General features: G+C 41.0%; 7 protein-coding genes across 9 annotated transcripts in view; 2 read left to right on the top strand and 5 right to left on the bottom strand.

Moving 5' to 3' along the window:
* The window catches only part of LOC128354423 (ras-related protein Rab-9A-like), a 5713-nt gene extending 288 nt beyond the window's left edge, over positions 1 to 5425 (bottom strand). Inside the window, exons 1-3 of the mRNA XM_053314665.1 lie at positions 5318 to 5425; positions 2803 to 2837; positions 1 to 1616 (exon numbers count right to left, since the gene is read on the bottom strand). The exon at positions 1 to 1616 is cut by the window's left edge and continues 288 nt beyond it. Coding sequence (XP_053170640.1) covers positions 946 to 1551 — 606 coding nt within the window. The 5' untranslated portion in view covers positions 1552 to 1616; positions 2803 to 2837; positions 5318 to 5425 and the 3' untranslated portion in view covers positions 1 to 945. The remainder of the gene's footprint in view (positions 1617 to 2802; positions 2838 to 5317) is intronic.
* Positions 5426 to 7868: 2443 nt separating this feature from the next.
* Positions 7869 to 9404, bottom strand: LOC128354418 (transcription elongation factor A N-terminal and central domain-containing protein). The gene is made up of 2 exons (XM_053314660.1): positions 9356 to 9404; positions 7869 to 9184 (listed from the first exon to the last, which is right to left on the bottom strand). Exon 2 carries the CDS (start codon positions 9177 to 9179, stop codon positions 8229 to 8231), a length of 951 nt encoding a protein of 316 aa, XP_053170635.1. The 5' UTR covers positions 9180 to 9184; positions 9356 to 9404; the 3' UTR covers positions 7869 to 8228.
* Positions 9405 to 42115: 32711 nt separating this feature from the next.
* On the bottom strand, positions 42116 to 44738 carry LOC128354341 (thymosin beta-12). Its single transcript, XM_053314577.1, has 3 exons — positions 44628 to 44738; positions 43292 to 43404; positions 42116 to 43127 (listed from the first exon to the last, which is right to left on the bottom strand). The coding sequence occupies exons 2-3, from the start codon at positions 43389 to 43391 to the stop codon at positions 43096 to 43098; spliced, it is 132 nt and encodes a 43-aa protein (XP_053170552.1). The 5' UTR covers positions 43392 to 43404; positions 44628 to 44738; the 3' UTR covers positions 42116 to 43095.
* A 3011-nt stretch (positions 44739 to 47749) lies between these two features.
* LOC128354163 (ribose-phosphate pyrophosphokinase 2) lies at positions 47750 to 59576 on the bottom strand. The gene is made up of 7 exons (XM_053314424.1): positions 59283 to 59576; positions 55051 to 55234; positions 53093 to 53191; positions 52517 to 52641; positions 52170 to 52343; positions 51754 to 51913; positions 47750 to 49732 (listed from the first exon to the last, which is right to left on the bottom strand). The coding sequence occupies exons 1-7, from the start codon at positions 59402 to 59404 to the stop codon at positions 49640 to 49642; spliced, it is 957 nt and encodes a 318-aa protein (XP_053170399.1). The 5' UTR covers positions 59405 to 59576; the 3' UTR covers positions 47750 to 49639.
* A 3801-nt stretch (positions 59577 to 63377) lies between these two features.
* On the bottom strand, positions 63378 to 116917 carry LOC128354507 (histone deacetylase 4-like). Of its 3 annotated transcripts, XM_053314731.1 has the most exons (26): positions 116834 to 116917; positions 103056 to 103124; positions 94245 to 94564; positions 89468 to 89618; positions 86884 to 87007; positions 85536 to 85654; positions 78165 to 78293; positions 77938 to 78047; positions 77213 to 77347; positions 76859 to 77051; positions 74755 to 74978; positions 71782 to 71994; positions 71136 to 71331; positions 70235 to 70368; positions 70028 to 70130; positions 69882 to 69928; positions 69397 to 69504; positions 68778 to 68833; positions 68432 to 68519; positions 68164 to 68283; positions 67545 to 67642; positions 67179 to 67297; positions 66872 to 67005; positions 65313 to 65397; positions 64915 to 65059; positions 63378 to 64158 (listed from the first exon to the last, which is right to left on the bottom strand). In XM_053314731.1, the coding sequence occupies exons 1-26, from the start codon at positions 116853 to 116855 to the stop codon at positions 64119 to 64121; spliced, it is 3282 nt and encodes a 1093-aa protein (XP_053170706.1). In that variant the 5' UTR covers positions 116856 to 116917; the 3' UTR covers positions 63378 to 64118. The 3 variants fall into 3 exon arrangements, with proteins under 3 accessions (XP_053170706.1, XP_053170705.1, XP_053170707.1); XM_053314730.1 differs by lacking the exon at positions 116834 to 116917 and having other exon boundaries at positions 103056 to 103170; XM_053314732.1 differs by lacking the exons at positions 103056 to 103124; positions 116834 to 116917 and adding an exon at positions 97747 to 97883.
* A 13661-nt stretch (positions 116918 to 130578) lies between these two features.
* On the top strand, positions 130579 to 136360 carry aamp (angio-associated, migratory cell protein). The gene is made up of 11 exons (XM_053314735.1): positions 130579 to 130855; positions 131189 to 131329; positions 131424 to 131543; positions 132322 to 132461; positions 132811 to 132955; positions 133138 to 133221; positions 133767 to 133882; positions 134083 to 134177; positions 134642 to 134732; positions 135148 to 135302; positions 135645 to 136360. Exons 1-11 carry the CDS (start codon positions 130765 to 130767, stop codon positions 135718 to 135720), a joined length of 1254 nt encoding a protein of 417 aa, XP_053170710.1. The 5' UTR covers positions 130579 to 130764; the 3' UTR covers positions 135721 to 136360.
* A 7641-nt stretch (positions 136361 to 144001) lies between these two features.
* gpbar1 (G protein-coupled bile acid receptor 1) overlaps positions 144002 to 144179 on the top strand; it is a gene marked incomplete at its 5' end in the record, with an annotated part of 1059 nt that continues 881 nt past the window's right edge. Inside the window, one exon of the mRNA XM_053314275.1 lies at positions 144002 to 144179. This exon is cut by the window's right edge and continues 881 nt beyond it. Within this exon, the coding sequence (XP_053170250.1) occupies positions 144002 to 144179 (178 nt within the window).

Genomic DNA, 144179 nt, shown 5'->3' with positions numbered 1-144179 from the left:
AATGAAGTTGATGGAAATAATGGGTAATCTGTAACACAGCAGATACTCTCATTCATTCATTTACTACCTATGTAGTGGCTGAATTTAATGGTTCATAATTGTGGTACTTTCATATAGAGTGCACATGAAGAGTTTGAGTTATAGATGGAAAATCAACATTTTATATACCTCAACTTAAAAGAGCAGACAAACTTTGGCCAGTTTTATTTAAAAAAACAAAAAAACATGTTACCAGCACCAGAAAAACATTAATAACTTACATGTAGTTGTTGTCTAAATGCTGTTTATGTATTAAAAGACTGCAAGTTGTTAAACTCATGTGCAGTTTAAGGACAATCAGCACAGAATCAAAATATTTAAGCTGTAAACATGGCTGTACAGTTTCTGCAGAGTGAATAGCATTTTTTTCTGTACTGTAGTTCAATATGAGTCATGAATCTGATTCTATAAGCAGAAAAAACTAATCTCAGGACTTCTCTTTTTGTGGTTGAAAACTTGCAACCACATCTCCATCTGTGACGTCAAAACTGGTTTTACACCTTTCAAAACACAGTCTGACATGCTCTGTGATAAGAGAGCTGCAGCTACTTTAAAGCTGGTGTAGTTTTCATGCCATTTTCAGCCAAGTATGTCAATGTCAGATATAACTGAAGTGAACCTGCAAAGTCATCAGATTTTTGAAATTAAAAATAGAGTTTTTTCTCCCTTGTGTGGTGTAAAAGCTGAACATTGGCACTAAATATTTTCAGTTTTGGTCTAAAAATATCAAGACTGATTAACAAACGCTGATCCTGGTCAAAAGTCTAACTAAGGGCATCATGTAGCTGCTGATCAGACACCAGTTCCTCTTTCTACAGAGTCACACACCACATACAGGCATACAGTGTGATTCATGATTCAACTGCAGCTGCATCACATGAGCTCCTGCTGGCCCACACTCTCCACTCAGCAGCAGTTGGGTTCAGAGTGAGTCTTCCTCTGTAAGTCCACTGTGTTGGTGTGGATGAGGTGGTCAGCTCTGTCATCCAATGCCAGAATCCGGCGTACGGCCTCCTCGAAGGCTGATGCTACATTAGTAGCATCCTTGGCACTTGTCTCAAAGTACGGGTGTCCACCATTCTCGCGGCACCACTGCCGTGCGTCCTCCCCTGACACCTGCCGCTCAGGAACATCCAGTTTGTTGCCCAGCACCACAAAGGGGAAGTTGTCTGGGTCCTTGACATCAGCATAGTAGGTGAACTCCTTCTTCCAGTTGGCCAGGTTGCGGAAGCTCTGTCCGTCGTCCACGCTGAAGGTGAGCAGGCAGCAGTCAGAGCCACGGTAGAAAGGCGTGCGCAGGCTGCGGAAGCGTTCCTGACCTGCTGTGTCCCAGATCTGCAGCGTGACGCTGTGGCCGTCCACCTCCAGCTCCTTGTTTAGGAACTCTACGCCGATGGTATGGAAGAGGTGCGAGTCGAACTTGTTGGTGACGTAGCGGTTCATGAGCGATGACTTACCCACGCCGCCGTCACCGAGAAGGATCACCTTCAGGAGAGCTGACTTGGCCATCATGGCTGAAGGCTTGTTAGGCTGCACAGAGGGTTTGGAAACACCAACAATGAAGAGACGAGTTTCACCTGTGAAGGCACAAAAACTTTAAATCCATACAAAACATACACTAGCATTTAAAATTAATTGACAACATTATTACCATTCTATGTTAAATGATGATACTTAATGGCCATGTTCTTAAAATACATGCTACTTGAATTTTTATCTTCTCTTTCTTTTTTAATCAACAAATAAAAAGGTACAGAATATTCAGGCAACTATTTAGCCAAAGAGTAATATATGTTGCTAGTAAGTGTTACATGTTTGCTTAGTTAAACCACCAGTTGTGGCTAAAAGCTATGTACATTTTCCAGAAAGTGCCGTTTTGTTGCAGAATTACATCAAACTGCAGTTTCTAAGGTCAATAATCAACATTCAAGCTCAGCAAATATGTCATCTGGGGGGAAAATGTACTTCTTTGAATGTGGTGTATTGCGTATAATGACAAATATGTGCAGGACTTTTATAAATATTTACTTTGGCACCATTCAATAGACACATCCAAACTTAAAATAATTCAGAATTTCTGTTACTTAAATAGTGACAATAAACACTGGCGGTCCTAAAAAAGCAAATTCAAACCATTGAGATTCAATAAGTAGATGTTTGGAAATAAAGAACAAGTTCATAATGTATATGTTGTATATACTCATACTTACAGCAAATGATTATGCTAATATGTATAAGTGATTTATTAACAGCATGTACTGACTCCAAGCAGAACTATATACTATATATACAGAACTATACTGTATATACTATACTTAAACACAGTTTCAGTGTACGCAGGTTTTTCTCGGATAATAACACAATCAGACATTACAAACACTGACACTGGGTGTGACGAACATTCAGAGTGTTGATACTTTTGTTTCATTCAGCAGTGATTGCACTTATGTTGTACCTTTGGCCTCACTGATAAAGTCGTACTTGAGATAAGAACAAACTTTCATTTCATCCCTGAATACGAGCTGTTTACATGTTTCATCACAGTTGCATTAATTAAAGTCAGTCAACTAGCTAATCCTATTTAACAGCCGCAGCCCCCTCATTATACTACGCACCTAATGAACTTCCTACACTGTGTGTGCCGTATGCATGAAATGCTCCATGCTGTGCATCACATGGATGCTGATCACAGGACCAGTGAGTCGTCCACTAGTTATGAAATTCAACTCAAGTCAACAGCAGACATCTGAAAGCATTTCTCACCGTTTCGTCTGCACACAGCTCATTTTGTTCCAAATCTGAAGGAGAGAAAGAGAGAGAGAAAGAGATTATTTGACTCCGTAGATGACCAAGTGGCCGAGGGCAATCACAGGCTCAGCTGCAAAAAAAATGCGGATTTAAGAGCAAATTTAATCCCGTACCACACACTCACATACTTCATGTGCTCCTTCACTCCACCCACATCCCAGAATAAATCTCTGAGATGACGGTGGGAGTTGTAAATCCGAGGGAGGAGGAGCTTGGGAGCAGATCATCCATCACAGTTTTGATAGTAAGATGGAGCAGAGTAAGATTACACCAGCTTCTCACTCATCCATCACTGGCTGTCACATTATAGAGACAAGAGTGGGCGCTGGAGCTGCAACTAATCACTTTTTTCATTAATGGTTAAGTCAAAAACTCAAAGATATAAATAATTATTAATTATAAAAACAGCTGCACATGAATACACTGTTAATAGACTGACTCATCTGGGGCAGAAATAATTAGCCATTTGACAGAAAAAGAATCAGCAAGGATTCTGAATAATCATTTCAGTTATTTTTAAAGGAAAAGGCCAAAAAAAATCTGCTTCCTGCCTTTCAAAAATGTGACAAGCCAACGTAAAGACATCAAATGGAGGCTCTATGAAATTGTGAATATCACTTGTTCACTATTTTGTAACTAACTCACTAACTAAATGATTAATCCAGTAAAATAAAACAATGAATAGAGAATGACAATAATAGTAAATTGCAGCTCCAGATTAACTGACTAACTGTTGCAACTTTAATGGATGACAAATATTATTATCCTTTTATAACAGTCCTTGTTATACTCTTGTTCTTGCGCATTGGGCCAAATGTACAGCAACCACTCTCAAGAAATACTCCTCCAAACGATCTATCTTTTTAGTATCAAATTCCTCCTATGCAGGCTTTAAACGTGACTGTAAAAACTTTGTAACTCACAGAGGACAGCAGCTGCAGCCAGGCTTGGACTCACAATACTTGCACATGCTTTTAAATCCGCTGCTGCAACGTAAATCAATTTTTCTGCTAATAATCTGTACGTTCAGGCTGAGAAGTCAGAGTTTCTCCACACTGTGGCTAAATACATGACTCCCATGTCACGCTACAAGCCGACGGGCGTGATTATGTGACAGATTTTGTAAGTATTTCTTTACACCTACAGTATGATGCCATGTAAAAAGACTTCCCACACTTCCCTTTCCATCAAATGTATTTCTATGTGAAGAAAATCATGTTGTAACGTTCAACAAAAGGGCATCATGCAGTCTGTAGTCTCCAATTAGGACAAATTGACCAAATCCACTGCTTGTTAGACATTAAAGACTTGAATGAAGTGAATAGTTAAGTCCCTGAGTTGGGATTCAGTGCCTATAGGCTGCCTGGTCACATGAGCTGGCAGCCAGGCGCATTTTCAGCCCAGGGACACAAAATCTGGTAAATGACGTCTTTGTCTCGGGACTTTTAAACACAGACTCCAGCGGTGCTCCTGTCATTTCTTCTGGGGGAACCATTAACATTTGCAAAAGAGAGCAGGAATGAATGAACACACAGAGACACACACACACACACACACACACAAACAGGAGTCATGTGCCTGGTTCAGCAGATGGGTTACTATTTAAAAAGAAAGTTGCTCCAATAAAATCTCACATAACACATAATTTGATTTAAACACCTCAAAATGTAATATTTCTGTTTCTAAATGTAGAGTTGGGACAAATGTGCCAAATCAGCAAGATAAAAGAGAGTCATGACAGGAGAGTGTGGTCAGGTGACAGCTCATCTAAGGAAATAACATGCTTCCTATCAATACATCAGAATTATAACTCAAACAATGTGATAAAAAAGGGATGAAAAGAGCATTTTAAAGTTGACATTGCAACTGTGCTAATGTCTAAATCAAAGTAGAGGTAAGTGTTTACACCGAAAATATCATTAAGTCACAATTGCAGCTTTGTTTGCTGTCAAACTTTGTTTAGTGGAGCTACAAAGGGTCCATTTTCGGACACTCAGTTGGTCACGGTGAATGTTTTCCTTTCTGCTAGTCTTCTCCGGCATCACTTCTACATTTTTTTCTCCACCCTTATTGGAAAAAAAGGAGTTTAAAAAGTGGCTATGATGTAGGCTATGATGGAAACAACATCTTGGAAAACTCAAGCGGAAAAACAGACTCGTTTAGTCGTCTTCAGCATAAAATTAACTAAAACAAATATGCATTTCTAGACACAAAAACTAGCCTGTGTCATTCATTGAGATGTCTAAATATTAAAATTGTTTTACTTGTGTTGGGTCACTGTGAAAATACTGAGGGAAATAAAAGGGAAAGCAAGGCTGCGCCAGAGTCGTCCGATAATGGAAGCCTTTCCATAAAGTGTGTCTGTCCGATAATGGGCGCGCTAGCAGTTTCACACTTTCGGATTAAAACGAAAGCTATTGGACATTTTTCGCCGATGAAATACAAATTTTGCCGTCCTAATTAACAGTACCTGTCGGTGTGGTGGCTACATTCCTGTCATTCATCCCGGCAGGGTGCTGTCAGCCGGTGGCACGGAGCTCCGGACGGTATCCCCGCAGCTCTCTGGCCTCTGAGCCGCTGATGACGCTCATATGACCCGAGTGTGTCACGGTCGGTGCGAGATAGGATCGGCCGGAGATAATCTCGCGAGATGTTTAACCATAATAGTAACCTAACGCTAACATCGCGAGAGTTAGACACACCGGCTGACCCAATCCCCCTCCTCTCATCATGCGCTCTCCTGGATGCGGTCAGACATGTGCATCCGGATATGATAGTGTGTTGTATCTTTTTTGTGTTATTTGGAGAATTAAAAGTTGTAAAATTACAAGATTTGGCCGACTTTAAAACGATTCACATTATATACAGTAATTAAATGAGACAGTCAGAGAACGAAATTTCATTCTCAAGTAGCACTGTTGCCCCAGTTCACTGGGTTCATATTTTACTGAGTTTTGGTCAATATAGCATCAACATACTACTGGGTTAATGTTTTTCAGAAATACAAAGGGCTGTTTTGACCCAGTTTTAGTTTTAGTTTTTATTCAACTTTTGGGTAATTTATTCAAAATCAAGCTTGTTGTAATCGCTACTCACGTTAAAACGTACATGTCGTATAGTTTATTGATTAACAACTTCTGAATGTCTGTATTTCTTTTGAATATCATATGCACATCATTTTGTAGATATTTGACACAGTTTTTACATTACGCTTTTAACACTGGGTCAAAATCACAGAATGCCTCTGGGTAAAATTAACCCAATGTTGTACTGGTGCTATAATGACCCAAACTGGGTAAAATCTTAACCCCATGTTGACACTGATTTGTCAAAAGCCAAAATGACTGGAAACCACTTTATTACTGCAATATTCATCATGCAATGCTCTTGCCCTGCATTAATGTGCAAACATTATAAGAATTCATGTCAAGTGGGTTTAAATGTGTTTTGTTAACATCTAAACAATATATATGACAATCCCTTAATTCTTATCCTTATCTTACTTCACCTCTCTCAAGTATGATGTGTCTGTTTGTGTGTGAGGAAGCAAGAGAAAGATGATTACACACCACTGACTTGACAGGCCACCATGATCTTAAAGGGTAAAAGCCTTCATCCAACACACTCAAAAGATAGTGAGCATCTGAAAGCAAACACAACACAGATAAATGCCATAGAGAGAGAGAGATACTACACAGCCACACTCCTACTGACATTGGATAAGATGCAGCTGCTCCATATCTGACGACATTCGATTAACCATGAAGGGGGGATTTTTGTTGCAGGGGAATTTTATCTTTGGATGTTCCTGATGTATTCTGAAGACAACACAAATTCATAAAGAAATAAAGAACAGAATAGATTTACTTCAAGGAGCATGACAGAAGTACACAGCTCATTTATTTCCAGATCAAAAATGTAGAAGTTTTACAACGAAATGAGACATACATGATGTGGTATGAAAGCAGAACTGATTCATGGTCTTAACAGTGTGACGAATATTTGCTCCATGTCCTGAAATCTGGCCTACACAGTAGCTTTTTGTTAAATAGATATGGATGGAAGTGCTTAACACACACACAAAAGAACACATTTAAATACATATTGAAATGAGTAATTTAAACAGCTTTCTCAAACATTTTCAGCCTGTACAGTAAAAACCCCCCTGATATGATGTCACTGTGACGTGTAAATGAGTCATTGTGCCACGTTGGCTTACTGCACGGACAGTGGAGGACCATGGGATATCCGCCCCGGAGTTTATTCAGGAGGGCAGATTACTGCTCACATGCTCACCGTTTTCTAAGGTCACATGTCTCATTTACTGGATTCAGTTTGCTGCAAATGAATGGGATATTGTAGCTGGCTAGAGGCGTGTTTTTTTCTTCTTTTTAAAAAAAGAATTTACCCAGAATTCAAACCAAGAGAGACTTTAAAAAGTGCAACAGAATACGCAAAATTACACATCATTGTGGTCAAGGCTTCTGTGGCTTTTTCTCTGACCAGAAAATATTCATGTAAGAGAGAGAAGCCAAGAAAAGTGGCAACTTGAGCTACTGTAAATTAAGCTAATTGAAGGGCAATTAGAGAGAGTAGAGTAGACAGGAAATGATTAAGCGGGAAGAGGATGACAAAAGCTACTTCTTGAAAAGATGTGGTTTCAGTCTTCAGTTGGCAACAGCAGTGACTCAGCTTTTCTATGTGCCATAGAAATATAGTTATGGACTTTCTGCTGAATTTTCTTTTAAAAGTCCAAATTTTGACATGCAAAATACAGGATAAAACCTAAAACAAATCACTCTCAGCCCCAAGTATGTGCCCCATACTACGAGAATGCTGCCTTTTGATTCCACCCAGCATTCCTTTGACCATTCCTCTCAGTTTCAGTATTAAAGAAAATACGTGAAGCTTTCAACAGGCTGTGAGGATGTTTTTTGCCTCTATTTTGTTGATACATATTGGCCCTTTTGTGTTAAAATCTTGCACCTTTAAATACCTGTTTTCATATCCAATGTGTTGTAAAAGGTTTTCTCAACTCAGACAGAAACATGCAATCTTTTAACTGTGGTGAAAACAGGAACCACAAAAAAATAGAGTGGTTTCACAAGTTGTAAGTATGGCAACAAAAAAAGGGACTTTGGAACTAAAAAGATTGTAACACTGAAATACATCAACTTGATCAGACTAACCTGGATGGCTGAAGTTTAATATTAGTTTCAGATACACTTTAAATACATTTTTGCACAGAAAGAGGACTGTGGATTTTGTCCCCCCATTACTTACATTGTAAGTGTTCAATCTTAAATCTTAAACAATGTTCATCTTAGAACCTGACTCTTGTTTTAAGACAGACTTGAAAAATTGTAAACCCGTTCTCTAATTTAAAGGCAGACCCATCTACTGTGGTACCACTGCTGCCCACATCCACTGCAGGTTACAAAAGTCATTGCATCCTCATCAGGGCCTCCTGACCGCACCCACGCAGGCAGAAAGAGGGTACCACGGGACACCTGTGTCACCTTGCAGTCTGACCCACCGCACCGCTTGCATCGGATCTTCTGTGTCTCTATCCCCTCTACACCTTGAGGGAGCTGCCTCTCGTTCACACCCTGGGATGAGTATTGCTCCCTCAGCTGCCTGAGCTCCGTGCTGGCCATCTCCTCTGCAGACATCTGGGTAAAGACCTCGGGGGACAGGAAGCCACTCAGAAGGCCCTGCCGAAGATGCCCGTTTTTAGCATTCCTCAAGTTGGCGACCTTGCTTCTCACACAGGCTTTATACTTGACCTGACTACATGCGTGGAGTTTGTGGATGTGCTGCTCCACAGCTACAGCCAGCTCTGCAGCTTTGTCCTGATCAGGAGGTTCAGGGCTGAGGGCAGCAAGGAGGAGCTGAACACATTTGGCTCTTATAGATGACAAATCAGAAGTTGCAGAAGAGTTCTCTGTATCTTTAGCCATTAAGGACAAAGCCTCTTGTTCTGAGGGGGCCTTCACAAGTTTTACAGCACTGTCACATGTCTGTGCTGAACCAGACTGGGAACCCCCCTCAGGATCCTTGCCTTCCTCTGTGTATTTCACACCTCGTTTATCTTTGCTGTACTGTCTCTTCCACTTAGATAACAAACACCTCGCTGCCTTCTTCACACCACCGTCAGGGCAGGTTTTCAGGAGCCTGTAGAGAACTTTGACAATATCTGTCGTTTCCAAGTGTTCTGATGTGACAGGCGACTTATCAAGGTCAGTAAGTAGGGTCAAGATGTTCCCATAGCTTCTGTCTGCATTGGATTTCTCTATTTGCAGAGCACAATGGACTATTTCTTTTGCATCCATGGTGGCTGCAGAGAGAAGAAAGTTCAGTAATCTTTAATAAAATGACCAACAAAGATGTGTGACTTCATATATAAGCCAATTCCACTGAATGCAAATCCAATGTGTTTATTCTACACACCAGTATGTACCATTCAACATATTAAACAACTTCTTTATGTGTGTTTGTGCTGGTTTACCTGAACGCCCTCATGGTTTGCAGAAACCTGCACAAAAACAGGAAGCCCAGAGACGTCTACACGGGAGCAGCCATGTTGAATGTATCTTCAGATGATGAAATTGCTTGAAGTGACCTCTAGATGGTGCTGCAGCCTCACAGAATTTGTCCCTCGATGAGCTCATGAAGGGCCACCAGTTTCTTATGATGGAGTTAAATTCACTTGAAGCAAAGCTCACAATATGACCAGTATACAACTCTTTTGGAGTTTTTTTTGTTGTTTTTGCTTTAAGCAGTCTGGAGTTGAGATTGATGCCAAATTTCAAATGTGAGTCTGAGTGTATCCTATAATAGTCAGAGTGAATCCTATAATATTCCCATAAAATCTTCATGTCTCCTCAATATCACAGTAATATGGTATTGCACCTGTGTGATTTTGCTAAAATGTTATTGAAGGATTAGATATTTATGTATGGATTTAGGTGAGTGTATGTATTTGGCTTTTCAGGTTACTCCTAGAAACCAAGGATGATGTTAAAAACCTCTGTGGTTAGATGCCTGTTTATTTTCACAATTCTTCTCAATGCTCTGACAATGACAATAAAGCTGGATTAACCTCAGAAACAAAACATAGAAAGAGTTGAGGGCGGGATCCATTATTTGAGGGATTAAAGTATTCAATGATAAGAAATGAAGTTAATCTGTGTGACGACACCTTGCCTTTTTCTACATGGTTGTGATACAGATAGAGGATTCATATGAGCCATAGTGTTTGATGTTGGCGTGCAGAAACATGCAGTCTTTACAATCAAATATCTGAGAAGCCTTCAAACAAGAATTTGAGAGTGGATGGTATCGCACAGCAAGATGAAGCAAGTCCTCAGCTCTTGTGGGATTATATGTTATGGAAGAAGCAGATGAGTGAGTGTTTAGGATAATTCTTGGTTGCAGAACCATGACCAAAAATGTTTCCATACATCAAAACTCCAACAGCTGACAGTCTGTTAAGGTAGTTGTTATTATGCCCTCAGAGCCAATGAGATAGTTTGGTATAATAACACACTTTGAGAGTGACGTGTGTGAATGACAAAAATAGATACTCTGGCCAGCCAAAAGACTACATATCATATCATTTTATTAGAGTGGAAATGTTTGCATGTAATCTTCATGAATATAACAGCCAAAACTGAGTGTAATTTAGGGACTGTATGAAAGTTATCTTGGTGGTGAGCCAGGCAAAATCCTGTCCCCTGTCCTAGGGCTGCAGCTGATGAGTCAATTAATGAATGTGTTATCTGTTAATTTCTTTTCTGATAATCCTTTACTCATTTGGTCTATAACATATCAGAAAATAGCAGTTCCCCCGAGAGGAAGCTGACATCTTCAAATGTCTTTTTCAACCAATAACACCAAACTCTGAGATGTACTGTTCAATATCACAGAAAATAAAGAAAACAGGAAATATTCATTTATCTAGTTCACATTTTTCAGATTCTCTTCTGTTGTGTTGCTCTTATGCTCATTTTCAAACAGTCCTTTACAGGAAATGTCACTCTAAAATATTAAATTATTCTGCCTACAGTATATAGGATGTATTATATCTATCTATCATCAGGTTGAATTTGGCAGAAAACCTACAAAAAAGTCCAGTTTTATATAAATGTTCCTTTGGAAAGGCTCCATTGACAGTGAATTTAAAACTGGCTGCCTTTGTGTACATAAAGTAGACATGAGATATGATGAGAATTTTAGTTTTTACATCCATATAAACTCATAATTCAGTGACACACATTTAATAGCAGCACCACAATTCAAAGTACACTCTCATCAAATTATATTTGCCAATATTCACACACAAATACTATCATGACCTGTTAATAGATGAGCAGGGTGCCATTACGTAACCTGGAGTATGACATCACCCTTGTAATCTTGTATTAAAAAATTGATTTCAAGACTGTTGCAGCTGAGGCCAATAGCGATGAAGGCCCTGAGGGAAAATTGATATGGCGTCTCCTCATATAATAGCTTCTGGCTCTCAAGTCTTCTATCAGCAGCTTTTTAAAAACACCAAATGGAAGGCAAAGCTTCTAGGAGGCTTTTAGCAGCGTTAATGTTTAACTTATCTTTCTGATTGCAAGCATGCATGGCTTAAAGATTCCTCTGGTGGTGCAACAATGAGCAACGTTGTAGTTTCAAGATGAATAGCAAGTTTGATGTTTACTCTTTTGGTTGTCATTCAGGAGAATTTGAACCTGTAACCTTTCAGTCATGGTAGGATACCTCATCACAAACTGGGTGTTGTGCTTCTATGTGTGTGGATTGAGAGAATGGGTGGGGTCTGTCTCGGCCTTCAGTGAACATGTGTCAGACAGACAAAAAAAAAACCCTCTTTCAGCAGTCAACACACACACACCAGGCTCCCCGCCTTTTGTCCCTCCAAGCACACATGACTGGAATTCCCGAAAACACTCTCAAGACTCCATGGATCTTATCAAATGATTTCAATGCGGCCTGCCTGCCTGCACTTGTGCGCTCCTTATCTGTGGGAATGGAATTTTACCAGCACGCTGCAGCTGTGGCACCCATTTGCCAAGAGGTGGCACTCTCTGCACTGTGCTGATTACATTAGAGCTGTATGAGGAAGTGGAGTCCTGCTGTATCACATCCTGCTTTTGTTGTCTCCGCCTCTTGTGCAGACCACGCCACACTTGATGGTGTGTACGCATGAGCACACACACAAACACACACACACACACACACAAACACACACGCACGCACACACACTACCCCGCCCTGAGCTTGAGAAATCCTAAAGAGGAGGAGGTAGGCTTTCTTGTTGAAGTGATCAGTTTGTTCATGGGCAGACATTCATAACAACATGGTAAGTCCCTGCAAGCCCCCCTCCCAAATACCCCTAATACTCCAAACAAGTGTGTGGATGCGTGTGTGCATCACATAGGACAAAAGAAATAAAAGTATTCAAAAACATCCTGTGTTTTTTGAAGCTAAATAACAACATGAGAAAGTATTTGTCTCACACACTTTTACTCAATTGGATGTTATCTGATATGATGAGAACTGTGCTTTTATTTACTTCACCTCTTTTAACACATTAGAGGTTCAGGATGGTGCCACCGCTGCAAAAAGCACACATGTGACAGACTGTTAAAGGCTGTGGTTTTCATGCTGTGTGAGCAAGATTGAGGTCTATTTTGTATCTGTGCTTAATGCTCTTGACAGTGAGTGAGTGTGAGTGTGTGTGTGTGTGTGTGTGTGTGTGTGTGTGTGTGTGTGTGTGTGTGTGTATTTGTGTGTGGATGGGGGGGGGGGGGTTACCCATCACACATACCAACCCACCCATCATGACCTTCAGGGTGATCACAGTTGACTGGAGGGTTTTTTTCTCTCCCTTTGTGTTCCTTTTGCCACATGGTTCATTCTGTTTTGACTGATACTCTGTTAGGCTTCTGTGTTCCTTGAGTTTCTATTTTGGGGAATATAAAGTAGACAAAGTGTCACAGTCTTTACCCAAACAGTTATAAACTGTGTTGCGCCACCTCAGGCAGGAAATGAGCATTCCGAAAGATGCGACCACAGAAAACTAGCGACTGTTATGTCTGTGCTGGATGATCATAATATTGTCTTTTTCTGATAAAACTGTTAACAAAACCTGAAACAATGAGGAAGTTCAACTGATATCCGATTGTTTGTCTGTGTGTGGAAGAATGAGTGACATGCAGAATCACAAAATACAGTAACACTGAAATTGTCATTTTGATTGTGCAGTTCACATTGCTGATTTCTAAGAATGTAAATTTGTGACACCTCTGGTCATGTGATGCAACATTTCTCTCTGTAATAATTTGGGAGGAAGTTGCATCCTCCAACTGAAAGCTGTGAAATAATTTCTGCAGCTTCTAAACAAACAAGGAATGAACTCGAAAAAATGAGATGAAGAGAAAAAGAAAAGAGGGGTATTGATTTTAATATCCTGCTCATGCACATGACTGTTTTTTAGGAGGATGTGACGCACTAATCCTCTGTGGTTACAACCATATGGTCCCTCTGCTGCACAGTTATTCACATTGATTCATCACATTTGTTTTCCCATGAAAGCCCCTCTCCCACACACACACACGCACACATACATACACACCAACTGGACAAATGCTCGGCCTTGTGGGAAATCCTCCAGCAGCCATCCCGGGTTACAAATAACCACATCCTCCCAAATCGCTTGCAGTTGCATCTACCAGACTAAAATATGTAATGTGATCGCGGTGCAAACGGTGCACAGGTGTGAGGGGCTGTTCGGTGGTCTTCAGTTTGGTTCAGCTGTGTTTAGGTTGCAACAAATAACTCAAACAGACTGTCGGTCCTTCCAAGTCAGTTTTACTGAGAAAGTATGACTAGGGTCCAACTGCGGACATCACGTCTGGAGACCCCAGAGCTGCAAGTGGTCCCTAGACATCAGAACAATTTCCGTTAGCTCTCTTTTTGTTTTGTTACTAAAATTTCAACACATTTCTTTGCTCAATATTTCTGTCATGTTAAACAAATGCTAAAAATGAATTCTTGCTGTGTGTTATGCGTGAAAGAAAGTTACTGAAAACAACCTAAACATGGTTGATGTTACATAATATGCAGTTGACGTTGACGTTAGCCTGTTGGAGAAGTTGCCTTTACTTGTCATTACTGTATTGACAAACATACCATCATTTCCGCATTTTAGCCATTTAATGTTTTTTTCCCATACATCTTTGCTAATGCTGATGTTAGCTACAAACACAGCCTTATAAAACACTGAAAATACATCTACATATCTGCCCAGTAATGCACGAACATTGGATTTTTTTCACAAGCATTTTTTTTACACAGCAGATTCTGCCAAACAGAGTTAAATTAACTATAACAGAAGTAGCCTATTAGCTTATAGTACTTTACCGGAACTAAAAAATGACTTGCATATTGATATGATTTGTGGGTAAAAGGAGACATGTGCTCATACCTGATAGCCAGCAGTTACTGCCTGGAACGCATAGCAAATGAATTAAGGTCAAACACATGACTCATATATACTGGTGGAATCAGATACTATATGTTTTAACGTTTAACATTACAGGTCACCATATGAGGGGTGAAAGTCATACATATGTTGCATAGCAGTATGTAAAGAACTTATTAATTGCTACAAATAAAGATGTTATTATCACTCTTATGCATGTCTCCTGCTGGAACTTTGCAAACAAAAGAGTAAATACATTAGTTGAACCACTGTATTCACATGTAGGAGCTATTACAACACACACTGTTAAATATCTACCTGTATTATGAGGTTTGAACAGGTGTGATTGAGTGCATAGGAGATAAGAGTTGAAAGTGCTTTTGTGTAGAAGGGCGGCACCCTGTGTGTAGTGACCACTGTAACAGAAGGCTTTTGTCTGATGTGACGCATTATGTATCATATCTTCTCTCACTGCAGCCAAGCAGATATGAAACTGAGGCAGGGAAGATAGTTGGGGTTTTTTTTAGATCAGCTTTGGTATAAATTCTTTGGAAACATAATTCCCAAGATGATTCTGCATTTTTAAGGTTTGGTGTAATAACTAAGAAAAGGTCAGCCCAACTATTAAACATGCCCCAAGTATTTTTTTTTTCCAAAAGGAAAAAGGACAAAGGAAGCAAGAACTGTCCTTTTTACATTTTTAGCCTGCCCCTCTTTCTCTCCCGCCTTCTCTGGTAATTTCCGTTGGGTGATTGCGTCTGAATTCCAGATATCCCACAGTTAAGATTCATGAGCCTGCGGTGTGCGTGGAGTGGACAGGACACTGTTTAACACCTTCACTCTCTTCCACCTTTCATTCTTCTCTTCTTCCTCCTTTTCTTTTGTTTCCTTTTTTCACCTTCCGCTCCTCTTTTTCTCCCCCTCCACGTCACTGCTTCTCTCATCCCCCTTCAGATTTACCAAACACATTCCTCCTCCCCCCACCCCCCACCCCCTTACATCCTCCATTTCTCCTCTCTCGGCGCCTGTCCTCCACTTCAGCTGTCTGATAGATGCATGATTAGAAAGCCCGGAGACTCAGAAATGGTTAGCCGCAGGGCTGATATTTGAAAAAGGAGGAGTGGAAGATAGATAAAATATGTGAAAAGACAGTGTGGGATTAGGTGAGTTATTGGACTGTGATTGGACACAAGTAATGGGAATGTACAAACTGTGTTCATGTCCACACACGATTTCACAAATTCCTGCTTGGTCATGTGGCAAAGTCATCAACAGCCAACTGAGAGGAGTCACCACATAACTGTCTTTCTCTGTCTTTGCTTAATCAACAAGACACACAAACACACACACACACACACACACACACACACACACACACACACACACACACTTTTCAGTTTGAGCCATGAGATGGGAAGAAGCTGTGCACAGATAAGGTGTCAAAAAGAGTGTGATCACACCTACAGTTGGTGTATTTGGGTCTGAGCAATATAAAAACTATGAAAAACATTTGCATTTAGCGTCACAGTGCTGATAGACAGGATTTAAAGTAATACTATGTCAATTTTTAAAGAAGAAAATAACACTGTCTTCCTTTTCAAATGGCAAGTAAGCAGTAAAGCACACATTTCCTCATTTTATTACACTTAAATCTTTGGCTACTATAGCCTCATTTGGTCTGGTATGACCAGTAGCTTCTAGTGGCTACTGTTAGTGATCTTTAGATAGCTGGAAGATACCTAACAGACATTAACAAGGAGGTTTGCTGACTTGTTATGACTGTTTCTCTGCAGGTGCTCTACATTTTAACTCTTCATATAGTTCTCTCTTTGGTCTCCACTATCTCCTGAGGGAAACATGTGGCTATTTAGCGGCTTAATGATCCACTATATTCACCAGTCTGTCTTATCAGCATCGTCAATATCAGGCTTCCGGGACTTTAGTCGGGAATGTTTTCTGACTAACCCCAAATCTTTCTGACAGAGGAAAAAACCTTAATCATCAGGAAATGTAATTAACTTAATTCCTGACCACCCTCAACCCTTTCTGCTGTCTGTGTGTGGATGTAGAAGAGACTGAGGAAGTGGGCCGACGAACATCCTTTTGTATACAAGCTTAGTCCATCTGCAGCCTGCACACGCATGCTCATGTCCTCACATGCACCATGGTATGGACGCACGGCCTGAAATTCTGATTCATGCTGTCTATCAGCTGTCAGGTTCCAACAGAAATAACAACACAACACCAAATAATAATAATTAAATTTAGGCAGTAGTCATCCTGCCAGTATAGCAGGGACCACCTATAAGAAATTCGGGTGCAGTCATACCCACACCCTGACCACAGCCTCATATGGTCTGGGTTTAACTCCAGACCTTGTGAGCTCCTAGAAATGATCTACTGTATTTGTCATTTAGTGCTGGCCGAGTAGCGTACACTTTTTCTTTTAGCTTTTCAGTTAAAAACAGCTGCCTGCTCCTTTAACAGTAAGACAGAAAACAGTGAAGTTGAGGGCATTGAAATTAAAACAATGATCTGAAACTTCAGTTCAAGCAAACCCTTTCCCATATGAGTAACCATGTGAACCATTAACATAAAAAGGTTGATTATGAGCATTCAGATGTAGTTTAATTCTCAAACTTCTTTAGCAAAATCGAAACAAATCCAATTGCAGTCTTTAAATGTAGCTAAAAAAGATTGTTGTTAATTTAAAACTCAGATTTTAGGGTCAGTTGCTGTAATTTTATCTGGTCTTCACTCGAGCAAAGAACACATAAAAAACAGCTGAATAAGTGCATCATTTAGTTAAGTTAAACCAAATTAAAGGGTGCCTCTGCAGTGCAGAGGTCAAGCAAACCTAAAATCAGGACTCAGAACATCACAAGATTTTGCTGTCTGAGTGACGCTACATCTCCTCCAGCCCCGTTACTTCTGCAAATGGTTAACCTCTGAACTGTGGTGCGATACACCAAACGCCATACATGTAGGTGGTGGCCATTGAATTTCAGCCCTGTCTGGATGAAAGCTGCCTTCACAATTAAGTTTGGGTGATGAAACACACACCTACACACACATCTAAGTGGGGACATCTGAAGACAGAGTGCAGGTCATGCTCTTTTCATTCTCCCCTTGGCTTTGAACTGAAGTCCTTTGTTACTTGGTCTGATCTGAGATAAACCACAACGCTGCATCTCACTTCCTCGCTTTCAGCCGACATTTAGTGCTTGTCTCATTCCAAAAGCGGAACTTAAAAGTAAAAAAAACAAAACAAAAAAACAAAAACCCACACACACACACACATTGTGCTTGTTCACAGCTTAGAGGAAGTAAAACTAAACAGGAAGATTGTAGGCAGCATCGAGGCCCAATGTATTTTCCTTAAATCAAGTGGAAACATCTGGCAGAGGAGGTGAAAAGGTATATTTGTGAATTAAGATTTTGAAATAAAACTTTGTAGAGTTTATTTGGATTGAAAAACGGGATACAATCTCATCGAGGTTGCAGAGAATGATGTATTTTCACCAAATATGTGTGTCAAAGCTTTATGTGGGCATTAGCTAGTATTTGTGTGCCCTACCTCCTTCTAAGACCATGCACACTATCAGAGATAAGACCAAACTTATCGTAAAAAGCTATTTAAAAGCCAGCTGTTACGTCAGCTGTTGAGAATGGGTGAATTTCCATTTTAGGCCTTTTTGTTTCAACCACAAAGAAGTGCAGAGTGTATTGGGTTAATTGTGTGTACTCTGATGCTGACGGTCGATGAGACGAACCAGCTGTGGCCAGAGGAGGAAAAGGGGAAATGTCTTCTCCACGCGGTGCAAAGGTTCACAATCTCACCCTGGCTGCCTTGACAAGGTTGCATAACATCGAACATGTGAAGAGAAAAAAAAAGGCAACAGACTGAAAAAAGAGGGGAACGATAGAGAGAGGAGAGAGACAGAGAAAAGGGGGAGGGGGTAAAGAAACCAGATGATGTCATGCATTTCATAGTAAGAGAAGGGGATCAAATCAGCAGACAAAAACACACAAACACCGCACTTTTTTTCCCCCCTTTCTCTCATTCTTTTACAGAGTCAGAGCGAGATGCCGAGACGTTGAACGACAGCTAACAGCAGGCCTCAAATTTCAGCAGATGTGGCAATGTTAACTGGCCTTATTTGGCATCCCAGGGAAGAAAAAAGGAAGGAAGGAGACGACGAGTGCCAAAATTCCACATCAGGTTTTTATCAAACCGAGATTGATGTGGAGTCAGCAGCAGCAGCAGGCTTTCAAGCTCGGTTTGTTTGCTATGAAAGCTGAATAATGATATCTGGAGGCTATTAGTTCAGCCATTTTGAGGCTTGAAGTCTTTCCTTCAAGTATAAAATGATAAGTATTCTTGATTTTCTTGTTTAATGGCACAAGTTAGGTGGGGAACAAGAGTTTAGAGCAATTTAGAGTGATAAGAAAGAAGTTGCAATCTGAGGAGCTCATGTGGAGGTTTCTTTGTCTCTCACTGAATTGGTGTGGAGACCTCAGAGCACAAACAGTTCATTTTGACACATAAAGACACATTCAGTCGCTCACATCTGACAAAACAACCAACAGGAAACAGAACAGACACCTCCTTGTCTGCTCCATGCTTGCAGTTTTCAGAAATAGCCGCCCCCGCTGTTATCAAGCCTGGGTCACACTTCCTGTCTTTCTGCTGCTTGAATCCATGCAAAGGATTCTGGGTAAGGACTGGTGGTACAGTAAGTCCCTCCTCCCCTTCTCTCTCTGCAAGCAGCAGGAAGTCAGCGCTCCCACTTCCTCCTCAGCGAGAACGAATGCAGAAGTGGAGCAGGTTCGGGGAGGAGAAAGGTCGCTCTCAGTTCTCTATCTGAGCCTTCTTCATTGGCCTGTTCCTCTCTGTTATTGGGCTCTTTTCTCCTTTTAACATTTACAAATGAAGTTTTACTGCAGTTACACAACCATATAAAAAATGATGGTCTTTTGTGGAAAGATAATTAGTAATAGGAAAAATTATGATGCACGTTAACGAAAACTAGCTGCACCCAAATTTTCAGTTATGACACATGTAAACTCCCATGAATCTATACCAGCTTGTGAAAGAGGAACAGTACACCCTTGATAGGTTGCCAGTCTATTACAAGGCTGCCAGAAACTACTTACTGTACAAGCCCAATCACATCTACGGTCTCCAAATAAACTAACCTGCATGTCTTTGGAACTGTTGGGTCTGGGAGGAAATTGTATACGCACAAGGCATAGCATGGATTAAACATGCAGAACATTCAAACTTTCCTTGTTTCATCCAGTTGAATCTGACGCTGGTTTATTTTCCCCCTTGTGCCTTTGTGTGATTAATTTGGGCAGATATGAATGCAGCAATCGTACTCCAATGGACCAAAACATCCGCACCAAGGCTGTTTGGGGGAGTTGTCTTGGTGTGGTTCCAAACAAGCTTTGTGTGTGATGGGAACGTGATTCGACCTTGATTTGACCCAACTGCGTAGTGTATTTTACCGCCAGGTGTACTTTGCACGCTAGGATGCAGATGACAGACATTAACAATGGGTAGCAACTAGTCAAAGAGAGGTTGCATTTGCTTTTGCTCATGACCATCTTCTTCTCAGTGTACCAATTCATCAACTGATTCAGAGAAGAGCAAACTAACTCTACACTCTCACCTTTAGATGAGGGCTAATCACTGCACCAAAATGCCACCTCTCAGAGATAACAGTGAAGTCCTCATCCCTGGCAGAGTTGGCATACGCCAAATCCATACTACAGCAGGCATACTAAATACAGTGTATCAACATTGCAATTAGCATGTACATACTGCACAGAATTAGAATGTAGTATATGGTGTCTTTGTTTGAAAAATGAGGAAACCAATGTGCTTCAGACACTGTAAATGTGCTACATCATTATGCTTGTGACCTTTTTTGAGTTTATAACATTTCACTTCCCTCACTTACACAGTAGCTACAAGGTGTTTTGGTCTTAATGTTTGTGCCTGTGGTCGCCAAGCATGCTCTTTGTCTACGAGCCAGTTAAAACAAAACAAGCACAGTTCGATGCCAAGCAGGTTTCTAGTTGGCTGCTTAATAAACTGCCCTGCAAAACACACTGGATGGAGCACGCACATCAACTAGAGTGACATATTTCAGTTTAAACAATACATATTTTCTGGGTAATACTTTATGCACAGTATGATGTATAATATAGCTGATAGGGGTTCAAAAACGTGAATATATGCAAAAAGCAGTATAATAGATATGGATGGTGAGAAGGAAACCCTGTTGTTGCCGTTTTCCATTAGAAGCACACAAAGTTAGATGCTGCTGGATGACTTTTCAGGCCTGTCCTCACCTTACTAAATACACCACCCTCCCACATTCCTGAAACAATGGCTGCTCTCTGTACCAAAAACACTGATTCTTCAGCTCAGGGCCGAACGGTGCGGAGAGGACAAAAAAAAAAAAGTCCCTCTTGATGTGGTAACATGTTGTCCTTGTAGTGTGCAGGTTATCTGGCTGGTTTCAGTGTAACAGAGGAAGGGACGGCCCACATTCTTTAGAGCTGACCTCATGCTTGAAAACCAGTGTGCCTGCTCTGAAAACCAAAAAGAGCGTATGTACATCCAAAATCCAGCTGGGTCTTTTATACTTTCTTTAATGACTGTACCTTGCTTATTAAGCTCTAACCTACCATTTCATAATAAAAGTGTGTGTGTCCTTGTAGCTTAAAATGCATAATTTGATGGTAGTTCCTCTCCTCAGACAGAGAAGCAGATAAAAGCATATTCAAGTTTCTGGGGACAGTGTGAAAAAGAATGTCATTATTTATTTCTAACTTCCTTCTTCATTCTCCTTCACTGAAAAATGCCTTGAGCCGAACTGTTATCATAGCTTCGATTACCAGGGATAGGACGATGGATTGAGAAATTCCTGTACAGAAAATGGAACCAGCTCATTCATGTCCAAATATGGTTGCATGCTGGCAATTGGCAAGTAGCAAAAAATGAGGTAAGAATGACAGATTTCTGCGTATGTGCGCTTCACACAGACGTCCCAAAAGGAAAAAAGGCTCATTTTATCAAGGCCCAGGCTTTGAAAACAGAAGAATAGACCCCTGACCCCAGGTGGAGCCTCAAAGCAGTGACATTGCAAACAGTGAAGGCGTTGAGAAGTCTGTTCGCAGCGCTGGATGCACCTGCTGTGCACAAACAGGCAGCTTGTTTTCAGCTACAAAGATGCCCTCACACATATTTTCTGGCAGTCCGGGAAATCTCATGAATATTCATCTCCTTTCTCTCATTTTACCTGCCACACTCAATTCATCAGTGAGCGATGCGTGCACACACACACACACACACACACACACACACACACACACACATACATACACACACACACTCTCACACACACACCCACACACACACACACACACACACACACACACACGCACACAGAATGGACAACAATGACTACTAATGAGTAGGAATGCCCACAGATCAGTGAAACAGCACGACAGCTGTCCCGCAGGGGGTCCTCTTACTGGTCGGCTGTTGTTTGCAGCCAACGGTGCCCCCCAATCAGACAATGGCTCGCCTGGCTTTTCCCGCCACGGGTGTATTTCTACTGTACAGTGAAAGAGGGAGAAGGAAGCCGAGGGGAGGTGAATGATAGTTTGAAGGGCACAGGGGTGAGCCACAGCTGCTACAAGATGAAAAACTTTCCCTCATAATGGCTATCCAGAGGACCAAACTAATATAAGGGAAATGCATCTCAAACTGAGACTGTTGGGGTTTTTTTTTATCAACTGAAGGGCATGAGGGCAGGAATGACTGTACACTTCCTATCTCCTGATAAAATGTTGCACATTTTAGTTTTTAGCTACATTTCCTGACAGAGTGGATGTTAGGCCCATTTTCAAGAGTTAAATTAAAGCTATCAGGATTTTTTGAACTTCTGGTAAAGTTTTTTGAGTCCTAAATTGAGGCACTTCTTCTTCTTTTTTTAAATCTAAGATAAGGAGCAAAAATCTGTTAGAGCAGTGAGAATATTTCCACCTGTTTCAAGTAGAAATCGACATCCCCAGAAATTAGTTCCTTTATCTTGAAACAGCAAAGAGCAATGCAGGTCACTGCACCACAGCTACGACAAATTAAACTTGATGTTCTAAAATCAAGCAGATTTTATTGGATACAGGTTGAAATAATCTTACTCTGACTTTCAGGACTACAGACCAAAAAAAAGTTTTCTTATTTCTTTTTTTTTTTTTTACAAAATAATCAGTCTTTTTATTTCTCTCATTATGATAATAAGAACAATTCCCTCATTCAAATTGGTACAAAATAGTCAGATTTGACTGACAGATTAATATTTTTCATATATAGCATACACAGGCAGGTTTAAGTCCATTATTTGACTAAGTATTCAAAATTTTTCAACAAATCAGATCCTCAGGCTTCAAGAGGCACCAAATATGTCATGTAGGAGCGAAATACGTAGAAAATGATCTAATATTTTGGTGCAGCCACAGAAAAAATGACATAATGGAACTCAATATGATCATTTAGGCAAATAAGCCACATGATAACTGTCCCCCTGCAAGCTACATGTAAACATATTTGAGGATTTATGCTGGAAAATTGGCCTCACATTTACTGTGGCCACAAAAATCTGTTAAACTATTTTACAGCCATAAACCCCTGCAGTGTGATAAATAAAAGCGTTACTCTCCACATATGCCATCACACTGTACATGCCCGGTGCCTCGCTGAGTCAACAAACACAATCGTCATTCATAACATCTCAAACATCCAGAGATTTATACGTCACTCTTAATTCACATACAATGCCTGTGATGACATAAGTGGAGCAGGAGCGGTTACAGTAATTCCCATCTGCTGCAGCGGCCCAGTCTAATGTCTGAGGAATGCACAACAGGAGACATTGGCTCGGGGAGAAGGAATGTTCACAATTATACTGCTGGATCTAGGCGGAGTGGAGGAGTGTGTGTGAGATGTGAGTTTGTAAAAGGGCTGGGAGACTAAAGGACAAAGACAGAGGAAAAAAATTTGTCTTGAGGGAAGAAGATCTCCTCAAAGATAAAATAAGGGGGGTATCTGTGCTTGTGTGTGTGTGTGTGTGTGTGTGTGTGTGTGAGGTATGACTTAGCTTCCTTTTAGGCACAAACTACAGACTTAAGACCAGTTAATTGGAGGTGGCTTGTGCAATTAGGAACAAAAGCTGTGTCTTAAATGGGTAAAACATTGATGTTTGGGTCAGTGGTTAAGGTTAAGGTTATAGTTAGGTTCAGACAAGTAGTAGTTATGGTCTCCAGAAAATGAATGTAAATCTATGGAAATATCCCAAAAGTGACTTAAGTAAACTGGTGTGTGTGTGTGTGTGTGTGTGTGTGTGTGTGTGTGTGTGTGTGTGTGTGTGTGTGTGTGTGTGTGTGTGTGTGTGTGTGAGAGAGAGAGAGAGAGAGAGAGAGAGAGAGAGAGAGAGAGAGAGAGAGAGAGAGTGCAAACCACTCCTCCACAATTTGTCTGCCTCCACTCTGCTGCTAGATGGATGCAGGGATTACATAAAGCGCATCCTGATTGGCTGCTTCTAAGCATGGCTGGGTCTGCACAGATGCATCCCAGTGGATTATGGGTAATATCGGGAAGTTGTATTAAGGGCGGGCTGTCTGTTTACTCAGTCTCACCAGGCTCTATTGATATTAATACTCATAATAATACAGTGGTGGGTCTGTGGGAGGAAAACAAAGAGAAAAACAACACCAGTTTTTTTAAATGAAATGTTTCAGGGTTAAATAATGAACAGAATAGTTAGGAAAAATAAGTAGAATCAGTGATGGACATTTGAGAAAGAATTATATATACTGCAAATCAGCGTGGATATTGCTATGCATTTTAACAAACATTTTAGTAGAAGATTAGTTTATTAGTTATTAAACAGTTAACTTAAGGTTCAGAGGCTTCTTGAAACTAACTTTGTGCACCAATGCATTTAACAGTTCATCTGAAGCTCACATAAGTCAAGTCAAGTCATATATATAGCACATTTCATACAGCAGGCGTAAACTCAATGTGCTTACATAAGGCATCAGTAATCTGAGTTGATCATATCAAATGGATATCTGCCACATTTAAAATCAAAATCCTTCTTTGAGTTTCCCTGTTGAGCTGCAGTGAAGTACAATAACACTTAGATTTAATTTTAGTCTGTGGATTCTGTTCCCCATCATTTACATTGTATTATGAAGGCATCCTCCCATGGCCAGTATAAACAAGAGAGAGAATCACAGCAAGAAAAACCTGTTTCAATGTTCATTTGGCTCAAGACTGTTGTTATAAGACAGTCCTGAAAAATTGTGACACCATCCTTCAAAGCTTAAAACAGCTCAGAAAGTTTCACCTAAAGTCTTTGAATAGACGAGTCACAATCACCTTTGACATTACTGGGAATGTCTGACTTGTCCGAGCCAAACAGAAGACAAGAAACCCTTGAAGTGAGACAGGCCTGTGCAAGTTTGTCCCCTATCTCAGACTGCAAAAACACACACCCACACACGACTGGTGAAACACAAGCTGAGAGCGAGCCCAAACACTCTCCCCCTGGGTCTGAAGCAAATCAGTGGATCAGCTAGTTTGAGTCAGAGCCATCGATTTCTCGGGCCATCTGCTCCCTTTTTGGCCCCCGACAACCATTTCCATGACAACACGGCGTTGATAAATGGTGGAGAGTCTTATTTAAGTCTGCAATCTGTTCATGTGGTGAAGTTCATTCTCCACTGCTTGCTTTTTATGTTTATTAAAATGACTGTGGTCTGTGGCTGCTGATATGAGATGAGCTGCAATCCTGGATCAACATTTTCATAACAGAGGGATTGTAGGGAACATAAACACATATTTTCAGGCATTACATCTTTCAAGAATGAACAGTTACTTGTCAGGTCACATGTATTTTTTAACAATGATACTGGTGGCAGAAATACTCAGGACATTTACACATGTAAAAGTACCAAAACTAATGAAATATATAAAGTATTATCAGCTTGATGTAATTAAAGTATTACTGAAAAAGTACATAGGTATGAGCTTGATGTAGTTTAAGTATTGCAGTAAAAGTACATTAGTATTATGAGCTTGATGTAGTTAAAGTATTGCAGTAAAAGTAGGGGTTTGGTCCCTGTGACTATTATTATATATGACATCATTAGATTATTAATAGTGAAGCATCAGTGTTAGAGCAGCATGTTACTGTTGTAGCTGCTGGAGGTGGAGCTAGTTTATACTACTTTATATACAATTAGCTATTTCTGTCCAGTGGTTCACCACCTAAGGGGTGGGCCCCTCCAAAGGGTCACCAGATAAATCTGAGGGGTCGTGAGATGAAGTTCTGATACATAAATATGCTACGTATATGTTTTGGACTTTTTCTCTAATCTCTTATTTATGGTGAAATATTAGATCATATGAACATTTAATGGAATGAAACACGTGAGAATTTTAGAGGGGGGAGTGGGGGGTCACTATTTGGTAGAGCTTTTAACAAGTCAGAGACATCTAAAAAAAAAGTGACCCTGACAACACACTGCTTTTTGTAAGAAGTCAAAAGCCAAAAAGGTTGTAAACCTCTTGTGACAATGTGTTGTATTTTACAAGCTTGTTGTATCATCCATTGTGTCAAATCTTCATCTGAAAAAGTAACTAAAGCATCAAAGTAACATCAAATGGAAATACTCAAGCATTTTCCACCACTGCTATTTGGATTTAGCAACTTGAAATGTTATTCCTTTTAAATCTTAACCAGGTCAGAGTATCATTTAAGATTTAGAAGAAGTTTAAACAGTGGTTTTGAAAATGCAGCCCAGGCCCAGCAAACAAAAACTAACATCCCCAGAGCTGCTCCAGTTCCCATGAAAACAGGTTGCTCTCCTTTTGTGTACGGGGAGATCATTTTTCCTTTGACCTTTCCTCTCATGCTTTAACCACACGTTTTCAATTCCTCTCCACTCCCACCCATGTATAGATGCTTTATTATAAATAACACCCTTCAGTTAATTCAATGGTGCTGTAACCTTCTAAATGAGAAGCTGTAAATGTGTCACTGAAGGTATTGTGTTAATGCTCCATCGCATCGCAGCACACACTATACTGTGACTTTGAGCATAGTTTACTTTGTGTTAGGCTTTGTGACAGATGTTTAAATGATGCAAACTCATGTTTAGTTGTCAGACAATGAACAGCAGGGTAAAGAGTTCCTCCTCTATCAAGAGTCTAAAAACAGACATAATAGTGGGGCTCCTGCACTTTAATTTACTGTTAATTACAGACTGCATATTTTAAGCAAGAAGGAGATTTAATACTGTAGGCTTAAATTAAAACTACACATCTTGGCCCACTGTAACTTGAATTACTGAAGAACTTCTATAATCCAAACACACAAAATACATGTGACAATCAAAATGTCATGCTCAAACTCATAGAGTGTGTTATGACTGTGGGCATTTGTTTCGGTCTGCTGTGTGTATGTGTGCGTGTGTGTGCATTTGTGTGCCCTGTGTCTTTCTTTTGATTTTTACATGCAGATAAGTGTGTGCAAAATCACCGCAAAGTCACAGTAGTTCCTCTTCAGCTTTTTCCTGGCACTTTGTGTACCCCCTGTCTGCTCAGTCAGCATACATGTCAGTGGGTGACAGTGTCACATAAATGCTGAAAATGTAGGTGAGTCACGTCAACTGAAGGCCTGACAACAGCAGGAAACTAAACAAATAGGACTGTTTGGCCCTGAGATAGCTCAAACCCAATCTGTGTGACTGTCTGTCTTTCTGTCTGTCATGATGTTATATAAGATCCAGCCTGAGGATTCCAAACAAAAACACACTGCATGAGCCTGACAGGACCTGCACATCTATCTGAATTATCTTGCAACACCCCTGTATATCATATCAGCATCTTGTCAGTGTAGATTTGTGTGTGTGAGTGTGAGTGTATGTGTGTGTGTGCATGTTTTCTTAGACGGTCAGGTGGGTACTGAGCGAGTCAGTGCCAATTAAGACACATGCCTACTCCTGATTCGGTTCATTTAGCATTTAACATTTGCCTGGTTTCCCTCCACAACACTCACTGAAGGCTCATCCAAAAAAACAAAAACACTCAGTTTTAACTCATTGTTAAAATAACATAATACAACAAATTCTTCATTGTAATAAGATTTCATCTCTAGTTTTAAGGCCAAGTTTAGCTGCAAGTTAGTCACTTTGCTCTTAAGCTAGCAGTTGAAATCTCCTTAACCATAAAAGCATCCTAAGCTCTTGTGGCTGTCAGGAACATGCATCAGCACGTCTCTTCTATTGAGAGTAACGAAAGAAAAAAAAGTAAGCCGTCGCTGAGCAGAGAGCCTCCCGACATGCAGCTTTTACTGTAGCTAGAAGCACCAGTTGTCCTATTTATCGGCTCCAAGCCCGGCCTAGCAATCCATCTAAACCATTCTATCCCTCTGGCAACCGAGCGCTCGTGGTGCCGATCCCAGCCCAGCCCTGATATGACATAGATGTGCAAAAGCGAGAATCCATTTAGCAGTGCTGTTCCCGTCACTGTGCAAATTGATTAGCTTCTAATGGTTATGTGTTGTCTGTAGGGCAATCTGGCCAGTAGATGCAGGAATGCGAGAGACAGCCAGTCTTTAACAGCCTATTGTCTCCCTATCAGATGCTGATGAGCTGACAGAGCCTGCCTTGTGGGGAAACTTGCGGTTTGACTCGACCACTATCTAATCTCATCACTTTGTGGAATGTAAACGTGATGTAAATGGTCGTATATTCTTCCTGCTATTGACAGACCCTGCTTTACCTTTTTCACTTATATTACATCTTAGCTCGAGGCACTTTAAAACAGCTCTTGTGTTTGTCACCACTTACTGTAACAATGTCAACAGATTTACTGCTCTATCAATCATCATGACTTCAGAATCGGTACATACACTGTGGTGTCATTTTTTTCATCCATCTTAAACTAATTTGTTTGATTTAAGGATCGTAATTTAAACCACTCAGCCTACAATGGAAGGTAATTACTTTACTAGGTATTATGCAATGGCTCTGGATTTGTCTGCAGCCTGCACCAGTTCAGGTAAAGCCAGAGTATTAGCAGGACTTTGTGTTACGGCATTGGATTACATTGATAGATCAAGATGCAGATACATGCATACAGTACATGCATGCGGGTACAATATCTGCACTCTGACGTTCATAGACAGACACACTGACTACATACCGAGTTTGCAAATTATCATAAAGGAATCATCACGAGAACACTACAGCTGATTCTAAACATCCCAACTCACACTCAAATCTGATGCAGATCCAGCAGTTATACTTGAACCATAGCTCACATTTGGTTCTAGTGTCAGAACACGACTTAAAATTGGCCCACCAGGTGTTTCCTGTGTTGAAAACAATTCTTCACAGCCTCAATAGCACTTGGAAATAACACGCCCACCGGTTTGCAATACTAGGAGACAGGATTTTACAACAAGTTGAAGCACGGTAAACAAATGGGCAAACACAGAGCCTTGATGGATGTTGCATTGTGTTTTTGCCAAAAAGAGGTTAGGTTTCAGCGTGGTTTAATGTTTTTCTGTAGACCGTAAATCAAATAAATTAAATGGAATCGCCTTGGCTTCCAAAAGTGAAGTGAATCCATGCTTTTCTTTTTAGTTGGGGTTAACATCTGTGTGTCCTTTAACATGTACATTCACCTTATACAGTAGTACGCCATCTTGCCAGTGCTGACCTTTGAGGGACTGGAGAGCGGTTGTGTCCAAAATTGAGGAATATATCATAGCAAATTAACTGCATTGCACCATTCAGCTTCATTTAACCTCCTCTATCAGAGAATCAATTGCTTCACAACAGAGTCATGGTTGGTAGGTAGATATGGGACAGAGTTCAATGGTACAAATGGGGGGTTTTTTTGGAGTTCCATACACCCAGGCAAACGAAATATGTGTCTTTCAAGAAATAATTGACACGAATTTAGGAACAGAGTATAATGAAAAAGAAAGTCAGTGGTGTTAAACTCAACTTTACCTCCGAGCTCAGGTGAGCAACCATAACAAATCTCTTTAAATCTCATTATTATTACAGCGAGTTTGGTTTAAGACACAAAAACGACCTCACACAGACTGAGAAAACACAGCCGGCAGTCGACGTCACACATCACTCCTCACAGTCACTTTTGACATTTAGTGGCTGTGCGAAACCCATCCAGCAGTATCAGGCAGAAAAGTTTTGTATAGCTCTTAGGGCTACAAGTGCAATTGTGTTTGGGAGATTTGTTATGGAAAGAGAGAGAGATCGAGGGTGGGCCTGTTTCTGAGAAGCAACCCTGCTCTGACCTCTGAAGAAGAAGAAGCTGGGGGAGGGTGGACGAAGGGAGGAGAGGAGGATTCGTTCTGTCCACCCAACTATCCCTCTCTCTCTCTCTCTCTTACTCTCTGTTTCTTATGTTAATCCTCTGCTTTTTTCGTCTCAAATTTCCCATTGGAGCTGAGGACCAAGTAAGCTAGGAGAAAAAAACCCTCTTAATCAAATGAAAACAGAGGGGGAGATCAACTTGGGATTCACTCTGTTGGCAGGGGTGCAGGGCCAGTTTCATTTTACACATCATCGTACTCACAGCATTTTTTTAGGCTTCATTCTGCTGCTTTTGAGTAAAATAATTACCAAAGGAATTTCAGCCTCTAGGGGAAATATCATCCAACCTTCATCTCTCTTGTTCATGGATTTGTTATTCCGGCATGGCGGGGGCACTCCAGTCCTTGGTCAGCCTGACATTCCCTCTTATCCCACGTCAGTTATTCCCGCCTACATCTAGCGAGGCCCAAACTACATCGCAATGCTAATCTATTGTGTAACAGATGGGATGAAGCCCTGTGTTTCCTCTTTGCCAATCTAAACATTTACATTTTGTTGAGAGCAATTTCAGCATGTGAGGCCTGTATCTGGGTTTACACTTCTCTTCTTAGATGTGGCTCACCGCTTTTATGTCACATACTGCATGCATTCATCCATGCCACAATAAAGAGTAATTTTAGAATTCGGCTCCTATCAGAAAATGAAACAAATCAGCTGTTTTTGGAAAAGCGAGACAAGCTGCTGTCACGGTTTGAACAACACCATTTGATTGACATTTCAGGCTGAGGCAATTTCAGCTTTTATTACTTGTGGTTAACAATAAGCATCTGGGATTTTTGGTGCTTTTTTTTTTTACATGAGTGGTTTTGGTTTTGGTTATGTGATGTTCTGTTTTGTGAGTTGAAGTGTCAAACCGTTGGTGTGAAATATATGCTATAGGGCTTGTTTGAACAAAATCCTGCACACCTGTTTGTAACTGCAGATCTCTTCTCTGTAATTTACATGAATGATATACAGGACAGATGTCATGTTTTAGTATATAAAAACATTTAATTAAGACGTACAGCATATGAATGTGGATCTCATTGTTGTCAAAATTTGTCTTAATTCCTCCATGCTGAGACAATCCCGAAAACAACAACCCTGTGCCAAAGCGTGCCCGCCGAGGCTCTGCAATGAAGCGGCTTCTACAAGGCTTACACATGAGCACTGACGCCATTGTTGTGCCCGTCTTGGCGCCGTGCCTACGCTGGGGCACAGGGAGTTTTTGGGAGCAAAGCAGGGCACAGGGAACAATAGGGGTGTGGGTGGCGTTTGGACCTCAGCCCACAGTGCCAGTTGCCAGGGTGGGTCATGTGCCAAATCTGGACACAAAGAGGGTGAGTTGGTGCTCAACTGGGCAGGAGTCCAGTTGACGATGGAGGTAGGGGGGGGCGAGGGAATGTAGGCACACGTCTGACCAAAGCCTTTATGTAAGGAGGGGGGCCTCAACGGACAAAAAGACACAGAGACCGGCTGTTTCACCCTGCAAAGACGGTGAGGCACTCAGGCATCTGGGATTCTATTCACCCAGCAACGGCTAAAATCTTCGAAAGTGAGTATTTGAGGGTATTACAGCAGCTTGTGGGTAGTCCTGTTTGCTGATTTTTAGTACAAGCAGAGCGGCATTAGCATGTGTGTTTCAAATATCAGCGTCAATGTGCAGTCATACAGATCCTCATTTGGTCATTCTCATCTCTCATTGGTTCCTATTCCTTGGTGGTGTAACCTCTTCACATTTTGTCCCTTTCAGTATGTTTTCATGGGAAGCATCTTTCACCATAAACAAATGCTCTGCCCACATGCCTACGATCATTCGATAAACCTGTTCAGAAGAACGCAGCTTCACCTTTGATACTCAGGTGGAGGAAACTTGGCAGAAATGAGGGCAGCTGAGCCAAAAGCATTGGACCCAAAAAACAGGAAGAGCAATCAGCTCCTTGACTTCCTTGTGCAGCAACAACAGAAAAATGAGACCAGCAGCTTTTGTTTTGGAGGACAGAACCTACCGAGGCCATGAGAGCTGGTTTCTTTATCCAGAACTATTCCATTAATAGAAACAAAAGAATCTATATCTACTTTGGCAAACAAGAAAAGCTGCAATTATCAGTGTCTGTACTTTGACTACGTCTGTGTACGTCTGTAAGTAAATCAGGTCTCGTTATCTTTATTGATTAACTGTTGTCCCAGATAGCTCACAGGCTATCAGTGAGTCACAGTCTGGCCCAGCTTCACAAGAACAATAAAACATTATGTTGCAACCTGTGATACTTAAGTCATCTCTTTTAAAGATCCAATATATCAATAAACAGCTGACCTGAAACATGCACCCTTACATGCAGTGCATTACACTTCCTCAGTGTTAATGGGTGAAATAAAACTGCCGTGTCGGACATTTTGCATAAAAAATGAGCAGACAGTATCTTGTTTTTTGCTACACAGTGAGTTTCCACATTAGTTTCCCCTTTGATACGCAGTGTTCGCTTTGAGCAACACAGGCCCTAATGAGGAAGTATCAACTGAGAGAATACATCAGGTAAGATACATTTGTTGTTTAGCAGTGAGACCCAAAGGACAGTGGCGAGCCCAGATTTCTGTTGCCATGGAGACAGCGTATAGACCACTGTGACTCGAGCCACACATGATAGGGACAGCATGACAGTTACTGCTGGTATCATTTAACTGTTAGTCACAACGCAGCCCTCTTAATGTGTTTAAATGTAATGAAGTGTTGCACAAGCTTACATTTATTCTTTTTATTTATTTGTGATTGTCATTACATATGTTGATGTGCAAGTTCCTCCTTCTTATCAGCTCTCAAAAATAATCCTTTAACTAGAAGCTGCACCTTCTTTTTAGAGCTCTGACATCCTGTGACATTTAAAATTGAGTTACCGGTATGTCTCTCTCTCTCTGTCTTTTTTTTTTTTTAGACAGCAAACTAATTCTGAAATGCTGTTGTGAGTGTGAGAGGAATTAAAGTCCAACCACACATCCCTTTTTGGACCAAGAGTACACAAAAGGCCTTATTCATAAAATGAAATAAAAAAATGAAAAAAAACAGGACTGGAAAGGCATGCTGGGACATTCAGGAGGCTGAGGAAGCTGAGCAGATCTTGGCTGCAATGTGGGCTCATTCCTCCACGTGGGGTAAAAACCTCATAGGATCCTGGAAAGAAGAAAAAGAAGCCTTGCAACATAGCGGGTTTGGGTTCGACCTCTGACCTCTGGCAACATTAAACTGGACTGAGACCACATCTGACAGCTCACTATCCAGATTAGAGTGGGTTTGGTTGCTGAGGCCTTGGAAATTGACTCCAAATCAATTTTGTAAAATATTGTGATGATAATAAATCTCATAGTCAGTTTATCCCTGCTGGGATATTGAATTCACTCACCGCCAAGTGAGTGGGGTCAAAGGTCAGGCACCAATCCAAGGAGACTGAAGAGATTCTGAAACAAACATTCCTGACCATGAGCCCTCTCGCTGAAGGCTGATCTCCTTCATACAACACCACTACGCCAACTTTTCTATTGTGATCAGATATTCCTCACAAATGTCTCGGGACATGTAAAGTCTTTGAAGTTTGAAAACAGCACCATAGAGAGGTGATAATTGGTTATATATTCAACATCCTATTCTTCAGTAAAACATTTGTGCTTTGCCAAAATGAGCGTTCTCAATGAGAGGACTTCCTTAAGACAAAACAACATGTGGTCCAGAATTCCATGAATGCCTAGAGACTGGTAAATGAGGGTTTTGTGTTGCTGCACGTCTTGACGTCCTTGACTGAGCTGGATGGTTGACAGCAAAGACTGCAGCTGACCTTGAGCTCAAGAAAATGCGGGCCAGGAATCTCAGCTCTGCTACAAGAAAACAAGTCAATTTGATACATTTAAAGGAATGACTCTCAGATTTCCCCCCGTCTTCTTTCACTTTTCAAAGCTGTGAGAACTTACTTGCTACTTTAGGATTGGTTTACATTGTGATAATGTGGAAATACATATGTGTGTGTGCTGTGCTGCAGCTGCCAACTGTGCCAAGGCCTGTAAACGTGTGTGTTATTGTAATGATATTATGAAGTTTCCAGTGTAGGTCAAAGCTTCTTAAAATAAAGCAAACGTATTCATGAACAAACTACTTTCAGACATAGCCAAGAGAAAATGAGCTGTGAGATCAACAGTGTCATTAAATTTCAATGCACACACCCCCATCGTCCTGTTTCTCAGATGTAAAAGCCTCAATAAATCGCTGGATGAGGCAAAACCTTCCACTAATGAGAGGGAACGCTGCCAATTCTTGCTCTTTAAATTCTCTTGGCATTCATGAGAGTGTGTTTGGGTCTGTGGGCGTGAATGCAGGTGTGTGTACAGTGTGTGTGTGTGTGTGATAATCTGTCTCCTCTATTCAGTTCTCAACACAACAGACCAAACAGCCTTGCTATCTCATTTCACTGTGGTTATATCAAGGTAGCCATAATTATACTGTTTTTCAATCCATCTCTGAACCCAAATATCTGCAACCAAGACTGTTTCCAATAAAATCCCAATTTACATCATCAAATGACAAGCTAGACATTTTAGAAAATGCTATTATTTAATTTGTTTCCAAGAGTTAGAGGAGGAGATCGACACCCATCTTCTCATCTAACTGAGCCTACACAAAGTCTAACCCTGGAAGTTATTGTGTATTCCAAAGATCACCACAGCTGATCTGGTTTTGTGGGTTAAACACATTACAACACCATTAGCTCTATGTTTATGTCACAGTATCAGCATAATCTATGTGGCACACAGTTTATTTATGTTGTTTAGATACATATCTTAATTTTTATGGCTTCCGGGCAACAAGAATTCTCCTGATTCTGAGGTTACCTATCAAAACCTGAACATTCTTTATGGATGATGGTGATAATATAAGAAGTAATGCTTTGATTCTTGAACGCTGCCAACTCCTTGTACAATGGCAGGAGTCCAGCTTCCTTGTTTTTTTTACCTTGCACTGTAAGTTGCACTGCTTTGCTGTTGTTGACACAACTCCAAGTTGACCTTGGCCCAGCGTGACTCACTGCCATGCCAGCAGGCGTTATCGCCACTGGGCCGACCTAGAAAATAAAAAATAAACACTGTGGCAAACAGCTATGAGGTTAAGTGGATTAAGGGTGCGGCGTCTAAGATTCAATCACAACTGTGAATGTCGATGTGTGCGTCAGATCTCTGTGTAAAAACATATTTAATTAAACTAGACTAAATTCCCCCAAGCTCTCCGTGCGTGTGCAACTCACACCACTTAACATATGATTCATTAAAGCCTATGGTGATAGTATCCTGGGTACATTTCAGACCTTTAGCGAGGTGTTACACAATGAAGCCTTTAAGCAATATTGTTTGAGCAACTCTTCAAGCCCAATGTCACACACTCCATATGATGTAACACTATGAGGAGGCTTTTAAGGTCTCCCTCAAGACGAAAATAAGATGAGGAACAGTGCACTAGGCGATTTTGACTTCCAACTTGAGCAGTGCAGTATGAGCATGCCATTAACCTCAAGGCCTCAAAACGAAGATAATGAACTGGCAGACGGGAAAAAGCACATTTTACGTACTTCTCTGTTACTCATGTTTGTAATAATAACTGCTCCTCCAGGCTAGTGCAGAACAATTATAAGAAATGTTATCAACATCGCATCAACATGGCCTGTTGAAATATTTGTTAAACCAGAAATGTGTCAAAACACCATTTTAAATGAAATATTGTCATGCTGCAGAAATGTCCAGGCCTATACATCACACTCTACAGAAAGCATCTTTGTTTGGTACAGATTCCTGCAAAAATCATACCATAATTGTTTTCCACTGAAAATGAGAATAATGTAAAAACTATCCTTCCCTCTAATAACACAAATCATACCAATTGCAATATCAGTCAAAACAATTCTTCTTTCAAAATGGTTCAGCTGTCCTCCAGGCCATGTACACAGCAGAACAGAGAGCTAGTGTCAGACACAGACCATGAAAGACAAATTAAATTATCAGTATGACTCCACCCTGACAATACAGACACAAACTGACTAATTTGCACCTCCACTGAGAGAAACCATTCATTCCTGGTTTAATTTGAAATCAGCAGCATGAGAGAGCCAGCCATCCTATTTTCTCCCAAATGCAATAAGGGCACATGAAGACGCCCACAGCTTGAGTCAGGACAGTGTGAAGCTTTGGCGCCTTTCCAAAAATAGAATCATCAATCAGCGTTTGTGCAACACAAACAGTGTGAGCTGAAAGGACAGCCTCGGGCATTTCACCTGTATGCGTAGAGCTGCAGAGTCAAGAACATTATGAAATAGTAATAAATCAGTGTGATCCACAGGTTCTATAAGATGAGGCACATAAGCTGAAACTTATGTTGAACTTTATCCATCCATTCATTAGATTTCTTATCTGGATCAAAGCAGAAAGGTAGCAGGCACAGATGAGATACTTTTTTATCTACATATAAAACCTACAAGCTATGCAAGAATATTTATATCATCATGTCAGCTTTAGTTTAACAGTCATAACAACCACCTTGACTACCTAGTGGTTAAGACACATAATATATAACTTCAGCAATGCAGGTGTGATTCCAGCTGGGGACACAGGCTTACTGTGCAATAAAGGCAAAAGGTCAAAAACAATGAAAGAAAAGAGAAAGATAGATTAGTACACTGAATGATTAGCACACAAAAATCAAGATATACTTGATTCCTATCCCTAAAACCTGGAATTATAGTTCTATGAAAAAACATCAAATTATTTCTCCAGATCTATGCAGACAGGGGTGACCGTGTACTCGCTAAAATCAGCGCCACGTCGTGTGGCCTGTCACGTCGAATATGTCCTGGTTCATCCGACCAGGAGACAGGTTTGAAATGAGGAAATAAACATTCATATATTAAAGGAACAGCCACATGGACTTCCTCGAATGACACTTGTGCAAGTTTGCGAATTCCGCAGCCTCAAAGATAAAAAAGCCCACAAGAGAAACTAATTTTAACCGCTTCCATCAGTGGTCTCCATCCTCATTACCACAAATCAGCTGATGAATGAAAAGCTTCACCTACATATTCTGCCTATAAAAAACAGCTGGAAACAAGATGCAACCATGTCAACTGCCCACCATATTATGAATAATACTAATATGACATGTTATCGATTACCTGTAAGAAAAACCAGCACACATAGAGCTCGTAATGAGGTCGACACTGAAGCAGGGTGGATCTCTGGTTCAAAGGTTTCCCTGATCTTGTGCTCTGTGCTGCTGCATGTTGGTCCCATGCTGATTAATCAAACTCAAATAAGGACATGACATGACAAAGCTCGTTATTAACATGGGGGCAGTAATTAAGCAGCGATCTCCTGGGACTGGCAGGGTAATTAACGCTCATGATCAACATTCTTGGAGAGTCTCAGGGTGCTACAAGATTCCCAGGTTGAGATTTTCTTTTTTTTTTTTTAAATCTGCTGAAAAAGATTTCTAAAAGGCTCCTGACTACAGTTCAAATCCCATCAGAATGGTCAAGCCCATGAAAAACTTGATTGATTATATGATCAAAAAACGGTGCTTGGAAACAGTCCAAAAATGTACAATATTTGCAATTTCCTGTTTATTGTGGCCTGTATCCAAAGACTTCATTCTGCTTAGTCCACCAAAAGAAGCATGTGACTTTTATTTTAAGAGACGTGAAAAGGAGAAGTAAGCACTTTTAGAGATGCCGCACAAATTACAGTAGCTGAACTAAAAACATTTATTTCGAGGAGCAGGAAATTAGTCTTTTGGGAAAGCACTCATTGATGATATTTTAGATGTTTTTGCTTACTTGGCATTTCCTTAATGTACTTGCAGATGGACTGGGCATCTTCCACTCTGTGAAATATCAAACATCAGCATAGAAAGTGGCACAATTACAGCATTCAAAGGGTGGTGGGTTGTGGTACTGTACAGACAGAAAAAAATCATTACTGTATGAATCCTACGGAGAATTTATCTCTGTGATGTTTTATAAAAGAGAAACCAAAAGTGTCAGGTGTCTGCTGCAGCAACATCATCTCTTGTGAAGAGAAAGAGGAGAGACAGTGAGTGGGCCAGATCTGTGCCTGCGGCGAGAGGGGTAGGAGGAGGAGGAGGAGGAAGAGGAGAAGGAGGACGTGTGTGTGGTGGTGGTGGTGGATGAGGAGGGGGGGGTGCGTCTCGTCTGCAGTGTGGCGGCCACAGCCTCTCTGCTTGGAGGAAATGTCAAAGCTGTCGCTCTTTATAAGCCCTCAGGAGAGCAGCCACTGAGAGCTCCTCTGTGTTTACACCAAGGTGACTCACATGAAAAGTGAGGCACACATGCATCTCTTCATCGGATCAGCCGTTTCCTGCATGCAGCATTGTTGCAGAAAGTGCGAGTCACACTCAGTCAATCCTTTGTTCACACCTAAAAGTGGATATTTTTGGTACCACCTCATCAAACCACAATGAATGGATGTGACACCCTGTGATGTGCTGCGCTATAGCTCTGCTGTCTGTGCTGCGGCATTGATTCTGTGCGATGCTTTGGCTAATGCATTTACAAGCAATAGGGGACGTCAACACCATTTAGATCCTATTGATTGGGGCCCCACCTGGGGCCAGAGTAATAGGACATGTCTGGGATAATCAACCCAAGCTATAGACTGTCAGCCCAGCCTGCTGCAGCTGTGTGTGATGTCGGACCACGCCCGTTCTCTTTCCCACTGACCCTTAACCAGCCAGCTATGTGTTTTATGCACCAGTTTAATTAGTGGTCACAGTAACAGACTTTTACTAATCCACAGTATCTGTTGTAATCATTTATGCAAGAGTGTGAGAGAGAGAGTGCTACCATTGATATTACAGGTGGTGAGAGGTTTTTTTTGTACTTCCTGTTACCAGCAGTGCATGTCTACTCTGTCTTAAGTGTTGGTTTGTATGTGTGTTTGTTTGTGTTTTGCAGCGCTTTGTGTGTTTATTCAGATATATGCTAAAAAAAAGAAAAAAAAAAGAAGTGAGTTCTTGCTTCCCTGATCGAGCTCTGGATGCAGAACAGCACTTATCTATAAACACACTGCACCAAAAAAAAGGAAGCACTGATGAAACATTTTGAGGCCTGTGATAGTGTGTGAAGATCTGCACATACTTTCTTACTTCTCAGATGTAGTTCAGTGATATCTCTGCTAATGTTTCATGCCAGGTTTAGTTGTGTAGATTTTTATGGCAGTAAAGTGATTCACAGACTGATATAAAACAAGAAACAAGGAAATAGACTTATCACATAATGGGAAATTCCCTACCGCATTTAACAGGTAAACAGAAGTAGCACAGTTAGAGAAAACATAGACACAGATTCAGTCTCTTCTGCTGCTACTTTGTGTTTGTTGATTTGCAAAGACGAGTTATGCAATATTACTACCTTAAAAACTAATTCAGATATGCCTTTATGTAACTACAGTCATCCTTTTATGAGCGTCACCAAAAAAAACAAACTAAAAACTACAAACCAAATCTAACAATAATCATTCAGTAGCTCAGATTGAAGATTCCAGGCAGCTTTAGTTTCATGCATAGGATGGCAGGGGAGTCCCCGAGCACTTTGATAGCTGTATAAGATTACACTCTGAAGTCACATCCTATGAGCTCTCTCTCACACACACACACACACACACACACACACACAAACAAATGGCGCTTGACCCTTATAACATGGCAGCTTGTACCTCATGTGCTTGTCATTTCTTTGCCATATGTCGATGAAAAAGCACCCGGGCTCAACATTTGTATCCGATGACTACCAAAGTAGCATGAGTGGGGACAAGTGTTGCATATATGTACACATGCTGGGCTTCTTTATATATGCAGCTAGCTTGGCTTCTCTCTGTCTATGCTTTTTTTTCATCAGCGGAGATAACCAGAAGCAACAATGAGGTCACAGGGAGATATACTTTGGACAGGAAACGGCAACAATAACACCAACAATCCCCTCACAAACATTTTTTTCCTGTTTAGCTCTTCCCTCTCTGCAGCTTTGACGGCCAATCACATGTCGGTTATCTCACAGTGCATTAACTGTAATGGTCATGTGTTCACGTTTGCTGGATGGCAGGCACGCTGGGCTTCACAAATAAAGCCCTCGGATGGGTAGACGCCACCCACAGCCGACCCAGTGATTGTTTCTGCTGGTCGGCTCTGTGGAAAACCAACAAATACCTGTACAGGTTGTTCAGCAGGTTTGTCATGTTCACTATCTTAGAATCAAATGTCATGGAAATTCATCCAATAGTCAAAAAACAAAACAAACAAAACAAATATGAACCTCAGGGTGGTGTGAAAGAATACAATGCCTTGCAACCATGAATACACAATCAATCTAGTAGCCAAAAACTAGCCACACCTACTGGTTACCTACAGTGGACAGATGCCAGCAAGTTCAAGAGCACAAAGAAGCACAATCCCCCAGTGCAACAGCGAATGGGGCTTCCACAATGGTATGTTTGCCTGGCAACCATTAATCAATCCCTCAGTAAATGAGGCCAGTTTCAAAGACGCGCCTTTAGTGCAGCGACAAGAGGCTGCAGGAGACAGATGGCCACACATAGTTCAAGACAGACCACAGAGCAGAATGTGCTGCGTTCTTAATCTCCACACTATTAAACACACACCGACAGGACAGGTTTGATGACGGTGTTCAGTATGCTTGCCAAGGAGAAACAGCTTCAGCGTGGATAGCAAGCATCTGACCGCCCAACCACAAGAAGTGACTCAGCAGCAGCTGTTGCCATGGGTTACCATCCAGGACACCCGTAGCATCCCCAACAAGCTTACACATCCGACCCCCCTCCCCGTTCCCCGTTCCCCCCACCCTCTTTAAAGCAGCAGACAGTGACTCCACCCCAACTGCTGCTCCACCTTAATTCCGCTGTCACTTTCTCAGGAGGCTCTGATGCAGGCCTGTGTGGAGCCACGCAGCATGCAGAGGAGAGGCAGAGACAAATGGGAGATGGGAGGTGTTAATCCCGTCTGAGCGAGGATGTGAACGGCCCCCATGAGAACAAGGCTGCTGCTGCCAGGCTTTGGCACTGTCTCCCTGCACTAGCACACTAACCTCCTCCTCCTCCTCCAATGCAGATTAATGCCTTATTAAGAGCAACTGACTTAAAACCAATCCACTTACACTAACATGTTAAGATTTGTCGACTATTACGTGGCCTGAGATCAATTACACCATCAGTGAGGGAAAAAGGTAGCTACTTTGATGACGTCTCCTCTTTGCTGTGTGATCACAGCTGTTCATCACAGGAAACGCACTCACAAGTGAGACGCTGTCATATAGACACACCTTGACTTGCTTGAAAAATGAATTTGTGACCTATGTATGGTCAGCAATACATACAATGCACGTCGTTTACAGGAAATGACTGCAATGTCATGCTAATGACATTAAGGCTTTGTAGGCGGTGGCTAATTTAGGACGAAGGCAGTTTAAGGACGCAGGGCTGAGTAAATCTCCTGCTAAGGCTACACCTTGTATTCTGGGTCAGGGCAGGCTGTCTTATAAGCCACTGCATCAAAACACCTGTGCAATGTAAGTGAACCATGCATCAGTACTTAAATTCCTTCTATTTTTGATCATAAAATGTGCTGTTAGGGATTAACCTGGATAAATGCATCATGTGTTATTCATGTATATTCTATTAAATTGCTCCTTATAGCTTGTAGTTTGTGGCTTTAAATGATCAAAGTCTCCCTGCTGTGTTCTTCAGAAAGCAGACCACTTTGTTCCCATGGTTGGAGTGAGTCTGCAGTAGTCACTAGTTTTTTAAATGAGCTTTGTGCTGATAGTGCTATTTCCAACTTCTTCAAGGAGAAGACCTTCATGACAGGTGGTCTAACAAGTTTCTTCTCCCTCACTGTGCACACACACACACACGAAAGCAAAACTGATCCCCTATGCTGGTAAATCCCTGCGTGGCTTGCTCTGGAGAAGTTTAAGCCCTTCAACAGTGCACAGCCTCATCCTTTAAGTAATGCTGAAGGATTGTTTGGCAGCTGAAGAGTGGAAGCTAGTGTGAAATGTGGGTTAGACAAAGACGAGCAATCAGTTTCTGCCTGGAAAATTAAGTTGTGACAATATTACGTAAATATTAGTGAAACTGGAGTGAGGCTTCTAAAGTGTGATAAAAAGGTGCAGCAAATGTTGGGTGAAGCGTGGACAAATAAATGTCTTGGAATGTGTGTGGCATAGCCAGAGGAATCACTTCTCAGCACACTTCTTAGTAACAAATTCTTTTTTATTACAACATTTCACGGTTTTCCATTTCGGGTAATGGTTTGTGGCAGATTAACATGACTGCTGGGACTTTACAAAACTGCAAAGAATTTGATCTACGGTTGAAAGCAAACACATGGAATCAATTGCCGATGTTTTGTTGTTTTTTTTTTTTACTTTTGTTCCCACATTTGTTTTCAAATCAATTCAGAGACAGAGATTGCAACACAAAAGCTATCCTGAATCACTCTGACAAAAAATGGCCAAAGTACGTTACAATTTAAACCTTATAAATAAGGTCCACTTGTATCTCCCAGATCTAGATGGAATCCGTTACATTTTTTTGTTTTTTTAATCCATGTGTACATAAAAAAGAAAAAACATTGTGACAGTCAATAGTATCAATTTTGGGGGGCATTTACATTTTGGCCAGCGTACAAACAAAGTTGTGCATTTCCGAAAATTAGAAGACAAAAAAAAACAATAAAAATACGAAAAAAGCTTGACGCCCCAGCTTTGGCGCAAAAGCAGCCACACAGGAAGTTGGGTGTTGGTGGTGGTGGTGAGACGATGATGAGCTTCCTGGGATGCAAGCCACGCCTCGTCCCTCATGCCTCTCTGCTGCACTTCACTCTGATGTTGGTCTTTATGGTGGTGCTAGAGAGGAGATGTACGCCTCTGGGACCGTCTTCTGTCAGTCCGCCCTCCCTCCGCCTCAGACCAATCTTCCCTCATCTCCCCAAAAAGACGAGCGCGTCACATGAAGGTGGTTCAAGGTGGCATTTGCTGAGGGGACGGGGGCCGACTGCCCGGGCGAAGGCATCATCTGTCGTCCCGGGGGCTGTGCAGCTTGGTTATTGTTGTCGTTTCATAATTTCGGTTACAAAATTATACAGCTAAAAGAAGTGACTGAAAACAAGGCAATGCAGGGGCGGGTGTGGGGGTGGGGGGGTGTACAGTGCATGACGGGAGGGAGGGGCTTCACGACGTTGCAGCCTTCTCCTGTTCAATGGCTGTGGAGGGAGAGAAGGTTTGAGGTGAAATTCCCACAAAAAATGATTAAATATGAAAATATGATGTAATACCCTCCCTTGCTGCTCCTCCCCCACACACACACTCTCTCACATATACACACACACACACACACTCCCTTCAGCTGCAGGAATTTGATCCTTACTTTCTTTTGAAGGCAGGGGATTCTTCTCCTGCGTCTCTGTCTTCTTCAGCTTGGTCTTGTCAAAGCTGGTCACCTCTGAGATATCGGGCTTGTCACTCATTATTGCAGTTGGTCTGTGGAAGCAGAGAATAAGCAGAGGGTGAGACAGACAGACAGGCAGACAGACAGGTAGACAGACAGCAGATAACTAGTTCCAGTCTTATTACTGCACCACTGACCACATTAAAGCTCCAAGGTATTAATGCGCATACAGGTGCTTGTGCGTCACCTGTGTGCTTCTGGAAGGATATGACTATAAAAAAATATTTAATATAATAGAAAAAAATCAGAGGATCATTTTTTTAAGCAGTCGAAGGGCGTTGCCTAAATCTCAGTGGCCAAAAAGAAATGATTTAACTACATGCGCACCGCAGACTACTTTTCTCTCTAATGTGCTCAACTATGTCCGCCTTCTTTTGTTCGCCCTCGGCTCTGCCCGGTGTGATTTGACTGCCATCCATCCCGTTATCCAACACGAAGCCCCGGGATGTTGCACACAGGGGACTGGCTGCTACAGACAATGAAGCCAGTTCAACCCGATATTTACATAACAATAGGAGTTCCCATGCTGGGTAGACCGAGCAAAACGCATTCCAAAAAAAAAAGAGGGGAAAAAAGATAATGACTGCCTGTCTGTGTGCTGATATTCTTTCAAAAACGAGCTTAGGATAATAAAATTGATTATATCTATTTAATCTACAGGTAAAAATCTTGATTCATGTGTGTCCACGCAGGGGCTTTCCACATGGACGCTGTGCAACATCCGCAAATTCACTTGTCACGTAGCCTACTTCTCCCCTTGGGGCGCAATCTGAAGGAACCACCGCCCAGATTGGCATTTTGCTCAATCATCTTGCTCTCAATATCCAAGTTCAACTCCAAAAATGCCCCCAAAAAATATCTCATCATACAAACCTTACCGTGCGTGCTCGTACACAAATAAAGAGCAGAGAACGCCTTAAGCCATCATTTTAATGAGTGAGCCAGACGCACACTCGATCACAAACGACAACAAAGGAAACGGGCTGATATGCATACATGTGTGCGCCTAACACAAAGACATGCCACACATGCCTGCCATACTGTCATATCTTACATTTCTCTCTGCTATTAGAATAAAATAAACACATTAAACAGACATTTCATCTCATCTTTTGTGCTTCGTCATGTATTTGGCACAACATCCCATATTAAAGCATTGATTATTATATTTCTCACATTTATATAACAGTTTTAGTCTTAAAGTTGCAGACAACAAAGCACAAAGAGTGACTGATGTTATGTGAATAGAGCTTACCGAGGTGTGGTCTGACGAGTAGAAGGTCTCTGGTCAGTGCGTTGCAGCAGTAGTGGTGCGTCTTTGCGCAAGCATTAGATATAGTCAGAAATATGCTAATGAATCTGACATCACCAGTTCCCATCCTCTGTCCCCCTGCTGGTGAATCACAAACCCTCCATGCTCTCATGATGGAAGCAAACACTGAAAACCCCCTAAAAGACATATTATAGTGTTTCCCAGAGGAAAGAAATAGAAATATATGAGTTTATTTTGCGTCTTTGGTCATATGGCGCAGAACGGTTCATCCCATATGTTGTTATGTTACTGCAATGTTTGATAAATATCCACATGATTTATATACACCTCAGTTCAACATCATCACAGCTGTTTTATATACATGCGTCATTATTTAACTCTATTCATGTTGAAAACGACTCTTTCGATTTCAGAAGCGGATTCATTCTCATTAATTTTATGCCTGTGGCACATTTATGTACACTTGGCTCCCCCTGGTGGTGGTACCATATCATGACCCACCGCCGTCATTTTAAAGCAGATGCAAGATTATTCAGTGACTCTTTCGTTGTGCATTAATTAACAGATTAAACCAGTGGCGATTTTAGACCCTTAAATAAATAAAACAATAATGATTGTATATTTTTTTCTAAAAATTATTTCAGCCTGTCTGTTAGAGATGGGACAAACACTTATGCGACAGGTTCAAATGTTTCTATTTTAACAGGTTTAATCTACTTTGAATAGTTCTGTCATTCATATATAATCTTTTCCCTCAGGGTTCATTAACTATCTCAGGGTCCTCTCTGTAGAAATAGGATTGCTTATTCTGAACTATTATTATTATACACTATAGCAGACCACTCTGTCTTAATATTTGTTGCAATTTCTGTTATCCAGTGAAATGAGTTGTTTAGCAAGGGGTTTGAACACTTGCAGGGCATTGTATGTCACACTCTCATTAGGAGCTGAGCCCCACTAAAGGTCTGATCCTAGAATCGCCCCTGGATTAAGTCAAATAAGTATATAATACAGTGTTTCCCACAGGACAGGCATCTATTTGTGGTGGTGGTGTGGTCCGGGGGTGCAGCGGCGACCAAGAAGAATGCAGAGTTTGAATAGAACTACAACACTTTATGTACATATTTATATTTAGATTAGATATATTGATAAATAGACATACAGATAGCCAAGGCTGGATTAAGGAATAAGAATTCAGAGGCCCTGGGGCCAGACTCTTAGAGGCCCTCACACACACACACACACACACACACACACACACACACACACACACACACACACACACACACACTTGTATGTGCACCAACACAACAGACAACTAGTTTACTAGTGCACAAGTGTGGATGTAGTAGTTGTTGGAAAGTCCTGTACTTGCACAGGATTCACACTGACTGATAAATTCAACACAAGACTCTCAGCACATGCAGTGTATGTGTATGTATGTGTGTGTGTGTGTGTGTGTGTGTGTGTGTGTGTGTGTGTGTTATCAAACAGTCTACACTCAGATATGCAGAAACACTTCAAAGAATAGCAAACAACCTGTTTTTAGAATCTCCACAATATCAAACATCCCAACAACAAATGTTTTCCGAGTCATAAAAACACAATGCACATTAACAACACTTGGGAGACAAGAATACACACATACATTAGAGTAGTTCCCTTATGCAATGACCTTTCTCCTGGCCTTTCTCCTAGCAAACTCCTCCACAACATCGCTAAAGTCCAGGTCTCTGACAAGTTCAGACTCTATTGCCAGTAATGATAAGGACTTCAGGCGTTTTTGTTTCATGCTTGTTCCAAGCTCATTTTTGATTCTCCTCAAATGAGAAAATGATCGCTCCCCCTCACAGTTTGTCACCGGCAATGTGAGGAACATCCTCAAAGCCACATAAACATTAGGGAAGACTAACTGCAGGCCAAACTTCAATATGGTTTTCAGCATGTTTGAGGGTGACTTGTCTGTTTCAGCCAACATGAAGGATCGGAACTGCAGACACTTAAAACACGTTGTTCCGCCTACGGGACGGGTCGGAGGTTGGGAGGTAGCCACAAGTTCTTCTGAATGTTTTAAACACCAACCCTTAAACATATATATTGTTGTATATATTGTTAGAAAGCTTAGATTGCCCTGATTCATTCAAGACCACTCACTCATTATATGGTTGCTCACAGCTGTAATAGTATTAGCGATTGTCTCGGCTAGCCACTCAGCTAAAGTAAAAACAGCTATAATCTCTACATACCTTCAAAGCCTTCCCTTTATCCACAACGATCATCTTATGACTCAGGACTTTCTGTACAGCTCGCCAAGTATCCATTCTGGTGAAATATGAAATCCGTTTCTCCTTCTTCTTCTTCTTCTTCTGGCCGACCAGGCGCATTAAGTGCATCTTCTTTGGTTTTATTGCCGGAGTTACTGCATAGTACCGCCACCTACTGCACCAGAATTGTAACGACAAGCTACATTCACAGACAGAGTCCCATTATAATGCTTTTATGAGTGAGGTCGAGCTAGCCAAAAGCCGAAGATTCTATTTGTGGCGGACGTAATTCTTTCGTGGCGAGCCGCCACGAATAAATGGATGTGTGGGAAACACTGTAATATTACCTTTAACATGCATTCATCCAATTATGATCTTTAGTTTAACAACCAGAAGCTCTGAATTCAAGGCTGCAAGTTTTGAAGTATAATAATAATAGTATATAGTAATAACATTTGATGTGAAGTGCAAGACTAACCCCTTAAGCAGGGCATTGGGCAGCTGACCCTGGCATTTGACCTCCTTTCTCAGTGACAAATTTAAAATTCATCAAGTAAAAATATCACACTGAGAATGCACTTTATGTGTATTTTCTAAGAACATGGATGGATTTTTTTATTTTAGCATTTAGTGTTTCAAGTAGCTTACGGTACTTTTCAGGTTTGACAAAGAAAAATAAATAACTTGGCACAAGGATAACTTACTGGAAATTTCGCAAACCTTCCAAACGCTATGTGTTATACAAGGGCCTCAGCCATTTAAAAAAGGAGTTAAACTGTACAACACACACACACACACACACACACAGAAGTGGAAATCAAAGACAAGCAGGACAGTGTATCTGTTAGCCATTGTCAAAGCTTTATTGTCAAATAAACAGCTGAAAGTGTTACATATCAAAAAAAATTTAATCACGCGTTTCAACTATTTTTTTTAATTAATTAACCTTGAGGCAAACAGTGAAGCCTGCCTCATTCAAACAAAGTGACCCATTAACAGCTGTTACAATTAACGCCCTTTTTTTTTCTCTTCACAATTTCGCCTAAAATCATGAACATCTTTAACACTATAACCAAGCTTAGGGCTCAATTAGTTTTCGTGACCTTTTGAACAGTAGGTAAAGCACCCACTACACCTCGTAATAGACACTTGCGCAAAGTTGTCAGTAAATTTTTTTTAAGCACAACTAAGAGTGTTGTAGGAGGGGGTTGTCATAACAAACACAGATTATTGGGAGGAAATGACATCGCAGTTGTAAGACGCATCAGTACATTTGACAGGTGAGTGACTCAGAGTGTTCAGTCTAATCTCTCTTAGCCTCCTATTTATGTCAGTGGGCACAATTAGACTTGTGGTGCAACTTTTAAACTACTGTGGGGCCTGATGATAGCACAAAGCAGAAACTATTATTACAATCAATATAGAATTAGCTAAAAAAAAAAAGGGGGATTAGACTAGAACTATAGTATTTTAATACTTTTAGCAGCTGTTAAAGCATTTTGAAGCAGGGGGTGGGGTGGGGGGGTGCAGCTTTTCACATTCAGGCAAAGGCAAACTATGCAGGATTTCCCTAAAAAACAAAAAAAACGATCCCTCTTAATCATGTGTTTTGATCCACTGTGTGTGTGTGTGTGTGTATATGATGGTGTATATTTCTGCAGAGACTCTACTCTATCTGCCTGTATTTTAGTATTATTTTGCTGTCTTTGGGGTATGTCTGGGTGTCAGCCTTTGGGCAGTGTGTGTGTGTGTGTGTGTGTGTGTGTGTGTGTGTGTGTGTGTGTGTGTGTGTGTGTGTGTGTGTGTGTGTGTGTGTGTGGCCCCCAGCCTATAACAGTGTGCAGACTGTGAAGTCGGGACTCGTAGCGTAGCGACCAGGTTACATCACCCACTCCATCCCTCCACTCTGCTCTCTGTGTTATGGATGTATAAATAGCTGTGAGTCTGTGTTTGACCGAGGGTCAGGTTGGGCTACACACACTCAGAGACCACAGCAGACAGAATAAAAGGTTCACTTTGGTTGCACTCACACCAAATTTGGAGCACCTGAATGAAGCACCTATCCACAGGGTTGTGTAGAGGTGTGAGCGTGTTTGTGTAACTGCAGTGAAACAGTCAGAAAATAACTTGATTCTATTGATCTGATTGACTACGCTGCTACCTCTCTTCATTCACTCCCCAAGCTTGCTCTGGTGTCATTGAGCCAGGAATGAGTGGCCAAATTTGAATGTTTGTCTATACCAATCCTGCATAGTGTGCCTTGAACTTTTGTTTTTCTCTGTGAAGCAGAAGTAGCCAAAATATTTCAAATCACATGACATCCTGGAATGCTTCATTTAAAGTGAAGTCGATTTGAGGTACAAATAATACATTATGTTACATAATGGACCCTTTGGTTAAAGTGAAGGCCAGGCCTCTGGGTTTCAAGGTTGGCAAAACTGCAACTAAAACAAAAGAAGAAAATGAACAGGAAAAAAGAAAAAGAAGAAGAGAGATACTCATAAATACAAACTTGGTCTTCAGCGAAGGAAGTGATATTTCGCTCTGTCTCCTGGGTGAAAATGTCAAAGACAACGTGTGGGCAATGACCTTTAAAAAGTCACATGGTTTCTGGCCAAAAAAGCATCTGGTCCTTTTCAGCCTTCGTGGAGGTGGATGTGTGGCCAAAAGAGGCAGCTGAGGGGGGCCTGACAGAGAGAGGGGGTAGAAGGCCACCCCCTCTCATTTCTTTTACAATGGTACGTGACTGAAGAGGTAGGACACTGACTCGCCATTGTGGGTTCTCCTGATTGCTTCTGCTAGAATCATCGAGATGTCGATTACCTGGTGGGAAAAAACAAGTCCAACATGTGAGAAAGTTGAGGGAAAGGAAGTGCGGCCTTCTGCAGCAGAAACACTGAAGATCCAACGTGACCACAAACATTGTCATTTCAAAGTTATTTTACGCAACTCAAATGAACAAAAAGTGAAGCTGGCTGTAGTGTCGTTTCTACCACGTACACATGAAAAGATAAACCACTTGATGTCACTATTGTTATCATGTCTACATTGTGCTTAGTTGCGTATACAGTTGTGGTCAAAAGCTTACATAAACTTGTGAAGAACATGTCATGGCAGGAACACATACTTTCTTTTCACAAACACGTTCATGCATTTTGGCTTGGAGTTATTAAATGTGACCAAAGCTGCCTAGTCAAACACACAAACAGTGATGCTAATACTTCCTGTAAAACACCACTTCCACTAGCAGCAAACAGCCCGAAAGTGTACTACTACTATTACCACCACCACTCCTGACAGCAGGTATGATGTTCTTGGAGTTAAAAGCATGCATGTTTCTGATCATTGTGGCTACATTTTTGTTTCATCTGACAACAGAACTTGCCCCCAGAAGACTTTTTCTTTGTTCATGTGATCAGCAGCAAACTTGAGCCAAGCCTTATGGTGCTGCTTGTGGAACAATGGCTTCCTTTTTGCACTGCAGCCTCTCAGATCATAGCAATGTGAAACATGCTCGACTGTGCACACTGACAATGTGTCCCAACAGCTTGTAATTCACTGTACACCTTTCTGGTGTTTCTTGGTTGCCTCTTGAACATCCTGACCCATTTTTCTCTCAACAGCAGGTGATAGCTTGTGTTTTTTCCCTGATTGTGTCAGTGACAGCTGTACAATTGATTTTGGATGGGTTGATCTGTAGCTGCTGTGAAGTGGCTCCAAGTGACTTTCCTGTCTTGCTCAAGTCAATTACCCACCTCACCCTGTTGCAGCAAGTGTAGTGTGAGCAGCACATCAGCAGAGCAGTAGCAGCAGCGAGTACTCAGTCTGCAGCTACGCCCATGAGACGTGAGCCTGCACGGAGCTCTGCAGACAGCTGCACAGATTAAAATGAGTGTGTGTGATGTGTGCATGAAAAATGCGTCTGACACGTTTGCTGTCAGAGTGTCACATCGTACGTGTTTGTGGCTGAGTGTAATGAGTATCAAATGGGCTCAGGGAAGTTACCAATTGCAGTCGAACATAACCACTCACAGGAAGCGGAAGGGCCATGAAGGAAATTTGATAGACACATTATAATTTTGACCTGGCAGGTTTTGTCGTATTTCCAGAAGACCCATCATAAATATATAAAAGGAAACAAAACGCGTTGAAGAAATCATTGGAAACTCAAAACTGCCATGACATACATATTCTTTACAAGTGTATGTGAACCTTTGACCAGAACTGTACAGCATGAGAAGGGCTTGAGAATAAAACTGATTATACAAAGATTAGACAAACTCCAAATATACGTGTGTACTTAAGATGTTTGATTTTGGATCACGTTACTGCCCACAGAAGATTAAAGTTGTGATAGTGTGTACTCTGTACAAGCTGACATGTAATGCATGTGCCTGAGGTTAAACTAAACAAACACACAGCTTCATTGTAGTACATTTCTAAGTATCTGAGATAGAGCTGGAAGTAGAAGAATTATTAACAGAATTCATCAGCAACTACTTTTTTTTATTGTTTATTTTTTAATTTGGTGCTTGCAGATTTTCAAATGTGGGGATTTGTACTTTTCTGTGTCATACGTGATATTTGGACTTGACAAAATAAATCATTTGAAGACATTACCATGGGCTATTAGAAAAGCATATCTCTATTATCTGACATTTTATAGACAAACGATGAATCAATATATCAAGAAAACAGTCAGAAGATTAATCGATCATGAAAATAATCATTAGCTAAGTGCCTAATTTGTGGTAAAAGATAAGACAACTTATGAAAGCTAATGCTACACAGTCATGGTCAGAATCTTAGTATATATGTGTGTGTGTGTTTGTGTTGATGTGTACCTGTATTTTTGGACACGCCTTCATCTTCTCTTCCTGTGGGATGGTGTTGGTTACCACCACGGCCTCGAATGGAGCGCTGTTGATACGCGAGATGGCTGGACCAGAGAAAATACCGTGTGTGAGGATGGCGTAGACTTTTACCGCTCCGGCGTCAATCAGCCTGCAGGACAAGTAAAGAAAGGACAGGTTTAATTAAAAATGTCTTTTCATTTTCCATCAGAAGTCTTGAGGTTTTTATGCTGAGGAGATTTGTTTAATGGATCAAAGGTGTTACACAAACTTCTCTTGCAACACTTTACTTGGTAAAGGCACCATATCAGTTTAAAGTCAATAACCTGGAGTCACCACATCCTTGAGCAGAGAGTTTGTTCGCCCCACTTTCGAGACTAAATAAATGTGAAAATTATGATACTGACTTGTCGGCAGCGTAGCAGATGGTGCCGCAGGTGTCGGCCATGTCGTCCACTAGGATGGCCACGCGGTCCTTGACGTCACCGACCAGCACCATACGGTCCACTTCATTAGCCTTCTTTCGCTCTTTGTGGATGAGAGCGAAATCCACGTTCAGACGGTCTGCGATGGACGTCACGCTGGACAGGGAAGAGAAAACATTAGAGACCACAAAATGCTGTCACAGTTTGACCTTAAATACTGGAACTTGCCTTCAAAATGGTCGAGACTGCAAAACCAAGCAGATTTAAAGCAAGCTATTTGGATTTCAGTATGTAAGTATGTGCCTTTAACTCAGTCTGTGCTATCTTACCGCTTTGCTCCGCCGGCATCTGGAGACACAATGATACCGTTTTTCCATTCAGGAATATTTTCTCTTATCCACTGAAGAACAGCAGGCTCTGCATAAAGATTGTCCACGGCGATGTCGAAGAATCCCTTTAAAAAAGAAGACAAAAAGAGCATAGATCCTTGTTTTTATTCACAGAAAACAACACATAGATCAGTAACCATACAACTACAACACAGTCAGCTTCAGTGAAATCTGACTAAGGCTTTGACTACAGAAAATGACTCACTCATAGCACACAATAACTGCTGGGTACAGAGCTGTAACACACAATTAATCAATTGGAAGGTTAATAAGTACTTGTCTTGATAACCAAATAAAGATTTTTAGTAATTTTTAAGCAAAAATACTGCAAGATTGCTGGTTGCAGATTCTTAAATGGGATGATTTGAAGCTCTTCTGCTTTAAGTAAACAAAATCTTTGGATTGTGGACTGTTCAGGCAAACCTAAACTCTTTAGAGGCGCTAATTGCTTTGCATGAAACAGAAAAGTGACAGAAACTGGACTCGATTCTTGTAAAAAGAAATCTTCACACTGACCTGGATTTGTGACGCGTGGAGGTCCATGGTGATGATGTGGTCGGCACCGGCCACGGACAACATATTTGCTACCAGCTTGGCAGAAATCGGCGCTCGGCTCTGGGACAAGCATCAAGACATAGTCGCTTGAGGTGAGTGAGTAAAAAAAAAAAATTAAACCACTACAAAGTTGTTTTATTCTTTTTATGAAGTGTTGGAAACCCGCTCTTATCAAAATCATTTAAAGCTAACTTTCATCTTGAGGATTATTTCAACTCTGAGCCACTTTAGATCTTTGTGTTTGACATTTTATTGCAGCCTGATGGCAACAAGTGATTTCATTATTTTCTAAAACAATCATGAAGGTACTAAAACATCCTCTTCCTGTCACCTAACAAATGGCTCAAATTAAACAAATGTTTCCCACATCAACACGCTTGGATGGAGGCATTTGTTGTGAGTGCGGATTTTCACTCTCAAAAGGTTCAGCCTGTTGTTGTTGGAGACACAGAATGACGGATCATTTACCTGCAACACTTTCATTCTAGCCTGTCATTCAAAAGAAACCAAACAAGCCCTGCTGCTGCTGTTGCTGCTGTTGCCGCTACAGGCTTGTTCTGTAAAGTGTGTGTACGTCAGAAAAGCAGAGCCAGCGTGGTGTAGATGCAGCGGAGTGCAGGACGTGTTGACAAAACACTCGTCTGCCTGGGAATGATGGCATGCAGAGAATGAAAGGTTTGTAGATGCTTTCTGTAAGACGATGATGAGAAACTCAGCAGCTTTGTATTAAGTTCCAAGTTTTAAGTGTCAAAGCTGTACACTGTGTGCATAAAACAAGTGTTACATTTCACATTGTGTTAAGTCTTCTTCATGCTTTCATCTACTGTGATAGAAAAGTCAGGTTTGGAAAAGAGGAAAATCTTTAATGAGCACTGATTGGGATTGCATAAAGTTCAAATTCAGTGGGATTTCAATAAAAAAACCCAAATCAAGACATTTTGAAATTAAATGTATGCAGAAGGATATCCTGCAGGAGGCTTGCAAAGTTTGCAGGGCTTTGACCTTCATGTGAGTAAAATGAGATATTGCTGTGGAACATATTGAATGACTGGAGCTTAAGAAAAGAGGAGAAACAGGAGAGGAGAACAGGCAGTAACAGGTTGAAAACTATGCTACTCTCATTGCTTCATGTGGACTTAATGTGCTGCTGTAGTTACAACTGAGGCCAACATGAGATAATGATTTACAAGATAAGAAGGTGAACCAGTTTATCAGCCTGCTGAAATGTCTCATGTGTCAATTCCAGATTTTCCGAGAGCGGCGAACGGCTCACGTAAACACTTAAAAAACACCTCATCTTCACGGCTGCTTTTAAACCTGGTGTGCTGCTGGTTCTGCAGTCATGTGAGGTTTCTCATTAATACGTCTCCGCAAAGTCAGTTAACGTGTCAACCTGCAGCGCTAGAGGGGGGAAATAATGACGCTCAGCATTTATTACAAGGTCCAGTGACTTGTTCCGCCATGTTTATGAGTTCTCGCAAGTTCTCGTCAGGTGAAGGCAGAAGAGGAAGCGACAAAACAAGTATCGGCATGCAGACGTGTGCAGGCATTACAGCACAGAATCTGTTGGACAGTAGATAGAAGAATTAAGGCAGCATTTCAGAGTAACTTCTGAGATAATACTCGGGGCTAGCCAAATGCATCGGTGTTATCATGACTTTCTTATTTTCTTTAACAGAAAAGTCAAAGTGTGAGTAGGTGTCATCAGATTTAGTCATGGGGTGTCTTCTAGTTAAAGCAGCTCTATAAATAAGCATTGCAGAAGTTAAAAAGGATGTGAAACAAAAAGTTACAGTGATCCTGTGTGCAGTTTAGAGTAGTTAAATACGCTATTGTACTCTCTCTCTGTGTGTGTGTGTGTGTGTGTGTGTGTGTGTGTGTGTGTGTGTGTGTGTGTGTGTGTGTGTGTGTGTGTCTACCTTATCCTTCTTGTCCTGCCGGGCGTAGGGGAAGCAGGGGATGACGGCGGTGACGCGGGATGAGGAGGCAATTTTACAGGCGTTGATCATGATGAGCAGCTCCATGAGGTTGTCGTTGATTTCGCCGCAGCCGCTCTGGATGATGTATACATCCTCGCCACGCACGCTTTCCCCGATTTCAACACTGTCCGAGGGAAAAGACAAAAAACACAAAGGAGTTATTATAGGAATATTGACAGACTTGGGGTTAGATTTAATACTCAAAAGTTTTTATTTGACATCTTGATTAACAAGTTATGAGAAATTGTCGACTATCCCCGCATCCATACACTGCAGTATTTACATTGTGCAATTATTCTTTTTACATTATAATCCCACACAGTCAATTATTAAACTCCTACATTACATTCATGAGCAGTGAGTGTTCGCCCACTCAGCCTCGACTGAGACTAAACCTGTACGAGTCAGGTTTGTCAGAGTGGCCTCGAATGTTATGAAACGAGTTGAGGCCGAGTCCCTCCGCTCGCTCATTGTTCATCTCAAGACTCTTGAGGTAAAAACTGCGCTGCCAGGCACGCACCGTCGACCTGCCGGAGATGCAGAAAGCCAAAAGTATGCAGCGTGTGCGTGTGAAACATTCCTCGGTGGGACATCATGACCGACGCCGCTGGGCTCGGCCATGTGATCACACTGAACATGTACAGTTTTTAAGGGTGAGAGTCAAGTGAGAGGCCAGTACAGACAGTCACGGGGTTTAGTTTTTCTTCTGCATATTTTATCTTTATGAGAGGCGAGCAGTTCAAAATCATTCACAATCATTCTATAAATAAATGCTGCAGCTCACATTGTTCAAACTTGTAGTGCAGCGTGGCTGTAAAACTGTGACCAGAGGAAAAGATTCACAACTATGTAGAGTTGCAACAATGAATATTTTCATGCTAAATTCTTTGTTTTGTTGAAGAAGTGCCAAAAAAAAAAGGAGAGAAATATGTCCCCAGAGTCAAGGATGATGATGTCTTCAAAAGTGCAGATGAACAAATCACATTTTTCTAGGCTGATTTCAACAGAATAAACAAACATTTCGTAACTTTATTTTAATGGGAAATTCAATTGTATGTTAAATTGATTATAATATGAATACAAAGAGCTCAGTATTAAAGAGCAGAGACACATCTCAGTTGATTTAAAACATTAATGGCAGACTTTTCTTTAAAAAAAAAAAAGGTGTGGTGTGTAAACTTGTGTGTTATATATACACACATACATATAGAGGCTAATTTTGAGCATACCCGGGATGGTCTGGGTGGAGTCTGTTTTCAGGCTGCTGTCTGAGGCGTGCCTGTTGGTAGTTGTGATGATGGTGTGGGACATGTTGCCGTTAAATAAAAACAGGAAAATGAATGTTTGAACAAGCTAAAAACTGAAGTAGACTGGCTGTAACGTTAACCGTGGTGGTGAATCTCTGCTGCAGCTCATATTTAGTATCAGCACATGTGTGGGAGTGTGGCTGTGATGTTACCGTCTGTGCTAATGAGTACACAACGTGAAATTTGACCAGTACAAAATCAGATACATGACTGATCGGCCTGTCGCTGAACATGGTCAATCAGCTGATAACTGTGCGATTGATCAATGCATCTCTATTCCAAGTTGTGTGTCTGACCAGCAGTCCAACACAAGGAAAGGCAACAAATCCTCACATTTGAGAAGCTGGAAGCAACAAATATTTCGCACTTATGCTTTTTAAATTTAAATAACCAGCTAATTGTTTCAGCTCTATTTACAACTATAAGACTATTATATTATACTTTCATAAGAACTGTCTGAATGAACTGTCTAAAACGGACTAAATTAAGATTTAAATTGGGAATTCTCAGTTAAAACAAGTAAACAAACTGGATTCTGAGCAGATATTTGATGCCAGCTTTCATTTTCTTTCTCTGTGTTTCAACACACATTTTGGTCAACATCCAAAAAGTGGGTTTTGCAGTTCAATACTAAGCCAACATCAGTCCTATCAGCACAGACAGCATTAGATACTGTTTATAGCTCAGTAACCACAAATACTTCTTCGACAACATTCCCTGATAAGCGTCGCAAGTCTACAAGAAGTTTACTTTGACAAAAACAGCAGGTTTCATCATTTTCTGACATTTTATAAGCCAAACAAAATGAACTGTTCACACGTTCAGGATGGACAGCCTCCACCACCTTGAGCAAAACATTTCCTGCCACAGATGGTGACAAAAAAAGTGACATTTTGTGTCCATTTGGATCTCTACCCTATACTGAGCGATTATGTTTTGACAACAAGCAAGCCAGTGTCAATTTAATCTTTATTTGGGCACAAAAGGCATGACATTTTACTCCCAGAGATTCACTCCCATTGCATTCCCATTCCTTGACCCGTGCAAGTAAAGTAGCAAAAACCTGTGTGCAAGAGCAGTGAGAAGATCTGCTGTTAGTGTGTTGTTCTCACCTCACTGAGCATGAGAAAATAATCTTTGTTTTGCAATTTCTGTCGTCCAAACAGCTGAGTTCCCAAGAGAGAAACCTCAGCATAGATAATCAGAGTTTTCCCTGGATTTTTATAGTTGTGGGTAGAAACATTACCGGCAGAGAGGGTCTTATAAAAAGGGATAAAGGGGTCAAAAAACATTTACGAGGCCTGACTTTGTTGTTACTCTGTGAAAGGGAAAGATTACAAAACAACATATGCAGTGCAGTGACAGCGGGATGCTTTTATCCAGAGTGCATTACTGTGCAGTGAGTGACCCCAGCGGCAATGAAATCCAACTCTGACAATGTTAATGCAATACAAAAAACACATTCATTTAGTGCATCAGTAGAGAATTAAAATGCACTTAGATGAATTGGTTTAAAGGCTGAATGATCAGAGGAAACTTAACCAGAAATACATTGACACATGCATGCTGAATTGTAAGGCTGGGGTGCAAAAAACAAGTTCAGGTCAAGCAAAGAGGCCATCATGGAACCTAAAGGTCAGCATGCAGGAGGTTCAAACAGGGTACAACTACCTCTGTTCAAGGCCAGGCAGTAACAGAGGCAGTAAAAGCAATATAAAGTTCTTTGTGATGCTAATATTAAACGAGGCTTTACTGCAAGCGTGCAGACACTGATTCAACTAGTGGTGGCTGCTTTTGGGGAATTAGCACAAATTAAATGCATGTGAGGAGAGTTAACTAACTTGCCCTGGTCAAACAAGCAGTATTGAGAGCTACTTTATTCTTATTTAAAACAGCTGAAAGTAATCCACTCAGTTCAGACACAGTGTTTTGGCATTTATCTATCAAACTCTGTCACTGTCAGATGCGTAACCACAGACAACCACACGTCATGTTTGCCCGGCTAACGTGAATCCCTGCTTTAACGACGGCACATTCGCAGACATCCATTATCGGACACACTCATTACGTGTTTACTGTTAAACTTTTTAGTGGAAATTGATTATAATAATACACGTAGCGCCGTGTTTGATAATGAGTACCAACTGCTATAACTAATTTGCTACAATATCCATAGAATTTAGTGACTTTGAACCACAGTGACATCCAAGCTAGCTAAAACGCATTAAAAAAAAGGTGTTACGACAAATTTGGTATACCTGTAACAATCAGTTCCCACGACTAAAATGAGCAGCTTTATAGCGCAAGGTAAACATTTTAACGTGCCAAAAATCTAACTGAAACACATTTTCTTAAAGAATGGTTATTCCAAGTAGTTTAGACTAAAGTTGGCTTAATTTGGGGTTACGTTAGGGCCTGACACCTTCATAATCACCACTACGTTACGCGAGAAACAGACGTAGCTAGCCAGCGTGATACGCAGCCAAGAAAGTAGTCTGTAACATTATGTAATTCACAACTGCTCTCGTTTTGTCAGGCCTGTTTTATGTGAACGGCCACACACACACTTCAGGGACACTCATAACGAACACTTAACCAAAATAACACAGTAGCAACACGGTCAGAAAGGCGTTGTCCGATAAAGGACGCACAGGTGTTAGCTCGCTAGCCGTGTGTGTTTACATGTGGCTAACTAGTCACGTGTGGACATTACATGCCCGCTCAGTAGTAAACTATTGTTAGCTTCTTTGCTAAGCTTCCCACATGGGACACCGAGGCTCAACAGCTATCAATTGCAAAAAAACTGCGAAAGCGTGCACACAGATAAAGAAGAATAAGTCACGTAAATATAATAAATCTACTCACCACGTCTCCTGGTTGCTGAATTTCTTCGTTATCACTTTCCCGAGCTCCAGTCCCAGTCGATCAGCCACTTTTTGGGACAAGTCGTGGTGAGAGCTCCCACTAAATAGCACGATGTTCGGCATGGCCGGAAAAAACGATGCAATTTACTCAAGAAAAAAGGTGGGGAAAGAAAAAAGGAAGAGTGGAAAGAAATACGGTAGGGGGGCTGTGAAAATGGGGGGAAATGTGCTCGCTAGTGTTGCAGCCTTGGCATTGCACTGGTGCAGCACCGGGGACCGTCGGCAGAGAGGAAATCTCACATCTGTGTTTTAATGGTGAAAGGGAAGTGCCCTCCCCTCATTGGACAGTAGTAGTAGAACACTGACACATGCACACTCATTACCCTGCTCTATTGTTTACTTAACACACATTCAAAGGTTACCACACTTGAATCCTTAAATTATATATTATATTATATAATAGTTAACTCTGTTTAGGCAATACGTATAATGATCGTGATCACCCGGAAGGACTTGTTCAACCCTCAAAACTACTCTTTTATTTTTTTAAATGATTATACACACCTGTTGATTGCAGGAGAACATATACATTGGCTCTTTTTAAAACTAATACATCAATTTATTTATTCATTCATTCAAACAGCTTGATATATTATTGTCACAATATTTTATTCTTATGAATAAAATAATTTAACAATATAACATAAAATAAAACGTGATAAATGAAAAAAAAAGTCCTATAAATCAGTTCAGTCTCTCAAATGAGGAATTTATGGTTTTCTTTTTATTCTATGACAACAAACTGAATATTTTTGAGTTTTGGACAGTTTCAGACAGCTGTTTGAATATTTCAGCTTTAGTTTTGGGAAGTCACAAGTCAATAATGAAAACAAATGTTAGCTGCAGCCTCTTGAATCAAGTATATTTGACACATACAAGAAAACATTTTCCTTCTCTTCTTGCAGTTTAATTTCACTCGAGGTCACCTGATAGCTGCTGCTTGGATTTGCACACTTGTGATATTGGGTCTTGTAATTAGATTTTCCACTCAGAGAGAAGTCAGCTGAGACTCCATACCCCTCTTGTGTCCCTCAAACCAGAGACCTGCCTCCTTCACTCTGGTGACATACTTTCTACCATCATTGCTGTCATGTGCCGGGCAGCTGGTTAACTGTCTCTGAGATGCAGCACAGGTCAGAAACCTGAAGAATACTGAAGAAATCTCTTAAGAAGCTGCTGTCTGGTTGTCAGGAATTCTACTAAAACCAGCACTATTGATTATTGGGACAGTGCTAACATGGACTTTGATAATCAAATTTCCCAAAGTGACAAAATCCTAACTCATCTCGACTCTGCCTCAGATTAGAGATAAGAGGATCTCTGTAAACTGTGAGTGCATCTGGTGGATTGATTTCACTCAAACGGCTCATCAAAAAAATCAATTTTGTCTATTGATGTGGAAAATGCCTGAAATTGCAGCAGACCCTTATCTTGTGTAACCCCATGGATGTTTTTTTTGTGTGTGTAAAAGCAAAATGACACAACAGCAGATTCTTGTATTTTTCAGAAATATATTTTATAGATGTCAGAGATGAAATGTCCAAAGCGTAGGTCCCAAAGAAAGATAACATTTTTCATCAATAGAGAGACAAACAACAAACAAAAAATAACTTTTTTTCCCCATTTACATGTAAACCAAGATTTGCTCTTGAGCCACAGTGGTTATATATAGAACTGGCCGAGGTGGTGGGTATGACAATCAAACGGCGATGCCCTTTTTTTTCTCCAAACCTTCTTCTCAACCAATATCCGTTGTTTCTCTAACGTGACAGCGCCTGTTTAAAAATCTTTGAAAGAGGAACATTCTTTGGGAGAGTCTTTTATGGTGTGAATGTAGCAGAGGTTTGGCAGAGCACGTTTCTCTCAAACACAGTCCATACATGTCATAAGTGCTGAATCATGTTAAAATCACTTATTTGAAACGATATTCAATAAGAACAATATCAAATTTGTCTCAGCTGACTCATTTGGACAAAGTCTTTTGAATTGTTTGCACACCAGAGAGGAAGAAAACCGCCCCCGTCTGGCGCTCGAGTCACCCACAGGGGAAGGTTTTGTCTTTTTAAGCCCTCCAGTGTTCTTCTTCTATTGTGCAAATACATTTTTGTTACATAGACAAGCAGGCATGCTGACTCACAAACCATGCAAAGAGTTAAAGTTGGCGCGAGCAGACGGCAAAAAAAGAAAGAGTAGTATTAAAAGTTTCTACAAAAATCCTCAAATTCATCTTTAAAAAAAAAGAAAAAAAAAGTTAAACCAAATTAAACAATTAACAAGTGGAATGTTTTGTTAGACATGAAAAATATATCAACTCAACATCAAATTTTACAAGTTTATAAAATGATATCAACTTAAAAGAAACATGATAGTCGTCTTGAATCGAGTGTTTGTAACAAAGCAGAAGGAGGGGGTTAAGTTAAGTTGAGTGTAATTTACTTAGTAGTGTCAGATCAGTTGAATTCGAGCAGGAAGAAAGAGGAAGGAGACACTGATGGTACGGAAGGTCAAACATGACAGTACGACACATGCTCGGAGAGAGATTTTTAAATGACCGGCCCGTGTTTCCTGCTTCCTTAACATCCGTGTCCCCCTTCTGTTCTTTTCCCGCCGAGGAAAAACTCAGCTAGCTACATAAAACGGCCTCTAAACCTCTTCTTTTTTTTTTTTTTTGGATGTCGTCACAGTCGAAAGGTAAGTGCATATCGCCCATGCACGAGAGGAAAAATGAGTCGATTAGGCAACAAAGTGATTTTTTTTTTTCTCTGAAGAAAGTCAATTGCAGTGCCATGTAATGCTTCACTTTAGGGCAACTTGAAACAGTGCAGTCGAGTTAAATATGCTGCTTTTTTTTTAAGTCCATGGAGTAATATCATACACCATACTGTTTTTTGTTCACAATATCATAGCTGTCATTAGTTAGAGTACATTTATAAATTTTTCCATATACAAATCTCCTATAAACAGTACATGTTATAAATACACAATTGATGAAAATGCAGAAAGGCCTAGAGAGCCGTAGAAAGAAAGAAAGAAAGAAAGAAAGAAAGAGTTGCTCCTTATTTTTGATAAATACGAGAAGTGACAATAGTACTAAGTATGTGAATGGCAGCCCTATAACTATCCAGAAAACGGATAAAAACACAGAACAAAATCTATGGATGAAAAAAGTTAGAAAAATAATCTTATACAATAAAAAATAAAAAGTGGACACGCTTACCAAACACATTTTTGATATTGTAAATCGACAACTTGATGTGGAAAAAAATCGTACATGTAGATACAAACAGGCAATACTCGATTACTGCCTCTCAAAATATATTCAATTCAATATACATGACTAATGTTGAGCTCACACTAGTTAACCAAGGTAGTTGCCAACCGGCAAAACATGGGAGGTTAAGAAATGCTCACTTGATCTGCGAAGGATTAAATTAGTAAACATTGAACTGGGTATTGGGAGGCTTATCTGAAAGGCCCAATACAAGAAATGTTTCCAGTGAAGAGGAGTGAAAGTACTACTGTAAATGCAAACTCATGCTTTGGCTTCTCTTGCTTGGCTTTCTCTTATTTTTGATAACATTCAAAATCTTCCAAAATAAAAAACGTCTGGTCTCTCTGCTCAAATGCATGCTTTATGTGTTTTACAAAGCGATGACTTCGGTTAAAGGGAAGCTACATAAAAGGCTAAACCTTTTTGACGGTTCTCTAATTCCTTGTTTGAAGGTCTCCATGTTTGCACCTTTTTTTCTACTGAAGCTGGCAACTACCTTTACAAAGCGTTTTTCTGTTGTTTTTTTTTTTGTTTTTTTTTACAGAAAAATAGATCCATCCAAAAGTAAAGTAACTTTTCAAGAGAGGCTGTGAGAGACATAAATGTTGTCTGTGTCACGTTCCAAGTAAACATGCTGAAAGATTGTTTGCTTTATTTTTCGTCTCGTTCTCGTCCCGCGGAGGACTGGGAACTCTTTACCCTCCCACGCCCCCCCCCCCCCCTCCTCCCTCCCGCCCTCGCGCCACTTCTGTTGCGACGAAAAAAATCTTTTAACTTAAGGCAATCTTTTCCTGAACAATCCTGAAATCCAGCGGACCCTCTCACCAAGGCACTCCTCCCATTCGTCAACTTTCGGCGACAGCGAGGTGACACGTCTCATCGCGAGATCATTGAGTCTTCGTAAAAGCCTACTTTAACTTCGGCCACACCAAAGTCCACAGTGAACTTGTAAAATATTATCTCGGTTGCTGCGATGCCCTTTATTTTGTCAGGAAAAATAGTCGAGAAAAGAGAAAAGAAAACTCCCGAGCTGCGTTCGACAGCCGGGAACGTCTGCTGTCCCTGGTGTCCATACTGGATGTGGTCAGAGGGCAGCTGTATAAAGCACCGTATGTTTCTGTATCACACCTTTCTGTGATGAGACCTGATCTCGCCCCCGCTCCAAATACACTCGCCCCACTGCCGAGGTCACTTGGTTAGCCGCTGTGGGCTAACGTGGAGGTGGTGCGAAGACTGACAGAAAAAAATGAGTGTCTCTGAGCGAGCGCCGCCAAGCATCGCTTTTATGTTCAATTTTTTTTTTCCCAATTCAGTCCTCTGTCTCCTGATTGGCTCCCTACTCTGAGGCTGAGCCCACCCCCTCTCCCTCGTTATGGCCGAGGGGCCGCCAATCAAGGTGACTGACGTGGTGAGTGGGGTTAGGGGGGACTAAATGAAGGGATCAGTCGAGACTCTTCTCCGGAGAGGTCAAAGGTTAACAGTGTGACACCCTCACGTTTCCCTCCGTTACAGTGGTTCCTCCTCTTCCATCGGTTCCTCTTCTGGCCTGGTGAGCAAAAAACACATCAGCACATATTAAATCTCTGTTCTGTAGCTTTGCTTCACACACAGATAACCTCCTGACCTTTATGGACTTTGGACCCGTCCCACTGATTGTAGGACAAGTACAGTCACTCTCTTCTTTGACCTTTGACACATTTTTGGGGAACTAATGCATTTGGGGAACTTAATTTGGGTCTGAGAAAACATTTCAAATAATATTTAAGTGAAATTATTTCCCAATCACCTTAAACTTGACTGAACATAAAATAAGCAATAAAATTTGTTTTTTTAATCTTATCATTTAATAAATCCATTAACAATACATTATTTGTTGCATTGTGCCTATTCAGTCAGTCATTATACTTCCTCTGTAAACAGTATCACTAATGCATGGATCTCAGGGGGGACAATGGAGAAAAAAACAACTCATTTATGCTCTTGGTTTAATAATTCATGCTTTCCATTTGGTAATTGTTGCTTTCATTTTGATAATTCCTGTGACTGACATTACAGGGGAAACAAGGGTCTTCTTTGTTGCTTTCTTCAAACCTCCAGCTGACTGAATGTGTTTGGTGCCCTCTACAACAGAGGAACAGGCAAAATAGATAAAACGAGAGCACTAATTAAGTAATCTGTGGGCAAGAATGATTAAATCAAGAGCACAAATTAGTTTCTTTTTTCATCTGTAGCTCCTTCTGGGCTCCTTAGTCACGCTTAAGATTTTTGTAAATTCTTCAGCAGTCTAGAAAAGGATCCCTACCTGTGATCCATAGTGTTGGTGTTGGCCACGGACAGAGAGGCCATAGCGCTGACGGCTTCAGCCTCCTCCGAGTCTCCTCGTTTGGCCTCCAGCAGGGACAGACCCAGCCGCGGTGAGTAGCGATGCACTGAGCGCCAGTACTTACCTGAGGAGAAGGAGAACAAGTGTCGAAGATAAAAGAGAAGCAAGGACACACAGAAACAGGTGATGAGATCAAATACATCAACAATGAATCGTTCTTCACATTTGCAATCTCTCTCCAACACTTTGTGACCTCTTACTCATCTTTCTTAATACTTTATTGAAATGTAAGTCACCTAAAAATGTTCGTGTTTATAATAAAAATCAGAAATCAATTTCTCTCTGTTGTGTTCTTGTGTATCTGAGGTTGAACTCACTGTGAGTCTCCAAAACTTTCTCCAGGGAGCGGACAGCGTTGGGGTTGGGCCTCTGCTCAAGGACGGCCTTTGGCAGCGGGTCCAGCTGCATGGGACACACATGCACACAAAATATTAACACTAGCATGTAACTGGCTGCATTTCCAATATTTATCAGAAGGTGCTGGCCTGAAAATGATACAGCTGGGAACAAGAAAGCACTGCGTTTAGTGTTATCTTCATTTCTCCTGTTAGCTCACATCTTTACACTTTAGCATCCTGACTAAAGCCGGGCTCAGACTACAGGAGTTTTGGGCTGATTTATCCCTGATTCACGCCTCCTGACAGTGATGGAAACATTTGGTCTGGGAACTTGGCTGGTACAGATGTTTGGTCCATCATGGTAGTGTGAGGGGTGTAAAGATTCTATCTTAAACCTCCAGAACTGCTCACAGATTCATCAGAGCCAATCCGATCATTTTAAACATGATATTTAGGATTTCAAATCTAGATGTTTACATGGCTTCTTTCCAAGTGGGGCCACAGTAGCCAATGTGAGAGAACTGATGGTTTTGCCAAGCAATAGTAATCATTTTAGCCCTTGAGGCTAACGTTAGCTAGCATGCAATGTTGACAGATATTAAAGCTGATGGTAAAAATCTCAGACAATCTGAACTGACAGTTTTTCTCATCCAGACTCGTTCAGTCTTCAGCTTTTCTTTTTCATCGCAAAACATTTTGTTTACATCTGCATTCCTGTGAGTCCACGTGAGATGGTGCATTACTCTTCGGCATGATAATCCTAATATCCTGTAGTATGTCAAGCACTATTATTTTCAAATCTTGCATGTTTGAGATTAGTGAGAAGAACATCTGTGAAGTTTCTCCTTATGTGCATGATGCAACCTGATTTCAAAATCAACAAGGATTTGAAACCCCCGTAGTCTGAGCCCAGCTTAACCTAAAATTAACATGTAGCCATGGAGACACTGAAGTGCAATAAATCAAGGCAAGATTTCACAGTGAACAGTTTGACAGTTTCTGATTTAACTAGAGCTGCAAAAATAAATTGATTTTTCAAATCAATTCAAATTGAATGTTGCTCTTTCTTCTCTTGACATAATAATAATCATTAGTTGCAGCTGCAGATTTAACAATGGAAACTTTCCTCTATTTATTCCACTCTAGCTTCTATGTTGAAAAAACTAAACAATCACATATTAAAAAGAAGAAAGACATTAAATTACAGCAGAAGTAATGATACATTTGCATGAGATTAATATCAATCAAGGCACATAATACACTATTTTTGCTGTTTTTTTTCCTCATTACATCACCAAAAAATGGAATTAAAATGAATGAAATCACTAGTTATTAAAATAAAGACTCTTATGTGATTAGGGCACATGAAAACATTGGATACCAGGAGTAAAAATAGAAGGTTTTTGGGCCTGATTCAACACTAGAGATGGGAACATGCCGTCTTCTGTCCCATTTATCTGTTTCCTTCCTCTTTGATACAGCATGAAGGACACTCATTAGGATTCAGATCCTGCAAGCTGGCAAAGTGACCTCCTTACCTCCTGGCCTAGCAGGGCGGCCACGCAGGCTTCAGAGGCGTCACAGATGGCGGTGAGGTCGTGACCCCCCTCAAGAGCCAGGACCACCCGGCCTCCGGCGACGGTCATCAGCTGCCTAGTCAGATAGCCAAAACCTGGAGGACAGTAACAGAAAAGAGGTGAGTATACAGCATGGACATTTAAACAGGAACACGATTTTTAAACCTTTTTCAGTCTCCTAACTAATGCACTCATGTTTACTTTTGTCTTGTGTGGGGTGACTGAAGGAGTGCCAGATAAGAAACACTTCAAATAATCTCATACACACATTTGGACGTCAGGGTGTAGCCTCCCAGCGGTGGAGGGTGTCCTTCCACTGCGTCGAAGCCAGAAGACACCAGCACAATGTCCGGGGCAAACTCGTTGGCTATGGGCATCACCACTGACCTGAGAGTGGGAGGGTGGAGTAGAGAGATTAAACAGAGCCAATATTTCAATGTGCAATTAAAAGATACAACAGTACAAAATAATCAATAGTTGCAGCAAATGAAACAATAAACTACTGGATGAAATTAAGACTTCTTATTTTTCATGTCTTTTTATCCCAAGTTCAAAACCTCCCTTGAGGAAATCCTCAACCTGATCAAGCCAAATTGTTTTGTCTGTGTGTGATTTATAAAAGTCTATCCGGTACCTGAAGGCAGCCAGGTACTCTGCATCTCCCATGGGTGGGTCGAGACCTCCAGTGAAGGCGACGTTGACGTTGAACCCGACTCCAGGACCACTTCCCACCTGTAGAGGAAACCAATGTAATAAATACAGGACACAAAGCCCCTAATAGAACATGAAGTCCACTAGCTGTATTAATAAATTAATGAATATTCTGGATTATATTATTTCATTTGATTTATTATTACTTATTTTTTTAATGGAACTGTATGTAAACAGTTCACACATGTCCAAATACATATCAAATGTTTGTGAAATCAGGAGTACAAGAGTAATAAAATAACACATGAGGTTTAAAGCACTGAAACGAGCTTCATGGTTGCTTCTTTGATCAGTGCAAAATTAATCAATGACCATTTTGGGAATTGTTAAAAGGCTTCTGTTTCCCAAATGGGGGAATTTGAGTGTCTCGGACTGTTTAAAGACACCACCATAAACAGTTTCTATGCAATACAGGAAGTAAATATTACAACATATGCCAGACAATCATAGTTATGGCTTAAAGTGAACTTGCATAACAGAAGATTGAATTAAAACTGAACCTTTGTCCAGGACTGATTAATAATTAATAAACACACGCTCACCTCGTCAGGTGCTCCGCTTCCTGGGAAGAAGTTGCCGTCGTCATAGCGATGCATAGACAGGTAAAGGACATTGGGGTCATCGTAGAATGCCTGCTGGGTGCCGTTTCCATGGTGAACATCCTAAATGGTAAGTAGTACACACATTATGTCATCACAAACTTGCCAAAATCTAACTGTGCCAAGCTGATACTGTGAAATCAAACTAACTGCACCCTTTACGTCACATGACCGACAGAGAGAGAGAGATGAGGTTGCTCGGGTGACTCACCCAGTCCACGATGAGGATCTTGTTGACGTTGAGTCTCTGCTGCAGCAGTTTGGCGGCAATGGCCACAGAGTTGAAGTAGCAGAAGCCCCTGGAATGGCAACAGAGAGGAAGAAGCTGAGTCGCCATGCTGTGCCAAAGCACTTTCATGTTTTTATAGCTCATTTTAAAACATATGAAAAATAAATAAAACAATACTTCAAGCAGCTGGCAGAACAAAGACACTCAGTGCTTTATGTGCAAATAAATTCAATGGTTTATATCATTTCTATTCCAGATGACTCTGGAGTTTGTATATGCGTAGATTAAGTATCTACACCAGAGTACGGAGGTTGTGTTGTGGCCTTACATGGGAGTGCTTTCCTCTGCGTGGTGTCCGGGGGGGCGGACCACAGCAAAACCATTCTGGAGGACAGACAGGAAGGACAGGACAGGAGCCTGTTAGCCACAGCTCAGTGTTTCCTCTGCGTTTACAGAGCAGTGGCAAACCACCACTCGAAACATTGTAATTCAGCCAAAAACACACTCCAAAGCAGGAAACACTGAGGAATACTGAACAGCTTGTGGTTAATGTACCAACAGTTTAACTACACTTACTCACTGATGTAATATTTTAGAGTCTGAGTTTTTGTTTCAAGAAATAACACTTTAAAAGGACAGACAAAAGGCTTGTTTCTTTCTCTCTTCCGTATCAAGACAATACATCCTAGTGGAATCATCATAAATCTGCAAGTATATTAAACAAATCAACTTCATGGGGTTTTCCTGGGGATGTGGGGTCAACTACTACAGTATGAGGGTCATGCACTCATTTTCAAAACCCTTCACATAACTTATTCAGCTTTTTTACCCAAAGTAGATGTCTGCTCTATCTTTAAGATAAAAAAGCAACGTGTATTTCTTTTTGAACATGTGGAAAAGACATGAAGAGTTTGAAATGAAAACCAGATGAGCATGATCAAGGTTACCTTCAGCTCCCCAGTGGCCACTTTGAAAACCAGCTCCACCACGGAGCCGACAGCGAGTCGCGCTGCACTGGAAGAGTGGACCTCGTTCCAAATGGTGTCGCTGTCCACCTGCAAAGACACACACACACACACACACACTTATCATATCTGAATTGAATCCACAATATGGAAATAACTGAGAAGAATGAAAGACACTGAAAAGTTCAAAAGTTTGAGCTGTTGTTTCCATTCCCAGCAAATGATTCATTTATTTATGATAGTTTTTATAATGCATGCTTATTTTCTTTATTATATTGAAGATTATGACTGAAATTTTTTTTTAAATCAATAATTTTGTATTGTAATGCATTACTTTGCCTTACATACAAAAGTTTCAATTGCCTTTGTTTGAAATGATTTACAAATAAACTCATCTCTTTCAAACTACTTTTTTAAAAGTTTTATGCAACACTAAACTGCTGCTGCCAATGTTCAGTCTGACTTACCCCCACTCCTCCACACGGTAGTCGCACAAACATGGGAGTGATTGAACCTGAAGATGGAGGAGAAATAAACATTAAGATTAAGTACAGTTAGTAACTGGAGATGAGGAGTTGTGTAACTCTGCTGCTGCTGCTGTGTGTAAGCTTACAATCAAGTTTCTGTCGGAGAGGGTTGGTACCATACAGCAGGACGTGGGCTTCAGAGTGAACCGTCTGCAGCTCTTCCAGTGTGGCCTTCCTCCCACGGATGCACTACAAACACACACACACACACACACACTTAGGAACACAGCTCTCACATAGTACACCGTCTACTACTTTGTGTGGTGTACAGTCCATTTGTAGTAGCGCCATACCTCACACTGCGCTCTGAGTCCGGTCTCCTGCAGCCGCGACCAAATGCTCTGAATCCGGCCCGCGTGCTCCGGGTGACTGTTGGTGTTGCCGCACATGCACTGGTGCTTCTGCATTAGAGAGTCGTACACCAGGCCTGAGAGAACCACATACATACACTTGTTAACAAAAAACATCTATTTCCATGTATAACTTTAATGTCACTGCTAGTTGTTTAAAGTGTGTTGGCAAAGAGCAGGATGACAGTTTTAAGCTTAAGGAACTACATTCAGCAAGTTAACTGCTAGTTGAAGGACTTAATTCAAAAAGCAGAAGCAGATTCTCCCTGTTTCATCTTTCCTCTCATCATCACTGAATAGACATTAATACAAAACAGTGACTGAAAAGCTTTGAATTCACATTCTGAAGCAACTTTTTTCACAAGTTTTCTGTGCAGTTTGTTGCTGAGTGGGAGTAAAGTAGGCCAAACTGTTATAAAAATATCTACAACTTTGGTGCATGCATGCAAAAACAGTCACATTATGAAGCCCCTTCTCTGTTAAAATGTGAAATTTTATCAGCACTGGAAGAGTTTAGTTTCTTTCCTCTAGAAGGGTGAATGCATGTCTACTTTTAGTAATATCTTATTTGTTCTGAGTCAGATGTCTGAGAGGAAGAAAGAGTGGGAGAGAAAATTTACTCATCAGACATTATTACTGCTACCAGATGGAAGCTGGAGCCATTACACCACTCTTTTGGCCAATTCACCTGCTTTTTGGATGGAGATCTCCCCAGTGTACGAGAGAGGAAGTGCAATTTGGAGCCAAAAAGTTCTCAAATGGATGCTTGAGGCAGACCAGAGAGGCTGCTGTCATCAATAAACATTACTGGTAGTTTAACAGCGCTTTGAGATTTCAAAGTGACCTGTGGTGAAGCGAGGCTTGACAGGAGGATCGGGAGCTGGCACACTGATTGGGAAAGAGGAAGCAGAAGCTGGAGAGGACTGGGCCCTGGACAGTGGGCGGTGTCCCGGGAAGGAGATTGACAAGCCGGCAGCCTCCATGGAGGCCTGGTAGTTTCTCAGCTGGTGAATCCGCTGCTGCTCCAACAACAGTGCCTGCTGCTCACACACACACACAAACACAAAGAAAGAAGATGAATCCTGCCGTTATCAAGGTGAATCGCTTACAGAAATGCTTAAACAGTAAACACATTAGGGGAACAAAGGGGAGAGAAATTGCTTTGACATTGCAAGTTCAACTTATGGCCAAAAGATGGCAGCCAAAACAAATGATGCAGCTTTGATTTTCTCTCAGCGTTTAATCATAGGGATGCCATGGGACACACACAGAGAGGCACATTCCCGCCGGCCAAATTACATTTCTGTGTCTGGTTGTTAAGAGTTTTTACCTGTGCGTGACTTCCAGAAACACCTATGATACATCACCGCCAAGTATATCAAATCAGTTCTCCAAACCTTCATATCGATTCTCTCTACTCTCATTTTACAGCTTTAAACTACAAACGTCTCACTTATTACTTTTTTCTCCCTCGACCGCCCATCCTCTACCTGTCTGAAGAGGAGCTCCTGTTCTGCCTGCCTCTCCCTGTGTTGCTGTAGTGCCTCCTCCTGGAGCTCCTGCGGGTCTGGGGGCTCCTGCTTGATGGTGACCCCCGGCAGCAGGGAGCCACCATCCTGGTGCTCACGCAGCTCCTCCTCCGTCTCCTCCGGGTGGCTCTGGTGCTGACGGCCCACAGGTGACTCGCTGGGCTTGGCCATCATCTGCAGAGAGAGAGAGAGAGGGAGGAGGGAGAATGGAGGGGGGGGGGGGGGGTCAGTGACGGCAGTGTGATGGGAAATTTATTTTACAATCGAACAGCAGGATGTGACAAATCCCCTCAAATGTGTGAGGCTGCATTCAGAGAAGGCAACAGACAAACGGGCACGCTCTCCGCTGAATCAAATTCCTGGCAAATCGCTCCTTTCTCTGGAGCATTCTTCTTTTAACAAGCTTAATTTGGATTACGCAGTCAGATTGGTGTCTTGCTCATTTCAAACCTATCCGTTCTAATTGAATGTGAGTGGCCGCTCTGCCGACTGTACTCCGGGGCAAAATGTGTCTCGTTGAACAGAGACATTCCACGCTCCCCGTTGTGCTGCTTTTCATCGACTCATTCCGGGACCTGCCGTTAACCAAGTTGTGACTCAGTCATCTATTCATTCACTTTTACTGACATTCAACCATTCAAAGGGCCATTCAATGCGGCGGAGTATGTGCCTCCGTAGTGTGAGCGTGTTTTTTATGATGTGGAGACAAACAGGGGGGAAAGATAAAACAGTGTTTGCTGGAAGAGTCTCAAGAGTAGGCTACAGCTACAGGTGTGTGTGTATGTGTCTGTGTGTGTGGGAGGGTGGGGTTGTACATGTGTGTGTGTGTGTGTGTTTCCCAGAGCTGTGAGCCTCTGGGTCCTCTGGCTCTGTGCCAAGGGACAGCATTGACGTCAGAGCATTCACCAGCTCTCATTCAACCCCCCCCCCCCCCACTGTTCTCGTCTTTGCGTCCAAATGAACTTCTCTTCCCCCCACATTTTTCACCTCCTCCCTAAACCCCCCACTCCCCCTCCTCTCTGCTCTACTTTCCCAGAAGTCTCCTGTCCAACCTGATGTTCTTCCTTTCCTTTATGATCACAAATGCATGTTTCTGTCAGACTGGAAGCTCAGATCAGAGATACGGATGAAAACACAGCAAAGATTCACAAGTTTATAGAGTGTCCAAGTGTCTACCGTTGGGCATGAGATACTTTATATGAACAAATAAAAGGTTTGTTTTTTGTGACTAATTCTGACATCAACACATTTCAGCTCTTGATTTATGAGCAATCAACAGCCTGAAATATAAATATGCACATATATTTTACTTGGTGTACAATGATAAAAAACAGACATGAGAACTGTTTCTGTGCAGTTTGCTTATATGAGGGTCAAAGTCTGATTCACAAAACTGTTTTAACTACATGAACGTGTCATAAATTGCTTGCTTCAACATGATGGATGTCACCTGTTCATGTTTTTTGCACTATAACTTCCATATTATGGACTTGTTGGTATGTTCAATATATTTTTCCTGTTTATGAAATTTTTCCTTTTTGATTCCTTCTTTAGTGCCACCTTTATATACTTTGCTCTTTTTTATCATGAAATTGATTGTTTTATTCTATTCTAATCCAAAATATTGTACTATATGTTCATACGTTGTCTGTGTGTGTAGCGTCATTGTGCAGCACTGCATTGTGATAATTAAAATAAAACTTCAAACTTGAAATAGAAAGATATAGCTCTAGATATAGTTATAACTTAACTCTTACGTCAAACAGGTTTTTTTTCCTGTTGTGGAGACACACATCAACTGACTTCATTTCTAATTGTATTATAAAGTTAAGAATAAAAAAGAAAATTGATCATAAATAATCTGCGACATCCTTTATTCTGGTCATCTTAACAGGAAACAATGATTAAAGTAGAAATCTATTTTTTCGTACTGTCAGAGCTGCAAAATCTGTCCTTGGTGTGCCACAGGCTGTTACAGATATGTTTGTGCGAAAAGCTGCCACTCGAGAGCTCAGAAGCATATGGAGAGAGTGAGAGAGATAGAGAGAGAGAGAGAGAGAGGGAGATAGAGGGAGAGAGAGAGAAAGGGAGAGCGGGGCGGAGGAGGTGGAGGCGGAGGAGGAAAGGAAATCCCTTGTTTCATCCGCCCACCTCTCCTCGAGCGAGTACTCTGCTCGAATAGGTGAAGCCATCCACAAGCAGCGGCCGCTCGCTTCCTCCCTGATCATATAAGGCAACGGGCTTCCGCTCTGTTGCCATGGCTGCGGCGCAGTTACCTTGCAGCCCGTGGCAACTGTCTCGGGCCACAGTCACAGAAACGTGGACGCAAACATTCAAAAGACGAACGCTGCAATACACGTTAACCCATACATGCCTCCGCCTACATGTAAACAAAAATACTACAGAGAGCGAAGCAGAGAGAGAGAAAAACACTGCAAGAAAACGCCAGAATAAAAAATAATAATCAAGGACTTTACACATATACAGAATAAACCCGCCTATACAAACAGCTATACTACACCTCCTGTGCTGACCCTCTGTGGCTTACAGGACAAAGTAATTAATCAGTGTATTTGAATATGACGTCAGATCTGCAAGACCTCTTCCATCAGCTGCCTACAGTGAGAAAACTGCTCACATGTACAACTGATATATTATACTTGTATTGTACAAAGTGTAGAGAGTTTAGAGGAGAACAGAAGGACATTCTATTGACATTAAAAGCTAATTTGCATTAAACAAAAAAATGTAGGAGTAATTTAGAAGTTAATATTTACATTGAAAGTTTATATTTAATACAATTTTGTTGGTTAAAGGTTGGGTTACAGAGTAAAGGGTTTTTAATATTTATATAAGGGCAATTGTGCTTTGATAAAAAGACAATAAGATATAGTGGGGGAGAAAAGTCACCCAGTATCTCCAGTCCTCCCCTACCTTGTTGAGGTGGAGTTGCTGCTGCTGAAACTGCTGCTTGTGCTTCTCCAGGAACTGCTGGTGCTGCTGCTGGACCACCAGCTGCTGCAGGGCCAAGGCCTGGGCGTGGGCCTGGGCCGCACTCCCCTGGGGCAGCGGGGCAGACTGGGTCCTCCCCAGGGGCCGGTGCTGCCGCTGCAGCTTGGCCATGGAGGCCGCCGATGACATGGACAAGCCGCTTACGCCTGCAGTTGGACACAGAGGAGAGAGGAGATGAGAAAGGGGGAGTGAGGGGTGAAGTGAAACCCAAGACCAGATAGCAGAGAGTCATGTCCCTGGTGACAGTCCTCCTCTGGAGGACAGAGGATGCTTTGTTTCAGTCTATGTGCTTGATTTATGTTCAATTAAGACACAACAGCTTCCATTTTCCTGTCATCAGTGTTTGCATCTTTGTTGCATGCCTCCCTCGCCTTGTTTCCTGTCTACCACTTCACGATCAGCTGTCTAATAAAAGGCAAAAATACCAAAAATAAAGTGCATCATTCTCACATTAAATCAGAGGATTTCATCTGCCAGCACAACCTCATTTAACAAGTAAACTTCCAGGATCTTATTTATTTTCTTACAGAATTGGACTTTGTTCAATCAAGTAGGCAATATACCAAACTCATCTTGCACCTATCCTAGATCTATTATGTCAAGGTGTCCACAACAACCAGTGATCATCTTAGCAACCCCTCTTAGCAAAGGAAGATTACATGTTTCAAGCTAATAAGATGTTACCCTCTGAAAGGATATTTAAGGGAGTTTTTCCGTATTTGAATCAAGTTTCTAAGTACAGAGGATGTTGTATTTCTGTACAGACTGTAAAGCCCCCTGAGGCAAATTGATGATTTGTGATACTGGGCTCTAAAAGTAAAATTGACTTCACTGGCATGATGACATGTCTTCCTGTCACTCCCAAACACATTAACCCTGTGAACAACTATTTAAACCAGGTGTCACAATGATGCCTGATTCTGCATGTGCATGATCTATTTGAAGCAGCTGGTTTAGGGGAAATGCGACGAGAACACATTTTTCCAGATTAAAAATCAGAAGCAAAGACAGATGTCAGCTCAACAAGCCTTGTCAGAAAAACACCTGAGCTGCACCGATGACCACACCACATTTTTAAATACGATGCGCGTATATTCTACTCTTACTAATCTTGAACCAAAGATTAGTTAGCAGATGTCTTTGTGAACCACATAAAAACGTCCATCTGTGCCGCCAAACTGTGATTCTTTTTTTTTATTGTGATGATTCGAGCTGGGAAAAAAGTGAACAGCTGAGAGCATTTGCAGGGTTTTTATCCGGGTGAAAAAAAGCAAGAAAACAGCCTCAATCAAGTCTGGGAAATGATGTGAGAAGGTTGATCACTGAGCAAATTACTTGCCTAACCGAGTATTTTCAAATTGTTTTGGAAAAAAAGAGCCTGCTGATGTTTAGAAACCACGTCATAGTGGAGCAGGAAAGAGTTGGAAGAAAGTAGAAAAATAGGCCTTTTCTTGCATCCATGAGAAAAATTTCAGTTTTTAATGAATATTATGTCTGAAGAGGTAATTTGTCCAGTAAAAATTCATCCTCCGCTCCAGGCCTGTGTGTGGGAGCACACACATCCTTGTGTTTTATTTTGATGGGGTTTTTTTGTACGTATTATTTTGCGCGTGGATACACATAAACATGCGTCTGTATGTGCGTCATTGCCCATTCACTACTAATGTCCCACTGAAAATAGCAGCGGCGATGTTGTAGTCAGTGAATGAACTGATGGGAAAGGGCGCACAATGCAGCCGTGTCACACTCTCATAGTGTACGCTGACATATGAAAGGAGCTCATTAGTTTGAGCTAATGAATGGACGTCTGTCAGTGTGAGGGGGCACATAGTGTACCATGAGCACACATCTCTGAGTGTTGAGATGCTTTTCTTTTTATAGTGTGTCACTAGAGTGAGACTGAACAATACTTTCAGTAGTAGCTGCATTGATATCAATTATACGCCATGTTTTACCCCACTTTTTTGCTACTTTTTCCACTTTGAATCACTACTAGCTTCAGTAATATGACTGTTACTACTCCTACCTGTCACCAGGGGGCTCTGTGCTGGACTCTGCTCCATGAGCACCATGTGTTGCAGGAGTGGACTGTGCCCACCGTGCCCGCCTGTTCCCGCTCCCGCCTCGGCTAGGTAGGGGGTCAAGTGGCCACCGGAGAGGAAGGGAGGGCTGAGGGAGAGGGCTGGCTGCAGACCTCCATCCTGCTGGGCTGAGGTGACCTGGAACAGAAAAGAGAGAGAGAGAGTGAACAAAACAACAAAAACACTCCTGATGCTGAATACAAATAAGAAACACATTCACATAAACAAATTCACAGTTAAATATATTCAGAGTCAGTCTGCTAGCAATTTCGCCAGCTTGGCAGCAGTTTCGTCCTTACATTGGAAGCAGCAGTGGCCGTGGCTGTGGCGGGCAGCCCCAGGGTGATGTTGGGTAAGGATGGTGAAGTGTAGAGGGACAGCTGGTTAACGGAGCCCCGCTCAGCACCGCTGCACAGCCTCTGGGCCAGAGACGCCTGGGAAGCACATTTAAATGATTTATCTGTGTTTGCATCATGAGCAAAAACAAAAAAAAAACCCAAAAAACGCCAGCACAGGGGCAAACACTGCAGTCGTGAGCCTCACTGGCACCCTGGCAGTAGAAAATCATCAAGTGTCCTCCACACTGCCTGAGTGCCCCTAATGGCTGCCACAAATAGCATCTTGCCAGCTCCTCAGCTGTCCTCCTCCTCTGCAGAGCCGTCATCTGAAGATCACATTTATACAGTAGCATGTACATGCTATATGCTGCTAAGTTTAAAAGCTAATAGCACTTGCTCTGACAGAAAAGGGTGTATCTATTTTATTTTATGGCCAAAACAAATATTGTGCCTTTACATTATGTTGCAAATTATAAGTATTGAACCCCCACATGAAAATATAGCAGTGTTTTACAGATCATGTGACTGCAACAAGTTACTTCAAAGAGGAACCTCGATTGTATGTGAGCTCGATGACAAAACTAACACTAAATGACAGATCAATATCAGCTCAAATACACTAAAGTGAGTGGTTACTTTAAGTGTGTGTGTATGTGTGTATGTGTGTGTGTGTGTGTGTGTGTTACCTCCATGTTGTTGGAGACTGACACAGTGATGCCGTTCTCATTGGGGATGTTATTGGAGCTGTTATTCGGGGAGCTTGGGCCTGAGCCGGGGGCGCTGCTACACGCGGAGTCTGAAACACACAAAAAGCACAAAAATCAACTACATCCAGTCATAAAAAAAAATAAAAAAGACAGCAGCCTAGAATAAAACTTTGTGAATGCTGAAAAGCTGTCTGTGTGTCTCGTACCTGCCATGTCGAGGGAGCGTTTCTTGGCGGAGGTGATGGGGCTGTCTCGACGGCGCAGCAGTGGACTGCTCCTCCGCTCACTCACCTTCTGCTTCAGCCTGGAGCGCAGCTTCAGGTTAGGCTCAGAGGCTGCAAGGAAGACGGAGAGACACAAACCAGACATTAGAGGAATTCAAGTCTTCACAATCATATCTTGCACCATGAGTGTAAATACTTTAATATAGACAACAGGCGGCAGAAGTCACAAAGTGTGTATGCAGGACAACATCACTCACAGTAAAAAGCTGAGTGAGGGCTTTTATTACAGAATACAGGTGTTGAAAATTACCTCAAAAAGACTGCCATGCCAATTTCATAATTTAATAAATAAAAATGAATAGTGTATTAACGCTCTGTTGTTCCTTCTTGATAAATTGTCTTGTATTGAACTCATCTCATTTACTCTAAACTTAAGACTAGGCAAGCTAATATACTGGCTCATATTACATTATTATATTTCCATTAAGTTGGCAAAAGAAAATCCAAATCAGTGCTTGTGTCCAGTAACTACTTTTTTGTGAATATTCTGAAGAGGTAGCAACAAAATGATGTAATCTGTAACTCACTTTATATAGCTGTTCATGGATTATTTTTACCTTTGTTTCTGTACGCAGACATTTATTTGATTACTAGATTTACACTACTGGTGATTAAACATTTATTGATATTTATTCAAAAACCTTGTTGTCTATCATTGCATCTGTTCTTTAACAACACAGAGTCCTCAGATTATACTATTTTCTGTATGGAACAAATATGAAAGTAGTCCCTCCTATTGGTTGTCAATTTGGAGCCATGTGTTGCACTAATGATGAGGTGTCAATGCAGTTGCAGCCTAAGAAAGGCCAGTAGCTGCTTTGCTGTTTCTCTTAATCAATGATTCTGTCTAGACTCTAGAAATTAAACTCACACATCCTTTACATTTTTTATGCCTAGTGTGCCATTAAACCGTTAAACTGCAACATCCCTATTTGTTTCTGCTGCCTCTAACTGGGTGATTTTTGTTTCATGCCAAACGTCAACACCCCTGTCAAACCTCCTTGGAGTTAAATAGATAACTGGCGGCTGTGCAGCTTTGGACGAGTCAATCCAACGGCTGGGAGAGTTATTTGAGCTACAATCTCACAGGCTTTCAGCTTAAAAAGGGAGCTGTACACATTGATCTGTCATGGAGCACCTTCCACAGAGCCGCGCTGTTATGAAACCTGTTTGGGAGACAAACTGTTACATGCCGCTATTCATTTACTGTGCGATTCCTCCCCGTTCTTTCAGATGTCCTCTGTACAAGCCAAATTCTGATCCATTTTCCCAAAGACAGTGCAGCTAAAAAGCAATTAGCTTCAATTTGGGAGCCATGTCTGATTGCCTAAAGGTCTTTTGGTCTTTTGTGTTGCTGTCACGGACTTGTGAATGGAGACAGGGAGAAGGGAACAGCATGTCACCTTGGCTCTGCCATGGAGGCTAATGCTCTGTTTACTTTGCCCTGCCAATCAGCGGCCTCGGATAATTTCACTATTCATTATCCAATTTTTAAGGAGGACTCAAAATGTAGTACACTGCTAACCCCGTTTATGACATAACCAGATTAATCTGCTACTATATTTCTAACAGGTACAAATACTGAAAAGCTACCGGCTACATCCATTAAAAAATCTACATTTCAGGAAACATTCATCAAAACATGAACTTGTTCCCATTTCAGTGTCAGGTAAAAATAAATGTGTGGAGAACAGTGAAGTGTGAAGTGTGAAGTGTGAAGGTACAGTAGCACAAAGTGGGAGGGAGAAATCAGTCCAGATGGAGTCAAAACAAATTAATTTGATGGAAGTTTCTGAAGCCAATTTACTATAAATCAGGATTTCTTATTTGAATGTACCAGATTTGACTTTTCAATTTTTGGAAATAATTAAGATGTACTCAAACAGAATTTGCAAGGGTCTAAAAAAAATGCCAACATGGTATAATGGACACTTAATGAAGCGTGAGACAATGATGTTGGCGTTTTTATACAATAATAATAATAATGTCTTTATGTCTTTATGAGACATCTTCCTAAATCCACATTTTGTACAGACTAAAAGATAAAGCTTGGTCCCTGAGGATTAGTCACCTGTACCCTTGATTCACCTGAAAGTGCAACGCCACCAATAGCTGCCATATGCTGCCTCCAACAAACCCCTGACTCCAAATGTCACCCAGTCAAAAAGCAACAACTTCTCTATAGAAATACTAAGTCGATCATTGTTTTCAATGAGTCATTATGTCCAGGGTGTAATCCCCCCCACCACCACCTCCTCCCACCGTGTTAGTCCAACAACCTAGCGTTTGCTTTGGTCCAAAGCAGCAGAGCATGTTTCTAGACCATAAGCTGCAACTCTCTGCTTCAAGCTGGCTCCAATACAAACCAGTAGGTGATGCCACACCTTGCTACATCTGTCTTATACTATTGGTTTATCTCAACTGTCATAAAGAATAACATTAAGATCCTAACCTGAAATCATTTCTGTCACATGAATTAAAACAAATATGAATTGAATGAAATATGAATCTAGAAAGATTCTATCTCAATATTTTAGGAGGGAACTAAGTTATGCATCTCTCGTCACGACCAGGGTTGAATATCAAAAGGCCATAACTTTGATCTTGAAATCTATCACAAAATAAAAAGCCATTACAGACATCACCATTTCATTTAGAGCGTGCAAGACTAATGACAGAACTTATTTTCTCCAGATTTGAACAATTGACAGTGTCTGTTAGTGAGGATAACAGCAAAGGGACAGCTTTGTTGAAGGAGTGTAATTAAGTTTTTGTTTCCTTCAGAAGAGTAAAAGACAGATTTGAGGTGAATGATCCCAGTATGACAGCACCCCAATAATCACAGCAAAGATTTGGTGAAAGCTCAGTACAATTGGAGAAACTGTCAATACCTGCGAGAGAGGTTTTCTATGCCCTTTGAGTGGACCAAGAAGAAAACAACATCATGTGGTGCTTACAGAGAAGAACGATACAAAGCCGTGTTTTAGAAAGAAAATCTTGTATGAGTCACATTTTAAGTACGCTGCGTGACAAGTGTGACGAAGATGTGTCTTCTCTAATTCTCTGAGCTCCTAAGATGTCTTTGTAAATGATTGCATAGAATTATTTCCACTTTTATAGATTAATTCAATCAAGCAAAGTAAGACATGACATGACTTTGCTACATGACATGAATATTATTGTAGCTTAGAATGAGAGTTACACCTTGCACTACATGACCTCCAAAATGACCTGGTATTTTTTAAACTATTCTGTGGAAATTGAAGGCTTTGTTGCAGGTCTTATGGAGGTATGAGCACACACAATCACACATGATATCAATGCACAGATGGCGCATTGTTGCCTAATTAAAAAGGGCCCCAGAACAGAGGTGAAAGGCTGTTCACTGAGAATTCACTGAGTGACATCCTGTATTCAGACAGCCGCTTGATGCTTTGTAGTCACGGCTGAGCTGTTAAGTCTGGTTAGAAACTGGAGTCCGGCTGCCTATATGCTACTGTACCCATGTGAAGACCCATTGCCCCAGTTAAACTACAAAAAAATCCCACATTTGATCATCAATGAAAAGACAGGAACAGTGTGTCTTGCTCTGTCTCCAACAAAGAGAAGCGCAGTAAGTCCAAGGGCCTCAAACTTTCCCAGCCTGTCTGGATCTTTGTGAGGCATTCATGTGTATGTGAGTATGTGTTACAGACGAGGCATACTGTATATTCATGTGATGCTTTCTCACCCTTAGAGCTGTACTGCATAAGGAGGGTAAATTATTTTAAATGATGCCATTTGACAGAAGCTCAGGTTTTCAGAAGGCATCTCGTCACGCAACTCTTCTTCTCCATCTGATGGTATTTTATTAAAACTATCATAAAAACCAATAAAGTTTTAATTCTTAAAGGGGATACGTCATATTTATTGTTATTTTTCTGTTATATATGTTTTATATCCTGTTATGATGTTGGATGTCTATATTAAACATGGTAAAAAGTCCAAAGCTTGAAATAGACACATGCAAAAATGTAGTACAAAGAAAGGGCTTTGGCTTGATGTGAATGCTGTAATGTCACCTATACGTCCTCCTTGTGATGATGACTGAGCGTTTTTCTGCATGCTCCAACAGCCATCAGTAAGGATGCATTTAAGAAGTTTCCATTTCCAGTAAGGAACAAGAAAAAGAAGTGAAATCGTACAACTTCCTGTTTGTTTACAAAGCCGCAGGAACTAATCAGAAGACAGCAGACTCATTTGGAGGGGGGCTATTAAAGAGGAACTACAATGGCCAGTTTCAGCAGAGGCTAAACTGAGGGGCTGCATAAAGGGCCAGAATAGGATAAATACGTTTTTTGAACTGTAAATCATGCAAAGATATTCCAGTAGAGCACCACAATAAAAAAACAACAACCTGGAAATGCTTAAAGACAACTCTTTAAGATTTTCATAAAATCAAACCCTGTTTTTTTAACTATTCATGGTCATCATTTTGTTCAGCAATAGCCATTCAATGCATTAGTTTTCATTTTTAGTGGCAGAGTCCGCCATTCCTGTGCAAATTCAACCTGAATTCTACCAATGCATGAAGGATTTACAGGCAATGATGCATATACATGTAATCCAGTGTTACCGTTTCTAATCTTATCTCATTGTTATCAGCCGTAATGTTTGGCTTCCATTGTGAAGGAGTCACAGTGTACACGAGCAATGCATTTGTCATCGAGGTTAGCGCTGACAACAATCACTTGTGCCCTGCTGTTGTGTGGAAAATTACCCGCTCAATGCGCAGCATGAAATCAGATCTTCTTTATCAACGTGAGTTTGTTTGGGTGCACTATAAATAGATGGATAAGAGTATCAGCTGCACTACTTTTCTAAAATGTAAAAGGGGAGATGGGAGATGCACAAAAGAGCGCTGTTGCTTCCCCTTGACCGTTGCTGGGAGTCCTGGGTGCCAGTGTGCTCTACTTTATGGCCAGGCGGTGATATAAAAGAGCCTCTAACCTCTCCCAAGCTGGCATTACCATAAGTAAACCCCGCAAAGCACGTCATCGCTGTAGGCAAATATTAGGGTGGCACAGGTTTTTTGCTCTCACAATCCTCAGCCTTATAGAAATCAAGGGACGAACTGACACTCCAGGGACAATCTTTTACTCCACTCCATCTTCCTGGCTTTTTTTTTTCTTTCTCCACATGAAGCAAGACTTTGGGAGTGTGGTATCATTGTGCCACTTGGTGGATTTAAATTAAACCCTGCTTGCCAGCTCTCATCGTCTGTGCTCTCATCTTCTGTTGCTCCGCTTTTAAGAAGAAACCAACACTGCCTCCATCTTCTAATGTTTTTCTTAATAAGAAAAAAACGTGTCTTGAGGTCTTTCTAAATAGTCAGTGAAACCATTCAGTTTCTCTCTTCATTTTTCCTGATTATCACACTTCATCCTTCTCACCTCAATATCTCTCTTTTGTTTATTCTCTATTTGTCCTTTTTTTTCTTCTTCTCATCCTCACTTCTCTTCTTCTTTTGCTCTCCCAGGGTGGAATGTGGCTGTGTGGGCCAGTGTCAACTGTGGTCTATCTGCTGTGGTGGCCAGCAGCCCAAAGACTCAGAGTCAACAGGGCTGAAACGCTGGCTGTAGCCGCCTGCCGCCGCACTAAGTGAATAATTGCACTGTAAGACGACCGCCGCTTCACGACTACACCACCGCACACACCACTCACACTTCACACACACACATACACTAAGCTGTACACATACACACACCTGACGGAAACACACAGCAAACAGCTGGTTTCACTCTGTAAAGGTTTCGGTACTTTGAGCAATAAGCCTGAAGACGTTTTTAGGCCACAAGAAACTCTTTTCCAGCTGCACATTCTGCAGCATTTTAACAGCTCTAATGACTTTTGACAACGTATGTCACCCGTTTAAAAGAAAACCTCAGATCTATGCAGAAGCACTGTCGCTACTTAAAGTAGTGTGTTACTGCTTTAAAGTGCACTTAGTTAATAAGTACAGCGATTAGTCAATCAAAAAAAACATTCATCTGCAACTACTGATAACAGGTTTAAACCTTTAAGTTGTTTTTTCAAGCAACACCAAACATTTGATAGTTCTGGGTTCTTCTTTGGCAATACATTATACATTACTTAAAGGGGACCTATTATGCTCAAAAGAGCTCTAATATTTTTATTCAGGGACTCCACTATAGTAGCTTTGCATGATTTACAGTTTAAAACACTCTTTATTTATCTTATACTGGCCCTTTATACAGAACCTCAGTTCAATGTTTGATGAATCAATACCAAGGCATTTATATACGTTTTTGTGCCCTGAAATTAATTAAATTATGTATTTACATCTCAAGATTCTTGTTTGAGGTGCAAGTTTGACTCGAGCCTAACATACCTAACATGTGTGCTTTGGGCCCAAAGGCTTTATCAGTCTTCTATTGAATTACTGGAAAACTAGGATATAATGTCTCCAAGACAGCTTATGAGCTAACAGGGGAGAGGTCTGATGGGGTTACTCTGAGTGAAAACCATCAGTATAATGGTGGAAAGAAATATTGCAGCGGTGAATTAGTTGACGCAGAGGAATCGTGTAGATTACAAACAATAAAGGGCCAAGATTAGAGCCCTGGGGATCCTCAAAAGTAATTGTTGCACTGCGAGAGAAGTTCCCAACTGACATAGCCCTCAAATTATACCTGTGAGACACATTTATTTAGTGCAATGATGAAACCTAATCAAAGGCAGCAGAAAAGTCCTGCACCACAAAAACAGAATAATAGCTAGCATCCTTGTTGCTGAAATTCATGGACAACCTGAAACCTGAAACCTGACAGAATCCAAACTATGAATATACCTCCATTCTCCAAAGTCTTGGCTAGAAGAAGGGTAACTTTGGTATATGTCTCTAATTTTTAACATTGTCAGTGTCAGGATCTGGCTTCTTAAGAGGTGTTGATCAACAGCTTCAAAAAAGCTGCTGAGGATACACAACTATTAAAATCTAATAAAAAATCAGGTGCTAAAATGGTAAAAAGCTTTCTCACTCTATTGAACTCTTGAACCACCCACGCTTATACTCTACCACTCATGTGAGGGATGCTGGGAGACCCTGACAGCCTAATGTGGATGTGATTAATGATAACTGATAACTTCTAAATTATGCTAGACTAGTGAGTCTGCATAGTAGCTACTAGACATTACAGTTGCAAGTGTGTGTGTGTTACCCTCTCTAAACGTGAGCCTGCATAGAAGCAGCACTGCCAAAATCAAATGTGTAACCATGTGTGTTTGATTTACCAGTCTTTCGGAGTGGGAAGTCATCCCGGGGGTTGTAGACGCCCAGTACAGGGTGGTTGTAGGTGGACACGCCAGTCTGTGGAGGCGAGCTCTGGTCCAGGGAGCTGTGCTGGGTTTTTCTGTAAAACCAAAACACACACAAACTGTTAAAGGTGCCACAAGGCCACACAGTAATAACTCTCTGGACATGTGACTGACTGATTAATCCCAACAAAGTAACTAACTTCATGGCTGTCATAGATCTGTATGATTAAAGCATCATGCAAATCCCTTGGCAAGGCTGCAGACATGTGCTGCCATCTGTTCACTGCCTACAGAATAAGGTGCTGTTTGTAGGCAAAGTTAAGCCGAGTTGGATTTGGCCCAAATGCATGTTCCTGACAAGCCGATGTACACACTCTTCTCTTCCAAAACTGAGAGGACTGTCAGTCCAGTGAGTAGAGAAAGGACAGACACAGGCAGATATAGAAACAGAAACTAGAGTATCATCCTGCTCTGTTGAAAGTCAATGCTTGTGGGTGTTTCATTGGGTCACACCTCAAGATTATGTAACATTATTTGTTTGGTTATGTATTTGAATTTAACGGTTGTAGACCTTTTATTATGCCCAAACAAAAACTATAATTACAGAGAATATGATATTGAAATGATGCCTTACTATCTCTCTCTCTCTCTGCAGCATAAATATACTCATTTCAAATAATATCCAATTTCCATCTTTCATTCAATAGAAGCAAAAAGGATGAACTCATATTAAATATATGTTTAAAAGCCAGATTTTTATCCAAATGTTCATGATGTGTTACAAGTTACTGACTGACAATGGATGCATGTTATAATGGCTACCAAAGCAAACAAAGAGGATACGTGTACACACCTGTAAGAGGCTTCAGAGATGCTACAATAAACATTCAAGGCCGAGCATTCGATCTAAGAGCCCCTATCATCAGGTTCCAATATCCTGCTCTCACGTGTATGTGTTTGTGAGTGTGTGTGTGTGTGTGTGTTTAATAACCCTGCTCGATCCATCTCTCAGTTAGGCTCATATAGTGTGGCAGGTGAGGGTGAGGGGGAAGCTTGTTGACAGATTACGACACAATCCAATACATTATTCATCTGCAGTCAGGGAAGAGAATTGTCGTTCAAACTTGTAATGATCTGCAGATAACTTCTACCGTATTCCAACACTTACAATTACTGCAAACCGAAATATAAAAACAGCAGCTATTTAATAGGTTTTCAGCTTGAAACGAGCACACCAGACTGACAGGAGGGATACTGATTATCTATCTGAGATTGGTGGTAATGTCAAATGTCAAAACACTGCTGTGAAGTAACTTCTCCTCACCGGTACCAGTAGGGAGCGTCGTTGGGGAGACCTCCTTGGTTGAGACTCCGCTGGGCCAGGGCCTTTTTCTTGTTAAGGACGAACTCCTGGAGACGCATCTTCACCTCAGTACTGGCCACAGCACCTGAGGGTTGAAGATGGGGGAAGACATTGAAAAATACAACAACTGACAAATAATCATAAGGAAAGTAAATAAATTAATAATGTAAATGCTGCATTCTCTATATTTTAAGCAATTTTAAGTGAAGTACATGATTACAACCTCAAAATTTACACAAGAAATACCACCTTGCAGCTGTATGCCTCCACCAGCCAATGGAGTTGCTGTTTACATCTATATCTGTTCAGACTCACAATAATTGTAGTGGAGGCTTTGAGGGAATTGAACAAAAAGGTATGGGCTTGGCCAATAGAGCTGATTCTGATAGCTGTACCGATGACAGTTGACAGTGCATCAGATATGGATGTTGCTGCAAAGAGTATATAAATTCAAAAAGGTAGATGCACATTTTCAACCCAGCAGCACAGAAGATCTATACAATCACCACAGTTTGAAGGTGGGAAACCGATATTAGTGTCACCAGTTCAGTATCCAATCAAATGTGAAACATGGTTACAATCTTCCCTTTTTTTCCTGAGTCATTGAATAATAGCCTGAAAAGCATTCTGAGGTATCAAATACATGAGATTGGGATGGACATGAGGTCACAGTAACCTTTGACTGCAAAATTGAATCATTTCATCTTGAGTTAAAGTGGAAATTTGAGCCAAAGACATTCCCTCAAGGTGCTCCTGAGATGTTGCATACACGAGAATGGGATGAACACACATACAACCCAAAAACAAATGAAACAAACAATAGGGAGGACCTCGAGGCATAAAAACAGGTCAGTTTACCACGAGAAGACAGCACATGTTAATTTGTAGTCAGCCATGGTATTGTATGTACACTTTTACTTTTATTGTATATAATAAGACAGTAGAGAGCTGACAGGAAATGAAGGGAGAGACTCAACAAGCTCTGGAGGAGCACTGTGAATACATGGTGAGCCTGTTAAACCCACTCGGCCACAAGGATGGCTCAATATGCACTAATATGAACATAATCTTGTAATTTGAGCCGACTAATGAAGGATATCTGAACAGAGATGACTGATGTTTCACAGATGATTAGATTAAAAGCCTTGTTGTGTCTTCCAAGCTAAAAAAGTGCTGAATAATCAGGTAATCCCCCCCATCTAGAACTAAATACGTTAGTTGATCGACATAGTAAGTGATTTATCAGCGAGAAACACCAAATATTCTCTGGTTTCAGCTTCAATAAGATGAGTTGCTTCCTTTCTGAGTTTAACATTATTATAAATGATCTAGGCTGTTGATCATTAGCTGGACAAAACAAGCAATATGAAGACATCACCACAGGCAGTATAACAATGTGACTGGCATATTTCATTATGTTTCGACATTTGAGAAATCAAACAATTGACCAATTGAGAAAATAATTAGCAGTTTAATCCAGAATGAAAACACCCTAGCTAGGCCCTAGCACTTATTCATATAATGCATTTATTTCCAGACACAGCCCTGGAGCTTCATTATCTCAGCCAGAGGAGTGGGACTTAGAAGTTAAAAATGCAGGACAGCAACATAAAAACAGCATAAAATACAGACAAAAATTAGAGGCACTGACACTGCACACACGCAGGTACATGTGAGAGTAAACACACTGCAATCCCCCCCACACACACACACACACACACACACGGATGCAGCCTCGATCTGTAACCACTTTCCATATAGTGTGTAAACTGCTCTCAAGGACTCCTGTCCACTCGCTTTCAATGAACTGTTGAGAGACATCCAGCAGGCAGCGGTAATAACTCGGCTTAGCCCCCGCCAAGGCCACCGGCTAATACAGCTCGTTTACCACAGTAAATACGCAGGTTCTCCAAGATAAATGGAAACACACACACACACGCAGAAACACACAAACACACAGTGAATACTGATCCCAACACTAAACGGAGCATTTTGAATGATGAATGAATCCCCGGCAGATGCCACCAAGCAGCCTGACTGTCACTAAACTTCTTGTCTGTCATCTACAGTGGTGGACGAGTCAAAAAGAGACCAGTTTCAGGTTTACAATCTGATGTGCAACTAATTTGCAAGTGAGAAAAAGTGCATTTTCACAAAACCATAATATACCATAATTACAATGCCAGTTAAAACAATGACATGAAGGTGTTAGAGTGAAACTGGATGCTTAAAAGCTGCTTATATGGAATTTATAGCTGTTTCTTATTCAGACTGTTTTTGATATATTTGTGAAAACCTGGCATTTGTTCCAATGTCTATTTTTTAGTTTTCTTTCCTCCATGTTTATGGCTGCTCTTTATATGATATATGTATTCATTCAGGTTACATTGAAGGTGAGAAACACAAAAAACTAAATTTTTCAAGCTGTGTTTTAAATATCAATTAAAGCATCTATAAATATGGCGTAAATGTTTAAAACAACAACATTTGTGCAGTTTTAAATGACAGGTTTGACTGGTGAGTAGTGGCAGTATCTACAACTTACTCTCTTGGCCCCTCTCCTTGTTCTTCAGCAGCTGCAGTTTCTGCTCCCGTTGCTGTTTCTCCAGCTCCTGCTCCAGACGGTGGTTCTCCATTTTCCTCTGGTGCTCCAGCAGCTCCTGCTGGTGCTTCAACGCCAGCAGTTCTTGTTGCTGCTGTAAGGAGAAACATCAAAATGATTAAAAAAAACTACAGCCCAGTGCTTATGGAGTCTCATCTAATAATCAGTTCATTACTTTATCTTTTTTTTTTTTTCTTATTTACATTCTACTTCTGGTCTGTTTTAGCTGCCATCTGAAATAATTAAGCTGGACAGCTGTTTAAAGCAATAAAAGAAACCCTTTGCAATACTATAAAAACCTCAGGCCACAAGCTAGAGCCATTAAATAAATATAAACAATTAAACTGAGGATAAAGCTTTGCCAAGACACATCATCCAATCTGCTCACTTTTTCAGATAAGAGAAAGAAGAGTGTCAGCTGAATGCTTTAAATGGCCTTCATGCTTTTATTCTACATACCTGGCTGTAGAAAGAGCAAACGCCAGTAGATGGGCTGAGGAGTACTACTTCATATATGTAGGTTCAAAAAGAAGGTGGTCTTTGGACCCGGGGACTTATCGTGAGACCAAAAAAAATCGAAGAAGGTTAGACTTGTACTTTGCTTTGTGATCAATAAGTCATAACCAAAGAATACAGAGGCACACTGCTTTGAAAGAGTTAAAAAGCATGTAATAAATGGGCTTAGTGCCTACATGTTTCTACTCACAGTCTTCTTCAGGGCCAGGGGGAGCTGAAACGTGTAGGTGTTTGTTAAAGCCTTTTTAATTTTTGCAAAGCAGTGAACCTTGTTTTTTTTTTTGTTATGACTTATTGATCACCAAGCAAAGTACAAGTCTAACCTTTCTTGTGTTTTTTGTCCTGTCACCAAAAGGTCAGAAATAAGAGCCAAAACGTGCCCGCAGACACCTCCTCTTCCCATTAAAGTGTCCTTGAATGAGACCCAGAACTCACTGTGAGTGACTGTGGATAAGAGCATCAAGAGCCCGAATGACTTTTTAATGTGTCTATAATATAAAATAAAAAAGGCAAGCAGCATCAGTCAGCTATGTAATGATTTCTGACGTGTCAAATGAATTGACTCCCTCTCATCATCACAGTATTTGATCAGTTAACTGTAACTTCATGTAATCAACTTGCAATGGCGTTTTTTAACTCTCCATAAATAGATGCTCACTTGTGTTTGCCGTGAGGGGTAAATCAAATGTTTGAGACGAGAGTGTGAATATATTAGTAGCTGAAGGTGAGAGGAAGGTGAAGGCGGGGCTCGTGAGAAAAGCCGAAGCCCTGATGAGCATATCGGCGCTCCGGCTGGCGGGCTTCCAACCTTCTTTTTTTTTTGCCTTTCGATCAAGGTTGGGGATAGGGGATTGAGTGGGTGGGAAAGCTCAAAGTTACCCTCCCACCCACACACACACACACACAAACACAAAACCCTTGTGGCTCGATCGACCAGAGATGTAAGATATTGAGACTTTTTCATTTTCCCTTTTGACTCTTAAGAGCTTCAGGATACCTCTCGATTTATGAGAGTTCTGCCCGTAATGTGGAAGCAAACTGGGCATGCATGTGAGTGTGTGTTTGCTGACATTTGAGAGGATGTGTATGTTTTAATGCCTGTGTGTGTGTACACATGGGGCTGTGAATGGGGCTGATTGAGGACGGGCCTCCCTGGCCGGGCTGTGCGTCACTGGCTTCCACCTGAGTGGTCCTGCAGCCCTACCACAGGCCAGACGGCCCTTCAGACAGCATCACTCATCCCTCAACATCACTAAACGACCTGACAAATGAGACTCAATGGTCTCACAAGAGGAGCAGGAACAGTAAGATGCTTAAGTCTAAATACAATGTGAAATGTATCCATAATGAAGCAGCTGGAAGTGGCTGCAGATCACTATGCAGATTTGACTTTTGTCATTACAGAATCTTTGCTGATGTTATAACAAACCTAAAAAGTCTAAGATATTGGTGAATCATTAAAAAAAACTGACAGAAAGAGAGGAAAGGGAAGGAAGGGCAGAAGGGCAAGAGGAAAGAGAGAAAACAGGGAGGAAGACAGGAAAAAGGACAAAGAGAAGAAGACAGCAAGGAAGTAAGAGAGGAGAGAAGTGAGACAACAGGATGGGGAGGAAGGACAAAAAATAGATGAGTTAGGAAGAGAGGAAACAAATAAACAGTGTTGGGCATGTTACTTTGAAAAAGTAATTCATTATAGTTACTCATTACTTCTCCCAAAAAGTAACTGAGTTATTAACTGAGTTACATCAATGTCAAAGTAATTAATTAGCAGGAAAAGCAACTATTATGTTACTTTTTAAAAAAATATTCAAATGTGTCAAATTACTTTGCTACCCAATGGAGCCAAATGGGGGGGGGGGGGGTCTAATAAGCAGCAACACAGAGCTATCAGGATGCTTTGCTCTCATACGCGCTGCATTGATAGTCACATAAACACACACACACACACACATGCAGTTACTCTCTACAGTGCAGTCTTGCTCGCTCGATCCAGATTCCAGGAGATTGTGTCTCTTTTGCGTCCTACTCTGTCTTTGGTTATGTCCCTAAGTGCAGCCACTCTTTGGCAGGGAGACAGAGAGAGAGAGAGAGTGAGGTCTGAAGAAGTAACGCCGCATTTTTTGGCAGTAACGGTAATAATGTTGTAACGGGGGAAACAGTAATTCATTTGATTACTCGTTACTGAAAAAAGTAACACCGTTTATTTATAACGCCGTTATTCCCATCGATGCAAATAAAAAAGGGAGGATAAGAAAGATGGAAGACAAGAAGAAATGATAGGAAGCAGGGAAAAGAATGTGGATATGGAGGAGAGACAAGAAGCAAGAAAGGAAGGGAGATGGAAATAGAGAAGAAGAAAAGACAGGAAGACAGAAAAAAGACAGGAAAAATAGACAAGAGGAGGGGAGGAGGGGAAAGAAGTAAGAAGGGAAGAAAAAGAGGAGAGATGGAGACAAAAGGGAAGGTGAGAGGAAGAAAGGAAGAAAGAAGGAATAGAAGAAAAAAGGAAGGATGATAGTAAAGAGGAGAGAGAAACGAAGGGAAACATGCATAAAGGTAAATGAGACAGATAAGGGAAAAAAGGGAGAACAGGGAGAAGAGAAAAGAAGAAAAAGGGGCCAGAAAAGTGAGGATGAAGGAAAAAGCGATGGAAAGTAAGAAAAGGAAGAGAGGAAATAACACAGACAGAGAGAGAAAATAAGACGAATGGAGAGTAAAGAAACGAAGGATGAAAAGAAAGAGCTCTGGTACGAATCAGCTTGCTAATGAGAGAATAAAAATGAATGTAATCCTGCACATTTCAATCTAATCTCCTTCCCCCACCATCCATTTTTAGACTTTTTATCCTTAAAAAAAAAAAAGAAGGAAAAGAAATAGTTCAGCTGTTACATTTCCTATTACTCTAAAAAAAAAAACAAACAGCAGAATATTTTGATGTGATATTTCAGCCCCACAGGAGCGCTGGGCTGCTCTCAGGAGCTTCAGTGTATTAAAGCTTCAGAGTGTGGGCGTGCTGATCTAGATTCACTTTGTATTTCCAGGTCACTACGAACCGAGTGCGGGCTCCGTATGAGTTCCCAGCTGGATCTACTGTTTGAGATGTAGAGCGATTCTGACTTTTAAAAAAAAAAAAGAAAAGAAAATACAACAACCGCCGTCCCTTGAAAGATCTGCTTCTCATATTCAAGCCACACTTCAATTTTTCTGCTTCTTCTCAACTTACACAATGTATATTTGATCTTTGTAAGTAGGGCTACAGCGGCGAAGGTTCGGTTATGTAAGGCGTCTGAAGGCATCCTTATATTGCTGTTATCCATCTCTGAAGTTGAAGCAAATGAAGCCCAAGTGCCTTCTTGTTCCCTGCACGCTGAGCAAAGTGATTTAAGGATGAGAGAGTGAGAGAAAGAGAGAAAGAGAGAGAGAGAGAGAGAGCTGTTTTCTACCCTGTTAATGAAGAATCCTGTGGCAGACGATATTAGGAGCTCTCTCTCTCTCTGCTTTGTTTAGCAAAGTTTTAAATAGGTTTGGACCTCGACTCTTCTGGTTTGATGTTGGACTGATGGAGGAGTTTGCTCTGTTGGACTGAAGCTTTCATGACTGATGATGCTATTTTTCCTTGAAATTAAACTACGCTCAAATATGCTGAGTTTAATTAATCTTTGAGGAGACTGTGTGTCTACGGGCATCATTTCTGTTGTAATCTGAGTCTGAAAAGTACATTTTTGTTCAAGATTGAAGAAAAATGAAATCAAATTAAGGACATTTATCTAGATTAAACAAATGTTTGGCCTTAGACCGTGTATGTATTCTTCATCAGGGAATTGAGGTTTAGCAGTTTCAAAGTATTTTTGAGATCAACAGATTGTGAGATGTGTGTGCTTTAACAAAATAGGAAAGTCAGTCTCATTTTCTTCCTTTCTGTACATACTATACCTGTCCTGAAACAGCACAGATAATCAAATGTGTTAAATGTAATAACTTTGTCTCAAAAGCCTGGAAAAAGAGGCAAAAATTACTATTTGACTATTTTATTAGGATTTCTCTAGTAAATGTTGTGAGTGATTTATCCATTTTGTGATAGTATGAAACTCTGATTTGGAACAATATTTGAATTCGTTTTCTTTGCGGTTTGCAGTATTTTGAAACTGACTTACAAAAACATCTCACTCCGTTCATGAATCCTTGAGAAATGTGAGTGATATACCTTGATGTGTTCCTGGAGCTGGGCCTCGTGCTGACGGGAGAGCTGCTCGTGCTGCCGCTGGAACTCAGCGATGAGGATCTGCCTCTGGATCTGCTGCTTCTGCTTCAGGGTGAGCAACTCCTGCTGCAGCTGCTGTTCCCGCACAGAGGAGCATGGTGAAACCTGTCCGCTTCCTCCCAGGGAGCCGGTGGACTGCTGACCGGGCGGGGAGAGCGAAGACACCTGCTGCTGCTGCTGTTGGTGCTGGTGATGGTCCACGCGCAGGTCCATGGGGATGGCGGCTGGAGGGAGACGCAGGGGAAGCGCCGAGTTGATGTCCACTGCGGGGACGGAAAGGAAAAGAGGCAAGTCAGAACAGAACTGGACTGAACTTTAGAGGAGGTGCATGTGTCCTTTTTAATGATTTGTTCCCACGTACATGAAAGGCATCACAAAGACGAAACCGGAACAAAGTATGTGTCATCTCAAGAGAGCCTTTTTGATACTCAAGGACAGACTGTTGCCACACTGAACATCATGACATCATGTTTTAATATCCGAGGAACATTTTACCTGAAGGGAAGAATCCTCCAACAGATTCTCACTCACTTTAATTAACTTACAGTCATTGAGTCACTTAGTTGATATCAGTGTTTTTCATTGACAAAAGATACCTGATGAATTAAGTGTTTTCTATTAGAGTCAGATGTTGTAGTCATAATCTACAGTACGAGAACTTACTGTATGAATATATCTTCCTATGTATCACACCAATCCTACAAGGTGTGTAGTTAATTTGCATAAGTTGTGCAGATCAGTTGGATTTAATCAAAGCTCTTTGAAATGTTATTTAATGCATCTACCTGCTCAGGGAACACAAAATAGATGCCTGTTGGCGTCATGCTGCGGGGATATTCAGCATCAATATCAGCATCAAAAGGGTTTCCAAGGTTTTTCAAAGCTTTAAATTGTCTCATTTTCACCAGCTTGTGCTGCAGTTTTTGTCAGGAAAATACATTCATGCATATGGTTAGAAACAATGTGGTGTGTACATTATTTAAAAACATTAATTAGGGTTAAAACTGATCAATTGACTTTGCCTTTGATAATAAAACACTTTTTATGACGTATGAATGCAACAGAGAAGTTTGGATTTTCATTTGGAGCGCTGATCCCAAACAAAAAGTTTAAATCTTTCATTTCTGGTAAAACATAGACCTTTGACTTTCTGAAAGCAGGTCAATCATAACAGAATCTTCTTATAAAAGTCCATTAAAAAAAAAAGTATATCAATGTTTGACATTCCCTTTTTATCTTCTTTATACCCAAAAAAACCTGCAGCACACACACAGTCCGTAACTGATGCTGCAGTTGCACACCAAATCCGACGACCTCTGACAAAGATTGCATTGACCCTGCGAGGTGCAGACCTCGAGCCGGGCCAGCCACCCACAAATCACTGCACAGGAAGCCTTCCAATCACGCGGCTTCCTCCCCATTAAATCTGAATAAATAGGAGTCGATTGGCTGATTATTTACCTACATGTTTACAGAGAGCGCGGCGTGAGCCAGAGATACTTGCCTGGAACTTTGTGTTAATAAAGAGGCAAACACGCCATCAGTGGCACACTTAATAGCGGGGTGCAGAGCCACTTACATGAGAAAATACACTGTGAGCATTATCCACTAAAAAAAAAAAAAAATCAGTTTGCATGTGTCTAAAATCCAGAGAGAAAATGACCATCAATCCTTGGAAGAGCTTAAGTATGAAAAAACATTTTAAATAAGGCAGCAATGATCATAAATACACATACTTATCAAATAGCCACTCAGACCTACTATGACAAAGTGATTTGAGGGATGTCTGACAAAAACAGAGGATTACTCTCACCTTCTCATTTCAATTTTTGACATGAGATTCAGGAAACGAGAAGTATCCTGCATCTGTCAGGCTCCAACACAGACACACTCTCTCCTCAGATCTGATCGATCGTTCACTGAGACGTGCCACGTTTGAAAAATAAAGCCATAAAGACATTCACAGAAAAATATCTTAAATGGATTGCAGGCTTATCACGATCTCAGAAAGACCCTTTTTTTTCTTCTATTGAACATCACTGTCACTACAGGTGTAAGATAAGCTGTTTTATTGCCATTAAAGCCATATGGTACGTTTGAAAAGTGCACTTCCTCATTCAGTATTGTCGTGCGGCAGGTGAAACGCACCGATCACCCCTGGCTATCGTCATCCAATGCAAACAGAGAGCAGAACAACAACATGCAGCGGGTCCTTGAGGACTGCTATCATATGAGGGATGACAACAACAACATGTGAGTCAGCACGGGCTTAGTCGTCCAAACTGAAGATGTGTTCGTTCACATGTCCTCTGACACCTCATTCAGGAGCTGCAAGCTTCTTTTTTTTTGCCATTTGTGAATCTGACTAACGAGGTGCCGATATTTAATTAAATGCAGTGACGCCCTCAGCTTCGGTCTTTCTCTGGCCCTCGCTCGTTTCAGAGGCGACGACGGTTACGGTTTGGCAGTTAATGACAGGGGAAGGGAAGGAGAGAGGGAGAGAGAGAGAGACAGAGAGAGAGAGAGAGAGAGAGAGAGAGAGAGAGAGAGAGAGAGAGAGAGAGAGAGAGAGAGCTTGTTAGTAGAGACTGCACTCCTACAGCCGTGAATCATTCTGCGCAGAAAGTTTGCAATTTGCATCAGGACACAAAAGATGATATTGATTCTGGAAATATTTTTAAAAACACAAAACTTTTTTGTCTCTGGTGACATCTTTGGTTTTTAAATTCTTGCTTACTTCTCAGTTTTTTTTTTTGAGACTCGAAAAAAGTGTGTGTAGCTTTGCAGTCACGGGATGATTTCACCTGCATGCATGAGTCACTTTGCAGTTTTAGATCCGCCAAACTATTCAGGAGTCTTCACTCACGGCTGAAAGGAGCAAAGACTCCATATTAAGACTTCAGGGTCAGTTTCAAGCTGACGTCAAAGGTAAATATGCGCTGTGACACCGGTGACATATGGGGAGAAGAACACCTCATTCTGGTCTCAGCAGCCAGAGACAATTATTCTGCGATTTCTGGGAAGAAAGACGCGAGAGGAAGGATGTGATTAAGACTGAAAACCGAACTTGTCAAAGCGTTGCGGCTCCAATCTTGGCTAATGCAAATCCATAACTCACACACTCACACAGACACACACAGTCTGCCTGTACAAAATGTTCCTTCTACGGTTATTGAGTCCCTGACACAACACACAAACAGCCCTCGCACACACTTATTGATGGTGACGCACGCCAAACACGCAAACACACCCTCATATGGCATCGGTGTCCCCGGCAGTGCTAATTGCTCACCACACAATAGAGGGAGATGCAGAAAGAGAGAGAGAGGAAGCGAGAGAGAGAGAAAGAGAGAGAGAGAGAGAGAGAGAGAGAGAGAGAGAGAGAGAGAGAGAAAGAGAGAGAGAGGGGTGGGAAAGTGGGAAACGGTGGTGTCGTTAAACATACCCATCAGTGCTCTCCTCCTCCTCCTCTTTTACAGCAGCTTCCTCTCCTCGTCCTCTTCACCTTACTGCTGCACCTTCTCCTCCTCCCTTCCTCCTTCAGTCTATTACTGCGAATGACAGTCAGCTCCCTTTCCTGTTCATCTGACTTCTCCTCTTGCTCTCCACCTCCGTCACTTTTTGCTCAGCGTTCATCCCCTCTTGCTGTTTTAACCTGATGGGCGTTTCTCTCCTCTCTCTCTCTCTCTTGCTCTACTCCTTTCTCTCTCCTCCCCTCGTCCCTCGTTTGCCCAGTGGTGACATCACAGGGCAGTCTCAGGCATGCAGGCTGTTTATTCTGCAGCCCTCTGCTTTTCCAGGAACCAACGTCACACACACACACACTCTCACACACTCACATACACACTCTCTCTCACACACACACACATACACACACACACACACACACACAGAGAGCACTCACTCTGTCTCTCTCTCCTTACCCTCTCTGCTTCTTTCCTCGCTCGACCTGCTTTCCTTGCTTCCAAGGCCAAGGAAAACCCTGCACGCCGGTTGTAGTGCATCAAATATCTCTGCCTCTTTCTCCCACTCACTTGCAGGCGCCCCAGTCGGCTGCATGTCCCTTCCCTCTTTGCTTATAATAAGCTTTCTCTCCCTCTCTCCCTCTCTCTCGTGCGGTTTAATACTGTGTGCTCAAATTCCTGGCCTGGAATTTGCCTGCATTTCCCAAACAAATCAAACCACAAAATGGTTTCATGTGAAGCCGAGTAAGGACTTTCCCCGCAGGGAGGCTCCCGAGATATTTAAATAATGGAGGATCATAATAAAATTAGGGATTGGTATCAGATAAGTTTGTTATTAGTGCGTTTTTAACCCGATTGAACTTGATTGACCACCTTTCCAGATTTCGCTGCTGTTGTTTTGCTGTCATAACATCGCACGGATCTTAATTTGACACTTTGCTGCTTGTAATTCACAAGCTTTTGTTGTCATTGTGTAAATCTTTTGCAGCATTTATTTCAAGATAAACTTCACTGTGTTGTAACTTAATGGTGACACAAAGTCTGCACAACCCGTTTTCAGGTTCATGGGTGCATTTTGGATATATATGATGAATCAGTTCATTCATTAAAGGATTCATTAATCTGAACGTCTTATATCAAGCAAAAATATCAACATTCAGATCATTCCAGCTTCACAAATTAAAGAAATATCCAGATTTTCCTCGTCTTTATTTCTTGTGAACTGAATATTTTTGAGTTTTAGGGCAGCTGTGTCTCAGACTCGTCCCCTAATCAGAAGATCAGGGGTTCAATCCCCAGCTCCTCCAGCCTGTCCTTAGACAAGACACTAAACACTGACTTGCTCTTGGCGGCTGTGTGATAATATGTGTGTGAAATGTCCTAATGAGCAGGCTGGCACCTTGCATGGCAGCCTCTACCATCAGTGTATGAATGTGTGAATGCTGGCATATAGAGTAAAGCACTAGAGAGGTGCTATATAAATACATTTACTGTGCTTTGGACAGTTTGTTTAACATCCAAGCAATATGCATGTTACTTTGAGTTCTGGTAAACTATTTTTTGGGTATTTTTGGACCAAACTAGTCGTTGATTTATTAAGGAAATGCTCAGCAGATTAATCAGTGATGAAAATAATCATTAGCTGCAGCACTATAAGGTCGAGCTCAATAAAAGGCAAAAGAGCTGTAGCAGAGTTAATAAAAAACACCATTTTGCATGAATGACTACGGAGAAACCGACATTAACAACCTGAATCGCACGTGCACAATGTAGGGCAGCTTATAAAAAGGCATTTATGGGCCATGGGAAGCCTATCAGACAAACTTGGCTGCCACTTTACAAAGATAAACTCTGATATCAGCACATCTTTGTATACAAGCAGTGACGTCAAACATGTACCTCGGTTTACTGATGTGCGCCAGATAGAAGACAGTATGGGGGCACTTGCCGAAAACCAAAACAAAGACGAGAGACCAAAACGTGTCGTCTCGGGGGAGACCGGCGGAGCTCTTACACAACTGTAAAACGTTACCTGGATCAACGCACGTCTGACAAGAGTAAGGACTTCAATTCAGTTCCAGCTTGTCAGACTGAAGGCACCGTCTCTAAATAAAGTTTCTGAAGCCGGATTCAGCTCAGACTTCAGAGAGGGAAAAGAGAAACAGAGGAGAGACCTCACATTTCTGCTCCTATCCTCATCTTTCCTTTGAGCATTTGAAAGTTTCCTGAAGTTTGATGTGGAACATTTTTTAAGCATGAGAGGGAATCTCCGCGACAGTCACGTATAATTCATGATTTAAACAACTCTTTGGGAGCAATTCTCCATCTGAGAACTAGCAGGTTCCTCTCTTCACTACCTTCCATCCTCCCCCTCCTCCTCCTCCTCATTCTTCTTCTTCTTCTTCTTCTTCTTCTTGCTCTGCTTCCTTCCCCCGCACACTCAGTAGCTCCCTCCCACCTTTCTCCCCTCCATCTCCCCGCAACAAATCACAATCTGTTTACAACCCCTCGGGCGCACTCCACAACTCTTCTGGCTCCAATTGCAGATCTATTTATACCAGACAATGCAGAGGGCTGGCGTCTCTGATTTGAGACTCGGTTCGCCGAGTGTATATCCCACGGTCTGACTGCCTGAGCTCCACACTCGTTAGGCTTAATAGATGTCATACTGAGCCAAGCAGAGCTGTTTAGAGCGGCCTCAGTAAAATGTGGCCGAGATCTTTTCTTTTTCTTTAACCATGCAAAGAGATGACAAAGAGGAGACGATATTCTGCGCAGGGTCTCACAGTGAATTTAGCAGCAGGGCGAGATGAGAGGCAACAAGTAGCACATCTGTTGATGGTGGAAAATAGCTGCGGTCGGCTTACTGATTGGTCTCCAAGGGTGGGTTGGGTGAACATCAGCCTACGTTACTTTCTCCCGCTGACTCTCAGCTGCTCTGAATTAAGAGTTTTCCCTCCACGCAAGTCTTGGGAGAAGATAAGAGCCCGATTGTAATCTCGCTCTGAAATGGCACCGTGACCTCTTAAAAAAAAGAACAAGGCAAGACAAACATAGTAGGAGAAAAGAAACAGGGGAGGGTGTGACAGAGGGACGTGTTGAGGTGCAGCGAGTTGTTCTGCCAAAAGCAAGCCATGACTTGTTGCGGACTCAATGACATCATTAAACGGTCTGCAGCGCAGCAGCTGAAGAGGAAGGAGATGGGTGAAAGCGAGGCAGAGACACAACACAAGACGTAGAAGGGTGAAGACGTGCCAGAATTGAGGGACAGTACGTGCAGAAGTCCATCTCAGCCTTTGGCCCGGGACATAAGTCCTGAGTTGACACAGAGGGGCACATAAGATAGTGAACAATCTATGACTGTACTGATTGTACCCTGTTAGAGAGGGAATGATGGCTTGTTTTTCACACAGCTGAAATATTATGTGAACAGCATTGAGTTGTTTGTCTTGGTGTTTGGACTATTGACCTCTCTAAAGATAAATGCACAATAAATACATAAAGACAATAATTATCTTTTAAAAGAAAATAGTGAAAAATGCTCACATCTTCAAATTGTAGTAGTTCCAAAATACTCAATTTAAGGTGATAGAACAGCGAGAAAAAATTTGGCATTTCAGAAGCTGTCACTGTTTTGCATTTTTGGTTAATGAATGAATTGATTTACTTATAGATTAAAGTTCATTTTCTGTCAATCAAATAATAGACTAAACGTTTCATCGCTTGTAAAAATCTTGCCGTTAAGTCAAATGATCAGTTCCATGAATCCTGATGAAACCTGAAGGTTAAGGTATCAAAAAAAGGAGTCACTAAGCAACAACTGTTGCTACTTTGTGTGAAGCCAGACTCAGGTGTTTGCTTTGATTCATGGAGCTCGCCCTGCAGGTGCGGCGACCACTGCTTTGCATTCCATCTGGATCTGACTACATGAACCTCTGACAACTTATAGGCACACAGCAATTTCATTTTGCTTTTACTGGAATCAAGTACTACAAGCTGGAGGGGGGAGGGCGGATGCTACAAAGTGCAGAATAAATGCCCTTGGACAGGTGCTTCTGCGAGGTCCAGGTCACACACACACACACACACACACACACACACACACTATCATCGTGGAGGCCACACGTTCTGTATCCAAGACAACAGATTTCGAGAATATCTGATGAAGTCACTCCAGTGAATTTCAATATTTTATCAGCCTAGCCAGAGGCACGTTGAAAAATAACCCCCCGCCAACAACATGAGAGAACATGTGAAGCCTCAGCGAGGTTTGGGACAAGATAAAGATGAAAGTTAATGGTTGTTTATTTATTCTTCTGAATGCAACAGGCTGGCTGAGCCCTCACACCTTGCTTCACCTACCTGCTCACTACTGATCTGTGAAACCATAGAAAACAGAAAGCTTAGGAGCAGCATGGGGAGTAAAGTATGAATTGCACTTTCACCATTATACTTGAAGAGGGAAAATCCAAGTAGTGCTCTGTGGTGAGTTTAAGTGTGCTCATTACAGAATTAGATAATACATTATGCATATATTACCTCACACTCGTTTCTCGTTCAGATTACCTCATCTCCTTCTGTGGCCCTTTCATTTCTGTACTCTCAGCTCCTCCTCTTCCTCACTGCTATGATGTGTGTCTCCATTTTTCAAGCAAGCTATTGTAAATACAGTAAAAGATTTGGTAGTGTTTTGGCTGTGCTCCAGCACAAAACAGACAAAATACTTGCAGCAGATGGGCTCTTTTGTCCAATGTATTTGCTCCTACTAATACATAAGAAGTAACACAACACCTGATTTGTTTTTTTGGCTCTTAAACTGTGTCAGGAACTTGCAGCAAATGCATCACCAAGATGCACATTTTGCTTGTGACTTTCCTCTGGAGAAATCTCAGAGCAGTTTCACGTAAAAAAACAGCGCGCCTACATTCGGACCGCTCGATTTCCATTCAACAAAATGGCACTGTGAGATAACTGCATGAACGCTACATGCAGGAGTTGGCGCGGACTCTTCTCTAGACTTCCAGAAACCTGTCAGCTGTTGAGACAACTGTGAGTTGATGGTCATTATTTTTGACGCGGGGACTCTTGAAAACACACGCTGAGCTTTCGCAGGTGAAATTATAATTGGAGTGAAACACACAAGCATGCAAAGTCACACAGGATGTGGTTAATAGTGAAATTACATAGGACACACACACTCCCACACCTTCCCACACATACACACACACAGATTTTGGTTTAAGGATGCTGATGCACACACATATACACAAACAAACACACAGTGTCCAACCTGTTGGGATGTGGTTGAGCGCCGATGTCTTCAGAACCTCCAGCGGCTGCTCCTTCCCCAGGATCCCCTCTGTGGGAGAGAGAGAACACTCCGCTTCAAATATGGTCCGCAACATTGAGACGAGCTTCCAGCAACAAACCTGCTAATCAGGCAGTTAAGAGTCCAAGCGAGCAAGCGGGCTTCAGGTCATCAGCACAGTGGCGAGCACATGCTGCGGCGCCACTACCGCCACCTGAGCAACTGAATGATCCATGAGCCCTGGAAAAGCGAGCCGTGAATATGGTGCCCTGAAATCAGCCTGAAATGTGAGCGATACTGAGGGAGCAGCCTTCATCGGCTCGTGTGTGAGTTCAGTGTGCGAGAGGAGGGATGTTGGAGCTCGACTGATACTGCCTGTGCTCAGCATAGCAAATGTGGCTGGCAGCAGCGGCAGAGAGAGAGAGAGAGAGAGAGAGATGGGGAGGAGGGGGAGGTGGTGGTGGTGGAGAGGAGGAGAGGGGAGGGAGAGAGGTAAAAATAGCTCACCCTTTTGTGTATAACAGCACATGCGGAGCACGCACACATAACGCACACACATGCAGACACAAAGACACACTGCGCTCCTCTCCTGCGTGTGTGTATACTTGTCCATGGGTGTGTGTGCGTGCGTGTGTGTGTGCAAGTGTGTAGGCTGTAATTATAGTGGCAACATGAAAAGGCTTTTGTAGCTGCCGAGCCCTGGGAAGACATGGCTATAAAAAGCAGAGCGACAGAGAGGGGCGGAGGAGGAGAAGGAGGAGGAGGGGGAGGAGGAGGAGGAGAAGAAGGAGGAAGAGGACGCATCGGGGGAGAGGGGGAAGACAGAGGTAAGGAGGGGAGAGAGGAGAGGGAGGCGAGGAGGATGAGGCGATGGAAAGATGGAGGAAAAACAACGAAACAGCGCAAAAAGGGAGGAGAGGATGGAATTGAGATGCAGCGCAAGTGCACAAAAAGCTGACCCACACACACTATATTACACAGACACATATATGTGTGTATGTGTATGTGTGTGCATGTGTATATATTTTTAGCTGTATTCATGAGCACCTGATCCATATATATTCACAGTACAAGGCTTAAAAAACATCTGAGGCGCCCAAACATGCAATTATTCCTTTGGATAGGAGATGAAACCCATGTAAAATCCCTTTGGAGGAATAAAGGAGAGGAAAACAGGCGAGCGTCTCACTGTGCATGATCTATTTCTGAAATTCTCTCTGGACCAGACGTACACACAGACACACATATACTAAATTAGCCGTGAAGCTCAAGGATGCATTGCACACTGATTGTGTGTGTATGCGTGTGTGTGTGCATGCGTGTTCGTCTCACGCCACCTTGCATGAATGGCTGCACCTCTGATGCACCAATTCCTGCGAGGACTTGGGTGTGGATGGGATCACATTTGGTCCTGCTCAAAACGAATCTCAACATGCGCATGCACACACCTATACTCTCACACACTCACACACACACACACACACACATACATACACTGGGTTTATTTCCCTAAATCCTCTAACCGCTGGCTGCCACATATTGTTGCGTGATGTATTGTCATTAAAAACAAATGACCTCAACACAGGTGCCATTCAAATAACTTTTGCTCTCGTGCATACACAGTGTCAGACTTTATGTAAAAGGTGCGAAAAACAACAAACAGGTGGCGGCGGCGGCTCACACGTCCATGCCTCTCCAACAACAAAACACATCCCCATCAAGGATAGTTGATATCGCTTGACGAGCCCATTCAAATGGCACGCACGCCGCTTCGTTTTGCAATGGAAATGAGGTGCATCAGTGTGTGATGACACCTGTGGCTCGGAGTAATTCTACACCGGGTTTTGCACAAAATTGCTGGTGGCAGCTTTACATCTTAAGTGCAGGGAATTAGGGGGACAGATGTCTTTGTCCGCGGTTAGTTTGACAAAGTGTATAAGCTTTCAGTCCAAAACCGCACCGCTGATACCTGAGATGCACGTGGAGGAAGCGCAGGTGTGTACAAACACGACACACACATCCCCGACGAGTCAGAGCGGGAGACCAGGACGCAAGGGAGAGCGACGTAATGAAGAGGAGAAGTTCCCTATACCTTGGCAACAGGGTCTATCAGTCTTGAATGTAGCCTAGTTACCCAGCAGCCCCCTCCTCCCTCCAGCTCCTGCTCTCTCTTTCTCTCCATCCTCCTCTCTTCTTGGTCCCACTGGGCAGGCATCGGGAGACGTGGAGCTATAAATAGCCTCAGCTAGGCCCGAGGCGGAGAGTCAGTCAACTCAAGCTAATGCAGCTCCGGCTCGTCGAAAACATGCATGTTATGATCGGTGCAGTAAATGGTGAGGGATGCAGGAGTAATGAGATAACCAAATGGTGAGGAGGCTTTGGCGTAGATTTGTGACAGCGCGGGGGCACGGGCAAGCTCGACCCGGTCTTGGCACGGACAGCATACTTGCATGTTGACAGAGGCCTTTGTTGCATAGGAGAAATGAGACGTCTGTGTGTGCCACTGTGGCGTTTACAAAGCGAGACAGTGACAGAGAGAGAAAGAGAAAGAGAGGAAGGATGCTCCAGCCTCATTACATTCACTGCACTTCCGTTCTGGCTGCTTCGTCCAGGGTGACTCCAGCGAGCAAGGTGAACCAGACAGGAACAATACGATTAATCAAACACGCCTCTCCTTGAAGAGCCTTTTCCTCTGGGTCGCAAATTTGCTTCCCGAGGGCACCGGCTGACGTCATGGCGACTGATAAAAAGAGAATAGGTGACCCTTGTGTGAGCCCGCCACCAGTTTGCGTCCCGTGAACGGTCGGAAACAACCATCTGACCCTCATTTCATGCTGGTAGAGTCGGAAAAATACGGCGGTAATGCAATTTGGTGTGGTGTGTCTAAGCACTTCTTTGTGCTCCTCAGTGAATGCTGTCATTTGATATAAAATCACAAATTAGTTATGAATTGGTTATTATATTGCGGGTGTCTGTTGCACGTCCAAAACACATTACAGTCATGAGGTCAGCAGACCAATGAAGAGACCAATAAACTGCTGAGATGCTGCAACTAAAAACGGATCCACAATGTCACAAAGAGTAACGAATGTGCTCAAATTGTTGGATATAGAAAGATGAGCACGGTAGCAATGCCTGCACTAAATCTGCAGTTCAGATTTATGAATTTAATATGATCATTGGATAAGGGTTTGTATGAGATTTGTTAACTCATTTATAATTTAAGGAGTGTGCATTCAGAGCTACTATTGAGAAAGTAGTAATTTCATGAGTATGAGCTGCCACTTGATTCAGACATTTCAGTCAAACCAAAGAGAAGAGATGCTTGATTTCACTTTTACAAACCATCTCTGCTGTTATGCTGTTATACTGATACCTTTTGTTCCTGATCACTATATTATTCATGGGAAACCAAACAGCTCAAATGAAATACAACTTCAACCATTACATTTCTGATTTGGTTTAGTTTTTTCTTTTGGTTCACTTTTGACAGGATTTCAAGATTCATCACTACAAAAGGTTGTTTTAATGCACCCTTTGGCAGCCACATCAGATGCCCTAAAGCTTTTGGGCATCAGAGCATCAGAATTGTGTTTCCAACCATCCAGGTCAAGCTGCCCATTGTCTTTCCCTGACTAGGCTTCAGCCCCCCTGCTGTGACCCACTGAAGCAGTACAGAAAATCAATAGACGCATGAATTATTGAACTTCATCTTCATCCAGACTGATTTTGTCACTATTTGCACACAGTCAAGTCTGAACGGACGTCCATAATGATGGTGTCGCACATGGTTGCTATGAGATTTGTGATGCAACTGTAAAGCTTTGGTCGTTAGGCCGAATGCTTCACAACAACAAACACCCACAATGTGTGAGATGACAGTTGCTCTGCATCTACTTAAAGAGAGTAACAGGTGCATCATTGTGAGTTTTATTAATATCTTTTATATATTTTTGTGTTTCAAGACCGGGAATGGATCACACTGTAATCTGCAGATATAACCGTAGCATTTCCGTGATGTCTAGGCCAGACATCCATGTTCAATGTCAGGCAATGTGGAGCATCATGTCTAAAGGATGGGACTCCAAGGTGACAGTGTAAGCTGTAATTGCCGCTGACAGCTCCTCGGGAGAACACACTGTATCCCGTTTCTCAGCTGGCACGAGACAAAAAACACACGGACAAAAGATGCATCCCTTTTCTTTCATTAGCTCATGCTCTCTCTCTGCTGTCTCTATCCTAATACCAATTAAAAACACAGCTTTTCTAATGTTCCAGGGCGTCCACCCTGCATAAAGGCCATGATGATGTGTTTGTTTTTGGAGGGGGAGGGTGCGGCGGGACCAAGTGGGTGCACGAGGACAAAGCTGAGATTGTGCATGTAGGGGGTCAGCCGTTGCACGAGGGACCCCCCCTGGGTTTGTTCTGGGATGGACTGGTAGTCATGTTCAGCCAAGTTGGTGGCACATGGGAGGACAGAACTGACAAACTGTCTGGCTGGCAGGAAACTCATCTCTGTTCACTGGTTCCAGCAAAGGAGGGAGGGTGCGGCATTGTGGGAACACGCCGCCGAAGTGCATTTTGCAATCTGCCACAATTTCGTAATTTGGCTTTGTAGGATAGAAACAACATGTCAGCACAAGTGGACGGCAGACAAACGTGACAATAAGGCTTGAAATTACCCTTGATGAGGATAATGCTCAGATCACAATGACCGCTGTACAAAGAGGCAGTGGTTGTGTCATGCATGCACTTGTCCCATGCTCCTTTTTTTAGCAGCACGACACACGGCAACGCACCGCTCAGTTGTGAAGAGAAGAATCAACGCGGGAGACCAAAAATAATGATTGTTTGTTCGCCATGCACACACGTGCGCATATCTTGTGTGTGTGCTTCTAAAAATAGACTCAGGGATAAGCCGGGCCCTCTTTATTGCAGTGAAAGCTTTTAACCCCTTCACCCCTGGATTTATGCAGTGTGATGTGTGATCGCATACATTTGGAGGAGTGGATAAAAAAGGGGTCACTGAATGGCTGTTAAATGGAAAATAGGTAGAGAGAAATGTAAATTAAACCGCCTTTATACTTTGGCCTTTTTTTAGCAAATCTCTCTATAGACAATCACTGCAGAGGAGAGTTCACTTTTATTTTAGGTTAAATCTTTGAGATTCTCACTTCACACTCCAATAGTTACACACCTGTCATGTCTACTGTAGGTCAACCATGGCCTTGTTGGACCACTGAGCAGCTCTACTTGACCGGTTTCCTCACTTTCCTTTACTGGGTGAAACAAAAGTGCTTCATTTTTTTCCATTTACAAGCTAGTCAGAGATTCAAGCCAGTCCCAAGACCGTTCCTTAAATCTCTAAGCCGCTGCTGCCTCCTTAATAGTATCTGGCAGGTGTAATAAAAAGCAAATCCATAATATAGACTTATAGCCATCTGGAGATCTGTGTGCATACTGTACTGTGGTGTTTATCAAAGACAGGGTTGAGACTAAAGATGGTTCACATGAGGCAAAAATGGGAGAAAGCTGCTGGCTGTCAAAAAATGAAAATCTGCAATCATGAGGGGTAAACAGTTACTCATATGTACAAATGAATGGTAGTTTAAGATGTCAATCATTTTTCAGGCTCTAGCATTTGTGATAAGAGAAAGAAGACTGCCAGCAGCACAGTGATATTGAGCCTGCCCTAATAAACCTACAAGATTACTTTTTGGTCACGACAACAATTACCTGAGAGGGTCAGACACAGCCCCCATGATTTTTAGTCATGATCAGTCATGATCCTTTAGGAGGTGTGGGCGCTTAACACCTACGACCCACCTGAGTACCATTTCTTAAAGGTGACATAAGCGATATGAGATTGTTTATTTGTGAGTGTACACACATGCCTGCACAGTGTGGTAAGCTCTTCGGTGACTCTTGTGTGATTTTTCCTACGCAAGAGAAGGAAAACCCTACACCAGGGTATATGTGTGAGTGTTGTGTTACACCCTACACTATGTCATCTGTAGTACTGTTGAAGTCAGCAGCAGTCCCTCGTCATCCCCGCCACAACTCCCAACAGACAACAAAGTAAAAGTGAACAATAACACACACCAGGACTATCTAGCAAAAAAAAGTTCCAGTTTTCAGACCAGATTCAGAAAAAAACTGTACATTACTTATCGAAATAGTTTGACATTATAATATTTGGTGGGAAATAGATGAGATGATCAACACCGCACTCATGTCTGTGCAGTAAATAGTTAGAGTAAGCAGGAGATTAGGGCTGCAACAAATTATTATTTTCATTATTGATGAATTTGATTTGTTGCTTGGTCTATAAAATGACAGAAAAATTTCCATCACAGTCAAGTCTTAACGTCCATGATGGTTGGCGAATGGTTGCTAGGAGATTTGTGATGCAACTGTAAAGCTTTGATCGCGAGGCCGAATGCTTCACAAGTACAAACACCCACAATGTGTGAGTTGCTCTGCATCTACTATGCATAGAGAGTAACAGGTGCATCATTCTGACTTTTATGATTTTTTTTTTTTTATGTTTCAAGTCTAGGAATGGATCACACTTTGATCTGCTCACATAACAGTAGCGTTTCCTTGATGCCGAGGCCAGGCATTCACAATTCCTGTCAAACATTGTAGAGCACCTTGTCAAAAAGGCACAAGGATGAGGCTCAGAGGCGGCAGTGTGAACCGTAATTGCCGCTGACAGTTCATTGGCAGAACATACTGTATCCCGTTTCTCAGCTGGGACGGGACAAAAGACACAGGGACAAAAGACAGAGCGAAAATAATAATTTTGGGAAACAAATTATTACTTTCATTGTTGATTAATCTGATTAGTTGTTTACTCTATAAAATGACAGAAAATGGTGAAAAATATTCATCAAAGCCAAGTTTTAATGGACGTCCATGATAGTGCCGCACATGGTTGCTAGGAGATAATACAACTGTAAAGCTTCGGTCGCTAGGCATTCAGCCTGGCGACCAAATGCAAAAAGGCATAAGGATGGGGTTCCGAGGCGGCAGTGTAAACCGTAATTGCCGCTGACAGCTCGCTGGCAGAACAAACTGTATCCCGTTTCTCGAGTGGGATGAGACAAAAGACACACGGACAAAAGATGCGTCCCGTTCCTTTCATTAGCTCATGTTCTCTCTCTGCTGTCTCTGTCCTAATACCAATTAAAAACAGAGCTTTTCTAATGTACTGGGGCGTCCATCCTGTTGAAAGCCACGATGAGGTGTTTTTGGAGGGGTTGAGCGCATCATCACAGTTCCAGAGCCCAAGAAGACATCCTCAAATGTCTCGTTTTTTCCAACCAACAGCAGAACCCACAAATATTTAGTTTACGGTGCTATAAAACAGAGATAAGCAGCAAGTCCTATACCTGATCGACTAATCAAATAATTTACTAAATGTTTCAGGCCTACATGAGTGAGCAACTAAACAGCTTGATGTAGTTGTTTTTTGGTGAAATTGTTCCTTTATTTTTCTGTTTTAATTGGTGTTTATTGTTTGCCTAACAGCAGCACCAAATCTTTCAAAAAATGTTTGTCATCTCCAAACTTTCTGTGGATATTACTCTCTGCCTTTGTACAGTAGTTTCCATATTTGACTGACTGAGTGTTTTCATATCAGAAATGAAAATTCACTACCAGGAAGTAAGTCAGGTGGGTGGCAATAGAAACTGTACTGTCACCTCATACAGTATATCTTCATTTAGGGAATTGTGTCAAGTGCATTTGACACTGCATGAGTTTTTAAAACCGACAGAGTAAAGAGACTGTAGGCAAATAATAAATCATGAGGGAAACTGGTAGGTAATATAAACACACTCTTACAATTCCATGTTAATCTATGTCTATATAAACAAAGCCTTCACCAATGCACAAACATAACAAGTTTGTGCAAAACAACAGTCTGTATATTATATGAAAAGCAGCGTAGTAGAGTTGCCTGAGGAGACTAATCTTGAATAACAGCCCAAATAATTCAACTCCCTCACCTGTATTAATTAGTGTTTATTTGATTGTATTTCACAGTCCTTCCTGTTTGTATTGTATTTGAAGGTTGCATATATACCTAGAAACTGTTGTACTTGTAACCTAGATACCACTGAGCCTTCGAGGAAAGGAGCACTGTGTCAAGTTCACAGGTTCAGAGCCGCAGAAGGTGCTCACGCCCACACATACCCTGCAAAATAAAGCAGTAGGAATCTGATCTGAACACGGGTTATATGCTATAGGAATGCTTTTAATAGAGTTTGTGGAATGTGTTATTTTTTTAATCGCAAATAAGTTCAACCCTCTCATTCACAAATAATCACATACTGTACCTTGGCACTTACTTAACACTTGCTGGCCTCAGTGTGTGTGTGTGTGTGTGTGTGTGTGTGTGTGTGGATGAGTCATATGCAGACCCAGTTCTTGCTCCATTGGTAAACACTGCAGACTTTCCTGGAAAGCCCATGCACTTCTGACTAAGGCAAAAAAGAATCGTTGCCAGCTAGTGGCATCACCATCTCTCTTTAATAAGACAGTGGAGTACCTGAGGAGGCCTTTTTTAAAACTCATCTCTTTGTCTTTTTCAATTATAGCTCATTTTGCCAACATCAGTTTCACAATGAAGCATCTGAAGTGAGGCAGGTTTCTGCAAAAACACTGACACTAGTGATGAATGTGGACCAATTTTTCCAAGAAAGATGAAAATAAATTTACGTACGGTCATCTGTCATCATACTGTCACTTTTTCCACTGTAAATATGAGATATTAGATTTAACTTTCTTCTGCTGTATCACACAGGATTTCTTGGACTGGTTGTATGCATAGCCATAAACAGTATAAGTTACAAAGTGCAGATTACAAATCCTTTGTTGTCATTTTTTTCATAGTTGTTATATCTGTGGCATGAAAGTGAAATATCTACTTCTTCTCTCTATTACCATTTGTAAAATACATTTGCCCCTCATTGGAAGGGGTGTTTTTCCTCACATCCACATTTAAGTGAATGTGGTTTAAACACACAAACTTGTGGTTTCGTGTAGTCCCCCTCTTTATCTGGACAGGGGGCATCCCAGACTGTCACCAAGAGCTGATAGGGGTCCTTGGCAAGTGACCACAACCACAGAGGGACCCCAGAGAATCACTGGAAAGCAGCTAGCCCTCGCTATGATGAGTAAAGGAGAATGTACAGCTAAACAAACTTTTAAATGGGTTTTAAATCAGTTACCAAACGAAGATAATCATTAATTAACTGGTTTAAAGTTATCTTAGTGTAAGTTAGTCATTCATGCTTTGGCAAAAAACAAACGTTTAACAGGTTTAACAGGGCTGTTGTCACGGAAACATAAAGAAATCATGATTCAGCATGTAACCTGTCATGATTTGAGCTTTCTGGAAAAAAAGTTTCTCTGACAGTGTGTGTGTGTGTGTGTGTGTGTGTGTGTGTGTGTGTGTGTGTGTGTGTGTGTGTGTGTGTGTGTGTGTGTGTTCTAACAGTTGCCTTCCTGAGTGTAACATTTGCAGAAACCGCCCTGTTCAATAAAGCACAGTCAACATGTTAGCTCATTGCTAAGCACGAGTGTAAAACAAATGTCGCCGGCTAATGTGCTAAAGCTCTCGGCACACAGAGTAATCACTCCTGTGCAAACACTCCAGCCTGTTTACTGATATGCCCGCAAAAAAGACTGATGTGACGGCCTTATCAGTCTGACCCCCTTTTGTTCCAGGAAACATAAACCTAACAAAGCGATTTACATTTCACTTTTCTAGGAAGAGATTTATGGTAAATTATATTTAATCTAAAAATCCCGCTGCTGCTGTAATAAAGAAAATGAGTAAGTCCTGGATCAAAAAACGTGCGCGCTAGTAAGCTCATTTACAGATTACAAAAAATGGCACACAAGCAGGCACGCTCGCAAACATAACCACATGAGGGTGAACATGCATGCAAACACACACACACACACACACACACACACACACACACACACACACACACGGCTTTACTTAGAGGGCTGCTAGCTGATTGGAAATTATAGCTCAGAAAAAGTTGGCAGCTTCGGATCACACTGCAAACACAAGAGTACAACAAAGCCGTGGATGTGAGAGTCTCATTGTTCACCCCGAGAACAAAGCCAATGCTGTTTAATTAACACTAAATATAAAACAAATTCAGCTTAACAGTGGCAGTGGCAGACAACCCCAACGCAACCTAAAGCCCAAGGATAAAATTTTCCCTGTATCCATTTCTAAATTATTAAAATCTTTCAAACAGAGCGTACACCTTACTCTGACAGGCGCCACCGGGTCAGAGTGTTTTTCACATTTCATGTCTTTAAATGTTTCTGTCTGTCTCCCTGCATGCACCAACATCCAACAAGTGTGTCTCCGAGCTGTCATTCAAATATGAAAAGCAACACCTCAAATTGACGCCCACGTCGGGCAGCGCTCCGAGGAACCGACATCCTCTGAAGGCTTTTCAGAGGCAAACGAGGCAGTGAGAAACGGCAGCTGCAAGTATGAATCGTCCCTCCCGGACGCACAAAAGATCACAGCTATTTTAGTTTTGGTGTGAGGTGAGTTAACACAGGTGATTGGCAGGTTCTGGGTAGCCCTCTTTGGCCCTCTGGTGGGAAGGCGTTGTGGAGATGAGAGGTAGCGGAGGGCAGAGCGAGAAATTAAAAACTACTAAATCTTGTAATATTTTGACAAGAGCTGGTTAGTTTATCTGCTCTATCAGCTGCTGCAGGCCGTCGCCAGAGAAGAGTGAAGTTTCCTGCCTTGGCTGTGTTCACAGCTGGGCAGTGATTCAACACTACTGTTTGTCTTTTTCCAACTGAATCCTATTGTGATGAAATGATGATGGAGATATCATTTAAGACAATTTAAAAGACAATTAAACTGTCGGATCACTTAGAGTTCACTTAGTTTATATACATATGTATATATTGTGGCATCAGGCATTTTTGCAGACAGGTAATCAGACAGGTAATGTGAAACATATGCAACAAAGGTCTCCAACCAAACAACATTGCGATTATATGGTAATAATGCTCATTGCAAATCAAAAGCCAGGGCTTCAGCCTGCATTGAAATTTAACCTCTACTTACGCCTCAAACTGACATCAGATTGTTCATGCATGCATTTGTTGCTAAGGGGGTTTGCGTTGTCTACCTGCATATGGGACATATTTGGGCATGACCATGGCATTGATGTATGTGAGATGTTGATGTTCTAAGTAAAGAATGAAAAAAAAATGAAATCCAACATCTATAGTTTGTTTACATAGCCTCCATCGCTTAACAGAGCGGGCTCATCAGAAAGGGGGTTCTTAAAGAGACAGGAGCTAAAAGAGCCTGTTTCAGACACAGGCTGAACTGAGGGGCTGCATTAAGAGGTGCTATAAGATAAATAAGACATTATTATAAGACAATAACATTTTTGACTGGAAATCCTTTAGAAATATTCCAGGAGAGCCCCAAAATAAAAATGCAGACCTGGTAATGTGCATGATACATCCTCTTTAAGACATCTGTAAGTCTTTAAGATATAAATCAATATCTTTAACTGCATCAAGGACCATTTTTGGCCTCTTTGCAAACAAAATAGTTACACAAATGTATCATATAAAAGCTCACAAACAAATTAGCAGCCTTGAATTTAGATATATTTCTATTTTTAAAGGCAAGCTGTCTGTGGGACTGGTTTAGTTCTAACTTTTAAACTAATCAACAATTATTTTGATAACTGATTCATCGCTTTAGTCATTCTTAGTCACAAATATCGAAATGTTCAAACTCCAGCTTCTCAAATATAAATGTTTTCTGGTTTCTTTAGTCTTGACAGTGAGTCAGTGATAGCAAACTGAATATCTGTTTTGGGTTGTGGTCTGTTGATCTAGAGTCTAGACAAAACAAGAGCTTGACATATTAACCATTTAGTGACATTTTAAAGACCAAACAACTGATTGACATTGGCTTTTATCATCTACAGTATCACCGTCTGATTGTAACATTGTTCAAATAAGAACAGTGGTTGATAAGAAAAACTCAAATACAGTAGCACAGATTAGTAACCATCCTTTTTTCCTCTATATTGTTGTTGATTTAAAGGTGATGGACACACCTCTGATCATTTTACCTGTCACTTTTCATATGTTAACTCATATCACTGTCAAAATGATCTCTCTGGATTAGAGGGGCATTAATTTGATCGGCCCGTGGTTGAAGAGGAGACGAGTGAAAGTGTGGAGGAATTAGAATAGGCTATCTAATGATAACTGTTGAGCCGCACTAATCCGAGGTTGATCTAACGATGTAATGTGCTCGGCTCTACTTGGGGATGGAGAAAGAGTGGGTGAGTCTCTGTGGACAAAATGTCATCACTGAACGAGACACGAGCAACTCAGGCTCATTTAACGGAGTGTGATATACCTCCTTAACCCTTTGTGGTGCGTTCACGTGTCGTTGATGGAGTTGTTTGAGTGCAGAGGACGCCGACTGAGGCTTCAAGTCCTTCATATCCCTCGGGGTCTGGTTGTTACCTCAGCTGTGGTATTTATAGTGCACACACTCCCAGGTGTACAAAGTAAACACGGTCGACACTGTCAGGTACCACACCGACCAGGGCGGGAAGCTCACCTTTTCATCTGCCAGCTGCTTACCAAATTATTTATCAGCTCACTAAAACACGAGCCAAAGCATCTAAACTGAGCTTGATTAGGTGTCAAAGTGGAAAGTAGACTCTCGTAGACTCTCTGTTAATGAGCTCGTGTTATGGACTTTTTTCCCTCTCACCCTCCAGAGCTCGTTCATTTTTGAATCGAGCCCGTTAACCGTAACCCGTTCTCATCACTACACACGACAGTTGAAAAATTTCTTGAAGTGACAGATCTGCGTTTCTTCAGTGCACGTTCAGGGTTGATAATAAAGATGAGAGGTGAAAAGGTGCTTGTCCTGTCCCCAAAAATCTAAATAAAAACTTCTTCTTCTTACAAACAAGTATCCAAAGCCTGATATTTAACATCTGATGACCTGATGACTCACACACTGAAACCGCCACATCCCAAGTTTAAATCCACTCATTGATGTTTGTTGTATTTTATTCCCTTCTTCTTCTCTATGTGTCCTGTACTGTATGGTGCCCAATAAAGGCACAAAATGCCTTCACTACTGTTTGAATAACATTTGCTAAAAACTACAGTGCCCAGTTGTTTTAGGAGGTGACAAGCCTTTTTTTAATATAACTATACATTTGTGACTCATTTTAAGAGATTTACGTCTTCAGTAGGAACGAATGAGCTTGAGGCCACAGACAGGGTAGGAAAGTTGGAAAGTACTGAGAAGCAAACTAATGCAATACTGGTTTGGGAGTTTTCATGGGATTTGTTGATGATGTAAAAATAACAAAAATGTAGAACATAGCTTATTTTCCTTTAATTTCCAAAAAGGCAAATGAACATCTGCAGTAATAAAGAGAATCTAAGTGACTCAGAGGCTTCAGATGCATCAACTTAGTAAGGGAAAAAAAAGGAGGGGGGGGGGTGTTATCAGCTGGATGCATGGGTCTCACCTTGCTTTCTATCGTCACTCGAGGCTTAAAATTCTCCAAAAAAAAGTTGCTTAGTCAAACTGTGATGGTGTAACTTTATCTTACAGGCTTGAATATAATAAAAAAAATGTGAGTGAACCACACAATTCATGCTGACAGGCAAGGACACGGGAAGTATAACACTAATGACAAAGATCTTACCTTGGTGGCTGTGTGACGTCATCGCTGACAGGTCGGTCCAGGTGCCAGTGCAGCACAGCAGGCGTGTGTATATATGTGTGTGTGTGTGTGCAGATGTGATTTACAGAGTGGCAATCAGGGGAATCGTTATCCTGCCAAAGCCTTGGACGTGTGTTTTGGACGTGTGTGTTCAGGCTGATCCAGCAGGACGGTCCCTCAAGGATCCTTCAGACGACCAGCGGTGGCAGCAGCAGCCAATCCCCATGAGCCTTCTGTGTTTGACTACTCCAACGATCACTGTCTAGCAACCTATCAGTGAGAAGAAAAAAGGAATATGTCACCCCTTTTTATCTTTGAAACTAAAACATTTACGTTCTGAACGAGCAAATTCTTGTGATATTTAAGCTTTTTATCTACAATTTACACAAGCAAGAAAAGAAATCAATGAAAGTGGCACACAAACAAGATATTCTATTAATATCTCAAGACACAGCACGTTTACCAGTGACTTACAGTATTGATCGTGACATTAATTTAGACACGACAATTAAAGTCTTGGATTCCACTTACAGTATAGATCCGATATAACTGGTCATCTATAATTATCAAAAGAGACTAATGTCCGTCATGGCTAAGATGTATAGTATTTACAGTTAGACAAAGTAAGTCCACTTATCAGTTGTTTATATTGGCAGAGTAAAAATGCTATTTGCATGGATAGCAAGGACAAGAAGCCAACTTCTGCTGCCTCCTGGTGTCACATGACTGCAAGATTATACCAAGAAATTGTTGTGTTGTTTAAAATAACTGAAATGTGGTTAAATGCCAATGGAAACACCTGCGTTGAGGGCAATAGAGAAAATGCAAAAGAAGCCATCTTTGAAAGTTGTCTGACTGAAAAAAAAGTGTCAATTAAATTTAAATATTTATCTTTAATCAACATCTTGAGATTTTCAGCTTTTCATTTGATCAATTATGCAGTCCTTCTGATAGATATACACCCCAAGTTTTTTAAGGTGGAACACCCCGAGACAGCTGACGAAAACTCAATACGACCCTAAGCCAAACTTCGTGCTTACACTGCAAAGCAGCTGTAAACCAATCGGGCAATAAATTGCTTGCCCTGGACATAGTTCCTGTTCGACTGGGGTGAAAAAATATGGAAAAAAGTATCATGTATTACTTTCATAGTCATGTAAGTCTCATGAACGTGTGATTTTTACAGAGCTGGAAGCTTTGATTCTTCTCTTTGTTTTTGCAAGTGACTGATTGGCCTTTCGCTGTTTCTGGAAATAAACGATTGTTCTTTTCTTTGTTTTCAGAGAGTCGCCCCAAATTCCTGGAGCCTGGAGCAGGGGTGTCAGATGTAATCACGGCTCCAGCCCAGAGCATCAAGTCGACTTTACCACCACGAATAGAAAGGGGCAAAACTGCCCGGGGGCGAGGTGGGTGTGGGGGTAGCGTGCTTGTACACGCCCTTGTGTGTGTGTTGGCAGAGGTCTCGGAGGTCCTCTGATGCAGGATGGTTGTGTGTGTAAAGGGGTGGAGGGGGGTTGGGTCTCAAGACAAGAGGGCCAGACAGTGCAGTCATGGGACAAATTGCCCCCGAAAAAAAAAAAGTCGGTCACTGCACTTGCGCTTTGTGATGGGAGAGGCAAGGAGGGGGCAAACGTGTGTGTCACGGGGAGTAGCTGACACTCCAGGGGGGATCCAAGCAACACCATTCTCCTGGGGCATCTCATCTGTCTCGGGAGGGTGTGTGTGTGTGTGTGTGTGTGTGTGTGTGTGTGTGTGTGTGTGTGTGTGTGTGTCCTAGGCCATTGTCCCTAAAAGAGCTTGCTTGATGCAGGGTGACAGATCTGGGGAGACAAGCCCTGAAGCTTAAAGTGAAGAAATAATAACCACACAGAGCTGGAAAATTGGGTTAAAAACAGAGTTAATGGTGGGAGAAATAACAAGTGGAATCAACTACATTTGCACCAAAAAAAAATAGATAGATTTCTCCAAAATAAAAGCATGAGTTAACATCCACTATGCATCACACTATAGCTGCTACAAATGCCTGCTCCTAAAACTCCCTAACATATCTTAACAACAAGTAAAAATCACAAATCTCTCCCTGTACAAACCTTCTCCTACGCTTCACGCCAGCTTCAAACCAGCCCTAATATGCTGGCTTTGATGTTGCTTTAACAGCTTCAACGCCCCCATTCACAAAAAAAAGAAAGATTGACGCATGCAGAGAATTACCACCGCCCATCCCGAAACCATTCACACACACACAGAAACACACACATACTCTCAAAACGCACACTTACGCAGGCCTGTGCCTTCATTTTTACGCATTTTTCTCGCCAATAACACGGGTATAAAGGCGAAAGAGGCGTGCTGGCTATGTTGTATTAAAGCCTACAGCTCGGCCACGCTCTAAAAATAGCTCAGCAACAATCGGCATAATAAACATCGCCTGTTCAATCCCCCCCTCTCTCTCTCTCCACACCCTCCCCTCCTTATTGCCTACACACTTCCCGCCCGCTACAGCGCAATAAACCGTATGGAAATGTGTAGCTTTTTAAACATGTGAAAAAAAAAAATCACTCCTACCAGAAGAGTGGGTACGGTTCAAGCTCAAAAGGGAAACGGCGAGGAATAAAAGGGGGTGAAGCCCCGGAGTGGAAAGTTCAGCCCCGGACATTGTTTTGATGAATCCTGTCTGTGCATCGCATCCCCTTTGCCTGAATATCAACATCAAAGCAGCGCAGCTCGGCTACACATATTCATCCCGAGAGGACACACACAAAGTAGCTAACAGCTCACCTAAACACGCCAGGAGGTAGCCACACGTCCCAACATGTGTCCCGCGGGGTTTTTTTTTTTTATTCCTCTCCCATGTTAGACTCCGCGCAAAGGAGAGAGAGAGAGAGAGAGGAGAGAGAGAAGAGGAGGAGGGGGGAGACGAAAAAATTCATCTCCTGACAGATTCCGCCATACTGGATTTTTGTTACAGCCCCAGCAGCGTCACATGGAGCGCCCCTGCATTTACCAGAGGCGGGGTTAGCCTGCTGAAAATGTGATTATCTGCGAGTGTGTGTGTGTGTGTGTGTGTGTGTGTGTGTGTGTGTGTGTGTGTGTGTGTGTGTGTGTGTGTTGTGGTGATTTGGATGAAAGCTTGTGATTATGTCTGTCACTAATAAAGAGAAAGTCTGCGGAAGTGTCCTGCAGTGCGAGAGATATTACTGTAATATTCAAACATGCATCTCCTATATATATATATATATATATATATATATATATATCTCCTTTAGGACTGTGTTTCACCCAGTTATGAGTTTTTATTAACTTTTTTTTCTTGCCTTATTGGGTTTTTATAGTTTGTGGCATCCTATAATATTATTATACAGTCTCATAGGCAGTGGTGGAATAAAACTAAATACTACTTTCAATACTTTAAATTTAATATTTTAACCCCTAGACCCCAGTATACTTCTTTGTAATATCTCACATTGGCTCACATTATTCTATCATTCCAATTTGTTTTATAACTTTGTCAATTATTCATATATTATTTGTTTCTATATTTTAATTAGTACTTAAAAAAACAACAACAATGTATTGGGGACCCAGGGGAACCCATTCCAAACCACTGAATTCTATCCATGCAATTTTAAATTGATGGAACTATTTATAGATTTCATGTTTGCCATGGGTCCTAATTTAAAGTATCTATTGGGGGGTAGAAAAGGAGACAGACAGAGATGTAGCAGACACAGATTTCTGCTCTTTTTTCCCCTGTTTCATACAGTAGTTCATTCTTGGGGTATCCTGGGACCCCAGTCAGTAGTCATTGTATGTTAAATATGTTGGTAGGATGGGGTTAATGCAGACAGTCTTTTTATGCAGTGTCATTTTTGTCACTTTTACTGAATAAAATATTTCAATATCTTATAACCACTGTATTGTATATCCAAACCACAGTATCAAAATATACCTATATTATTTATATCAGGATCTATTATGTTGACAGTGACCCAATAAATGATTATAACTTTATACAAGGCTACAACTAATGATTATTTTCATTATAGATGTATCATAGGGTCTGTAAAATATCAGAAAACAGTTAAACATGCCCATCATAATTTCTTAGGGCTCATGAGCTCAAATGTCTCGTTTTTATCTGATGATTTGCCATCATGCATGACACAGAAAAGCTTCAAATCCCCACATCTGAGACTAGCAAATGTTAAGCACGTTTGATTAAAAAAATAACTAAAATGATTATTTGATTGAATAGTTGCTGCTGAAAGAAAGCTCTGGTTTTCACCCACAAAAACATCCATGTAATATACTTGCACTGTTAATTAATGTCTTTATACTACTCCAATTATGATCTACAGCAACCTAATTATACTTTATGGTGCTTTCTATCCATTTTAATCACGACGACATTCACATGAATATACACCTGTAATGAGCTGTCACTTCTAGTTCGTCTCTGCATCTCAGCAGTGTGTTTTCTGATAACTTGATTCTTATTTATAGGGCTGTTTCCACCGCAGGAACTTCTTCAGTGGAAACGGCCCTTATGATAGATTTATCTCCTATTATATCAGTACAGCATAGCTAGGATGTTCCTGTAATAGTCTAATAGACATTAAGTTAGTTTGTGTGCGTCAGAGAGGATTTTATAGCAATTCAATATGTTTTATCTCTTATATCTATGGCATGACTATAATGCTCTTAAAATATGCGTACATGACTGTATTGTAGTTTTTGTTATAATACCAGGAACAAACAAGCTTTAATCTAGAGATTGTAATGTTACATTTTTGCTCTGTCATGCTGTTCTTCTTGTTTTTGGTAGTTATTGCAGATTTAAACAAGTCATTGTCAAGTGAGAGAGAGCATCCACAAGTATCCACGCCAACAACAGAAATCATTAATCACTAAAATACAGGAAAAGGGTCGCACAGATGATAGAAAGTGATCTCTGGCAACATTACTCAACACTTCACATAACCAGCAACATCAAAATGAAACAAACATTTTTATCCAATTCTCACTCATTGCAACATGAAACGCCTTCCCCATTGCCGACTCTAATCCAATCTGCTTTTATTTCCATTACTTTATATTTGATTTTGCATCTCAGCTGCCACCCACAGGCAAAACTGCAACGCCGCTGCCTGGTTGAGCCGGCTTGATTACTGTAATATGCTAACCAGTTTCTTTATAGGCTGCAACTGTGGGCAGAGACGGTGTTATTATTCACCAGTGCAGGTAGATGAAGCTCCTCTCCTGGCCTCGGGCTGCTTTGACGGCTCACTGAAGTTCACAGATACATTCAGGTAGGGTGAGACTCTGGGCCTGAAGAAAGAAATGGTTGAAACATGACTGAAGTTTTTCATCAGCGTCATTTGTGATTTTTTTTTTTTTTGTTATAGCTAAAGGGGAAAGTTGCTTACACGGTCTCAATCCCACATCTTCTGGCAAGTCAAAGGTTAGATGCTACAGTATCATTATAATATCCCACATCTACTCCCAGAGCAACTTATTTTAAGGTATTTTATCTCCTAACATCTTTATATTATTCATATAGTTCAATTATCATCATCTTTAAGCAGTTTTTACTCTTCACCTTCCTCCTCCACAAGAGGTCAGGATCCACCTCACTGGGGCTGCCAGCAATTCATCATCTTGCTCAAGGGTACTCCGAGCAGGGCGATCGCCTGACTGACCTTCCCTCCGTCACCATTGCCGCTATCATTGCTGTCGGAAGATCTTTTTATTTTTAACTCAGTCCCAGCTTTGCGCTGCTCGGCTACAACTTGCATTCATTAATCGAGGTCGTTCCTCTTTTGGAGTACAAGGAAGGCCTGTTGGGACAGCCGTATCCATGGCAACAGAGGATTATAATTTCTGTGGATGAACTACGGAGCATCGGTTACGTAAGGTGGTCGGTCTTGGAGGCATCTCTGATGTTGTTGTGCTTGAGTAAGCTCTTTAGGGCTAAAACCTCCAGAGCTGCAGACGTTCATCTGTGCGTTGTTTCCAAAAACCAAAAACCAAAAACCTGCATCACCAAGAATCTGATCTCATTTTAAATCAAAACCATTTACAGCAAGAGCTTTCTGAACAGCGGATTGACTTCTTTTGCAATGAGCTATTTTTTAATTTATTTTCTCTAGAATGTACTCTTTTGTAAATATTTCCTATATTTGTTTTTAATATGATACACAATACTTGTATACTAAATGTTTTCTAGCTCTTACAATTGCTCTTAAAGTCAAGGTGAAATGAAAAATAGCCTGTTTAACCCATTTGGATCACATCTCATATTGTCCACCTGTTCAATAATACATGCCATAAAAATAAAACATTTGTATTCTAATATCAAAATCCAATCATATTTTCTTCCTGTAAAATAAAATGTGCTTACGTAGTCTTGAACCGACCGATTACAACCAATAATATCATGACATCCGGCCCATCCATCAGTCTCAACTTTTAGTGGTACAGAGTGAAGATTCATTATGACGCGCCCACTTTTCAGCGTTCAAATTAAATTCCTCCCAAGGTTACGTCCTGACTGTCTGTCCTGTTTCACTGGGAAATACATCACAATTAATAAGTTAGATACTCTCAAAATGCTGCCTATGTCATGTGAATTTCCTAAGTTTGGAAATTGTGTGAAAAATACTGAATACATTTTTTATATTACAGTTAAGGTGGATGGAAATGTCTTTAGGTATTTGGCACAGTATTGAACAAACTGATTCTGCCAGAGGAAAAAATAAAGGGTCACCAAAATAAACAATCTCACAGTTAGAGTTATTAACCAATATTGCAAAAATCCACAAGGCTTAAACCCATAAACTACATTATGTTGCTTTTTGAGCGAATTGAAAGCAATAAAAGGCTATAAAAGAAGTATTAATGTGAAGACTTATTGTAACGATGATGCTTTACAGATAAGTTACAACTGTTGTTTCAAAACATACACAACCTTCTTATCGTACTTACGAAGATGTACGTCACTGTCGCACACTCTACACAAAAAAGCTCAGAGTTTATACTCCAGCTGTCAGGGAGCACACATTGGTTTTGGACATCTGCATCTGTATTGTTTGTCTATGAGCTTTTTGCTGACGTAGACGTGCATAAAACACGCACATCTGTGTATATGTGCATGTGTGTGAATGAGTGTGTCCAGAGCAGTGATGTCAAAGCAGGGATTAGATTGGTTTATATTGCCCAGAGCAGAACATTTGCAATTCAGTGAATATCCTATTCAGTTTGCCAAATCGCTGATTATGTTAGTTTAACTATTTTGCGTCCAGGAGACTAACAACCACCTTCTCCCACTTCACGTTAATACCTAGTGGTCTTATTTGGAGCGTGATGCCTTTAAAATAATCTGTACCAAAGTGCCTTACATGGCTCCAGCTAAAAAACACAGATCCTGAGTAATGATGTTCCAAAAATACATGGTGTTTTTTTGGGCCGTCGGCTGGAAGAGGAGCAGCGATCAGGCTCGAAAGTCAACAGGCGAGCGTGTAAGACCTGTGCAAACGACCGCTCGGCTACCACAGCAGACACATCACACACAGGCTGTGGACCAGACCACTTGCAGAGCGCACACACAACTGGCTGTTAGTGGTTTGAGAGGGGAAGCCGTCGTCTCACCCAGCACGCTCCCACATGAGTCAGACGCGGCGCGCAGACAAAGCAGGCAGACCTCAGTGTCATAAAGAAATGTTGCTTTGCCAAGAAGAAAGAAAACACTTGTACACATCTTACATCAGACGGCATGTGATGGGACACAGCCTCCAACGTAAATAAGTGGCATTAGCTGAATTAAGCCCTTTCCTTGTTTGCTCATATTTTAAAAAACGAGACCTAAAATCTTTCCAGGATGCCGTGAAACTGGAGCGTTTAAGAGAGAAAAGAGAGCAAAACGAGCCATAAAGAGTTCTTGTTAAAAAAGAAGCAGAGTCAAGGCTTCTTACAGTCGAGCCAGTTAGTCTAAAACTTTCCATCAAAGCCTCGCAGAGCTGCATGGAGTAATTACCTCTCACACAGCAACAGCTCCCAGGCCTTATTACTGATACTGTGTGTGTGTGTGTGTGTGTGTGTGTGTGTGTGTGTGTGTGTGTGTGTACGGTACATGCACCTTTACACAAAACTGCACAAACAGGGATAAATATGCTTCCACGTTCTGGTCAGGCAGTGTGTGTTCCCTATAAAGTAACAGCAGCCCTGAGTGTCCCGCTTTTCAGACGTAAACCAGCACGCTGGAGTGATAAACCGAGAAATGTTGTTATGACGGGTTGCTCCTGGTCTCTGCTGTCCTGATGACGGCAGACAAAAAGCCCACCCAACGTGTTGTTCCAGGGTGTCTGGGTAAAAATAGGCATATTCAGAGACTTAAGACAAAACCAGACTGGGGAGGCACTCGGCTCTAGAAAACCTCCACCGGCGCTCAGCAGTCCCGCAGCCTGGTGTTAGATCAATAAATGTAGGTTTAAAAGATTTTCTGACTCTGCAAGCACATTTTTGCTGTTACAAAAAGTTTCTGTCATAATTTTGACTAGGATTTGACTCGTGTTTGGTGGAAGAAGACGTACTCAAATATAAGAGCTCCATTGCAAGTAAAAGTCCTGCATTTAAAGTCAAACTTAAGTCAAAGTACACCAGTATAACTTAAAGTTGACCCTCATTATTATATATAACATTATTTGCTACTTTTAGATACAGTTAGGTGGTTAGGTAGAGCAGTGGTTCCCAATCTAAGGGTGGGGCACAAGATTGATCTCATGGATCATCAGATGACTTACGTGGGAGGAAAGTAGAAAAAAAAAACAAAGAAAAAAGTTATGCAGCGCAAATTTGTATATATCTTTTTTAAACTTTCAATAATCTTTGCTTTTTTTTCGAGAAATATGGTAAAACAATTGTACTTTTATATGACTTTTAAATGAAAACATCAGAGCCGTTTAGATGAGACTTGATGCCAACAAGGATTGCAATTCATAAAAGGTTGGACTTTGGTTTAATCTTTAACACCTTATTGTGTTTTATAAGTTTATCATATAGGTTTTTAATGGAAGAAGTAACCGCTGACTAAAGCTGTCATATAAATGTAGTGAAGTAAAATGTACGTTTGCCTCTGAAATGTAGTGAAATAGAAGTTTTAAAGTAGATGGAAAAATAAACTCAACACTGAATTTCTTATCACAACTGCTGATTTTTCACATTCAGCTCAAAATCAAATTCTTTCTATCTGTGAACTCAAAACTCATGGAAAATCTGTTTATAATCTCTCAAAAAAAAAAAAAAAAAGGCAAAAGATCAACTAAAGCACTGAAAGGAGTGAAATAACTTCCTGTGAGCTGATGATTGATGTTTCGGTGGATGTCTTGGTTGCTCAGGGGACTGACTCACATGTTTTCTGAGGTCAAAACCCCGGTGCATGATCTCTGTTACGCAGCTATACAGCCTTTCCTGTTACTTCTTAGGGATTAAACATGTATCCACCTTCTGACACTTTACTCCATCATGCTGTTAATCTTTTGATGTGACTGGTCACTTTTTATTTTTTCTGACGTTTATTTATGAGCGACGTTGCCTTAAGGAGCTGCTAAGCCTGAAAGAATTTCCTAAGTCTGGGTTTCAGTGGAGACTCTGAGTGTCTCATGATGGTCTAGCTGCTGTTTCTAGGGAAAACAGTGACTACTTGCCATGTTTTGGTATGAAAACGAGTTAATTTAATTATATGGGAAAATATCAGCTCTTGGATCAGCATTTGCATCATCCTTCAAAATCAACTGCCACCCGCTGTAAACGTCCCAAAAAAACAATTAATATTCCCCAATTAATTCAACAAAGTTAGCAGTTTATGTCAATAGCAGCTGAGTGAAGTCTTTGGCTTGGAAAAAAAAATAAAAAAACGCCGAGAAAGATTGATGAAATAAAGTGGCGGCAACCAACGTCGTAACTAATGTCATCTAAGTTTCCAGCGTGAAAGTTCAACAGGCTTCTTCCAGCACAACCGAACGGAGAGTTTATAAATCTCTCACTCACTGCAGATTTAAAACGTCTAAATAACGTACACCCTGATGTTTCCACATCTCACCACATCATGAGATGGTTGTATTTTTCCAGAGTAAGCTTGAAATGGAGGGCCCAGGCAGCCAGTAAAACTTATTTGGGCATGCAAGTCCGCGAGCTGTGCCAGCAGCATATAGCGAGACGACATAGAGGCCCCGACCAAGAAACTTGAAGTAGACAAACTGTGTTAAGTGTTCATAAAATTTCTCTGGCCGGGGGGAGAACTTTAGATGGAGGGATTCAGAAAGAGAGGAGAGCTCATTTTTTTGAGTGCTGCTCTGCCTCTAATGATATACCTGTGGTCTACGACGGACAAACAAACAAATATTCTCCAGAGGTCAAAGGTCAGGCTCCTGATGTTGCAGGGATTGATGTTCACTCACCGGCACTTCAGCGGGGTGGATTCACGCTACACACGAGGAACTCTGTTTGGTTTGACTGGAGATTCTGCAGAAAATCAAACAGAAAAGCAGTTTTATCGGCCAAACCACAGATATAAAACATAAAATCACAACTTTAGCAGAAAGAAAACACTTCAAAATATCGTCATAACACATCATAAATAACTTCAAATCACCCCTTGTGCCATTTTATTTGAGCATTTGAAGAGTAACATTTCTCCTATTCTTTTAATTTTAAACACAACTAATTGCAGAAGCTTTGGTATGTTTTCAAATCTGGAATAAAAAAAATAATATAAATAAAATAATAAAAATGGATTTATGAATGATTTTTAGGGCTGTATGTGAAAGCAGACGTAACTCATCAGTAAGCGAGGACAAACTGAGTTAGCTTAGAATGCTAATTTGTCACAGAGCGACTCATAAACATGACACTAGGCTATCTGTGAGCTTATCCACACATAATAAACAGTGTCAGGGTCATATTCATTGGGATTTGCATTGAGCCTTGTTATCTACAGCAGGTTTATGAACTTTTACAGTCATGGGGGGGGGGGGGGGGGGTGCAATTTTCCTACCACTGGTGTAATGAGTTTTATGTATATTTTGAGGATAAAAACAAAGACATTATCACTCATTTTAGAGGGACACGTGCCCAGTATCACTTCCACAGACACTGATGTTGTTCCTGAGTACTTCAGTGCTGTGACTGATCTGTTCTTATTTAGTATATTTTGGCTTGGTTTAGTCGCATGAGTCTGATACAAATAAAAACTGACAGTTAAGGTGATTGGGGTGCATATTCAAGACATTCATTTTTTCGTTATCAGTAAGACTCAGATAATTCTTAGCTGTCCTGATCATAAAATGCATTAGAAGTCGGGTCTCTTTCAATAAGACTCTTTTATTCCTGTAGTTTGAATATCTGAATGCAATACAGTGACATCCTGTGCATACATGTGATTAATCTTACCTAGAATGGCACTTACTTGACTCTTTATCTGACATTTATCTTTATATTTATGCTATGTCCTTGCCTGTAGATTGGTCTGTGTGTTAGTGCCTCACTGCAAAGCAAACCATTAAATAAAGGAAGTGTAAGTTGAAGAATTTCAGTTCAATAATTTCCTCAATGAGCTGAAGTGTCAACGGCGCGTTCACTATTTGTAGTTAACGGTCTCACTATGCCTTGCTTCACCTTTGCCTCTATAATAACAGCCGTTTACACTTTTGTGACACTTGTCAGCGGTGAAGCAGAGACGATGATTCATACGTGTCTGAACTCTCAATTTGCAACACGCTACAGAGAGGAGAGAAGGCCGCTCAGTGTTAATCATGCAGGGAATAGTGGATGAGTGAAAGAGGGGATGATATCCGACAAGGCCGCGCGAACAAGAAGTCAGGCAGTAGACAGACAGCGTCACAGTCACACACAATGAGGAAGACGCTACAATGATATTTTAAGAGTCAGGAGGAGGCCAAGAAAAATGTGCACATGCAAGGACTTTTGGCTTCCTGGGTCGCCACTGGACAAAAGACTGACAGCACAGAAATAGAAACACATTAGCTGCACAATGCTGCTGTTTGACTAGTATTATTGTCAGTAGTAGTAGGAGGACTTTATTCTATAATGATTCCTACTGGAGGTACAGTATCAGTCAAGAGTTTTTGGACACACTGTCTCATTTAAGTGAATGTGAAGATGTGGACAGTTATCTGTATTTCTTTATAATATGTAATGATACTTGTCACTTTGACCTCATATCAAACAATGTCTTTGAACATATCACGTAAATATGTATTGGCAAATTGGCAGATTATGGTGACAACATCTCAATTTATTTGATTGTATTACTTGAACAGCTTGTGATATAGTTGTAGTCAGTGGTGGAAGAAGTATTAGGATCCTTCACTTAAGTAGAAGTAACAATACAGCAATGTAAAAACACAAGTAATACAACTTAATGTAGTGGTTTGGGCCCTCTGACTGATATATTATTAGATTATTAATACTGAAACATCAGTGTTAGAGAAACATGTTACTTCTGTAGCTGCTGGAGGTGGAGCTAGTTTAGTTTTACTGGATCACTGTGTAGAGGTTGAGCCAATCTGAAGGGTCACCTAATAAATCTGAGAGGTCATGAGATGATTAATGGGAGAGGAAAGAAGAAAAAGAGTTCTGATACACAAATCTGTCTTTCCTTTTTGGAGTTTCCCCTAATCTTTGAATTTTGGTGAAATATTGGATTATTTGAACATTTATTGAAATGAAACCATGTGAGAAGTTTAGAAGGGGAAAAAAATCACTATTTGGTGGAGCTGCTAACGACTCACAGACATCTGAAATGTGACCCAGAATACAAACTTCTTTTTGTAAGATGTCAAAAGACAAACAGGTTGGATACCCAATGTGTTGTATTTTAAAAGCTTGTTATATTATCCATTGTTTCAAATCTTCATCTGAGAAGTAGCTAAAGCTGTCAAATAAAGTACAATATTTCCCTCTGAAATGAAGTGCAGTGGAAGTATAAAGTAGCATCAAATGGAAATACTCAAGTAAAGTACAAGTACCTCAGAACTGAGTACAGTATTTGAATAAATGTCTTTTGTGTAAAGTGGAATAAAGTACACAGAAAAGCACCTTTATGAATACATGTATTATTAGCCTACTTAAGTAAAAGTTACAATACAGCAACATAAAAATACTCCATTACAAATAAAAGGACTGCATGATCCAATCCAAATTAAGTAATTGTACATTATCAGCTTGAAGTACTTATTTGTCAAAAATGTGTATCTGAAAACTAACTAAAGCTGACAAATATATATAGTGGAGTAGAAATATACAGTAGCGTCAAATGTAAAGACTCAAGTGAAGTATAAGTACCTCAAAATTGTCGTTATGTACAATAATGTCCGGGGTGAATGTAACTTAGTTAGCTTCCTACATTGATGGTAGTAGAGGTTGTAACGTTATTATCACTATTTAAGAAGCTTTCTTAGAGTACTTTAGATACTTTTTTGTCTTTTGTTCTTCTATTTAAAGCGTGATAGAGTATCTAGAATAAATGTATTATTATTATTATTACTGTTATTATCATTGGTGTTAAAAACAATGTTGGTCGTTTTTTTAACTCACCTCGCTCCTTTTCATTCTTTACAAACGTCGCCATCTAGTGGACAAACAAGTGAACAACGCTAATAGTTTTTATGTGTCGTCATCTCCATGCGCCTGTCTCTCCAGTTACAGTCCATGTGAAGAAAACATGGGGATTCTGTTATTTTAACATTTTGAGTGCTGCTTATCTTAAAATTCACAGAACGTTTGTCGACGAAAGTGTAGCTTTTAATGACGTTACGAGTCTGTGCGTAGCTAAAAGTAATTAATTAACACTACTTTTTTAGGTTGTTTTTGCTATTAGCTTCCAGCGTGCTAACAGTATGGACAACACGGAGGGAAATGCCATTGACATTCACGGAGATGAGGAGATCATTGAAGTTATCGACCTGGACGACTCAGAGCCTGGTCCTGGTGAGTAGAAAACGTGTTAACCATCAGATCGCACTGCTACTACTTGTTTTTGGACACTATTTCTGGCAGCAGGTCTGCACACCATCAGTAAGCATCACCATAGTAAAGGATGAGTTCACAGTTTTTTAAGTGTATCAACAGTCAGGTGCCAAATACACAGTGACACATGTTTTTCTTGCTGTATATCCTTCCTCTTGTTCGTCTTGACTATTAGAAAATCCCATCATAATGCACTGGAAGGTTGTTTTAAGACACACTTGAACAATTGTAAACTATTTTTTTAACTTTTCTATAAAGAGGTTCATATTTTTAACTGCTCTCTTCTACTTACAGATGATTTGGCTGATGACTTGGAGGATGTCGACTTCGAAGAGCCTGGAATGGCAGATGATGATGAAGGCTGGGAGACGGAGGACGAGATGGAAGCGGAGGAAGAGCAAGATGACAGCGAGCTCACCTTCTCCAAACATACAGGTATCATCCTGCTTCTGTGTTTGTGATGTTAGTATCAGACACGTTTGAGTCTGTTAAAGTTTAATTTGTTTGCTTTTTTGACTTGTATTTGCAGGCTCTGTGTTTTGTGTGAATTTGGACCCTGCCACAAACAGCCTAGCGATAACGGGAGGAGAGGACGATAAGGCGTACGTTTGGAGGGTGAGCGACGGAGAGGTGCTGTTTGAGTGCACAGGTGAGTGTTAATTAAAAGCAGGCTGAGAGCTGAGATGTTCTTTATGAGTACAAATGCACCCTTGCTGTTGTTGAGGTCTATATCTGCGCCAAAATGCTAAAACAAAAGAAAAAAGGGTCAAGTTTCATGTTCATCGTCCTGTCTTAATATGGAAATAAGAAACCTACATCACATTAGTTATAAAATAGCATTTTTATTCAGATTATTACTCATAAAACATCCTTGTTAATCAGAAATGTGTCTTTACTCTACTGCTACATAGCCTTAAAGCTCACTTTTTCTCATCTACACCAAAACACCATGCCTCGTTTTTGGATTCTTGTTTGAAAAAGCTCTAATCTGGGTGTCAGAAATGCAAACAGATGGCCAAAACGTGAAGGAAAATGATCCAATTTGGATCTGTTTATAGATTATAACTTGAACTAAATGTAAAAAATTGACCCAAAAAAACCTTTAAAAGTTCTTGTCTCTCAGAAAACCAGCTCTGATAGATTTATTTTCCTTAGTAATCACAACAAAACACCACCAACAGCTGTATTCTTTACTGATAAACTCCAATGAACAAGCAAGGAAGCCCATCTTACCTTATGTTTACATTCTTGTCCCTTTCACATTGAGGAGCAGGAACATAGCAACATAACAAACAGAAATCTAGCAACAAAAAACATCTCCTGGTGTTTCCCTGTAGCTTTGAGCACATTAATACACACGATATTACAAAACTGAAATCATCAGTGTGGCATTGGATTAATCTCCGGTCTACTTTTTGCCTCCACAGGCCACAAAGACTCTGTGACGTGCGCTGTGTTCAGCCACGACTCCTCCCTGGTGGCCTCAGGCGATATGAGCGGTATGATTAAGGTTTGGAAAGTCGAGACCAAAGAGGAGATCTGGTCCTTCGAAGTGGGAGATCTGGAGGTAAAGGTTTCAGCTGAAGATAATGTGTATTTTATGTAAAGCGTGCATTATGTCGTTATGTTTACAGTTTCTGCATCTGTAAGCACTTGTGTGAAGTCTTTTTTTTATTGGGCCTGGAGGAATTTATGAGGAAATAAGAGGGGTTGAGAATTAGTGGTCCTGTGATGGGGGAAGCAAGTGATCAAACTCCTTCCTCAACCACTGCTGCTGAGTCACCCTTTAGCAAGGCACACAACCCATAATCACTCAATAAGGGCTTGCTCGGTAAAAGTTACAAACTGTGTAAACTGCAGTGGATGGCAGAAGGGAAATAATAAATCGGTGGTCGTCTGCCCGGCTTCCTCCACAGTGGTTAGAGTGGCACCCGTGTGCTCCGGTGCTGCTGGCGGGAACAGACGACGGCAACGTGTGGATGTGGAAGATCCCCTCAGGAGACTGTAAAACCTTCCAGGGCTCCGCGTGCCAGGCCACCCGCGGCAAAGTCCTTCCCGATGGTAAGAGAGACTCAAAGAAGCGGAGATCTGTCAGATGCTTTAGAATATTCATAATGGTTCAAACTTTTAAAGAGCCGGATTTTAAAAGCTGAGACACATTTGAAAATGGATTTAGAAAGAAGACGATAACTTATTGTTAATTGATTTCACCTTAACGTGTATTTTGCATCACCTATCTCCAGGTAAGCGGGCTGTGGTGGGTTACGATGATGGGACGGTGCGTGTGTGGGATTTGAAGCAGGGAAACGCCTGCCACGTCATCAAAGGTGAGTGTGGTGTTTCTCAGATTCAATTTCGAGGGGTTTTCTGTAGAAATTAGAGTCAGAACTTGACGAGAGACTTGAGGGCAAGACAACGAGGACATCTCTACCTTGAAGATGAGTGCGTGTTGCGAGTGATTCACTTGAAAACATCTGATGCTATTCAGCTGCTCCAACCACAATGGGAAAGTCATTCTCTCCACTTAGCGAGACGACATAGCAGAGCTAAGAGGTCAGTGAGTAATGAGCTGATTTAAGTTTAGGTTTGACATAAAAGGAATATAAACAGCAGCTTCATAGAATAGAGCTTCACTCACAAATTTGTATACAAAGAGACAACAACAGTAAATCAGAGGCAGTAAGGGGAAACTATTAAAGTATCAGACATAAATCAAATGAAGAGTTACAACCCAATAAAACAAAATACTCAGTGGAATCTAATGTTCCCAGCCAACTAATTCAGTTTTTGGTTACAAGACAGTTTCTGCTCTGCATGAATTCTGCTCAGAGGAATAATAACTGAGAAAACACATCATTTAACTTTACTGCAGGTCAGGATGGACACCAGGGGGCGCTCACCTGCCTCGCATGCAACAAGGACGGCTCACTGGTGCTGACAGGGTCGGTTGATGGCTGGGCTAAGCTCATCAACACCGCCACGGGCAAGGTGGGTGCCATGACAACGCAACAGCAGATACACGAGGGAAAAAACAAGTCTGTGTGGTGATGGTTATATGACTCGTAAACCTTATCCTGCTGGTTTTGTATTCTCTGTGTTAAGTGTTTTTCAGCATTTTTTAATTGTTTTTCTGGGGGGTGGGGTTGTTGTGTGTGTGTGTGTGTGTGTGTGTGTGTGTGTGTGTGAAGGTGGTCGGAGCTTTCTCTGTGGAAGGAGGCATAGCCAAAGGATCGAAAGATGATGAAGAAACCAACTCTGTTGAGTCTGTGGGATTCTGCAACATGTGAGTGAGAGTTACATTTAGTTTTTAGTTCATATAATAGTTTAATGCATTCTAACCACGTGAATGCATGTGCTGAACTGCATTCATTTTAAAGCAGTGCTATGTGTCATGATTTATTTTACATTTCTACACTTAAATAGCAAATGATGACACTTTATAATTGTGTAAAAAGTTGATTGATACAGTTATTTGAGCTAAAAACTTAAATTTGAGGACTTTTTTCAGCCTATATGATTGACAGTTGAATGCCTTTGAAAGTTTAATCTGACAAAATATGCAATTTAGTTCTGAGGCACTTCAGATTAATTAAAATGATAATAGGAGTCAACACAGAACTTCTTTTCATATAAGTGTCCGAGGGCAGATCCATGATAAAGAGAATTTCACATGAACATTTTACCTTTTTCAGAGTGTCGCAGCTCTGCTTCAGCTCCTAAACCTGTCATCTCTCTTCTCTTTTGTAGCTTGCCTCTCATAGCTGTAGCTTACCTGGACGGGACTCTGGCTATATATGATCTCTCCACGCAGGGCCTGAGGCACAGGTGCCAACATGAGGTAACCAGCGTGCAGAGAGAGCGTCTGTCTGTGTGTGTGTGTGTGTGTGTGTGTGTGTGTGTGTGTGTGTGTGTGTTATATATTTAGTTCCACGTTTATTTAAAGAACAGGAAAGTTTCCATACATGCATTCTCACTTGTCTTAACTTGTGTAGAGGCTTGGCAGACGTTTTATAAGTCTCCTAGCAACCACCTGTGAGGTCCAGTTGTTGATTTGCAGATAATGCCTCGACAGATGCATGAGGTGGCACCTGAAGGAGAAATTCCAATTTAGGAATATATTTAAATGATTATTGTCAGTGTGTTTCAGTAATATAATGACAGTAGTTGTCGCCTAAGAAGAAGAAGAAGACGACATCCAGGCTGGCTGTAAGAGTCTGTTTATTAACCTGCTGTTCCTCCCTGTGTTCCTCCAGGCGGGCATTGTTCACCTGCAGTGGGAAGAGTCTTCCTCTGTGGTGTCCACCTGCAGTTTAGACGGAGCGCTGCGCCTGTGGGACGCTCGCACCGGCAACATGGTGTCCGAGTACCACGGCCACAACGCAGAGATCCTCGACTTCACCATCAACAGGTGCAACTCTGCCACTAGATAGAGAAAGTGTTGTATCATTCAACACACTACAAGTCTTGGACTGTTGCTCGAAAACAAACACATTTGAATATGATAAAATGAGCTTTTTTAAAAAACTAATTTACTCTTCTTTTTCTTTTTGCACCAAATGACTGATAGATGAATTGGTAGTGTAAATATTTTCAGGTGCAGCACCAGTTAATGTAATTTTAGTCATTAAAGCCACATGAGATCTTGTATTTCTCACAATGTTCTAAAGTGTAAATTTACTGTATTGTACCGATATTGTATTTTTTGCTTGGTGTCGCAGCCTGACTGTCCTTGTCCTCATTTCTCTCACAGGGAAGCAACTCTCGTAGTAACGGCCTCAGGAGACAACCAGTCGAAAGTCTTCTGCCTCCAAAGACCCGATCGGTAAAAAGAAAGAGAGGGAGATAGAGCTGCAAGAAAAGGAGACGGAGAGGAAACATTTCAGGAAAATCAAGCAGAGACATTTGCTGATCAGAGTTTTTGTTCTCTGACACCAGAGTGTGTTTTCCTTCTCCTCAGGATTTTAACATGTTGTGTGGTGTTTCCATCTTATCTGACAGGCCTCAACTGTGCTTTTTGTAGCTCAGTGGGCACAACTAAAGTAGCTGAGAAAGGTTTTCAATTTCAATGACCAATCCAGATCTTTTTGTCTATGCCAAAATGTTAAACCTACCCTCTAAAACAAACTGTTCCTCATTACTTTACTCTAAGTACACTCATATGCAAGAATCTGAGACTAAACAAAGTGAAATTCAAAGAGTGATGCATTGTAGCATCCTGTGTTTGACATCGGTTTTGATGCTCTCTCTGTTAAGTTTAAGATATAAAACAGTCATCTAAAAGGGGATTTCCTTTGGTGTAGATTATATTTTTTCCTTAATTAGAGGTTTTGTTGGCAGAACTTCTCCCACGAGGTGGTCTTCTGCCTCTCAGACAGATATCTGTGTTATCTCGCCAACATTTTGATGTAAATACAATATGATAAATAATATACTTTCTTCTTGGTAATCATTAAAAAAACATTTCCATTCTGAGTCATCTGTCATCCCTTCCTCTTCATGTGGAACTGTTAAACCTCATCCGCATGTGAGGGCGTCGTTGTGGTTTCATCTATATAAGAGAAGACACAGATGCATTATGAGACAACAAGGTCATGTAAGGGCAGAAATGAGTAGCTCTGAAAGTCATGGTGATGTGGAAGGTTGAGAAAAAGATGCAACGTACATTAACATCTGAATTTAAAGTGATCTCTTGGCTTGTTTATACTCTAACTGATTCAGATCTATTGTTATCACATGTGCGTAAAGGAATATGTTGAGTCAGTCTGGAGATGACGGGACCCTTAATGATGTAGATCTTCCCAAATATGCAGTGTAGATATGATTAAAGATAGGAAAACTGATTGTGTAAGTGGTTGACTTTAATCCAAGTTTATACTTCTATTTGGTTTTGTACTTGTTGAACAGAAGCCAGAATCATTTTCTGAAGTCATTGTCCTGAAGAAACAAAGATTTTAACATGTAATTTAGTTTTATATTAATATAATGGATGTGTTCATCTTTAGCCCAAGGTGCCTTTATTGTCTGCTCACTACAATGACAAATATACATCTTCTTTTGGTAGTAAGCAAAACTGATTGATCCTAAATAAGCATTTTGTATATAAGCTTTCTGTTTTCCTGTCATGTGGAACAGAAGCAGGGTCAAATTGCACCAAAGCCACCCTGGGGCGACAAACCAGAAACATATTTTAACTTGATCACTTTAGGAAAACGATAGTTCAGTCTGCCTTCTGCTCTGCTTTGCTGCCAGACAGAAACATTTATTCCATGGTGGTGTTTATAACTACATTGTTTCTTTTTGATGGTATTGAGTTTCACAGCCATACACATACATACAAACAATGTCTAAGACATTAAATGTGGGTATTTTTCTTGGCCAAGGTGCCTGACAGCAAAGTATGGAGGGCCAAAGCTGACAAAATGCACTTAAAATGTTATATTTAGATAAATTATTACATGTGTGCTGAGACCCAACATTCATAAAGAAATAAAGGAAAAATATGCAGTTAGGAAATAAAGTGAGTATAATCAATTTATCTATAATTAATTGTATTAATGGAATGTCAAAGAAAAAATATTTATATGTCTTTTACATCCCATTTAAATTTTTTTAAGTATAGTATTATCTATGAATGTAATCACTTTTTTGAGCCTGTCTGATAACCCGTTAATACCTATTGTCAGTTTCCATATAAGTTTGAGAGTCAATGTGCAATAAATACAAGGATTAGTAACAAGATGGCATGTCCATTAATCCATTAAAAAAAGGATCAGCCCTCCAAAAGTGTATTTACACATGTTTATATCTTTTTTTTATTGCATAATTACATACATCAATAAGAATAATGGTGCATATCACTCTTAATCAAACTCAGTCATGTAAAGAGTGCTCCTGAGGAACAACACGAAACCAAACCCTAACCCTAAAACCTAACCCCAAACCAAAATCTTTAGCGTGAAAGAGTCATATTTATACCTATTACAGTCACCTCAGTCTTTATGTAACCTTGTCAAACAATTACACTTTCTATAGCAACTGCCTTGACCCATATTTCCCGTAATCAGGAAGTTCACCAGGCACAGCGCCTCTTGTTGCTACGTCAATATTTAAATACAGACCAGAGGATATATGTTCATATTAGTGTATATGGATGTGATTTATTTGCTAACGTATATGTCCGTGCATACGCAAGAATCCTGTTGAATGATTATTGCACTTTATGGGATTGTTTCTGCATGGAAAAACAGCTCAGCACTGACTCACAGCTTTGCAATCACTTGTATAAGTAGTTATGAGATGAAGAGGGGAGTCGGAGCTATGATCGGTTACCCAGACCCTGATAAAGACCAGACTTGGCCAAAACATCTGAACAGAAAGGAAACTGCCTGTGACTCAGTATAATATATGGCTTCCGAACATGACTCCTCCCAGCTCCTCTTTACCCTACTTCACCACCTATGCTATATACCTACCTTATTATGTGAGCCAATGGAGCCCTATCTCTGTATTTATTTGCCAACCACTCAAAAAGTCTTGTTTCAGGGCCAAAGTGTGGTCTGCCTCTTCACCTATATTGTTTTTCCTACATATTCTGCTCCCTCCTTTCCGTTCGTCTGTCCTTCACTTCGAGGAAAAACAACCGTCAATCAGTATCCTGTGCACAAGTGCTTCTTCCTTGTACCTGTATTCTCAGCTCTTGCAGTCATTGTATGTCTTGTGTACACACATAATTCATCCACATAAGCAGGCAGTAAAACACTTCCATGCAACATGTTTGTGTACTTTAAAAGGCATTGTTTAGTTTGATTGCATTTTTAGATTTACGTTCATTTTCTAAATATGCCCAAGCAAGTGTTGCACCTGTGAAGTGTTGTGTTCAGTGACAGCAGGATATTTTCCTCATCTGTCACTGTGGTGTGTTTGGCCTCAAAGGTCAGCCTGTGTGAAGACAGAGTGACCAGAAGGATTATCACCTTTAAAGGGATCAACCTCGATGGGGCCCAAACGCCTCATTTATTAAATTGCAGCTCATATTGTCTGCAGGCAACAGATGCTGAACAAATTGGCTGAGTACAGAGACAGGTGCCGGTGCCAAGGTAAACATGTGTGGAGGATGAGGAGGCAAATGACAAACCCATTAAAAATACATCTGTTTTATAAAAAGTGAACCAGAAGAAAAACACTTTTGTTCAACATTTGCAGAGATCAGGACAATAATTGATTAGAAAACAAAAAAAAAGATACATACATGCTAAGATGGGTTGAATTACATAAGATAGATAAGATACATTTTATTTATAGGGACAATTGTGGCTTTAAAACACACTTTTCACTCTTCTAATCTCTTCCATTGAGAAAGAAAAGTAGTATCCCTGTAGCAACAAAGCTTTGATCTAATAGCCAGTCAAGATGACTTCATGCACCTTTAATTAATCATATTACATTCTATTTTCCGATTGTGTATTTAAAAAAAAATCATGATGATATCATTGATTTATTGTTGTGTCGGCCTGGTGTTCCAGGAAAGCCAAGATGCTTTGTAATGTGAAGATGTTGTGGTTTCATGTCCAGCTTGTCCTCCCTGCGTAGTGTCTTCCCAGACGCATCCAGGCTCAGGAACGTTATGTTTAAAACCATTATCTTACTGGAGCTCGTCCATCTCTACCAGCACCAGCTCTGCTTTAAACTATCAGTGAAGGAGTCTTCCGTGTTTGGCTAACAGAACAGGTCAACACCGGCCTTTCCATCCAACGCTGTGTTTAAATATGAGACGGATGTGACAGCTGTTATGAATCCAGATGTACACACTGTTGTACGTATATGTTTAGATCTGCCCCAGGGCAAATAAAAGGAACAAATACATCCCTGCATTTGCTTTAACCTACTTAGAGTATGGCTGACAGTCACAATGCAGTACAAGATGTCAGGCACATTGAAAAAAGTTTTAATCCTCATTTTAGAAAATATGCATATTTGCTTTCTTGAGAGTGAATTATTGAGCTGTCACATGGAGGTAATCACTACACCAAAATGTTATTATTAACTGGAAATAGTTAGCGTTGGCACATAAATCCACATAAAACCACAACTCTGTTTTTAGTTGTTTGTTTATATAAGCTTAAACAAAGAAGAACATGATTAATAGTTCACTTTCATGAAGCTATTTTTCTGATTTTTTTGTTTCAAATCATTATGCTATGCTAACTTTATTGCTAACTAACTTACTAACTTATTGACTGTCTCATCTAACTCTTCAAAAGAACAGAGAGAAGAATAGAAGATATGATTTTATTTCCCCAAAATGTTGAATTATTCCTGCAGTAGACATCACTTCAATTGATGATCTCTTTCACTTTCTGTGGGCCAAAGATAGCAGCTGCGCTTTGAACCACAACAACTAGAAGTGAGAGCTGTCTACTTCAATACAAATACAAAAAAACCCAAATAAGGGTATATTATCAGAGAAAAGAATCCTACTCCACCTCTTTTCGGTTTCTATATTGTGTCTTGCTTTTCTAATTTCCTGTTGACAAGCTATATGACGGGAAATCCAAACTGTATTGCCTGGATGACCGCATACATCTCAAAATGCATCTCAGTTCGTCTACGCCTTAAAATTGGCCTACATTTAATAAGATACAAGTGCATTTATTGTCAAGTTTGTGCTACAACAATATTTACTAAATCATAAAATGCAGAAGTCATAACAACTCAATCTTGCAGGATATAAAGGGCAAAGATGACTGAAAGTCTGACTTCTACTCCTGTCCACATTTCTAAAGATGTTAGTAGTGGTCCCTGATATGAGCGAAATGGGCAAACGCCCAGGGCAGCATTTTGTCATGACTCATGGAGGGCGGCACAAGCTCTTTTCTATTGCAGTTTTCTATTATTTGTACGTCAAGTCAATCTATCACTCTGTTGTGCATGTGCCCTTGCTTGCTGAGATGATGCCGCGTGCACAGACGCTGTGAGAGAAGGGGAGGAGGGGCAGTTCACCTCTGGGTCTCCCTACTGCAACGGGCAGGGAGGAACGGGGATCTGTGCACCTCCAAGGTGAATTGGTTTAGTCTTAGTATCAATCACGAAATAGGGGTGCAGATTTTATATGATGACATCATTGATGATTTTGCATCAAGGAAGGCCAGAAGGGTCAGGTTTTAGTTGGCTTTGTGCCATTTAAACAGTGTGTTTGCTGTCCTAAGTGCAATAGTGTAATAATTCGATTGTCTTCGATGTGTTTTCCCATTTGTGTAAGAAGGGAGGTGCTCGAAGGGGATCTCGCCCAGGGTGTCATTCAAGCTAGAACCGCCACTGAAAGATGGTAACGTCTATATAACAAGTTGTCAATTGAGAATTGTTTTACTGCATGTTGCACAGTATTAGGCACATTTTCATGTATTGTAAATGTGCAACAAAGGAGAAAATATAAAAAATTGGATGGTTAAAATATATTTTTTGGCTTAAAATGCTTTGATTCTCTAACTGAGCTTTTAATTGTGGCAAATAAAAAACATCATGATGCATGTTGCACAAGTTCTGTTGCATAAAGGTAGGTGTGAACCCAAACCACATGCCATGCTTCCTGATGTTGACCTGCAATGCTCTCATCAGTTTCAGGTTGCGGTGATAACAGCTTTCCATCTACTTCTATTCATGGACGTGCACTGCAGTTCTGGACAGTGCAAAAGAAATATTAGTAGGTGAAGGGGTAGTGGACACTGCTGCTTTATCCTTTGCATGACCAGCGACTTCCCTGAAAAAAGAAAAAAAAAGAAAAACAGAGACACTATATAAGTTTGCCCCCTCCTCCTTTGGTGTTTACTTCCCCTTTGAAGTATGGGAGGGAGCGCACGTACAGCTGGTCTCTCCCTCTTCTGTGGTAAAGGTTTTGAAAAGGCTGTAGTGGTGTGAGTAGACTGACAGGATATGAAACTTTGTGGTGAAGACTACATTTTGTGGATATGTAATGATCACAGCTGTCATGAGCGTGATGAGTAACTGTATTTCAACTGAACTTTTGCTGGTAAACAAGACACAAGTGGACCGTTCATCTTCAGAAGGTAACTCTCACTACGTCTGTTTCTTTGTATTCATAATATGCAAGATATCATTACGCTTTTTATTATATTATTGTTGCTTTGTGACATTAGTTTCTACATTACATAGATTTAGATTGCATGATTATAAATTATTTGAACTATTTATATTACATTACACCAGATACGGACTGTGGCTCCTTTTACAAACACCTCTGGGAAAATGGTTTTATAATACATTTTGAAAGAAACTTAAATTTCAAATTAATCCAAAAAATTAATGAAGCATAGTTGAAAACAGAATTTCATGATGTATTAACCTTCTAAGGACAGTATTTGCTGTAGCCGTAACAGGACTTTGATATCATAAAACTCACATGACTGAGCTTGCCTATTTGTGCTTTTTATATGTATGTTAACATTGTAAATACTGGCATGCATCAAGATATGTTTTCAATGTAATTATCTTAAACAATGCTCACTTTCAACATTAAAACAGTTGTTGCACAGCTGCAGACATTTCTCCTGCATTGAAAGGTTAAGTTAAATATATGTTACAATGTACCTAAACTGAGATAATAATAAATTAAATAAATAAATCTTTAAATAATAAAGAACATCACAACGCATATAGACATAAAGCTAAGAGTATATATAGAAGTTTGGTTTATTGTCGTTCAATGTGAGAAACTGCAAACATTTTCCACCTCACCATAAACTGCTGTGTTTCATATAAGAGTGTTAAATTATCTTTAGGACACATATCACTTTCTAATACAAAGGGAGGTGTAACTCCAGAGTCTCAGCTGATTAATTATTTAATGACTGCAGCTTCACAACCATTAATATGTGCTCTTATCATGGTTGTGAGCTAACAAAGTTGTTTCACAAATTTGTTTTAGTTTCATACATACATACAAGTGAAAATACAGAAGAATACAAGTGGATATTACCATAATTATCATTCTTTATCATTCATAATTTAGAGTTTGGTTGAGAAAAGATGAGGAAATAGTTATCTTTGTGTAAATGTAACCAGGTTTTTGTTTAAAGAATTTTTTAGATTTTTTTTAGAATATTCGTAATATACAACATGTGTGTCTTAAATATCAAAAGCAATATTACACTTTTGGTGGAAAGTGCTCAAACTGTAAAGACTGATAATCACACCTTGAAGTGGCAGTCCACACCTTTACTTGAAGCGTTAACCAAAAACTGTGAACAGTGTCACAGCTCTTGTCAATCAGATGCATTTGTCTTGTTATTCTAAAGCACTGAAGCTAATGAATATATTTATTTTTACCTTGGAAATGATCACTATTGAAAATGTGAGGGAGGGTTTGATTTTAAATAATGTTATCCTAAAAAAAGAAATCCGAAAAAATGCAAATAAACATCCACAACAGACACAGAGACAATGTGTATTACTAAACTGAAATAGAAGTATACCTCTGTCTACCCATACTTAAAGTTTCTGACATTTTCCTTCATTTCCCACTTCATTTTTTTCTTCTGTCTTCTGGACACTGACTTCGTGCTCATCCCCTGAGACACCTCTTTTTCTAAAACATATATACTATTCTTCATCAGCACATCATAGAGAGTTGTCTGAAATCTGGCAAAAACTTCCTTATATGGTTCAACCTAACACTCTCCTTCGCATTATGCTCTCTTCATTCTGATAATGAAGGTTTCACTTTCTTTATTTTGCCACAATAGTTAGTAGTTTGCTCTAACGGTTGCATGACAAGATTTGAATTGACTCTTGAGCTCTGGAGGGTCACATCGTTTAAACTTGATTAAATGTTGTTGAATTTTACTGAATGTGGCTCCTAAACTGGCTTTCAAGAGCTTTCCATAGCCGTGGCTTGGCTCATACCAGCAGGCTGAATAAACAGATCTTCTAAAATAATTGATGGAGTACATGTGGCTCTCATGAATCTAACCATTACTCACACACATGCACATTGTGGTACTGACTAGGTTTTTTCTCCCTCTCTGCTAGCTGTACAACAACTGGATGAAGTCACCCACGATGGACTGCAACGACTCCCACACTCTGCACTCAGGGGAGCAGCTAATCTACGCCATCACCATACCTCTGTCGACCTCCATCATCCTGGCCAACCTTGTCATCATCTTGGGCATAGCCTGGAACCGACAGCTCCACAACACACCCAACTACTTCTTCCTCAGCCTGCTAGTGGCTGATATGTGCACGGGTGTGGCCCTTCCGTTCATACCAC

The sequence above is a fragment of the Scomber japonicus genome, chromosome 24 (genome assembly GCF_027409825.1).
Source record: "Scomber japonicus isolate fScoJap1 chromosome 24, fScoJap1.pri, whole genome shotgun sequence".
Classification (NCBI taxonomy): domain Eukaryota; kingdom Metazoa; phylum Chordata; class Actinopteri; order Scombriformes; family Scombridae; genus Scomber; species Scomber japonicus.
This window is presented reverse-complemented; position numbering and strand designations above follow the sequence as displayed.

What these genes read in the sequence shown, in the direction of transcription:
- LOC128354507 (XM_053314730.1), bottom strand. Translation starts at nt 103,170, where the DNA reads ATGTTGCGGACCATATTTGAAGCGGAGTGTTCTCTCTCTCCCACAGAG. An exon ending in CGGCCACTGCTGCTTCCAAT is followed by an intron (nt 77,052 to 77,212) that starts GTAAGGACGAAA and finishes TTTCTGTTCCAG; the next exon opens with GTCACCTCAGCCCAGCAGGA. An exon ending in ACAGAGCCCCCTGGTGACAG is followed by an intron (nt 74,979 to 76,858) that starts GTAGGAGTAGTA and finishes GTCCAACTGCAG; the next exon opens with GCGTAAGCGGCTTGTCCATG.
- LOC128354163 (XM_053314424.1), bottom strand. Translation starts at nt 59,404, where the DNA reads ATGCCGAACATCGTGCTATTTAGTGGGAGCTCTCACCACGACTTGTCC. An exon ending in GGCAGGACAAGAAGGATAAG is followed by an intron (nt 53,192 to 55,050) that starts GTAGACACACAC and finishes TGCTTGTCCCAG; the next exon opens with AGCCGAGCGCCGATTTCTGC. An exon ending in ATCTGCTACGCTGCCGACAA is followed by an intron (nt 51,914 to 52,169) that starts GTCAGTATCATA and finishes CTTGTCCTGCAG; the next exon opens with GCTGATTGACGCCGGAGCGG.
- LOC128354341 (XM_053314577.1), bottom strand. Translation starts at nt 43,391, where the DNA reads ATGAGTGACAAGCCCGATATCTCAGAGGTGACCAGCTTTGACAAGACC. An exon ending in TCCCCTGCCTTCAAAAGAAA is followed by an intron (nt 43,128 to 43,291) that starts GTAAGGATCAAA and finishes CTCCCTCCACAG; the next exon opens with CCATTGAACAGGAGAAGGCT.
- aamp (XM_053314735.1), top strand. Translation starts at nt 130,765, where the DNA reads ATGGACAACACGGAGGGAAATGCCATTGACATTCACGGAGATGAGGAG. An exon ending in TCGAAGTGGGAGATCTGGAG is followed by an intron (nt 132,462 to 132,810) that starts GTAAAGGTTTCA and finishes CTTCCTCCACAG; the next exon opens with TGGTTAGAGTGGCACCCGTG. An exon ending in TCTGTGGGATTCTGCAACAT is followed by an intron (nt 134,178 to 134,641) that starts GTGAGTGAGAGT and finishes TCTCTTTTGTAG; the next exon opens with CTTGCCTCTCATAGCTGTAG.
- LOC128354418 (XM_053314660.1), bottom strand. Translation starts at nt 9,179, where the DNA reads ATGGATGCAAAAGAAATAGTCCATTGTGCTCTGCAAATAGAGAAATCC.